This window comes from Dioscorea cayenensis, chromosome 12, assembly GCF_009730915.1.
Source record: "Dioscorea cayenensis subsp. rotundata cultivar TDr96_F1 chromosome 12, TDr96_F1_v2_PseudoChromosome.rev07_lg8_w22 25.fasta, whole genome shotgun sequence".
NCBI lineage: Eukaryota > Viridiplantae > Streptophyta > Magnoliopsida > Dioscoreales > Dioscoreaceae > Dioscorea > Dioscorea cayenensis.
The window spans coordinates 18,430,960-18,558,396 of record NC_052482.1 but is presented as its reverse complement, the minus strand read 5'-3'; the positions used below and the strand labels follow the sequence as shown (position 1 = coordinate 18,558,396).

The window sequence follows — 127,437 nt, the reverse complement described above, 5'->3', positions numbered from 1 at the left end:
TTTCGTTGCAAGGCATGGAGTGGGAATCATTACTTAGGGATTCCAATGCCTTATTTGGATGATCATGCATGGGAGTGAGAAAAAAATGAGTGAAGAGTGACAGATGAATGGCAATCCTTCAAAAAATGGGAGGATTGCTCATTCCTCTCAAACTCCTTGGGGTGAAATATCAAATTTGGCCTTCTTATTTAATAAATAAAATAAAATTTTATTTTAAATAATAAGTAATATATAATTCCAATAATAAATAATAAAGTGAAATAATAATATTGATAAATAAAATAATAATTTAATTTAAATAATAATTAATTAGGTTATTTGAATAATAAATAATAATCAATGTGAAATTATAGTAACTATTAATTAAATATAATAATCTAGTTCAGATAATAATTAAATAAATAATTTTAACAATAAATAATTTTAAAAAAAATAATAACTAATAATTAAAAACAATAACCTAGTTTAAATAATAATTAAATAGATAATTTTAATAATAAATAATAATTAAAGTGAAATATTTAATTAAATGAAAATAATAATAGTTTTTTTTTTTTTTGAGAAAGACGACAAGCGCCGGAACCCAGGGACGAACACGTGGGAGAGCCGCGCTCACCACCGAACCGTGCTCTCACCTTGCGCAAGATGGGGATCGAACTCGGGGAGCCACGCTCGACACTCGAGGCGAACACTCTATGCAAAAGACCCATGGCAATAGACCAAATGGTAGTTGGCAAAAATAATAATAGTTAAAATATTTTAAAATTAAAAATAATTATTAATTATTATAAAAGATAATTATTATCTAATCTTTTTTTTTTCTTTATTAACTTGTATTAATTTTATAAAAGTCTTTTTACCACAAATTTTTTTCTTTCACTTTTCCCATTCCCAATTGATTACTCTCACATACTGCACCAAACACAAGTTTTCCTTCCATTCCTAATCCATTTTCCTTTATTCTCATTCATATCTCATTCATCCTCAATTCCACTCCTTGCAAACAAACAACCCCTAATTTTCTAAAAAAGAATTCATGAATAATATCTTTTTTATTGGCCAATGTGAGATATATGTACTTGTTGAGCTTACTTCACACTTGTATACTTTCCTACACATGCTTGACACATTCTGTAAAAAAAAAATTTATAATTTTCTAAATTTTAAATTCATACTAACATGACTTTAATTTTTAATTTTTATAACAATGATATTGGTGTAAAAAAAATTTTAAATTTATATAAAAAAAATTGAAATTTTTTCCAACTAAATTATTTATAATAATAATAATAATAATAATAATAATAATATTTCATATCATAAGTTTATTGGGAGAATTTATATTACGATGTTTATACTCTCTACCCATCCATAAAGTTGGGCTATAGCCTATTGTCAATATGTCTTTTTTTAAAAAAAAAAATATTTATACAATCATATAAAACACAAAAAACTTGTATTATATTTCCTTCTAAAGTCTAGGGGAAGGTTGGAATCCCCACGATCTTGAAAAATTAAAGGAGTGAAGCTTGTCTATTTTTATCAAAAAATAATAATAATAAATAAAAATCAATTATTAATATGTATTTAGATATTTTTATAATTAAAAACCAAGTAAATACCACCTCAACTGACTAAATAAATATTTTTTGAATCGGATCATGAAACCCATATAATCCTTTACATTACTCATATTAAAAAGTTTGGGATAGTATAAATTAATAATATATATATATATATATATTAAAACCTCAATAAAAAATAATCAATAAATTAATTTCATATTGGGAATATGTGCTAAATCAATCATTTCGCTAACCATAAAAGATAATAATTATTTTTTAACTCTTTAAGGGCATTTCTAATGGGTCATTTTACAGAGCTCAAATGCGTGTTCATTCATTAAACCCTCCATTCGGATTGTGTAGTGGCCATTGAGCATATAAAGCCATCTCCAATCTACAATCTCAAATTTTTACCCCAAATTTTAAATTTGATTCTGCTACAGTAAATTATATTCAAATCACAAACCTCTAATCTTATCCCAAAAAAACATATTCACAAAATATTCCTACCACATTTTTTTATATTAAAATTACTATTTAATAAAAAAAAATACTTGAAATTAATCATTTTTACAATAATTTAATTAAATATTTATTACAATTTAATAATTTACTAATAAAAATAAATTAAAAAATTTTACAACTAATTTTTTTTAATTTATGATTTAATTTATTTAAAAATTGAATTATAATTTCTTAATTATCTTGATAAATAATAATTTTTTTTCATATAACATGAAAATATTTAATACTTAAACACATGATTGATTACAATTTTAACAACATGAAAATTACTTTAATTAAATAATTTACATTGAAAATCATAAACAAACATACAACAAATACTTAATATTACAACAAAATATTATAAAGGTGTCACGCCTCGTCCCACGGGTTTCACACGTGACATACCGCCACGACAATCTAGGGGAGGTCAAACACCTACCTCAACCCTAGATTACCGTAAGACTAACATGTTTTCCGTACAAAAACACTATAATAACAAGAAATAGTCTAACAGTACATCATACACATATATTCCCACACATGCTCATCCATTTAATACAAGAGATGACTCATAGATAATTATGACAGTGAGTTCATAATGACAATAATAACAACAACTCGAAGTAGAAGGTATACTTCTCGTACACAATATGATCTGACTGTCATAACAAAGTATCACAATTAAAGAAATATATAATAGGGTTCGATAACGCATACTGGATCCCTGATAATACATGCCAAGGAATAAACAACATACATAACTCAAAATGTTAACACAGACACATCTCTTGACAAGCACTTCACGCCTCCACCCTTACGCTATGCTATCACCTGGGAGGAAGAAAGAGAGGGTGAATAACTACATTACTCAGTGAGGGGTTAAACATGGGACTATAGCGGAAGCATGCTCAATGAAAGTGAAATACAACAAAAATGGTTTTAATTTTTTTGTAAGGATAAAGATACTTTAAATAACAATTGTAACATTAGGATATAAGCTTTCTCAAAGAAATGCAAAATAACATTTCCTTTGAAATCATCAACGAATATATATATTTAATTATGATATTTAGTATTCCCAACTTTTCAAAAGCTTCAAATGTCAAGATGCTTACAAATACAAAATCAACAATTCACAATAATCAATAGTATCCAAATTGGCCTCGAAAACCCTCCATCGCTAACCGTGACCTCGGTTAGGTCTGGAGCCACCAAGATGCGCGTATCTTGGCATTGGCTGTTGGGAAGTCCGTGTGGTGACTCCGAACAACCCAACTATATCCAAGTTAGGGCCCTACGCTCCCACCTGAAATGGCATAACCGATTTGACGGTTTTCCACGCCACCTCTAAATAGGTCGGCCCGTGGAAACAATCCACTTCTTACTGCAGTAAGTACTGGAGCTCGGCTCCCATGTCACCATCAAAACACTTAAATAATAATCCCGCCCGTAGGCTCAATATGTACATCAACATGATAACATGATTCCCATTTAAGAGATCACAAGTGTTCATAATTTTAAATCTCACTCCAAGAGCGAATAGCTTGGTTATAACGTTTGCCCTGAAATCCTTTTCATCAAGAACATCATACATAAGTATCTTTTGTAAATATACTTCAAGAATTTCATCATCACAATAAAAATTTAACATAGTTTTCACATGCCTTTTTCGTCATCATAACAAGAGCATCAAATCTCTTAAAAATGCATAATTTGAAACATATATTTCAAAACATAGTGTTTCTAAACCACGAGAATATATATATATATATATATACTTTGCAAATATCCATGCAATAAGCCAAATCACAAATCACCATGATTTCTAAACTCCATATAAAACTTTTAAGGAGGTTTAGTAATAAGGAGTTTATCACTCAAAGGCAAGCAACATAACATTAGAAAAGCATGCATGATTTATAATCCATGATTTAATAAATCCCACTCACAAACTTGGCGTACTAGAGACCTCCGGTGTTTTTTCTCCACCGGCTCTTTCCCTTTACTTAAAGTTTCACCTCCTAGAAGCAATTAAACAAACCAAACAAATGACAAAACATCATCAACAACTTGATCTATTGAAATAAAAGAAAATACTCAAAATGGGAAAATGATGGTTTCTAGGGTTTTCTAAACTCTTTAACTAGAAGATCTAGCAAGAATATATCTCTCACAACCCTTAAAACCAACAAGGAAAGCAAGAAAACCAACTTTGGTTTGGTGCTACAGTAGATCCGAAATTAAGGGAGAAGATGGTTCATGGATTTCTCTAAATCAAGTCAAACAAATCAACACAAACACTCCTCCCAAGCTATAGCATCAAAGAAGAAGAAAAGGAACAAGAATCAAGCTTTCCCTTGGGTTCACAACCAAACCCTTTTTATACTCATTCAAGGAACAAAGAAGAAACAAGTAATGATGGAAGCTTACCTTGACTCAAGAGATAATCAAACTCTTTGGTCCAAGAACAAGGCCAAGAATACCTCCAAAATTAGCACATAAACCCTAAGAATGACGGAGGAAGAGAGGAGGAGCGAAGGGGAAGGTTTTGAGAAAAAGATTGGTGAAGAAAAGGATCAAAAGGGGCTTTAAGAATCATCCGCGCGACTTTTCAGGTAGGACACGGTCAGAGTGCTCCTGACACGAGCGTGTCAGCGCTGACATGAGTGTGTCAGTGCTAAAAATTGAAGTTTTAATGCCTGGATTCTCCTGAGAAATTCAGGGGGAGTGACACGGTCTGCGCACGACCGTGCGCACCTTGAAAACCACTTTTTTTAACCCTAAAGACATAGTCAAACACTCGACAAGATGCCCCAAACCAAAGACAATGAGAAAACAACTAAAACGACCAAGATAACAAAGTAGCATGCAAAGGAAAAACAGACTGAAATACCACAAAAGGAATATAGTCTAATTGGTTTGAAGAACTTTCTGAATTAGTATATTGCTTCCACAAGTGCTCTATCAACGCATTGCAAAGTGCAATGTGAGCTTCTCTGTCTTTAATTTGATTGTATCGAGCCACAAACTTTTCAAATCGAGCATTTTGATCTTCGATGACTTATATAGTTGCTCCAGGCATATCTGTCGATTCTACAATCGGCGCACTGAGGTCTCTCTCATCCTCAACTATCATATAATGCATGATAATATAAGTTTTCATCGTGTCACCCAACACATCCTTGCTCCATAAACGTATAGGTCCAGCAACAATTGCAAATCTTGCTTGTAGAGTTCTGAACACACGTTCCACATCTTTCCTACATAATTGTTATCTTATGGAAAAGTATTTTTTTCAGCTACGTGGCTCGCGAATAGTTTGCACAATAGTTGACCATTTAGGATATATTTTATCAACTAAATAATATTCCATGATATATTCTTTGCTTTGAATAACATAATGAGCAAGATGAGCAATACCTTGAGCTATATTAGAGATCGAATGAGATGATTCTAACACATTTATGTCATTATTCGTACATGTCATCCCAAAATAAGCGTGATATATCCAAAAATCATAATCAGCAACTGCTTCAAGAATAATAGTCGGTGACCCATACTGACCTTTGTATTGGCCAGCCCATGCTATGGGAAAATTTTTTCACTTCCAATACATACGATCTAGACTACCCAACTTTCCAAGAAAACCTCGTTGTTGCCTAATGTGTAGCAACCTTGTGATATCATTGGCATTGGGAGTTTCGAAGATATTGATTCAAAAAAATCTCCACAATTGCACGAAAAAATCTCTTCAAGCTTTTAATGGCAGTTGACTCACCAATTTTCACATACTCATCAGTAGTATATGCTGGTAAACCATACGCTAGCATCTGGAATGTAGTAGTTACTTTTTGTAAAGTTGACAACCCAAGTCTACCAAGCCTATCTCTTTGTTGTTGAAAATAGTTGTCGTGGCTTTGATATGCATCCACTATCCGAAGGAACAAAGATCGGGACATTCGAAAACGTCTTCGAAACATGTTTTCATTCTCTCATGGATTTTCTAGAAAAGAAACATTGAACAAGTTTTGATTTGCCGCTTCACGATCTCGATTTATCATTGCATGACCTGGGACGGAGCCTCCACGAATAGCTTCATTGTTACCAAGCATGAGAGTAATTTGCATAATCCTATTGTTATTATGAATTATTTGGAAAACCATTTCATCTTCTGATAGCCCTATATGAGGAGTCTCCGTGACTTCATCCTCTGAATTAGAAGTGCCTCCGATATTAAAATTCATATGGAATGATTGAAGAATATTTACTACCAAGGCAAGAGGCTAAGGAAAAACCCTGTTGCCATCCAAAGCTACCAAATTGACTCTTAATATGGGAGCCCAAAAATCACTGTGTCATCACAGGTCTCATGTACCTTCACATATCTGCCTGTGCTAGTCACGGGTCTCCTATGCCCTCACATGTCTTCATGTGCAAGTCACGGGTTTCCCGTGTCCTTACATGTCTTCCTGTGCTAGTCATGGGTCTCCTATACCCTCACATGTCTTCATGTGCAAGTCACGGGTCTCCTGTGTCCTCACATGTCTTCCTGTGATAGTCACGGGTCACCATATTAGATACACATTCTATATAACTTCTTCTACAACACATATTTGTTACCTTTGATCGAAAATGAATTCTCGTCAATCAGGATATAGCAATGCAAAGGATATCTTCCTTTCCCAAGTTTACATAGAATTTTCTCAAGATCTGATTATTGGTGTAAACTAATCCAGTGAACATTTTTGGTCTCGAGTGGAAGACAAATACGCGGAAGAAAAAAATAGTAATTGGGTGTCTCGTAATCCGAATTCTCTGAAGAAAGGAGTTTAAGCCATCAAAAAGGATTACCGAAACTTGAATGCATGCATTCAACAAATAGAGAATTTAAATCCTAGTGGTGCTTTAGATCAAGATATTGTAAGTATATATTTACAATTCTAACATGCAAACTACGTGTTATTTTTTTTTAGCTTGACATTACAAAATTTTGCAGTTAAATCAAGCAAAACTGTTACTAGGACAAGATCCAAAATACCACAAAGGTTTCAAATAATTTAAGGACCACGTGCTTACTCCAAGGCGAATGTCTCGAAAACATCATGTCAATTTTCTCTTCTCCAAGTCAGACAATGCAACACTTGAATCTCAATCTGCAGCATCCCCTGGATTATCACAATTTTCAATTAATCTAGATGATGAAAGTGATGGAAACTCTTCCCAACGTCCAATCGGTGTGAAAAAGGCTAAATTCAAGAAAAAAAATGAAGCTGATCTTATATCTGCAATGGGCAAATTGCAAGAAAATAACCAACAACTTATGGAGATACTGAAGAAGAAAAATGCAGATAAAATGGCTATGAAAGAGTTTAAAGAAGAATATAAGATCTTGATAAGCATAATTACTGATTCTAATATTTGTGTTTATATTCAATCTAAACAAGCACAAATTATGCAAAAAAGAGGACATTTATATCAACCACCTCCTTCAACCTCGAATCCCTTTGGAAATTATTTTTTGCATTGTATTAGTTTTTGTCACACCCACCCCTTCTACCGAGGTAAATGTGGCACCCATCAGTTAAAATTCCCTTTTAACTGGAAACTGACACCCTGTTTTAAACAAAATCAGACCCACAAATTATAATTTACAACTTTACATCATCTACAGATCCAAATACATAAATACAACAAATATAAATACTCAAATTTGCGGGTACAACCGCTACAAGATCACAACAACAATAAAAAAAAAAAAAGGAAGGGGGACCCACTGCAATCCTTGACTCAACCCTGACTAGCTCTATACTCAATCAGGCAATCTAGGGTCCTGCTCCCTGCAGTCTACAAAGACATTCAGGTTGGTCGGTAGTGGCTTTAATAATTCCAAATACTTAAATATAGTGTATATAAAGTATATAAATACCAACTCGCTTAAATAATTTTTCCAACTTTTCCAAAAATACTAGAATTCTAGCAAAAATACATTTTTTTAAAGAACTTTTGAAACATAAATTCATCATAAATCAATGTCAAAATAATCGATAATATAAAACCATTCTCAAATCCATAGCACGAAAACTCTCCTCGACTTAGCCGCGTCGCGACTAGGGTTTGGGAGCCGCCAAGGTCTTCATAACCTTGACGTTGGCCCACCGGTCCCGTGTGGTGACTCCGGGATCCCGATGTATCATCCAATCGTGGGCTCTACGCCTCCCACCCGATCCGGACAAATCAACACTCGAGTCCACCACGCCACCTCTAAAGGTCGGCCCGTGGGGACCCACTACTGCAGTAGTCGGGCCTTAGCCCGCCGTCACCATCCAAACCAACATGTAGATGCGAGAATAATACAAATCGTATAAATCATATCACATGGTCCTTATCCGGGACATTCACAAGATCTGATACATGCATAATATCAGTAAAATCCAAATACAAAATACCATTTCTATGCCAGGAATGAAAACCAGTCCCACAAATATTGTCGGTAAAACATTTTAATACACGCACATGATTTCACAAATCATTCCAAATCAAAGCATATATAACCATCCAAAAATAAATTCATGAACCGAATAATTAAATCACATATACATGTATTTATACTATTCATAAATACATATAATTATACGAAATTGATGTATCAATACGATTGTCAGGAACATCAACGACAAATAAATATACGTATACCTCAACATTATACGCCAATTAAACATGATAAAAAGAAATACTTAAACAATTATTTTCAAAATACTAGCCATTAAATAATTATTTCAAGATAATAATAATTAATCAATTATTTAAAATAATAGCCACTACCAACTCACCTGGTGTCCTTGGGTTCCTTGCTAGACCTGAAACTCCCTTCCAAGACTGAACAACACCTAACAAGAATAATAATATAAAAATAAATACTACTTTTAAACTCAAAAGAAAATACAAGAAACAATAATAGACTCTCTATTGGGCCCACTCACTCCAATCGGTTAAAACACGACCTTGCATAATCCAACCGGCCTTCAATTGTATTTAAACCAGCTCAATTTAGACTAAACACAGCTAAACCAATCTGAACCAATCTCAATTCCATTGAACCAAGCTCAATTGCACTGAACCAAACTCAATCAAACTGAACCAGCTTGAACCAACTCAATTCTTATTCAAAATCCATTGAACCAACTTGGTTCAGTCCAAAACCCTTAACCCAAATCAACTGAACCAAACCCAAACCATCTCAACTTGATTTGATCAAGCCCAACTCAACCAAATTAATTCAACTCAATCAATTCAATCCAACTTGGTTTGATCCAACCAATTCAATTGGACTAACTCAACCAATTTCAATCCAACAATCATCATTAACATCTTAATCATCATCATCAATTTAATTAACCAAACTAAACCCTAATCTCGGTCCTACAGTAATTGCTACAGTAATTCCGGCAATCTCATCCCCATTTTCAAGCAATTTCATCATGTTTACAAAAGTTTTTCAAAGTAATTTCAATCAAACAATCATCAACAATAATCTAACATGATTTCAGCACTTAAATCCAAGCCAAACCTCACAAAAACATGTTAAATTCAAGCATTGTTGCTCAAGCTTTTAACTAAAATTTATATATCATTCAAACCAAAATAACTCTTACCAAGGACTCCGGCGAACTCTCTCCGGCGATCTCCAAGTCTTTCTCTTTAAAAACCTCTAATTTCTCTCATTTTCTTCATTTTTTTTTTTTTTTTTAAAAAACCCTCGGGGTTACTGTAGCATGGGAAGGATGGAGGAGAAGAAGATGAACAATTCTAGATTTTTCTCCAATCTTATGATTCAGCCGAAATTTACATTTGGTCCCTCAAAACTTAATTTCTTACAAAACAGTCCCTAAAAAACTCACAAATGGTCCCTGAATTATAAAATAGTATTCTCAAAAGGTCCTTTTAAATTATCCAATGATCCCTGGATTATAGTACAATATTTCAAAAAGATCCCTTCCATCTTACCTTTCAGTCCTTGGTTGCCAGAAACATTTTATATCAATCCTTTTTCTATTACTCTTTAACCCAAACTCTTTTATAAACTTTTACATTTCGGTCCTTGTTCTTTCCACTTGGGGTTTCTCAACCAGATTACTCTGTAGAAAATTCTTACTGCAACTGTAGTAATACCCTGAATATATTTTCCAACAGTTAATCACAGGTTCAGGGTGTTACAGTTTTAATGTAATTAGTTTTTGCATTTTATTAGCTTTTATTAAGGTTATTTTTCAATAAAATTTTAACTATTTCAATTTCATAAATTTGATCATAAATTAATTTAATTAATAGTTTTATTATTAATTAAGTAATTAATTGTACACAAATTAATATTGTAGATGTATGATGATTAGTTATAATCATATTAATGAATTATTAATTTATAATTTTAATTACAATAATTACAAAAATAAAAATTAAAATTAAAAAATTAATATTTTTGTGGGATCTAAAATTTGGGGTTTGAAATAGGATGATCCCCAAATTTGGGACGCTCAAACAATGGGTTTCACATTTTTTTTATATTTTTTCTAAATGGGGGTTGTTGATTTTGGATAGTAGATGCTCTAAGGTCCAACAAAAATATAAATTTAAAATATTCAATACATAGAAAAAAGCTACTGTATAAAATCATAGCAGTGATTTTTTTAATATTTTATTTTTAAAATTTATTATTTTTTAGAATATGTATCTAAAGTCATTTATTACTTCTTTGTTTATGAAGTAAATACAATCTCATCCTTAATTTTTTAAAGAGTGCAAATCTATTTGATATATTATGCTTATATTCCATCAAGTATTTTATTTTATGATTTTTATTTAAAAATATTTGATAAAATATAACTATTAACTATATCTTGATCATCATCAATTCACGAGCCATTACTTTTGAATAATTTTTGGGTTTTTTCAAATTGACCTTCACTTTTTATAATATTGTCAAAATGGCTTTACGCCCATCACATCAATGCTCAATCAACACTCATGTGTGTTGATTGCATATTTTTAAAATAAAAAACTTTTTTTTTATTTTAACCCCTCATCTCTTTTTATAATTATTTAAATAATTTATTTGTGCTTTTTTTAACCCAATTTTTTTAAAAAAATTATTGCTAAAATAGAAAATATTATTTGAAATTATAATAATAATAATAATTAATTATTAAAATGAGAATTATTTTAAATTATTTTATTAATATTTTGATTATTATTAGAGTGACAATTATTAATAAAATAATTTATTAATATATATAATGTTTGATTGAATAGTTAGAAGTGGGCAAACTTGTCTTAGTCTATTGGTATCATAGTGTTATATATGTGGGTGAGACGAGGGATTAAATTTTGCATGTGCAGGATAAGTGTGCATGGAATATTTAAAAAAATTTGTGCACACTTTGACAGATGACTTGTCCATATTAAAAAAAAAATTAATAATAGCATTGAGAATCCTCTTTCTAAGACGCACAAGACACTCTAGACAAAGGTTTGGAAATGGAAGAGAATGCAAAATAATAATAATAATAATAATAATAATAAAAGGTACATCCCTCAACAAGTCACGCGTGCCCATATTTCCTTTCCCCTTCTTTTCCTTTTGGAAGCATTCCAGTGGTGGGAACCTTCACCATGAAATGAAAGATGTTACAACTTTAGATTTTCAATTCACACAAAACATTGCAACTTATTAATAAAAATAATAAAAAATTTCTTTACTTTTTTTACAAATTTAAATTGTTAATGATTCTCATAAAAATGTATTTTTTTTTGTAATTTGATAAAATCATAGACTTAAATATAATTTTGAAGTTTAGAACCCAAATTGGTAAATTTAACTCTCTTTTTTTTAATATTATAGCGAAAGTAATTTGTTGATTTTCATTAAAAGTTCTTTTGGAAAATTTGCTTGATAAGGTTAGGAACTATGGGTTTTTTTTGGGAATGAAGAAAGGGCAAACGACAAAGAACTTGACATAATTGAGCAAAGATTTCTAATTGGGAGCCAATCCTCTTTCAACTAATTGCCCCTGTGATTCTTTGCCAAGATCTTTTGATTGATGTGATCTACATATATATATATATATATGTTTAACTTTTATGTTCAAGCTTTGTCATGTTTGCTTGCTTTATGTTGATTGTGAATTATTTATATTTTTTTATTTATTTATATTCCCTTACAGGTGTCGTTCTAACAAGTATAGTTTGTTATTGGTGTCAAAAAAATTAATACTAAAATTCTCATATATATATATATATATATTGAATAATAGGCGACTAGTGTCTTTTTTTTAATAAAAAATACCAAACTGGAACCAGATGTACATTGTATATAAAAATCCCAAATGAACAGTACATAGAGCAGTATTATCAGGGGAGGGATTTGAACCCATGACCTCCCTTTTTACATTTTGGTGCTATACCATTGGACTATTCAATGGTTGACCTCATATATATATATATATATAGTCTTAAATAATAAAAATTCAAGTTGAATATGTTAACAATTTTTTATTAGGCTTAGCTATTTAAGTTCACATTTTGTTGCCAAATAAAGAAACATAATCTTAGAAAGTTATCATGGAGTTTTTTTATCCAATAATAGAATTACAAATAAATAAAAAAATTAGAATTGAGTCTAAATTGGAAAATTATGCACGACCAAATTAATCATTTTCATTAAAACACAATCATAAGTATAAATTATTCATTTTATCTTAGGGCAATTAAATTATAAATTTAGTAAATAAAAAAAAATCTATGTAATTGTATGTATAATTTTTCCTAAATACTAAAACATCATCAAATTATAAACAATTTTTTTGTAATATATAACTTTTAAACAATTTAATTTATCATTATATATTTTTTTAGTATATGATTATTTAACTTAATGTAAGTAATTGTAAGATAAATTATTATCATCCTGAGATTATTATTGTTTTCAATGCCTAATTTTAATAAAAACAATTTAACAAATATTATCAAAAATATAAATAATTAATAATTATAAATATATTAAACAAAACACTACATCATTGTATCATTGTATGCATAATTTTTCATAAAACACTAAAACATCATCAAATTATAAACTTTATTTATAATATAACTTTAAAAAAAATTTATCGTTACATATTTCTTAGCATATGATTATATCAACTCAACGTAAGCAACTATGTTATAAATTATTTCCTTGAAGATTATTAAATATCATCAAAAAATAAAAAAATAATCAATAACTAAAAAAGATTAGAACACTATCCTTGAAAGAAAAGGATGGATCAACAACAATCTTTGACATCATTGTGCATGTATACATATATATACCAAAATTAGCCGCAATTGGGTACCATTCTTTCTCAATGATAATAAATGGTTGTCTTCATTCATTTCATTTGGCCTCATTCCATTTGTTTCCCACTTTCCATATTCATGAATATAAGGTACCAACCACAAGAGAGATACTTTTTTTTTTTTTGGTAGTATTAATGGAGGGAATTAATTCAGCACTATAACAAACTAAGTGCCTATGAAATTCCCCTTTTATATGCCAAAGTTCAACCAAAAGAATGATTTTATGATTTTATGTTGGGAGGGAATTAATTCAGCATTTTAATTAGCTAAGTGCTTGTGAAATTCCTGAGTAATAGTGCACACCAAAGTTCACTCAGTAGAATGATATTTTGGTATTATGTTAGATGAGTTGAATTGAATGTAAAATTCTTAGGCTAATAAAAAACCAAGATTTGAGACCATCTAAAACTATTTTAGAAAAATTAGTAGAGTTTATCATTAAATAATTCTACAATAATGAGTTATCAATAAAGGTTGGTCTACATGGTAGAGGATTAATTAGCCAGCACAAACAAGTGGTACTTTTAGCCAAGAAAATCCTTTGACTATTTTTAATTTTTAATTTTTAATTTTTAATTTTTTGGCCAATAGGTGATAAGCGCACTCACTTAAAAGTTTGTTAAAAGATAGATACAGAGGTACACTGGTTAAAATGGTTTATCGACCTCGTAAGTACTAATTATCTCAATTAAACTCAATTTAAGGTAAAGATAACCCGCCAATTACACACTCAGTCGATTTGCATGAACCATACTAAGCTAATAAATTCTCCTGTAATGCAACTTTGGAGGAAAGGGATACGATGTCTTCCACATGAAATCCATATGGGACCTAAAATAGTACCATAAATAGTATCACCCCAGTAACAACTGGTGAAGGAGGTTTATTTAAAAACTGAATGTTTTTTAATAATAATAATTTTTTTTTTTTTTTGAGAAAGGCACAAGCACCATAACCCAGGGACGTGCACGTGTGGGGAGGAGCAAGGCTCAACGCCGACACACGTGCCCTCACCTTGTGTAGGACATAAGATTCGATCCCTGGTCCTTCCTGAAATGAACGCCCTGACCCAAAGGCCGTTAGTAATAATAATAAATTTGTATAATATTTTTTTTTATTAAAATTTAATTATCAAATAAAATATATTTTAAATAATTAAATATTTTTGTTTGATTTTGCGGTTAATTCGGAGGAAAAGGGTTTGTTTTAACCAAGGGAATTGGAAAGTTAATTAGTGCAAGTTGAGTGGGTCTCGGAGGTCTTATCTTCAGTTGTAGTGCCAGACCGTTGTCATGTTTCAATTGGCATGCATGACATGTTGGTTTCTATATAAATAAGAGGAGAAGGATGAGAAGAAGTAGTGCAATTAAGGAGCTAGTGATGATGAGGATCTTATTAGGGTTAGGGTTTCTCTTCAATATCTCTTTGTTCTTTGTGGGGTTTATCACCACCTTTGCTTTGTACTTGTATTATATATCATGGATGAAGCCTGAAAGGACTAGGAATGAGCTTAGAAAGCAAGGGATTAAGGGTCCAAATCCTCTGTTTTTCTATGGAAATCTTTTGGAGATGAAGAGGATTTTGTTGGAGGAGAAGGCAAGGAGAGGGAGAGAGAAAGGAGGAGCATGTCACATTCACCATGACTACACTTCAAGTGTTTTCCCTTATTTCACTCAATGGAGGAAAACTTATGGTATGTTTTTAATCTTTCATTCCGTTTTTTGCAAACTTTTTATTTTATTTTTGTTTGTGTTTATGATTTTTCGGTCATGCGAGAAGTGTAAATGTTCATTTTTCATATTTTTTATTTGTCGGTTAAGTTTCGATTATTCATTCCACTTTTTAAAAATTGTATGACTTTTTTTTTCATATTATTGGTTTCTGGTTGTGTAGAAAGTAAGATAACTTTATATTCAATTTTTTCTGATTTATTTTATATTTAAAGTTTTTGGTCCATCACGTCAATCATATGAAAGATTTTATTAGCCTTTTTTTTAGTATTTATAGTTTTTCAGTTATGGGAGAAGTAAATCTTACATTTTGATTTTGAAATATGAGATTCTTTTCAAAATTTAAATCTCATATTTTGTATACTAAAATTTTAAACATTGAAAAGTGAAAAACTTAATTAAAATTGAATTTGCTAATCATAAGGTTGAACTTCTATTCTAGCAACTTAGAAAGCCACCTCAAAAGTTTTAAGTCCAAAAATAATAGGAAAAGTTTCAAGCCTATGATAGGGACTCATTTTATCTTGTGCTTGATGGGAAAGGTGACATATTTGCTGTCCAACAAGTGTCTTGTTTTCATGTCCTTATGACAAATAACAGAATCTTAGATGGATCTAATGTGCTCCTAAGTAATTAATACACGGTAAAAAGGATAGAGACAGCATCTTCAAAGTGATTTATAGTCTTGTACTCAAGAAACATTGCTTGATAGTACTACAATTTTGTCACATATGTTTTAACCATTGTCTACACTCGTGACTTCTCTTTTTAATACTTTTGTCTTTTAGTCTTTGTTAAAAAAAATTGTATTTTTATTATATTTAAAATATCATTTTGATATTGTTGTTACTACTTATCAAAAATATCATAGCAAGCCAAAAGAATAATCCTAATTTTCTTATTTCTTAAAAAAACTTTTTATTTATTATTTTATTTATTTTATAGGTCATGTATTTCTATACACAATGGGGAACGTACCAGCACTACATGTAAGCCACCCAGACGTAGTGAAAGACATAAATTTATGTTTATCTCTTGATCTCGGCAAAGCGACGTATTTAAAAAAAGCTCATGAACCATTATTTGGACATGGTATCCTCAAATCCAATGGCGTACTTTGGGCTCATCAAAGAAAAATTATCGCTCCTGAGTTCTTCTTAGATAAAGTTAAAGTGAGTTTTTTTATATAATTATATTCAAAATAATAAATTAAAAAAATTCAGACTTACGTATTCAAATAAATACAGGGTATGATAGAGTTGATGATCGATTCGGCAATTTCATTGGTGAAGTTATGGTATGAGAAAGTTGAAGATGGAGGAGGAATTGTGGAGGTGAAGGTTGATGATGATTTGAGGAGTTACTCAGCGGATGTGATCTCTAGAGCTTGTTTTGGGAGTAGTTATTCAAAGGGAAAAGAGATATTCTCTAAGCTTAGAGCCCTACAACAAGCTGTCTCCAAACCTAATCTTCTTCTTGAAATCACTGGCTTGAGGTAATTCTTTGCTTTTTTTTTTATCATTATTATTTTGATTTTCTTTCTGTTTATTAGAGTTTTTTGGGCTTTTAATTAATAGTTTAATAAAAATTTATATATTATTATAGTATCATAAATTTTAAAATTTTACAACGTTGTTACTATGAAAAATAGCTAGAATTATTATAAAGCTTGAGAAATGTTTATATAGCATTTATAATTTTTTACGATAGTAATTCAAATTGTAGATGTCATGCATGCTTTACATATAAAAATTACATAACCAGAAAAAAAAATTGTCAATTTGTACCAAAAAATCTATAAAAAAATATTTTTTTCTAAGCATGTATGAAATATAAGTTTAATTAATTAAATTAAGTGTAAGAATATGAAATTTGGGATATGTATTGGAATAAAAACTTTGCACTACTAATTATGAAATAATGACATTTAATAAAGTTCTATAAGCACTAACAACAATAGCAGCAATTAACATTAACAACAACAACAGACACATGATTGTAAAGGTGTTGGATCATGGTTTGAAGATTTGGGACCATTTTAGGGATGCATTGAACTTTGTTTAATTGACCCCACAGTGAATCAATACAGAGACTTTGTCCTTCCTTTGAACTTATCCAACAATATATTAATAAATAAATTAATAAATAATAAACAAAGGGACATGCATCCTCCATTCAAGGCTTTCAAGCTACCCTCCCTCATTTTGCTTCATGAACCATGACAAGAAGGGAATACCTATATAATAATATTTTAATATTTATTGATAATTTGATATATACACACATAGACACACACTCTCTTGATAATGTCATGCAATGTTCCTGCATTAGAATTTAGAACTTCCCTTTATTTGCTTGGCTTTTTACTACCATTACTTGATTCTCCCAGCCACCAAAATTCTTGTGTTTTTCTAAGTTTTTCTATCTTTGTAGTTATTGTTGATTGATTGAGATTTGTGCAATTTTATTTTTTAATTGTGATTGTGATTTATGCAAATATTGATTATTTCAAATGGGTTAGATTCAGACAAACTTTGTCATAATAATATATATTAACAAATATAATTTATAGCTCTGTCATAAATAATTCTTTAGCATGTATTTGTAGTTGTCACTGCTCTTATTTTTTAATTAGAATAAACCCCAAAACAAACAATTAAACTTGATTCTATATAATTTATGAGTTTTTAAAATATCCAAAACTTGCTTCCTCTCTACTCCTTTCTCTTGAGATAATAACGAAATTTTATTAATTTTTAAAAAAGTTTGTATATATATATTATTAAAATTAGATATTTATGCCTATACTCTTCCAAAATAATAATAAAAAAAATTCTTAATCATGAAAAATGTAGTTATTTGATGTAAAATATCATACTCTATGTTCTTTTTTGCATATTAAAAAAGTAAAGGTAAAACAGTTTAATATATATATAAATAAATCACGAGATTAAACCCTCAACATTCAAGTTTGGAGATACATAAAACATATACCAACTTTCTTACAGTAAAGATACATAATTTATAAAAATATATTTTTTATTTTTTATTTTCTGGCGAAATCAACAAGCGCTACCTACATCTAGGGTGTGCGCACATCCCGAAAATTGATCATCTAATCTGTGTGTCTTCACCCAACAACACGAAAATTGGTTTACAAGTCCGCATCATAAGAGAGGATTTTTATCAATTATTTATTCAATAAAAAAATAGCATGTTAATAAATAAATAATTAGCATATGTGAAATATATATTGTGCAGGCAGCTACCAACAAAGAGGAACAGGGAGGTATGGAAATTAAGCAAAGAAATCCACTCCCTCATCTTAAAAGTAGTAAAAGAGAACAATAAAGAACACCAACAAGAACAAGATGAAGAGGATAAGAAGAAATGCAAGAACCTATTGGAAGCCATTCTAAAGAGTGTCAATGGCGGCCATCAACATCATCAACACAATCACAATGACAATAAAAATAATGATAATAATAATAATGATAATGATGATATGGATAAGTTCATAGTGGATAACTGCAAAACTATATACTTTGCTGGTCATGAGACAACCGCAGTGACTGCGACGTGGTGCTTGATGTTGCTGGCTTTGCATCCGGATTGGCAGGACCGTGCGCGCGCTGAGCTCGTCAGTGTCTGTGGACCCGGATCTGTGCCTGATGCTCAAGCCTTGCAAAAGATGAAACTTGTAAGTTTGTTTCCATGCATAGAGATCTTATAATTCTTTTTATATATATTTAAATTACAGAGATGCCATTTTTTTTATACTGTTTATTATCTCAAAATAGGTTTTTCTTTTAGGTAATTTGATTAGCTAATTTAGTCATACATGTGATGGAATTTATGTAGTAAAAACCATACCAATTTGATTGGTCAGACCAGACTGACTCAGATTTAGAGACTAAGGTAGTCTAATTTAATTTCCCTTAAATCCTATGTAGATCGAAACTCACTATTGGACTTTATAATTTGGATGATTCAACTGTGACCAAATTGATCTGGGCATGATTCATGTTATTTTAGGAAATTTCAATAATATTTCATTGTGAACTGCGTAATTTGGTTTATTGTATTTCATATTTCACATTTCACATTTCATATTGATTGAATTTAGATTTCATAGGACTAGTGAGAATTTTTTGTTTAATATCTTCTATATAAATAATTTAAAATAATATATATTTTTATTTATTTTTAGTTATATATAAAATCCAGTTCAACCTAATTGAACGACCACAGTAAAACTCTCTCCGTTTTTTTTCTTAATGCATAGAATGAAATTAACTTGTAATCACTCACATTACTCATTCACTATTTTTTCAAAAAAATTCAAACTACACAAAATAGTTCACATTTCACACATTTCACATGATTTATAATTTTATATCGCATATATATATATATATATATACCAGCTGACAATGATCATACAAGAAACACTACGTCTGTACCCTCCGGGAGCCTATGTAACAAGAGAAACACTACAAGACATGAAGTTAGGCGGCATTCACATACCCAAGGGTGTAAACATCTATGTCCCTGTGCCAACACTGCACCATGACCCTACAGCATGGGGCCCTGATGTGCACCGGTTTAACCCTGATAGGTTCACTAATGGGGTGCGCGGCGCTTGCAAGCTACCGCACATGTACGTGCCATTTGGCGCAGGGACTCGGACTTGTCTCGGCCAAACCTTTGCCATGACCGAGCTCAAGATTGTTCTTGCTCTCATTCTTAACAACTTTAGCTTCTCTTTGTCTCCTAAGTATAAGCATTCCCCTGTTTTGAGGCTCATTGTTGAGCCTGAGTTTGGAGTTGATTTGATTGTTAAGAAGGTGTGAATCTTATGATTATTATTATGTGTGTCTTTAGTTTCAATACATGTTGTGAGTTTTTATTTTTTATTTTTGGTGATTAACTGGTTTGATATTTATGGAAAGGGGGTTCTTGCATTTGTGGTATTCTCCTGTTGTTGGTGGATTTAAGAAATAGTTGAATTATTTTTTAAAAATATTGGAAAAAAATTGTCAATGTGAAAATATTTAATATTTTACATGGGAAAAAAATTAATGTTGAAACTAACTCATCTACTGTGTTTTATCTGTATTTATTTCACTTATCTGCATTTAATAACTCAAGTGCTATATTTTTCTAAAAAATTCTAATTTTTTATTAATAAGATAAATAAATTAGATAAATTATGAAGTTATTAAAAAAATGATAAATACAAGTGTACAATAAAATAAACAGACACTAGGTATATTGGATGAGAAAGAAAGTGCAAGTACAACAAAAAAACACAAAGAATAAAAAATAATAAGATCGATATGGTATGATAAAATTTTCTAAAACTCTTATATCTTTGCGCATAAAATAGATTTATATTTTTTTTATATAAATAACTGATATATACACACGTCAACTTTTTATTCAATTTTAAATTTTAAATTTATGTTGAAGTGTAGTGTCAAATTATCAATATCACCAACGTGGAAAAATTATTGGCTTGAATATATACAAGATTTTCTCTCTAAATTGATATTTTGGTTCCTTTAGAATACTATCCATGAAGAATAATTGGGATATCAATTTATATGTTTAGGGGAAACTAGAATGAACACATAATCCCTTTTTAATGGAAAATTTAATTGGGATATTTTGGTTCCTTTAGAATACTATCCTTGATATACATGATTTTCTCTCTAAATTGATATTTTGGTTCCTAACCATTAACTACATTTAATTATATTAATCATCATTAAAACTGAGATAATGTTATAATTAACACATAATCCACTTTTAATGGAAAATTAAGAACAAAGACAATTACGAAAACACCCTCCCTTGGCCACCAAAGGAAAAGCCGCCAGCTACCTACCATTCACACAACTCGCAGACAGAGGCTTGAGCTGCCCCAAGTCATCATCAACACATGAAGCTTTGAAGAAGCATTGTGGTCCTAATTTCCATATGGGCCTTTGCTCTGTTGTTTTTTATAAGATTATGAGAAATGTTCTTTATTTCCTTTCCAAATTCTTAATTATTATTTATCAATATATAATAAAAGTAAATTATACTGTCATAACGAAATGAAGTCATGTGGCAGGGGAGAGAAAGGAAGCAGGAAGAGGATAATACACACATATAAATATGCCGTAATAATGGGGTAGCTACAGTAAATACTAATTAGGGTTTAGTAGGAATAATAATAGTTCATTACTTTTAGTTTTTTGTTTTTTATAGTTCCCATAGGTATAGGTCTAGATTTTTCATTGTAATACTATTTATAAGTACAGTAGCAGTGATACTGTTTATTGTACAGTGCACAATTATTGAATTGAAATCAAACAATTGATACGAACGTTCATAGATTTTGAATCTATGGATGTAGATGATGGATTCTCTCTCTATATGTATAAAATAAAAATTATGAGAAAATTTGTCTACGAGTCCGAAATTTACAGCTTTCCCATAAGTTTTTTCTAACTTTTCTTTTCATGATTGTTTGTCTATAGCTTTTAAAATTGTATTATTTTAGTAATTTTTATAAAAAAAATCCTATACTACGATATTAGAATTCACTCTCTTATATCTTGCCATAAACTAAAAGGACAAGCTTGTCTCTATTATGCCCCACCATAGGTATGTCGGCGAGTTCACCACCTTTCTAATTTGTCGGTGCGAGCCCGCCACCGGTACAAGTATTAATGAAACAGATCAAAATAATTTAGTAATTTACATAAACGTGGGTATAAAAGTAAATGATTTTAAAAAAATATGTCATATATAAATATAAAAAATGTTTCTAGTTTTTTGAAATTTTGTTGCTAGTTGAGTGATTCACAATTAAAGTGTGGTGTTATTTCTAGAAACTTAATATAAAATACATTCATTATGTTTAGTATTTTTATAGATAAGGTATTCTCCATGTGATAATGTGCCGACAAAGTCACATAAACCCAAAGTCAATTGTTCATAGTTAGTTGAACTCCTTATATACTAATTGGATATTTCCTTGTATATACACACATGCAAGCATTGACAGGTTTTGTTCATATTAAATCAAAATTTGACCCGATTATATATGAACTGAATTTGTCAAGTTGCTAATTTTATTAAAGTTCTAAATCTGTACTTAATTTAACAAAAAAAAATAATTCCATCCAATTGTTTGACTTATTTAATTTATGCAACAAATGAGTTGGTATGTGACAAAACACGGCTTTTATCATCATTATTTTATTATTTTTTATAAACATAAAACTATATATGTTGAAAATAACTTCTCCGTATGCTAAAAATAACTTGACCTACCAACATCAGAGTTTTTTTTAGGTATAAGTAAGATTTAGGATCAACGTGGTACATGAAATACTTAAAATACCTAAGTACGCTCTTGATACATCAATTGTCCTCTTTATATATATATATAGATGACCCATCATCTAGGGACATTTCTAGATTTCAAATCTAAAAATGTCTATAATAGCCATCGGATAGTAATCTGACAGCTCTTATCATTATAAATAGTAGAAACCACTATCTATAGTGTTGTACAGTGATCATGAACAATAAAAAAAAGTGTATAGTGTTTATATAAACAATCAATCATCGGATGATGATCCAACGGCTTAGATTTAAAACGTTTCTAGATTTCAAATCTAGGGACTTACCTAGATGATCTTTTTCCATATATATATATATATATATATATAAATTACATGTCACTAAACAAATCATACATACTACTTAAATTTATTTATATTTTAATTTTTTTTTCATATCAATAAACATACTAATTGGTTTAATAAAATTAATTTCAATGGAAAAATGTCGTGGCTCACAAGTAATTTCCTAAAAAGCCTTTGATAATTAACTACAAATCCTACAACTCAAAATACAAAACATATAAATTAGAAAACGTTTCTTCATAACACTATAAAAGTGGGTATTGCTAATTTTTTATGTTTGAAAATCATATTTAAATATATACCGCTATAAACTATATTTATTTATTTATATAAATCCATAAACAGAAAAGAATTTAAATTGTTATTGAAGTGTATATTCATGACTTATTTTATTTCATTTTATTCTTAAAATTAAATTTAGTTTGATGTTTTTATAAAAAAAAATTAACTTTTTTATTGTGGCAAAGGCAACAAGTGCCATAAAAAAACATACAACTATGAAAGTACATTGATTACGGTGACTTAATGACCCTTAAAGATTTATCATATATGTGAATTATGTATGACAATAAGAGGCACTAAAATGACATAAAAAAGGTATAATACCTTAGTTGGTCCCTCTACTTTTCTCTCTCTTCCCTTTTGGTCCCTCTACTCAGAAATGCTCCCGACTAGTCTCTCTACTTTTGAAAATGTGCCCACTTAGTTAAAAATGCTCCCAACCAGTTCTTTTACTTTTAGAAATGTGCCCACTTAGTCCCCTAAGTGGGCACATTTTTAAAAGTAGAGGGACTGGTTGGGAGCATTTTTAACTAAATGAGTACATTTTCAAAAATAGAGGGACTAGTCGGGAGCATTTCTAAGTAGAGGGACCAAAAGGGAAGAGAAAGAAAAATACAGGGACTATTTTGGTGATTATACCTATAAAAAATTATAACTTCACAATTTTAAATTTTTACTGTACAACCATAAAGAGATGTAGAATATTAAGACCTAATAAATAATAAATAAATAATATTTTATTTTATAATACTAATGAACAACAATAAAATAGTACATAAACAATACTATTACAGACACGGCCCTAAATTTTAACTCCTGGATCATCTACCCATATACTGCCAGATACCTTCCCATTGCACTAAGTAAGTGGAGGCAAGCAAAATTAAACAACCCCCACCCCTTCTTTTAAGTTGGTTTTCAATCAGACGGTGAAAAAAACAAACAAACAAACAAAATTGATTAGCTCATGCATTCAATCACACACTAGCTTTTATTATAGACAACCAAAAACGAACCCCCCCCATAAATTATTCATAAAGATCAAATAACAAGTTAATAAATAAACAATTATTCAGGGACCTACCTTAAAAATAAATAAATAAATAAATAATAATAAATCTAGAAGCCCGATAAAACACGCGCTTTTCCCTCCCGCGCATTCTCCATCTCCATTTCTCCCCCTTTTTTTCTCCTTATATAAACTCCACCCCCAAATCCTCCACCAATTCAACCAAAAAAATTTCACCTTTTTGCCTAAATTTTCATTGTCAATCCCTCAATGGAGACCAAGAGATTATCCCGGCCATCGCCGTCGTTCAGGCTGCGTAGCTCCAGCCTCAACGCTGTGCGCCTACGGCGAGTCTTCGATCTCTTTGATCACAATGGCGATGGCGAGATCACAGTGGAAGAGCTCGGGCTCGCCCTTGATCGCCTCGGCCTCGGCGCCGATCCCACGGATCTGAGATTCACGGTAGAGACTTATATCCGGGAGGGGCGGAAAGGGCTCGCGTTCGAGGATTTTGAGAAGCTTCACTCGGCGCTGGGCGATGCGTTGTTCGGGCCGGTGGGGGAGGAGGGGGAGGATGGTGATGGGGAGATGGAGGAGGCTTTCAAGGTGTTCGATGAGGATGGGGATGGGTTCATCTCGGAGGCGGAGTTGCAGGCGGTGCTGGCGAAGCTAGGGCTTGTGGAAGGCCGGAGCATGGCGTGCGTCCATGAGATGATCTGCTCCGTTGATCGGAATCATGATGGACGGGTGGATTTCAATGAGTTCAAGGGCATGATGCGTAGTATCTCCCTCAAGAGCGCTTGAATTTTTTTTTTTTTCTCCTCCCTTTTTTTAATATGATTATTATTATATTATTTCACCCCTCTTTGTTTTTTTGTTTTTTCTTAATTATTGTTGGTTTTTGGAAATTTAAGGGAGTAGGAAGTGGTTTGGTAGGGGGTGAAATGTAAAAAACTGATATGCTTATGGATGGTAAATTTGTGGAAAATGTATGAATAAAAGCAGGGTTTGTTTATTGGTTAAATATGATTTGCATTTGATTATGTTTGCTTATTTTGTTTTGTAATGATTTTTTTATGTAGCTTTAAGTAATTATAATAGGAGATCGGAGATTATGTTTGCTTATTTTGTTTTGTAATGGTTTTTTTTAATTTAACTTTTAGTAATTATAATAGGAGATCGGAGATTATAGGTTTCCTTTATTCTTATTTAGATAACTTGAAATTTTAATTACGAAATTTTGGCTGGGTTATTCATAATTGTTTAAATTTTAGACATAAGCTTCAATCAAACAACATTAGTCCTATTGAGAAAGACTTTAGAACATAAAGTTCAAGTCTTGTTAAATATAATTATAATAATGGATATTTAATTATAAATGCAGGTTTATGATCCAAATTCTGTATTACTGAATAAGGGTACACAGTCGGATATTCAATTTACGACTATGTACACATCCTTGATAATACTATACGTATCATATTTGTTCAAAATAAATAAATAGGACTATATGTTGAATGAGAGCAATTAATTTTTTTTAAAACATTAAGAATTTTGGTAATAAAGAATTATAAATTCTTTATTAGTATTAACCATTAATTGGATGAACACAATTACAATTGAAAATGATTTAGTTAAATTGATAACCTTTTTAGTGAGTTTGTTTTGTCCCACTAATGCAAATTCATTTTTTTAAAAAATAAATTTTCAATTCATTCCAACTAAGTCCAACATCAGCAATGCTTTCACATCCTTGCATCTAAAAGATCAATATTCAAACATACTGAATATTCAAACGTCATTGACTTTTAGATGGCTGAAAGGATAGGAAAGAGTCATGGATGATGAAAGCCTTAGCAAGACTGGCAGGAGGACATGGTATGCATTTGTTAATGTTTCTTTGAACGAACAAAAAGTAGAAATCTATATATCAACAAGAAAGTATATAACTAATCGCCATATCAAAGAACTAACCAGAATGTTATCAATCTAGTAATTTTTTGCATAGTGATAAACAAGGATGCATTTGAAAAGATGGTTAATGGCAACAATCTCACGGCTTATTGACATTAAGTCCCAAATACAAAATTATTCACATTATTGATAAGATGAAGGGTTGAATCCCCTGTGACAGATGAGAGAATATAGTATATTTAGAAAACTACACACACCCTTAACTTGTCATTTGTAATTTTGTCAAATTAAAAAAAAAATAAAAGGGGTTGTTAAGAAAAAAAAGGGTTGAGGTATTATTATTAACACTACACATATATATAAACAAGATCTAGAGTGTAATTCTGATGGTCTAGGTTAAAGTAGAGTTTTATCCAGAGATGAATGCCGCTTTTTATCCAAAATTAAAAAATTAAAAAAAATTAAAAATTAAAAATATTTGGAGGGATCTGCCGTCTAACCCTTCAACATGACGTAGTTCTACTTAATTTCAACCATTGCCTACTCACTAGCGGTGTCCACATGAATTATGTATTTTCTCTCAGAGTCAAGTAATGTGAATAAGGCCCAAAGCAACACAACAACAACAATAATAATAATAATAATAATAATAAACTCTGTCAATTTGTTGTAGTGTTAAACAAAACAAGAAAATTAGACAAGGGGAAGGAAAACAAGTGCACACAGATTTACATAGTTGACCTTTCTCTAGGTTTTCAAAGCACATAAAATATACTCTCACTCCAATTATTTATTTCTAATGGCCGACCTTCAACTTTTCTTTCTTACAACTTTTGTAAATTCACATTCATGTACGCTAACAAACTAGGTCAGACTTCTAGAAGTCAACCAATAGTCAACATATTTGAATAGAAATCTCAATATTAGGTAATAAAGAAATAATAGAATTGGGAAAAAAAAAAATCAATCTAATAACAAATAGTAGCAAGTGAGAAATGAGATCAGAAGGGTGCATAATGTATTAAGCATTGGTTAATGAATAATTAGCCCATGTGAGATCATACTTTGTATTTCCCAAAACAGAAAAGTAAGTTTTCTATTTACAAGAAAATAAATCCCAGCCTAAAATCCATTTCTTATTCCATATGTCATGGATGTTTCACACAAAACTAGACTATTTATCCGCAACAATACCTAAAGAAGACCATTATTAGGCTCAAATGACGACCAATTGGGAGGTGTTATAAATCTCTTCCTATTATACTTTTCTTCGATAATGTTTAGGCAATCATTCAGGCTATTACACCATCCTGTATATTCATAAAACAATGTCAGAGAAAGATCTAATTACCATTCTATCCAACAAATAGTAGGAAGACTTTTTTTTAGTGGAAATCAGTTTTAATAAGGAAGTAACAAATGAAAAAGTAGTGCATGAGTTATCAATGCAGGAAAGAGTCAAGAAACTAAACCAACGACCAACTAGAAAGAGCCCACAAGATAGAAATCATCTGCATAGAAGATCATGGCAAGTTAGAAATTAAGTAGGAAACTAAAGACCAATAGAAAGTGGGCATTAATTGGATTATGCCATCATACATTTCTTCCAATCTTGCCCATAAGAAAACTATTGGAAGGTTGCTAAAGCTGCATGAATTTTGTATCTGATAGAATGAGCTGCTTTTAAACACAACTCATCAGACAATTTTAGTTCTGGGAGCTTTGGAAGAGATGCATTTAACAAATTATGAGAGCAATAAATGTCCCTTTCCCAATAGATCTAAATAAGCAGATTTTGTAAATGATTATTTGGGGGGACAACTTAAATTTTCATGACAAAAAACACAAAGATATAGAAATAAAAACTAAAACAATTGTAACTTAAAAGAATCAATATACTAATTCATGAGCAGATATAAAGAAGCTTGTCAGGCTAGTAACTCATTGTTTTGAAGTAAACATGAAGCAAATTAAGATGTCATATAATTAGAATCTTATTTTGTCATGACATCACCCATCCCACACTTTGACTAGAAGAATAACCCAAATGGTAAACTACTAAACTAAGACATTAAATCACTTCTCTAGAATAATTACTTATGAAGTCAATGCATTTCCCACATACAGCAGATATTGATGCCTCGGGAAAGGGATGTCCACTTATAAGAATGTTTAAGAAAATGACTGACCTTTGGAATGATGAAGACTTGCACCACAGAAAGGATACTGCTAATAAAACTATCAAAACGTGAACAATAAAACTAAACAAATAATATGCCACCATTTCAAAGACAAGCCACTGAACAGTCACGCAAGCAAGTGTGCCTACACACAATTCCCTATTTCTCTATGATACGACATCAGCAACCGCAAAGATAATGAAAGAATTAAAATCTGCATATTTGACTCAAATTCACAATCAAGGAGAAGATGGAGGGTAATTAAGAGTTTTATTGATAAAAGGCATTAACCTTCTGAGATGTAAATCAGAAAAAGGATGTTCCTTCTACAAGCTAATAAATCTTTAACTCAATGTTTAAATGAAGAGGGAATAGTTATACCACCACTTGCTTAAAATGGAATGGAAACTGAGATAATATTATGATATTGAAATTAATAATTATCAAAGCATGATTTTGAATCTATTCAAATTTTTTTTATGGAAACCTATCAATTATAGGCTCTAGAGCAAACTCACTCCTCTTAACTAGAAGAGCAATCTTGAGCTCTGTAAATTTGCTCCACAAAGTAAATCTCACATTAATCCTGAGAGGAAAACAAAAATAAAATAAAATTTGATTGAATAAATACTTTCATCCCCGGATAGTGGATTGGGCTTCATGCAACAATAAAAATATGATTGCTAAAAAATAATAGCACGCCAATTGTTTATATTTTAAGAAAAACTGTATTATTTGGTGATACTCTCATACATATATACATCATTGGCCTAAAAAGATATTGACATATATAAATGCAATCTAGTTTGATAAAAGACAGGATTTGGTGCTGAATAATGATGCAATGATTATGATAACAAGTAAATGACACAATCATCAAAGATAATAAAGAACAAAATAATTATAGGATCAAAGATGGGTGATTTACATTTTCCCTCACCAAGAACAGATGTACCAATACCGGCTGCTTCCCTCCTAACAATAGCCTTATGAAGTTCAACAAAAACCCTCATTTACATTATATGAGGAAAAAACTTCCCACAAAAAATGAAAAGAAAAACAAGCACCAAAGGAGACCTCCAATCAATCAGGAGATAGAAATTCCAATTACAACAAAGCTACGGGCAGAGGAAATATCAAAAATAACATGAAAATCTTAAAAAGCAAAACATGAACTAAACACCCAACAAATCACAAGAAAATTTCAAAATAGAGCTAAAAATCAAAAATTTCAATTAAATGATAAAAAAATAAAAGACAAACAAAACAGCCAAAACAAGATCTTCAATCAATCAAATAAAATAACTGGAGATCAAAGTTAAAGTTACGACAAAATGATGTCGGGCATAAAAAGAAACTATAGAAAATAACATGAAAATCTTATTTAAAGAACATAAAGCAACCATCCTATCAGATCAAATTTGAAGAACATTCCAAAATATAGCTAAAAAATCAATCAAAATCATCTCCAAAAAAAAAATATCAAGCAAACAACCACACACAAGACATCAAATCTGTTAAGTCTGATGACATAGATTGGTATTATATAACAAGCCGAGTAATGACATGGCAAAAGGAAGGTGACGTGGCTATGATGACTCAGCAAGGGAAGTAATGACTAAGATGATGATATGGCAAAATGTTGATACAAGGGTTAGAAGATCAAGGTGAAGATCACGTTTAGAAGATATTCCTCTCAATGGAGTCATGTGATGATTAACTATTTTTGGAAAGTACATCAAGTCTAAAGGATCTCTTTAAGAAAGTCAAGTTTTATTTAAAGTATGCTTATCTATCTTTGGTAAGATCTGGGATGATAAATCATATCTTTGATAGATCTCTTTTTTAGAAAGATCTATATTAAAGAGGGAAAGGAATATTCTATCATTATCAAGAATTCAAGATCATAAAGAAAGCATGGAGTTTAGTTTGGTGTGAAAATATTTGAAGACACAAACTAAGGTAAGGTGTAGCCAAGGTGATTATCAAGACCATATTTAGCAACACAATTTGAATGAAGATCCAAGAGCTAAGTATGGGCGGAGCTATTCAAGGAGACTAATCATATGTGGAGATTGATTGAAGATTGCATGAGATATGATTAGAGATTTGAAGATCCAACCATGGATGATTGGAGATTATGCTTGAAGATATTGAAGGCTAAACTTGGATGAAGATGAGATTAAGTTTAGTAACAATATTTCCATGAGTCAAATGAAGATCATTTGGGAAGACTAAACTTGGACCAAGTTTGGAAAGAAGATCGGGAGATCGTCGGTGACCATCTTTGGTAAGATGGTTGTGTGTGCATTGGTAGGCGCGTCCCTCAGGAGAGGGTGACCTTCTGAAATGACGTGAGGAAGGAAGCAGTTGCAGATAGGAGGAGCTCAAGTCGAGTCAACTGCTACAAGGTGGACTAAAAGAGCCTGGAAGGTTGAAGGTCACAGATTCGGGTGCAATCGGCTAAAACTCAGTCATGTTCAATAAGGTGGGGCATGTTGCAACTGGGTGTTGTAACATCTAACTTTGGAAAGTGTCCAAGTTAGGAAGCTGCGGAGAATTCTAAAAAATGAAGGTTTATTTGGATGTCGGTGCATCTATATAAGATATCCTGCTTGAAGATTTAGAACGAACCACAGAGTGAGAGTGGTGAGGGTTAAGGAGAGTGGGCATCAGTCAATCTTAAGAGGGTATTCTTTGTCTTGAGAGAGAGTGAGAAAGTGTTGTATTCTTTATTCTTAAGCCTCTTTTAGTGGATTGATTCTCCGGGCCTGGCCCCCAGATGTAGACAAGGTTGTGCCGAACTAGGTTACCAATGTGCTTATCTTCTTTCTCTTGCATGATTGTGTGTGTGTGTTCAATCTTCGAGTGAGTTTTTTGAGTGACTTATCTTACCACACTACCCACCGAAACTATCAAAATCAATCAGATGTGATAACAATGAGATGTCGGAGTTCGAATTACAATGAAACAATGGGGGAACAAGGATAGGAATTATCAAACCTTCGGAAAAATAGGGTTAGGGTTTCTCATAGAGACCTTTCGTTACCCTTCGTTCTCCCCATTGCTCAAATATATTATAAACCACGAAGCGGGAACTAGAAAAGGGATTCTTCGTGAACGGATGACTATATATCACTAACTCATATCCTACGGTTATGGTGGAGACACGTGTTAAATTAGCTATTTTTGACTATTAAAAATAAAGAAAAGATTTTCATGGTTTAACTAAAACATTTATTTATTTTTGTTAAAATTATTTGTATTTTTTTTCTTAAATATATTTCACAAAATTTTCCTTTAGACTGCTCATAATAATCTAATAATTTTTTTAAATATTTATATTTCATCATATTAAAAATATATAATATTATCATTTTAATCCCTAAACATATTTTAAAAATGTTAAAAATAATTAAGGATTTGACATCAAAATTTGGAAGCTTCCACCAATGTTTTGAAACCCGACCAGGGGTATGACTGAGAATGGCTTCTGGGTTTTGTGTCCATGGTCGAATCGAGGTTGAACCCGATTAACTCCGTCATAAATATAATTTATATTTTTATAAATTTAATTATATAAAAATATCAAAAATAATATGTGATAAATTACTAAAAAAAATTAAAAAAAAAATAATACAAAAGTTCAACAAATAAATAGTTTTTCTTATAATTTATAAATATCAATTTAATACTCTAAATACAAATTCAAACAAAATACAATATAATAATAATTAAAAAGTAACGCAATACAAGCTTTTAAGTTTCACAATACAATTTAATAAATAAAACTTAGGAACCCATATACTTATATATTTATTGTTTAAAGTTTTAATTTTAAACATATAATAATATAATTGGGTTAATCCGACCCGGTTTTTTTACCAGGTCCGGTTCAACCGGGTTGAACTGGTCGGGTCAATCCGGATTTCAAAACATGGGCTTTCACAGATATATAAAAATTTTAATATTAAAACAAAAACCTCTGATTAAGGGAAATTCTTCTATTATTTTCAAGAATGTCAAGAATGGCTTAAGATTGAATCTCAAAACCCACATAACATGAGAGCACAAATACTTATTGATTTTTAAATTTTTTTTACAATTGAGGAGAAGTGCTCCCTCTTTATTTGGTTGGAAGAGTGGAGAGGGGTGAGGGGGTGTTTGGGGGTGTAGTGGTTGTTTGATTGGGGGGAGTGAAAAGGGGTGAGAGGGGTGAGGCACCCTCCTCACCCCTCATAATCCACTCCCCCAAATTGGGGTCTTTTGGAGGAGTGAATGTTTATTATTATTTATTTATTTATTAAATAATATAAAATATCAATATTACTTTTCACTTATTTCTATAATTTTCATTATATCCTCATTTATTAAAAAACCTTTTTTTAATGTTTCAATTAAAGATCAATAATAATAATTTTTTAATAATAATAATATAAAAAAATAAGCAAATATAAAAAATTGAATAATTTTAGTATTAGTTTAAAAAAATATTATTATTTGTATAATAATAATAATAATATTATTACACAAATAATATTACTAAATATTAATATTAAGTATAAAACAATTTTGGATACGTATAAAAAATTATTATGATCAATTTTATATAAAGGATAAATTAGTAAAATACATATTACATCTCTCCTCACTCCTCCTTCCAACCAAACAAAAAAAAATTCATCATAAAATTAATGTAATGTGTATTTTACTAATTTGCTTTTTATATAAAATTAATCATAATAATCATTCAATTATTGCACTCTCATACGGGGAGACCCATTTGTTGAGCTTGTTCTATACCTGCACGTCTCTTATTTGTCTAATTTCATGAAAAGAAACACTACCCATATGAAATAAAATTTGCCCACTTGATAAATTTTTAATAAATAAAAAAATATAAAAAAAAAAGTTAGAAATAAATGAGTGCTACCAACATTATCCCAAATGAGAATTTTTTTTTTTTTGAGAAAAGCGACAAGCACCAGAACGCAGGGACGTGCACGTGTGGGGAGCAAGGCTCAACACCGACCCACGTGCCTTCACCTTGTGTAGGACATGAGGTTCGATCTGGGGTCCTCTCTGAAACGAACACTCTATGCAAAGGATCCGATACTAATTGACCCAAAGGCCGTTGGTCCAAATGAGAATTTGAATCTCTTTTTTGTTTAAAAAAAATCAGAAGAAAGAAACCAAAAATCTCTCAAACTCAACTACACAACTGCTCCAATAATTTCTCAGTACGGAATAAATTTCGTTTTAATCCCAATAATATTTTATATCATCTGAAAATAATAAATATTGTTTAATTTTATTTATATATTGAGGATCATTCCGGCTCTCAAACCAACAACGGTTGAGGATGATCGAACCCGGTACGCAATCCATTATGGATCTTTATCAATGTAATTTGGGCCCCACAGTAAGGCCCGCAACTAACATTCTAACGCTACCCAAAACGATCTTCACATATACACCCCTGCAATATCTTAATATTGCACAGTCAGTTTTTATAAAATTTAGCAAAGTTCCACATTCTTATATTGTTTTATTTTGTGATAAATTCTTATATTTTCAATTTCTTTTATATAATTTTCATTTTAACAATTAATGTTTGTCAGAAATATAAGCTTAATAAAATCATTTTTCCCTGTAAAACATATCAATTTATTTTAAGAATATTAAATAACAATCAAAATATCTTATAAATGAACAATTTATAAAAATTGTTCCAATTTTGATAATATAAATTAAATTAAAAAAATCCTATTATTTTAATTGGTTCTTTAATTGAATGTATAAGCACATATTACTAAAATATTTTTTTGGGCTATTTATGCTTCATCAGCGAATAAAGGAAGCTATTTATACAATTTATTTTTTTTTAATTAAAAAAAATATAAGCTTGTAAATATAAGTTAACTATGAATATTTTCTCTTTATTCTCATTTTTATTTAAAATTATTCTCTCTTTTTATCATAGAGATATAAATTGAAGATTTTATAGGGATGTAAATATAAAATTATAGTGTCCATTTCTTCTTCTTCTTCGTTTGGTACCAAAAAGAGCGCTGCTGAGCGTTCAGAATCCAGATGGAGTCGGAGGTGCAGCTCCGAGTGCTCGCCGCCGCGAAGGCCCTCGAAAACCGGCGAGAGCCGCCGCTGGCGGTCGCCATGGACCTTGCGCGAAGCGTCGTCGATGGCCTCCCTAGCCCAGAGCTAGCTCACGCTATTGTCGCCGCTGTCTGCTCGCTGAACACCTCCCCCTCGATGTGGAAACTACTTGAGCAAGCCATTGTCTTTCGCTTCGTCTTGCCACTCCACGCGCTTGCTCTCCTCACTGGCAGGTTTGTCTTCCCATCTGTTTCCTCCGGTTTGTTCGGAGCGGCCTTTTGTTGACGCTTGGATTGGGGCTCAGGGTGGTGCCCAATCGGAAGGCGCAGCCGGAGGCGTACAGATTGTATCTCGAGCTCTTGAGTCGGTACGCACTCTCTCCACCGGCCGTGCCGGCGGGGCCTTGCAGAGATAAGTGTGTATTTTTTTCTCAGTCTTCAATTTGAATTGGAGTTTTGATTTTGGTATGTCTATTTTTGTTTCTTCATGTTGAATCGTGAAGTAGTGTTGTCTGAATAACTGTTCAAAAATGTTTATCTTTGGGCAATTTGTCTTCCATCTTGTAGTGGAATCGTGAATTAGGTTGTGATTGCTTGTGCAACCTGAAGTTGTCTCATACATATTGTAATTTATGTTTTTTGCTTCGATGATGCTATTTTTGCCAACCATAGAGTGCTTTCCAATGATAAATTTGTGAACTTTGCAGGATTGTTAAATCTGTTGGTGATGCTCTACAAATTTTTGAAAATTTTGGGTCTCAATGCATGGACTATGGGCACATGGTGGTATTGTTTGTTTTAAGTACTGTGACAACTTTAATCGATGGTGCCCTTGAAGACTGGGGTTTGAAATCAGTATCTGTAGAGAAGCATGATACTCTATTTGCTAGTGATGGATGGCAAGCTATGGATATTGATTGCAAAGGAAGTCTAAATGATAGGAGAAATGAACACCGAGAAAAATTACGTAGGAGTAACATTTTAATGGCTGTTGACGTGGTGGCAAAAATCACTGCAGATAAGAAAGCTAAAGTGCTTCTTCGTCTTGCTTATTTCAACATGTATGCAGTAGTCTAGCACTCAGTACTTGGAAATTATAAAAATATAACCTTTTCCTGAGTATATTTCATACTTCCTGACAAGATGATTTGATTTGTTGGCTTTTGAGCAATGCTGTGATGATTTATAGAATGAAAATTTGAACCATATTGGATGGTTACTATGGAACAATTAGTTGGTTTGCTGATATGGTTCCTGATTTGTTTGCTTTGTTATAGCAGTTATTATATTTTAGGATAAAAAGGACTTGTTTCTACCACAAACTGATTAGACATGTTCTATTATCCTGGAAAATATTGTTTCCTAAATTGCAATTGAGTGTAATGGATGCATATAGGTGGGAAAATGTTTCCTGGAATTGGACTACGACACTAGCAGCTTAGACGTGGATGATTTTTTAGTGCATATATTCGAATCTTAAAAAATATTTTGTTATGTCTGTATCAGTCATTAACGAGCTATTGCTATTCTTGAGTGAATAAAATATCTGTAACTTTTGTTCTTCTTTTTTATTTCTGTCTCAACTACATTCAGAATCAAAGCTATTTGCCAACATTGATGATTGTGTTAGCTTCTGAAGTCGTCATGCATGCTAAACTGGAGGTTCTTCTACTTATCATTTGCTATTGTTGTCTTTAAAGAATTAATTACATGTTTACAGGAAAAATATGAAATAATGAATGTTCTCTTTTTGCCTATTTGTTTAAGATTCCTTGATACAATTATTAGGTTGTATTTGTCTCGTAATTTACTAATTCAGGAGCTTGCAATTTGTAGGCCTGAAAGATTCAACAGCCTGCTGCAGAAACTGCAATATATTGAGGCTCAGAAATCAGCGTTGCAGAGTTTAGTCAGTGCAGATCAACTCTTGGTTAAGGTATCTGCAAATGTAAAGGAAGCTATGAGTGGGCCATACCACGTAGATAAGCACCATCTTCTTGGACTGGTGGACATTGGATCTCATGACTCCCATTTTTCCCTCAGTTCTGGTGTTAGTAGGGTTGCTTGTTGGGTTCCCTTTGATGTTTTCTTGGAGAATGCAATGGATGGAAAACTTCTTCATGCTATTTCTCCCCTCGAAATACTTACAGGTGTTTCTTGAAGAAAGTTTCTTTATATTTGAAACATTATTTTGTTTTTTATAGAAAACCTAAATTTGGACACCTTTCCTTGACCTTTCCTTTCAAACTACATCACAGAATTGATCAGGACGCTTCAAGTAATTAATCGGGCTAGCTGGCAAGAGACGTTCCTGGCTCTCTGGATTTCAGCTCTTCGATTAACGCAACGAGTTGAGATACGCTTGTCTTTGATCTTATCTTTTTGCCTCCGAAGAAACTCAACTAAATATCCCACTGACACTTCGGTGAATATTCTTGTTTTCATTCCAGGAGCGTGAGCCTTTGGAAGGACCTATGCCACATCTTGACTCCAGATTATGCATATTGTTGTCTATTGTTCCTTTGGCAATCCTTTCTATCCTGAAAGAAGATAGTGAAAAATCAAGCAGTACAAGGAATGGTAGTGAACATGGAACTGAAGGAGATCATTACACTTCAAGAAGAAATGGATTGGTTTCTTCACTTCAGTTACTGTCTCAATTTTCTGGGCTTTTGTCACCTCCCCCATATGTTGTCACTGCAGCTAATAATGCTGCAACAAAAGCAGCATCTTTCATTTCCAACATTAAGAATGGGAGTGGCAATCATACCAATACCAGTCAAAATGCTTCTGTCAATGCAGGTTTTCCTTTTGATTATACCATTTATTGCTATTTTTGATATGATGAAATTGTACTATTATATTATTTCTGGAGAACAAGGCATGATATATGTTCTTAAACGTGTGCACCCAGTCAGAAGTCTGTGGCAATTGAGTTCTCCATGGGCTTATATATATATTTTCTCTATTTGACAGAGCACATATCACTCCTCATCATTTGAGTTTTCTAAGTTGGCCGAATTTTAAGTGGAGAGCACAGCTTTAGAGTTCTAATCTGATACTTGCAGATGAGGAACTTGCTGGATCTGAATTTACAGACTGATAAACGTTCTATTAATCTGACTGAGTACATTGGAAATTCAATTATGCGTAATCTGATCTCATTTAAGATGTCTGCATTATTCCTGATTGTTCATTCCACCTTTCATTTTTGTTAAGTAGTTCATGATCATCCAATACTTGCTTTAGCCTGCTTCTATCTTTGTTTTTACTGAAGTACATTCTCTCTAATTCTCCTGTGCTGATTTTACTGCTAATACCACAGTTGGGAGCATGCTTCATCTAATAGTCGAAGCTTGCATTGCAAGGAAACTCATTGATACATCAGCCTACTTCTGGCCTAACTATGTGGTTGCCTCTGCACCATCAAAAGAGTCCTCGTCCTTTAATGAATCACCTTGGTTAACCTTCATGGAAGGAACCCCTCTATCTAGTTCACTAAAAAATGATCTTATGGCAACCCCTGCTTCAAGGTACAACTATATGAAAACTTTTTTACTTTATTTTTGGTAAATCATATATAGAGTGCTCTTCTTTTTCTTTACTTGTTGAACACTACCCCTCTTTCTAAGTTCCATACATTCTTGGCTTTAGGATAGCTGAACTTGAGAAATTATATAATATTGCACTAAATGGGTCAGAAGAGGAGAAACCTGCCGCTGCTAAGATTCTGTGTGGTGCAACTCTTGTCCGTGGCTGGAACATTCAGGTGAGAAATACTGGCTGCTCAACCGTATCAAACCAAGCATTTTACCTTTAGGATCAACTGACGCTATGTTTTTTTTTCTTTCCTTTTTTCTTAATAAAGCCAAAATTTAGTTAAGAATCTTCACAAATAACATATCCCTCAACTAGTCTGCTGGAAACTTACTAAATAGTGGCTTGATTGTGACAGGAGTATGTGGTATCCTTTGTGGTCAAGTTACTCTCGCCTCCTGCTCCACCTGGAATTTCCAAGACGGGGACAGGAAGTCATTTAATTGGTTATATGTCTATGCTAAATGCAGTTCTTTTTGGTATTTCTGCTATTGATATTCTTCATATACTATCTTTGTATGGCGCGGTAAGCAAACTTCCTATTCGTTATACACTTTTATGCAATTTTTTTTACCTAAACAGTTTCCTCCATTTAATTTATTGTTTCATCTTCTTGGTATAGCCAACTTTGCATAACATATAGGTATCATTACTTATAGTATAACATACTGATGATTATTTGGGCTTTGGCCTAGCTTTTTGAAACATTTTGCTTCCAGATCATTTGGTTGTGATTTCTGTTTTATGACTCATAAGATGATATGCAGTAGTGTATTGCATATGAACAAATGTAAATGCTGGTGCTTGAATGTGTCACCATTGTTTCTGTTTTCCAGTGTGTGACATTTATTTTTATGATCATGTCTTCAGGTTCCAGAAGTTGCAGCAGCTTTAATGCCACTCTGTGAGACTTTTGGATCATTGCCACCAACATCTAGTCACAAATCAAGCACTTCTGAAGAGACATCTGCTCATGCAGTTTTCTCGTGTGCGTTTTTATTTCTTATTCGTTTGTGGAAATTTTACAGACCTCCTCAGGAACACTGTATAGGGGGCCGTGGGGCGACTATCAGACTAGAACTAACTCTGGATTATCTCCTATTAATGCACAATAGTCGTGTTGGTTTGCAAAATCCCGCCTTCCCAGATAAAACTCTAGGCAATGCTGATCCACTCAATTTTTCATCAGGCCAACCTGTTTATATCGACTCATTTCCAAAGCTGCGTTCTTGGTACTTCCAGAATCAAGCATGTGTAGCGTCAACACTCTCGGGGTTGTGTAGCAAAAATCCTGTTCATCAAGTGGCCAATAAGATTCTGAATATGCTTTGTCGAAAAATGACGAATAGAGCAACCATGTCCAGTATCCCTGCATCAACATCTGGTAGCTGCATGACTGATTCACCTGGGAATTCAGCAGAAGATACTTGTCACATGCCCTTGCTTCCTGCATGGGAGGTGTTGGAAGCTATTCCCTTTGTTCTTGAAGCTGTTTTGACTGCATGTGCACATGGAAAGCTTTCTTCCCGTGACTTAATTACTGGTTAGATTCTTGCATTTCTTCAGGTCAATCCTTCAGATTTTCTACATATTGGTCATTGGTATACCGATGATCTTCATGTTTGAACGTATTTTACTAATGAAATGTTCTGGTACATATTTGAGCCTAAATATGGGCTTAATCATCTCGATATATGTGAAATGTCTTATTTCATGATATGCAAGTTACATCTGTGACCAAACTGATGGAAATTGATAATTGATCTAAGAAAATGGAGAGACTAGGTGAATGGTGTTATGAGGAATGGTGAAGATGAACCCTGTACTTGTCAAAAGATTGATGATTTTGTTTTCTTGTAGAAAAATTTCTAAATGCTTTGATTGGGAGCTTAAAAAATCTTTTAGACATTGGAGCCAGGATACATATGCATATTTGGATGCTCATGTAGCTCTCCTTTAATAATGTTAGTTCTAATATGAGTTACTTTTAGATATAGGTGTGGTTCTTGGATGCTCATATAGCTCTCCTTTAATAATAATATTAGTACTAATATGAGTTATGTTTAAATATAGGTGTGGTTCTATTACTGTTTCTCCTTGAAACTTATGTCTATAAGTTTAGCTTTCACACTAGTTATTTATTTTAATTCAACAGATGCCCGTGTAAGTAATATTGGCCATTATGGGAATATGCTTATGAAGGCTCTTTATTTTTTCTTTCTACTTCTCTATTTAACTTAGACTTGTAGGAGTGTGGGATCTGAGGTGCTCAGAAGTTTTTCCCCCAAATTTCTTTTAGATGAACTTGGTTTCTGATGATTAGTAGTATTAGTACTCAAATTTAAGGTTCCATGTGGAAGGAACTAAACACAGAGAATTTGCATCATAGGCTATATCTTCTTTCCTAACAAATCTTTCATAGACTCAGAAAGCAAATAATTCAAGGATGCTTTCTTATGTTAGCAGCAAACCAATTGTATTATCTGAGGCTGATTCTGTCACGTCCCAGCCCCACAACCGGGCCCGCGGACAGATCGGCCGCATCCAATGGGACTGGGCCCCACTGGGTGCAAGGCCTCAGTCTCGACCTGGTCAGAGTCAACCCTAACAAGCAGATATGAACAGTAACGGGCTCCCAAACAAGCTCAGTCAAAGTCAAGGTGGTCAACTTGGTCAGCAGCTCCATTGTAAAAGATATTACAGATTCGGCCCGAAAGTTTAAGCTAATAGAATGAGAGACCTAGGCTTATACATGCAAATCCAAATTAAGCTGATGTGTCATTATTTGTTACTCTAATATCGTCCACACTTCTAATTTCTATTATGGCATTAACATAGCATTCCTTATAGCATTATGAGGCTTTTTTGCATTATTTGCTGTTTCTGTTTTAAGAGATTTAATTGTAGCATACTGTATACATTTACCATTCAGGACTTCTGTGAGATGAACATTTGGCTCTTCAAAGCTTACCTGTTTATATTAATGCAGGCTTGCGGGATCTTGTGGATTATCTTCCTGCTTCGCTAGCCACCATTATAAGCTATTTTTCAGCAGAAATTACCCGTGGCATTTGGAAACCTGTTTCAATGAATGGCACTGATTGGCCTAGTCCTGCAGCAAACCTTCTCTTAATCGAATCAGAGGTGAAGGAAATTCTTACATCTGCTGGGGTTCATGTTCCCAGCTTTCATGCAGGTATGCGAGTCTGCTCCTTGGGTTTTGTTTTTCTTTATGGATTGATTTATACTAAGTGCATGCCTTCTGAATGACCTTAGAAATCAGCCGGGTTGAAATTGTGAAAGAATATAAGATTTTAATTGTCTGTTTTCATTTAATTTCTTTAAGTTCGTGTACTATGTCTTCTTCAATGTCATTAAATCCTTGAGAGCATCATTCTACATCAGAATACTAAGCTGTCAATGCTGGTCATTTTGGAAATTTTATCATGTGTTAAAGATTAGTTGTTAGTTCAGATGGAGCATGTTTTTAATTGTGATTGCTTGAATTAAATTTTAACTTGGACAGGTCATGTGTATTAGATTAAATAATAGTCCCATGCTGGTTTAGTTAGGAAAAGTGTATATGAATATATATAAGTTTAGGTCTCTCATCCTATAAGCTTTAGCTTTTGATTAATTAAACCCTAGATAATGTGTTTAGTTGCATCTTATTGTAATATTACGTTGTTTACAACCTTTCTATATGCGTATTTGTTTAGGAACTCATGCTTGTGTTAGCAGAGCATATCAATTTATTGGTTCTGCACAAGGTCAAACCAAATTTGTGATGAATTATTTTATATCAGTGAACAAAATTGTGCAAAGGCTGAATTCTTATTGAAGAGCAGGCATATGTATTCAACTCGCCGTGGATTGTGTGAATGAAAGAAGGGTGTCTGTTTTTTGGATAGAAGAATGAAAGTTCTCCAGAAATATCTTGGGTTTGATTATTGTTTTGGTTCAATTATCCATTTGATGAATTTCCTGATCCCTCAGAATATTTCCATTATATACAGTAGAACGGAAAAAATCAAGTGGAAGATCATATAGGCATCCATAACTGATACTCTCATCTTCCTCTTCCTCTTCAATTTGAGACTTCTTTATTTATCGGAAGACTTGCATGTGTCTCTAGAAGTTGTCTCAGGCAAATGTTTTCAATTTGACAGTAATCACTATGCTTGATAATCCGCCTTCTTCATTGTTTTCACAATATAATTATCGTGGAGACGCAGATAGGATTCTCTTCTTTTTCTACAAATGCTTGGTCACCAGATATGATCATTTTCTATATATTGAATATAATTGTAAATGCTGCAGTTGAATGAAAATTGTTAATATAAGTTCAACATTATCAGAGTTTGGTTAAATTAAACTTAAGTTTTTCTCAGGCTTTGTTCATTCTGGTTTTAGCAAGCTCATGCAAGTTGTGTATTACTTATTTATATGGTTACAGTTTAAGAAGATTTATATAAAATTAACTTAAACTGAACATGATTTTGCAGGTGGAATGTCGGTGATGCTTCCACTTCCAATGGCAGCCTTGGTCAGTTTGACAATAACATTTAAGCTTGACAAGAACCTAGAATACATCCATGGAGTCATTGGGCCAGCTCTGGATAACTGTGCATCAGGCTGCGCATGGCCTAGCATGCCCATTATCGGTTCCTTATGGTCTCAAAAGGTTCGCAGGTGGCACAACTTCATAGTCTTCTCATGTGCGCGATCTCCCTTCAGCTATGACAAGGAAGCCATTACCCAGCTTGTCAGGAGCTGCTTCTCATCTTTTCTCGGATCATCCCCGACTTCAAGTTCTCACATGACATCCCGTCGAGGAGTCAATGGACTATTAGGCCAAGCCTTCACCGACCAAGGGGTTCGGCTTCCCATAGCCCCCGGATTTCTGTATCTACGTTCATGCCGAGCTTTCCATGACACTCACTTTGTAACCAATCTGATTCTTGAGCTAGTGGTTGAGTTCGCACACGAGTTAGGAAGATCATGGTCCTGTGGAGGGCTTGCGCGTTTAAAATCCAGCAAAATCTCACTTGCTACGGCAGCAGCACAAGTCAGAGAAGTGGCCACAGTTGGTGCATGCCTTCTCTGTATAGCTGGTGGGGTGTTACTCGTCCAGGTTTTATACGAAGAGACACTTCCGACCTCGTTGCTATCAGTAACAGAAGGCAAGCTACAAGACCTAAGTCCAACTGCCCGCATTCTCGAAGGTTACGCGATGGCATATATGCTTGTACTCTCTGGTGCCTTTGTGTGGGGTGTCGGTGACACCTCCCCGGCATATACTTCCTTGTTCTCTTCCAGGCGTGCGGCGACAGTTGATAAACACATGGACTTCATTGCCCGTGTTGTAGATGGCAATGTCACTCTTGGATGTGATCCTGCAACATTTAAAGCGTACGTATCATGCCTGGCGAGCCTGTTGGTTGGTTTTGTTCCGACGTGGGTGCCGGAGATGAAACAGGACACTCTAAGAAGGCTGGCTAATGGTCTTAGAGGTTGGCATGAGTGTGATTTGGCCCTTTCTCTTCTGGAAAGAGGTGGTGCAGATGCCATGACTTTTGTGGTTGAATCTTTATTGTGATCACAACATGGTTCCTCGGAATTGGAATCATTATTCCTAAAGAAATAACTAAGTTGATGCTTTCTGAGGGGTTCCAAAGCATGGATTGAATAATGTGTTTTGATGACTTTGTCTTGATCAGTGATTTGGATCCCCTGATTATATAAATATAAATGAAATTTTTATAGTATTGCATCATATCTCTCTCAAAAGTTCGATATATGCTTTCACACCTATTTTCTGGGTTTTTTCTTCACAAACCCTGAGGAGGGACTTGCTGTATAGCCACCTCAAGAATAACCTTTTGAATTTTCATCTAATACTATGATTTTTTATCCACTTTGAATTTGGTGTTATTTTAGTTTGGAAGAAAGTGAAAATATCGAAACATAAGAATTTAAAAGATGGAAAGCTTTAAAATTCTAGAAATTGAATGAATTTGGAAAACTTGTCATTAGAATCCCAAAGTTTTAATTTTTCAGTGAGTAATAAAAAAGATTGTGGTATGTATTAATGTGTAATATTATTTTATTTTATTTTATTTTTTTGGTGTCTTTTGAGTTGTTCTCCTATTAGTTATTGTTTGATTAATATTTGCCTTCCTTAATTTCTCGTAAATATTTTATGTATACTATTATAATTATGATAATTAAAAATACTTTATATGGAGCGATGCTATTTTTATTTTCCGAATAGATTTCCTCATTAACTTCTTATCCACATCATCATCCACATCATCATCCATCCATGTCATTATCTTTTATACAAACTTTAAATTTAAATCTTTAAAATTTTTAAATTCTTTAATTTTTTTTAAAAAATTATAAAACTATATTTAAAATTTTAAACTCAAATACTACAAAATCTAATTAAAAAATTTAAATTTATAATTTAGATTATAAAAAAATATTACTAAAGAACCTATTCAGAAAATCTATTCAGTAAAAATATTATTATTTAAAATTTTAAATTATATGTTTTGGCACAAAGAGTAATGATATTTTAACCGAATAGATTTCCCGAATGACGTGGATGTTAAGTTGGCATTCATTTCAGCACGTCATTATTTCTTTATTAAAAAAATAATAATTTTTCTTTATTATCTAAATCCTAAATTTAAATATTTAATCATAAATGATAAATCGAAAACCCCTCCCTAAACCATAAACTAAAAATCACAAATCCTTGGGGGTTTGTGAGGGGTTTGTGATTTCTTGTTTAGGGTTTAGGGCATAAGATTTAGGGCTTAGGATTTAGGGTTTAGAGTTTAGTATTTATTATTTAGGGTTTAAAATTTTAGATTTTTAGGTTATAGATTTTGTAGTATTTGGGTTTGTGATTTTATATATAGTTTTATAATTTTTTTTTAATTTTAAGTATTTAAGAATTTTTAAAGTTCAAATTTGAAGTTTAAATAAAAAAAAATAATGACGTGGATGACAAATTGGACATCTACATCATTCGAGAAACCTAAAAATAGCATCACTCGTCACTCACATAAAATAATATAGAAATGCAATATCGATTCCTCTTCAAATTTAGGATTTAGGATTCTTTTGTCTCAGCAGTCAAATTTTAATAGGCAGGATATTCCTTCGTTCCAGAACCGGGAGAGATTAGTTCATTCAACAGTGCTTCTCCGAATTCCCAAATCGGTTTCACAGAATGCCAGCAATTGCTCGTCTCTCCACTATTCTCCGCAAGACTACCTCCTTCTTCATTGACTCATGCGGCCTTTCTCTGGCCACCGCCATCGCCGTAACTTCCAAGCTCAACTCGTTCTCCCGATCCCTCGACTACGACTCCATCAACCTCCGTGGTAAGTCTGTGCTCGCCTTCTTCCAATCCTATTGCTTTTCTCATTCCCAGATCTCCAAGATCATGTCCAAGTACCCACGCTTCCTCATGTCCAACCCCACCCGTACGTTTCGGCCCAAGATAGAGTTCTTTCTTCGCTCTGGTTTCTAATAGCAAACAAGAAACACAAAAATACCCAGAACCTCTCAAAGATCAAGCAAAGAATAGAGACATTCAGACGAAGAAGAAGAACAGTAACACAACACTACTGACATTCACACATTCCATCAATACTCACTTACCTCCACTCACCATACCATCCATTTTCTTATATTAGTTCACCATACAAAGCACTTTAATAAAGACAGACTACACCATTGACTAGAGACTCATATATCTAAACATGGTTAAGTCTAACCTGCTTACACACAACACACATATGCCTAGAACTAAGATACCAACCCTTGATGAATAAATCATGACCCTTCACTTTAATCTTCAGATTCCCTCCAAGACTAACATGAATACCAGACTTTGACTAAACAAAGTTCTCATAAGTCTTTCATATTTCGACTTCAGCAGCTGCTCCTCTGCAGCCTTCATTCATGCCAACATTTCCCCCTCTTGATTGAAGGCTGTAAATTCCTAATTGATCTCTGAGCCTGCAGAATTTCTTGGCTTCCAAACACTTTGTGAAAATGTCAGCTAATTGGGCATCAGTATTGCAAAAGTTCAATACAATTTTGTTTTCTGTCACAAGTTCACGAATGAAATGGAACTTCACATCAATATGTTTTGTCCTTCCATGTAGCACTGGATTCTTTGCAATTGCAATGCACGATTTGTTATCACACCAAACTCCAATTTGTTCATTACTCTGCACACCACAATCTGATAGAATCCTTTTAAGCCACATACTTTGACAACAAGTACTGCACAAGGCCACATACTCTGCTTCTGTTGATGAGAGTGTAACAATGTCTTGCTTTTTTGATATCCAAGAAACAATTCCAGATCCTATTGTAAATGCAGCTCCCGTGGTGCTTCTTCTGTCTACTAGACTACCACCCCAGTCACTGTCTGAATAGCACATTAGCTGACATTTAATTCCTTTCTCATAATAAATTCCAAAATCAGTAGTACCTGCAAGATATCTGAAGATTTGTTTTGCTACTCCAAGTTGATTCTTTGTGGGTTGGTGCATGAATCTAGACAGTAAATTGACCGAAAAAGCAATGTCGGGTCTGGACTGTGTCACATAGATCAACTTTCCAATTAACTTCCTGAAACCAGTGATATCTGCATATTCAGCTTCTTCAAACAAACTTATTTTTGAGCTTGGACTTAATGGAGTGACAGAGGGTCTGCAATTTATCATATTATAGCTCCTTAAGAGATCTTCAACATATTTCTTCTGTGATACATGAATTCCATATTCATTCTGCACAATTTCCAGTCCCAGAAAATATGACATCAAACCTAAATCATTCATTTCAAAGGTGTTCTACATGTCTTCTTTGAATTTGATTGTCATATCCAGTGAGGATCCCATATAAATCACATCATCCACATAGATGCACACTAGCAGAATTTCTCTTTTGTCATTGATTTTTGTATACAATGTATGTTCAGTAAGACTTCTCTTGAACCCTTGCTGCTGTAGATAGGCATCAAATTTTTCATACCAAGCTCTTGGAGCTTGCTTTAGTCCATAGAGAGCTTTGTTTAATTTATAGACCATCTGTTCCTGTCCTTGGATTCCAAATCCTTTGGGTTGCTCAATGTAAACTTCCTCTTCAATTTCACCATTCAGAAATGCTGACTTGATGTCCAGTTGGGAAATTGGCCAATCTCTATATGCAGCTAATGCCATAAGAAGCCTAATTGTGTCCATCCTTGCAACAAGAGCAAAGATTTCTTCATAATCTACTCCATGTTCTTGAGTGTAGCCTTTAGCTACTAATCTGGCTTTGCATTTATCAAGTTCACCATTGGCTTTATATTTTCTTTTGAAAATCCACTTTGCTCCAATCACTTTCCTTCCTGCTGGAAGATAAGTCAATTCCCACGTGTTATTCCTTTTAATTGCAGCTATCTCAGCCTCCATTGCTTCTCTCCATTCAGGAATTTTATGTGCCTCTTCAAATGTCACAGGATCAGAAACTGTCAGTGCAAAAGAACATTGTTCATAAATTTCCCTCAGAGATCTAACTCTAGCAGGTGGTGTGATATCACCATCATTGCTGCTTGTAACATTCTAAATTTCAGTGTTTGAGTTTTCTGCAGAAACTGTGTCTCTCCTGTCAATACTTGCTGTTGTATCATTTCCTGAATTGTTGCAAGGAATTTCAACTGCACCAGCTGAATTTTTCCCAGAATTCTCACCAATGAGAGAAGAGCATGGTAAAACAACTCTATGATCATCTGAGTTGCTTAGATTCCATTCCCAATATTTATGTTCATCAAAAACAATGTCCCTGCTAATAAGAACTTTACTGGTGAGGGGATCAAACAGCCTGTAAGCTTTAGAATCAATGCAATAACCAACAAATATACATTTTTGAGCTCTAAAATCAAGCTTCTGTATTTTCTGAACTGGAATTTTTGAATATGCAATGCATCCAAAGGTTCTTAAATGTGATACATTAGGTTTGACTCTAAACCATGCTTCATGTGGTGTCCTGTTTATGACAGCTTTAGTAGGAGATAAATTTGATAAATATACTGCTGTAGAAATGGCTTCTGCCCAGAAACAAATTGGAAGTTGTTTGCAATTTAACATGCTTCTGGCTCTCTCTACAAGGGTTCTATTTTTCCTCTTAGCAACACCATTTTGCTGAGGGGAATAGGGAGCTGTAAATTCATGCTTAATTCCATAATTTTCACAGAACACCTTAAATTGGTTGGACATGTATTCTTCCCCCCTATCTGTTCTCAAGACTTTTAATTTTTTATTTGATTGTCTTTCAACTAGAACCAGGAATTTTTGGAAACAATTGAGAACTTCATGTTTATTTTTAATGAAATAGACCAAACTCATTCTACTAAAATCATCAATAAACAGTAAGAAATACCTGGTTCCTCCAAGAGAATTTACTTGCATAGGATCACATAAATCTGAGTGAACTAGCTACAACCTTTCTTTTGCTCTCCAGGACCTTCCAGAAATGAATGGATGTCGAGACAATTTACCATATATGCAAGGTTCACAACTTGTAATCTGCTTGACTTTTGGTAGGCCAATGACCATCTGTTTCTGATTAAGAAATTGAAGACTTTGGTTGTTCAGATGACCAAACCTGTTGTGCCATAGCTGGGAGTTTTCTTCTTCTGACACTGCGACATGTGACTGTCCAACTTGAGAGAATTCCACTGGAAATAGATTGTTTTTGTTCTGATTTATCACCATCACTTGATCACCAGTCTTACCATCAGTAATGCAGCACTTTCCATTACCAAATACTAACTGATACCCATTTGTGACTAGTTGACCCACACTAAGAAGATTGTGAGCTAGACTAGGTACAAACTGAACATTGTGGATAAATCTTGTTTCACCATTTTCTGTATTCACTATCACTGAACCTCTACCTGCAACTTGTATTTCCTTATTATCTCCCAGTTTCACAACATGTCTTTGATTCTCATCCAAGCTATGGAACAGTTCCCTTCTTCCTGTCATGTGACCTGAGCACCCACTGTCAAGAAGCCATACTGAAGGCACTGATAATTCTGTTTCATTGTGTGCCATAAATAGACTTCCAGAATCATCACTTGTCTTTTTATCACTATTAGAGCTTGAGCCTTCTTCCATGTTTCTATCTCTATACCAACAATTTGATTGTATGTGACCAAATTTTTTACAATGATAACATTGCACATTTCTTAAATTACCTCTTGTAGGTCTCTGAAATGATACTTGAGTGCTTTGTTCTGAAAAACTGCTGCTCTGGTTTCCTTCCACATTTGGACCATCACCAACAAATCTACCTATACCTCTATAATTACTCCTGCCTCTTCCTCTGAAGAAATTCCTTCCTCTGCCACGAGTGTAATACCAATTTTGATTTATAATTGGCTCTTCTTTTACAGCTAATGCCTTTTCTTCTGAATTTATCACAAGGGCCTTCTCAGTAGGAGTGTCATCCTGTCTCATCAGTAATGATTCATGTGCTTGTAGTGATCCAGCAATCTCATCCATGGTGATCGTCGTGAGATCCTTAGCCTCACCAATTGCTGCAACAACAAAGTTATATTTTGGTCCTAGGCTCCTTAGAACCTTCCCAACTGCAAGAGATTCCGGCAATTCATCTCCCAAGTTTCTCATATGATTGCATAGCTCATTCACTCGTGCAATATAGACTTGAATCCCTTCATTCTCCTTTTTATGAAGATTTTCAAAAGACTGTCTCATAGCTTGAATTCTCAAGGCTTTGATCTTAGGATTTCCTTGAAACTGAATTTGAAGAGCATCCCATGCCTCTTTGGCAGATTTAGCAGCAGCGATTCGAGAGAACAAAGAACGATGCACAACCTATTGGATTAAAAACAGGGCATGTGCATCCTTTTGCCTATTCTCTTCAACCTTGATTTCATCTTTAGAAAATCCTTTTTCAATCACTTGTCATAACCCATTGAACTTAAAAAGAGTCATCATCATAATGCTCCAGTGATCATAATCCTCTCCATTAAATTGAGGAACAGATAGTGGAGAGAAACCTGAAGAACTACTGCTTGAAGTCATTATAAACAAATGAAGAAGATACCTCAAGGATGCGGGAGATCTTCAGCCGAGCTCTAATACCACTTTGATAGCAAACAAGAAACACAAAAATACCCAGAACCTCACAAAGATCAAGCAAAGAATAGAGACATTCAGACGAAGAAGAAGAACAGTAACACAACACTACTGACATTCACACATTCCATCAATACTCACCTACCTCCACTCACCATACCATCCATTTTCTTATATTAGTTCACCATACAAAGCACTTTAATAAAGACAGACTACACCATTGACTAGAGACTCATATATCTAAACAGGGTTAAGTCTAACCTGCTTACACACAACACACATATGCCTAGAACTAAGATACCAACCCTTGATGAATAAATCATGACCCTTCACTTTAATCTTCAGATTCCCTCCAAGACTAACATGAATACCAGACTTTGACTAAACAAAGTTCTCATAAGTCTTTCATAATTCGACTTCAGCAGCTGCTCCTCTGCAGCCTTCATTCATGCCAACAGTTTCAACCCCTCCGACCTCACCAAGATCATCTCCTCCAACCCCAACATCTTGGTATCCAGCTTGAATAACCGCATCATCCCTTCCCTTGAATTCCTCAAAACCATCCTCCACACCGATGAGGAAGTTGTCGCCGCCGTCAAACGCTCAACCCAGATGCTCCACGTCGATCTCAAAGCCAAAATATCGCCCAAAATCAAAACCTTGCAAGCCATTGGCGTCCCTCTCGTGAACATTGCTAAACTTGCAAAAACCAACCCTTCAGTGCTCATGCAAAGCACTTCCCGGTTTGGTGAGTCTGTGGAGAGGGCAGTGAGTTTAGGCTTCAGCCCCTCTGATGCCAATTTCATTCGTGCTTTACATTCGGTATCTGCCACTAGTGTGGCAAACTTTAAGAGGAAGGTGGAGGCTTGTAAGAAATTTGGTTTGACAAAAGATAAGATACTTTCTTTGTTCAAAAAGAATCCCAGGATAATGAATCTGTCTAAGAAGAACATCAGGAGGAGTTTTGGCTTCTTTGTGGAGAAGTTAAACTGGAAACCTGAGGTTGTGTTTTCATACCCTGTGCTCCTGATGTTAAGCCTTGAAAAAAGAATTGCACCACGAGCCTATTTGTGTGAGACGCTAGCATCAAAAGAGTTATCATTAACAGAGAAAGGAATTACTCCTCAGATGTTTCTTCTAACTGAAGATGACTTCATCCGTAAATATTTGAAATGGTGTGAAATTAAGTGTCCTGAATTATTGGAAGCTTATGTGGCCATGAAGCGACGACAATGACTAATTAGTAGCGTAGCTGGAGCCTGGAGGTTAATAAAATTATTTATTAATTAGAGTTATATTTCATATTTACTTTATCATTTTATCATTTATCTTCTGTTTATTTTTTACTCTTTGATCCCGCATGGTATATCATAGGCCACTGATTGCTTTGGAGAACGATTCTATCATACCAAATGTGATTCCACTTGTTCTGTTTGATGTCATAAATTTTACATTATCACGTATATAATATGGTATTGTATATGCAACTAATAACTCATCTTTAATATAAACATTTATATAAATTTCCATAGATATATTATAAATATAAAAATATAATAAAGCCAGAATATTTACCGAATACCCTTGAAGATTTATTTCTTATTTCCTCTTATCTTTCTCTTCTTCTTCTCTTCTGTATAACAAAATATATAAGTGAAAAGGGTATTTATTGGCTTATAAGAGTTGAATGAACGGCCAGGATTGATCTGATCTGATAATCTAAAATACCATGGTAGGTGAAATGATAACAGTATTGAAGTCTACTTCAGTACCACATGGGTTGTTGCAGTGTGGTGGCTGCTACAACAACATCTAGAATGTTGCTACAGTAATGCCGACTGCTACAGAATTATTGCTACAGTAGACATTCATTTGTAATATTCATAACATATAGTTCTATTTTTTATGTCCATTGTTTATTTGTTTGTTTATAAAAAATCTGAATAGGTCATATTGCTTTTCTTGGGCCAAATTTAAATAAATAAGTTGGAGGCCCCCTGAGAAATAAATCCAACCACACTTCATAAAATGATGATGGTGCACGTACAGCTCCAACCAGACCTACATCACTGCAGTAAGAAAGTGTTATTCTGATTTCAAAGATGTCCCACATACTAAACAATTTATCTATTAAGTTTGTTAATAATACATCATTTTTGCTCTGATGTTAAGAATACATACAAAATAAATATTATTTGATTACTTTTATTGATTCTTTAACAACATGAAATGGATAATCACTTGTTACTAAAACTGCTTTTGAGGCAATTTATGGATCATCAACAAATAAGCAAACTATTTATATATAATAAAATTAATTTTGGAAAATAAATAAATATATATTATATAAATTTTTAATATTTTTTTTGAAAACTGCAGCTCCCATTGCATGGACTATGGGCACATGGTGGTATTATTTGTTTTAGGTACTGTGGAAAATGGTCCACTTGAAGACTGGGGTTTGAAATCTGAATCTCTAGAGAAGCATGGTACTCTATTTGCTTGTGATGGATGGCAATCAATGGATATTCATTGCAAAAGAAGTTTAAATTATAGGAGAAATGAACACTGAGAAAATTTCGTTGGTGTTGAGTGTTGAACTGTGACCGCTGGAATTAAATTTTAACTCTGTCAAAATTTATAAGTATTTGAGTAACTAATTGTCCAATATTGGTTAAGTTGGTAAATTTGTATATGATTATATTAGCTTGGGTCTCTCATCCTATAAACTTAAGCTTTTTCATTTAAAAGTCAAACCAAGACAATATGTTATGTTTACATCTAATTGTAACATTACCTTGTTTATAACCTTTCTATATGTTTAGGTGCTGTTTGTTTGCAATGAATGGAATTGAGGAGGAATTAGTTAGGAATGAGAATAAGGGGGAATGGATTAGGAATTGAAGAAAAACTGTGTTTGGTTGGAGGGTATGGAAGAGTAATTCATTGGGAATGGAGAAAGTAAAAAAAAGAAATATGTGGGAAATGTCTTTTATGCCCTTATTGAGTGAATATTAAATAAATAAATATATTAGTTAATAAAATTATTTTATTTGTAATATGTTATCATTATTGTTATAATTTATTTAATTTATTTTTTATAATTAATTTTACAATTAATCTTTTTTATTATTGTTATCATTTTATAATATGTGGGAAATGTTGTTTTTTTACAATGTTATATTGTTATTTTTATTATTTTATAATTAATTTAATTATTTTATTATTATTATTATTATTATTATTATTATTATTATTGTTGTTGTTGTTGTTTTGTTGAATGACCAAAGGAGAAAGGAAAAAATGACAAAATTTGGATGGGAAAGCATTTAATGTCAGGGGTAAAATGAACATTTTATGATCCGGATTGGGCATTCCTCATGAAAATGGGATGAATGGCAATCAACCTTCTCCCCTCATCTCATTCCTCATAGATTCCTCCCATATTCCCAAGCCTTCCAACCAAACAAAGCATTGGGCCCATTCCCACTCCATTCCCAATCCAAACCTTGCAAACAAACATCACCTTATTTGTTTAGGAACTCATGCTTGTGTCAGCTTTATTGGTACTGCACTAGGTCAGACCAAATTTGTGATGAATTAGTTTATATCACAGTGAACAAAATTGTGCGAAGAGTGAATTCTCATTGAAGAGCAGGCGTGTGTATTCAACTCACTGTGGATAGTGTGAGTGAAAGAAAGGTGTCTGTTGTCTTTTAGGATAAAAGAATGAAAGCTCTCCAAACAGAGAAATATCTTGGGGTTGATTAATGTTTTGGTTCAGTTATCCATTTTATGAAGTTTCTAAAACCCCAGAATATCTTCATTAAATAATGTAGAACGGTGGCATCGATAACTAATAATATCATAATCCTCCTCAATTTGAGAATTCTATATTTATCAGAAGATTTGCATATTCCCTTTGAAGTTGTCTCAATTAAGTGTTTTAAATTTGACAATAATCACCATGCTTGATAATCTGGCTTCTTCATTGCTTTGGCAATATAATTATTCATGGAGACATTATCACTGATTCTATATATCAAGTGTAATTTTAAATACTACAGTTGAATAAAAAACATTAATATAAGTTCACCATTATCAGAATTACATGATTACAGTTCAAGAACTTCATATATTGAACATGATTTTGCAGGTGGAACTACGTCGGTGATGTGTTTAAGCTTGGCAAGAACCTAGAATACATCCATGCAGTCCCCGGTGAGCTTGTTGGTTGGTTTCGTTTCAGCATTGGTGCCGGAAATGAAACAGTACACTCTAAGAAGATTGTATAGTGGTCTTAGAGGTTGGCATGAGTCTTATTTGGCTCTTTTTCTTCTAGAATTATATATTGTTGTGATTACTGTGATGCAACATAGTTCCTAATTGAAGGCAAGATACCCCACAGAATTAACAAAGATGGTGTTTTCTGAGGGTCCCAAAGCATGGATTGAATAATGTTTTTGATGAATTTTGTCTTGATCAATGATCTTGATCTTCTTGTTTTGGATCTACTGATTAGATAAATAATATAAAATGAGAATTATAGTATTGCATCATATCTCAATCAGAGTACTAGAATGCTGGGCATTGTTGGGCAAGTGACATACAGAGATCATTGTTGTTTTGTTTTGAAAAAACAGTATTTATATTAGCATATGGATGTTTTTGTTGGGGTCTTCTGGACAATTCACATGCACTTCTTCTGTTGTTTGATATGGTCCCCAGATGAGTTGGATTCCAACTTTAAAGATAAAAAAAAGGGTTTTAGGCTATGCTGGCTTGGTTTAGCTTTTTGTTGGTGAGGGGACTCTAATAGTGATAAATGTTATGTCTCTCTCTCTCTCTCTCAAGCTCTTATCCATTCCATTCTCTTTTGGTGAAAGTCATGATTGATCCCTCAAATTATGTTTCAATGTTTGTTTAAGTCTATGAACCCAAGAAAATTATTATTTTAATCCCTAAATTACATGATATATTTTCTTTTAATCCTTTCAATCTTGAATTGTTTTAATTTTTAATGCATCTGACAAAAAAAAAATCAAAGTGAATAAGTGTATTTATTTTTTTTCTTTTATCTCTGATCCAATGACCACAAGTGGTAAACTAATCAAAATCAAATATGGAAGTTTTATAAAAAAAATAATTTTTTTAATAAAAGTGTTTATATATATATATATATTCAAACTCAAAATCATTTATTATATGACCCAAACAGATATGTTGGCAACATAAGTATATTTTTAAAGATTAAAAAAAAAAAATATCTGTGTGATTTAAAATCAAAGTAATTTTGTTTTTCATATTCAATGATCAGTTAAAATAAGCATTTTGATATTATTTAGAAAATTGTATAAGCTTTTGATACATGGTAGAGTGAAAGTAAATTAAATAAAAAAGAAATTTCTTTTTTTTTTACCCAAAGAAGTGCTTTTCTTTTCCTTTTTTTTTTATCTCATGTTTGAACACTCTTTTGATCATATCCCATCTCATCTTTCCTTTTCTTCCTGCTGTCTCTGCTGTTGTGCAGTGCATTTTTTTATCTAATCTTTCTCTGTGAAAAGGTATTTGTTTTATACTGATTTCCCCTTTTTCTAAGGGCTTGTTCATAAAAAATGACTGCTTTCTTGTATTTATTTATTTATTTATTTTACATGAATTTATTTTAAAAATTAAATTTTTAATTATTTATAAAATTTAACTTTATAATTATATCATTATTTCATCATCTCAAATAAATAAACTTCATTCATCATCCTTAGCTTTTGTAGCCACATGAATTGTATATATTTCAAACGATTGAGTATAAATTTTTGTTTATTCGCTTTAAATTAAATATTTATATTTTTTTTAAAGAAATTATTAATATCATCTTTTCAACTTTATCATTTTGTCAAAAAAATCCCTAGATTATTTCATATCCTCAAAAAGTCTTTTCTTTTTTTGAATATCTTATTTTACAATACTTTTGTCAGAAATGTTACTCATTCATTTTAAACGAAAATACAAAATAGTAAACAAAAAACTAAGATATTAAATATTAAAAAACTAACATTAAATAAAAACATTACATTTTAAATAAAAACTTATGTAATTAAATGTAAACGCACAATGTTAAATAAAAAAATACTGAATAAACGAGATATACATTTCAAAAGGGAGGCAAAATTAGATTTTTAAATAAAATAAACTGATGCAGGGACTGAAAAATAAGTAAACTGAAAATGGAGAGATTAAAGGAGAAATTGATATGTCAGAGGGACTACAGGGGATAGTTAAAAAATTATAAGGACTAACAAATAATTTTTTTATTAGGATAAAAAAATCATATATTTTATATATCCATGAGATCAAGTATTGTTAAACAAACATCAGATATAAATAAAAAAAATACATATATTTTATAAACTATTTTTATCTAATGATTTAATTTCAATGCAAAGTGCAAACACTGAAAACTAGAATTAATTGGTTTAATAAATGAAAAAAAAAAAAAAAGTAAAGTTGAGATAGTGTGAAACAAATGGGAAAATTGGGATTATATGGTGCTCTTTTTACTGACACATTCCTTATTTCAGTGCAAAGGATAAATAGATGGTGCACATGGTGGGCATAGCTTTTACAAGGCCACACAATCTCTGGTCATGTCCTTTGTGTTTCTCACTCTTGTTCATCCTTTTTGCATTCCTCCATCACCACTCATTTTACCTACTAAAAATTATGTATCAAACCCTAGACATCGTTTACTTAAGAAAAACCATATATCGAACCCTCGATCTCCGTGCTCTCGGCTTATTTTTAATTTTTGTATTTATATAATTTTTTAACAACTTGATTTATGATTTGGCAATATAATCTCATTAATTTTTTTCATGTGTATTTCAATCTATTTTTTGTTTTATATTATTTTGTTGATAAACTATACTTGTTTCCGTATGAAGGATTTATACGTTTCTCTTTTTTTTTTTTCAAAAAAATAAGATATTTCATTACAAAATTATGCTCACTAAGTGTTAAAATAGCTTTGTCACCTGTTCTATTAGAAACATAGATTATTTGGTTCATCATATTCATGCATTTATAATCTATGTGATTATATTGATATTAGTGAAAGATGTTTTATTTTCTTACTTTTGCACATTTTCATTAATTCATAAACAATTTTTATATAATTCATAGAGTCATACACCTCAATTGCATTTCTTCGTATATGAGAAGTCTCTTAATAAAAAATCAACATATTGTTTGTTTTAAAGTGAAAATTTATCTTCTTGTTTTTCCCATTTTTTGCTTTTTATTTTTTGTAATTTTATTGAATGAATTTTTTTATATTTATTATAACATGTTTTTTTTTTTTACCTACATGAGAATACACATGAATCATATATTGATAAAATCATTAGATATTTAAACTATTAGATCATATTCAAAAATTAATATTTTTAATTCATAAAATTTAATAAAATCATAAAATAAAAAAGCATTGTTTTTACAATTTTGTCATTGCTCAATTCAATACTTTAATATATATATATATATATAACAAAATATCATTTGACATCTGTAAATAATGAAAAATAAAAAAAATTAAAATGTACATATTGAAGTTGGAATTTAGAGAGAAAGACTGGTGGAGAAGATGTAGCAATATAGGGACTATTGGATGGTGATTCAACTGACCCAAAGACATCCTCAAATTCGAAATCTACCGTTGTCCCTAGATAAAATGTCCTCTCTATATATATATATATATGTATATGAGTCAATTAACAAAACCGATAAAGCTAATAATAAATTATAAAAAAATATTTTTTTTCGCTTTTGCCAAATGGGATGTGAAAAATTATTAAAATTATAATTTTCTTTTACAGTGAATGCCTTTTTATAATTATAATCATTGAGCTAAATTTTTATATTCATTATAGTTTTATTATCTTATAAAACAATTAAATTTAATTATTAAAATAGAAAAATTAAAACCTGTAAGCAATTTTCCCTCCTACTCTTTTCTTTTCTTAAATGAACATTTATTTCTACAAACTAAATAAATTTGCACAAAAAAGATATAAAATAGAACCTATCCTCAAACTACATTTTAATGCCCACTTACGATATAACTTTTTTTATGAATAAATATTATATAACTGATTTGGTTTTTATTATTTACTATTTATTTATTTCTTTACTAGATAAATATATAGAAGCTCCTCGTCTTGGTCATGACAGTCTGCTATGATACTAAACAGGTTTTTTTTTTTATAAAAATCATACTAACAAGTTTGTTGATGAAAAAAATAAAATAAAATGAAAAATAATGAATTGAAAGGTACAGTGGTTTTAAAGCATAGGGAAAATAATGAATTAGAACGCATAGACTTTTTGGAGTTCTAAATACAAGTCATCTATTATATTCCAAAAAAGAAATACATACATTATAAATAAATAAAATCAATAAAAAAAAAAAAAAAGTAATTTGGAAGGCAAGGATCTTATGCTCATCAATAGGCAAGCCCCCCCTCCAATCCATGTCGGCTACCTCATAAAGAAGCCAAAGACTGTTATTTAAAATTCCCAAAACACCCTTTCTTTTGTGATTATTTGCAATAAGAAGCCCCAAATAAAATTATAAAAAAAAGCCAATTTTTATGTTGAAGTTTCCATTAAATAGTATAAAAGTTTTGTCATATTGTGTGACTTTATTGTATTCCAAGCTTACTTACCATCAACCAACCAAACCCATGTGGGTCATTTATTATTTAAAAAAAAAAAACCCTAAAAACTAAAAAGTTTTGAGCATTCCTCATGATGGTGGCTTTTGGTTACCTTTCCTTCAAGAGATGGATTTCTTCTCTTGTGTTGTTCTTATTATTATTATTATTATTATTATTATTATTATTATTATTATTAATTTTTTATTTTTTTTGCTTTTTTTAGGGTTTAGAGCTTGGCCTCTATTTATTTATTTTTTAAAAAGGAAATTAAAATATTTAAATAAATTTGCCAAAAGTTTTCCATTAAAAAAATGATTATTTTAAAATTAATAAATAAAGCTCAATCAGTCACCGATAAATTATAATCAACTTTAGTCTATGATTATTATTAATTATAAAATATTATAAATTTAAGGGATTTTTGTATGGTGTATCATACAACACTATTTTTTATAAAAAAAAATAAAATTAGAATTAAAGTTGGTTGTTGTCAATCATAAAGAAAGTTTTAATATTTAAAGGACTTTGCTAAGATGTCTCATGGATCATTAATTGGTTATTGGGAAATTAAATAATCAATCTAAAAATTCAATGATTTCTCTAAGACATACCATAGATGGATAGCCTATTATTAATTACAGAAAAATTATCACTAAATTTATTCTCATGATAATTCTCAACCATCAGTAGTTGGATGAAAAACTTTAACTTTAAGTTAAAAAAAAATAGTAAGTAAAATTCAGTGGCTTGTTTACCAAAAAAAATTATCACATATTCTTTTGTATAAGTAATTTAAAATTCTTATATTAAACAAGAGTGGAAGAATATTGGTGTAATTTTTTTTAGATTTTTCAAAATTAATAAAATAAGAGTTTGATAAATATAGATTTTCTATGCTGGTGAATTTTGATCTATTGATATCGTGTCTTTTACAAATGATATTTATATCATACTGAAAATACTAATTCAAATCTCAGCTTAAGCAGAGTAAGAGAATAAATGCAATAAGAGATTAATTTTATACATATGCACATTTCTAAAGTGGCTTGTATATATTTTATTAAAAAAATTATTCAAATAATCATCATAAAATAACAGAAATTTTCAAAAAAAATCATGAAAACTGTGGTGGAATTCTTGGTACCACTATCCCACACAAATATGAGTGTCAATCATAAGGGGCCCAAAAAAGAAAAAGAAAAAAATTAAATATTTTTTTTTTAAAAAAAGAGATGTTCAAAATCTAAATGATAACTTCTATACTAAGAGAACACTGTTGGAGAATTTGGAGACATTTGAATAATTTTTTTTTAATTTAATTTGTTTCAAAATCTTTCTTTTGCTTGTGGGCCTAAGATTGAAGAATAAATTGATTAATTGTTTCCCATTTTGGTTGTATAAATGTTTGTGTTTTTTTTTTTAAAAAAAAATTGGGGATTGCTATTTCATTTTGATGATTTATTTATTTATTTTTGGTAGGTGACAATTGTTGTATTAATTAATCTATTTTTCACAATTTTTTTTCCAAATAAAATAAATTAAAATTAAAATTAAATTCTTGTCTACCATTCAAGTTGGTAATTTTAACAATAATCAACTTCCCATGTTTTAAGAGAGATTAATTAAGAATGAGAAATGAGACATAAAATGTACACATTGTCAACAAGGATGTAGTGGTGTTATGAAAAATTCAATTAACGTTTTATTAGTGACTCAAGTCATTGTCATTAATAAATAAAATAAATGACATAAATAGACATCACATCTAATCCCCAACCAATATATCTCAGTCAAAGTTTTGGTCCCCATCTGGATCAAAGTTTCCAAACTAAATAATCCTTTTTCTTTGTCATGCACCAAACAATTCCTCAAATCAAGCATGGTCCTGTTCCCATTATTATTATTATTATTATTATTATTATTATTTTGCAAAATTCTCCTTCTATCTATTTATGTATTTATTGATCATTTATATATAAAAAAAATTTGTCAGGGTTTTTAACTCATCATGTTTTCAGAAGTTATATTTTAAACAAGTTTAAAATGAGAAATTTTATAAGTAGTTTTATAAGAGAAGAATTGCTTATCGGTGTTTCTTTAAATAATTCAAATTTTTAGCAGGTAAACCAACTTCCGGTGGTTATTTATAGAACTTTTAATATAAAAAACACACATTAAAATATATTTAAAGAAAAACTATTCACTTGAAATTTTTTATTATCATTGAATATGATAAGATATAATTTTTGATTAAAATGATAAGATATAATTTACTACTTTGAAATAAATCAAATGAACCTGAATTTAAGGCAAATAGTACCAAATCATGCAATAACAATAGTACCATATCATACATCAAAATTATCAATGCACTAGAGATATGAACGGATTCACTTAACATAAATACATATAATTAATTATAAATTTTTAAAATTTACCCCCTCGTTTTTATTTCTCATTTTTAGAGTTTTTTTAATCTTTTTTATATATTTATTTAAAAAATTTATGAAGCATTACTTATCATTTTTTAATTTACTTTCAATATCTAATGTGATTCTATAACTTTCAATAAACATATTCAACTACAAATTTTATTAAATCATATTTAAAATAAAAATAATTTTTTTTAAAAAATATATATATATATATTATAAATTTTAGATTTTTAACTCATAGTTGAAAAGGAATATGTAAAAAAGATAGAAAGGAGTATAATAATATTTAAAAGTTTTTTTGAATAAATCAATTGATAATATTTTAATGGATTTTGCCGGTGCAGGGAGCAAAACTAAATATGGACAAGAGCGGGGGCATATATAAATAAAATTTTAAAAAATAGGGGTCTAAATGAAAAATACGCATAAAGTTTCATTTAAGTCCCTTTCCAACAACTGCCCCAGCAAAGCAAATTCCATTTCCCTTTTTTTTCCTCACAAAACGTTGCTTTCAAGGAATCCAATAAACGCATCAGAGGGTACCATTATCGTAAATAAGTCAAAAACTAGGGGTAGTTTCGTCACATTAGGAAAAAAGAGACTGCTGATACTACACGCTCACCGACCCCTTCAGTGGCATTTCCGTGAATAAATATAATATCGAGGGCGTTTTATAGTTCGTACTGCTCTAGATGTCCTCGTGCTACTCTCGTTTCTCTCTCTATATTTGGGGTATTCTTTTGCTTTTCCTTTGACAATTCCGCTGGAAAAGGGGGAAATCGAGGAGCGGATGCGGCCGTTAGGGTTGCGGGGATTAGATCCGGTGCTGTTTCGCTATCTTTTGATGGTATTTGTTTTGTGTTTTGTGATTTATTGTGGTTTTTCAGGCTTTGGAGTGTTCGAGTGTGTGTGTTTTTGGTCTGGTGTTTGGTGGGGGGCTATTTGAGTTGGATCTGGAGCTGGGTTTGTTCTTTGCGAGGAATGTGGGTGGATTTTAGGGTTTGGATTCGAGCTTGGTGGTTCTTTAGGTGCTGATTTTTTTTTTCTCCTTTCAAAAAAGGTGTTTTTTTTAGCTTTGATCGGTGGTTTTATGGCTGAATGCTTGTTTGTTGGTTTGATTCTTTTGGTGGATTTTGATAATGGCTTGGAGTTTAATTGGGGGTGACTTATTGATGTTTTTCTTTTTTCTTTTTTAATGTGAGTGAGTTCATGGTTGGGGATTTTTCCGGAGTAGGTTGTTGGAGTTGGAATGATGTGAGTTTATGGGAATCCGAAGTGTTGTTTGGCCTAGATTTGATATACATTGTTTGATTTCTGTGAAAGCTTTGACCTTTTAGCAGCATTGTTGAATAACAGCATCTTTACTAGATTTGTGATGAGATTTAGGGTCCTTTCACTAGCATTTGGTTTTGATTTGGTAGTGGAGTTTAGCTCTGGAAGGCTTGCTTGGCTTTTCTCATTCTTTAATGGTTCTATCAATGGGAATACTTTTTGAGGATTTAATTTTCGCTACTAGGTTGATTTTCTTGTGTTATGAATTAAAGTTTTTGGCTTTTTGTTGTTCAAAGGAAACATTTTTATCTGATTAAATGCAGTTGTTGTGGTTCTTTGTACGTTTATCTGTTTTGCTTGAACACATCAGAATTGATATCACATCAATAGCGTCCTAGGAAGGGCAGTATTTGAATGAAATGAATATGAAAAATTTTAGCAAAAATATAACATTGACAATCTAATAAATTTAGATGGATAGATTTATCTTTAGAAATGTTATCTTATTGTCCTTTGCTTTTATTTAGAACTTGCAAATGTGGGTGTCTCTGGCTTGTCTTAAGCTCTCATCAGCTTTCTTGGGTCATGTACTTCATTAATTATAAACATGGAGGTAAAAGGTGATAGATAGATTTGTGGCTGTGTCTGTTGATGTTAGTCTATTTGCAAAATAATCTCAGCATGCACCGTGTATCCTTTACTTTTTAAACCTTAACTACTAGGCCTATCTACTGCTCTTCTAAATCAATTTTTTGTCAAAAAAAAAAAAATTTAACTTGTCTGGTACTTAAAAATTAAAGCATTTGGCATGAATTATTCTTCAGTCTCTGAACATAGACATAGAACTTTGTAATAAATGAACCATTTCTTCCTGTGATAAGATTTATTTAATTTTTTTAATCACACCATTTCACATAAATTCAATACTAAGGGTAGGTCACATTATGGTTGTTGCAGGTTAGTTACTGAGTGCCTGATACTTGTTGGAGATCTCTGGATAGCTGCTGAAACATTGAAGTCCTTCAAAATGTGGGGGCTGCTTTCAGAGTATCCAGTGAGACTGCTCAAGGTTCTTCTTTACTGAGAGTTTAATGATTGTGAGGTATTGAGAAAAGAATATGGAAGGAACGATAAATGTAAATGAGGTGCTGGACTATGCAGTCTTCCAAATTTCATCATCCCAAAACAGGTAAAACATCCTTCTTGTGCTCATGGTCCAGACTCTTTAATTCGCTTCAGAATCCAAGAGTAGTTAATTTAATTGATTTTAACAAACGCTATAATTTGTGATAATCTCAATGACTCAAAATGTATCCCATGTGGAAAAAATCTGTCAGATTATCTTATATGCCAAAAATTGCAGTTCAACTATAATTTTATGTTGTGATGGTGGCTATGGTTGATCTAAATTTGCTCAGTTTAATGCATCGGCTGTGAAAGCAACACTTTCAATGGAAGAATCTATTTGATTTTTGCAGGTATGAGACGTTTGTCTGCTGCCAAGGCAAAACTGAGAAGCTAAATGGTGGAATTCTGGATCAGCTAGCATTACATCTACCAAAAGCTAAAGAAATTCAAGAACAGCAAACAACCGATAGCTTCAGATTGCATGTTCTTGAAGGCCATGGAGATTCAGCTTGGTTCACCAAATCAACTATCGCAAGGTATTTGTTAAAGAAATGTCCTTTGTGTCTTTCATCTTTATTTTTTATTTTTATTGTGTTTATTTGCAAAGCCTACTAATTGTATCTTTTCTTCAGATTCTTGAATATTGTGAGTGCTCCAGAGGCATTGAAGAATGCCAATGCAATTGAGAATGAGATGTCTCAGTTGGAAGACACCCGAAACTTTCAACTTGCTTTATATGCTAAGGTACCAAATATGTCATGTGAGGAAGCTTTGTAATTTTTAAATTAGTTGATATGGCCCACTAAACTATGAACCCTTTATCAGGATCATCCCGAACAATTTGGAGGTGGGGGAGCAGGTATGTAAACTGGGTGGCTTGAAGCATAACTAAATTTTTTCCATAATCATATGTCGTCTGATTTCATAAATGATTGAACTTTTAATCACCATAATTCAAACTGTTCTATTTTTATACAAATGCATATGTACCTTTTTTCTGAATTTGATTGAATACGGGGAGCGATTATCAGATGTTTTTGACTGTAGGAACATATTCTACTGATAGAGTAATGGTTATAGAATGCTTTCAGTTGCAATTACACTGTCAAATATGCATGGAAGGATATCTGGAGGAGGCTTGCGAGCCATGATTAATGTATGAATCCTTTGATATAAAGGTTGAGATATGAGTAATGTTAGGACAATGGGACGGGAATTTGATGAGTGGAGGATAATTTGTTTGCATATTGATGACCAGTGCAGCTTGAAGATCACTCATTTAAGCCCTTGACTGGGAATAATTTATTGTTTGATGGAAATCATGGGGCACGTGGATGATGGGAACTGGCTTTTTTGTCATGTTCAGAATCTAGTTGACTATAGAATGTTCTTGGAGACCACATGGTGATCTTGATACTTGAGACAGGCTGGATATCTTGAAGTGTAGGTTTGGGTTGGGTTGTTTCATCGGACTTGCTTCTATTGTTATTTCATAATTTTCGCTTTGGCAAGGGTCTTTAGTCCTTCTATTTGCACAAGGCTATTTATAACAGATAATTTGATTTGCTGGTCTCAAAGTTTCACATATAAATTTCATTGGCATTTTGGCATAAAGTGTCTATGCATGGGGTTGATTTTCTTGAATGGGGCGCAAAGGTTTTTTCAGTGTCTGTGTTCTGGTTGATCATACCTAGTTCTAATTTTTAAAATCCTTGTCTTACATGTTGACAGATGTCAGCTCCATGAAAATGATGGGAGTAACTCACAAAGTAATTGCCTTTCCTCTTTGTTCTCCTCACTATTGTCAATGTTAGCACAGTTTGGATATATTTTTGTATTATATTAGCGATTAAGATCTGACCTATAGAACTATCTGCAGCTAAAAAATGAGAGATCCTCATCAGATGCAACAAAGTATGTAGTTTCTTTTGAAAATTCTGCTTTCCACAAAAAAAATCCTCTTTTGTCAAATTGACTCACCCATACAAATGGATGCTTTCAGGAATGAACTGTTGCGTGCTATGGACCTAAGAATCACAGCTCTAAAAGAGGAGTTATCTTCAACTTTTCACAAAGCTATGGGTGCCACTTGCTCTCCCAAGCAAATTTCAGATGTAATGACATTTGCTCAATACTTTGGAGCTATTGATCTGAGGTATCTTCTCATACTAACATCCATTCTGATGCTAGGCTCTAAAGCGAAAAATGCATTGAAATTTAAATTGGTTACTGTACTTTAGTCATACACATACTTCTGTTGTCTTGTTAGTTCCTTCTTATTGAATAGCAAGAAAGCATTTCTTTTTCTTTCTGTGGATCTGACTTTTCATGTCCATTATTTTCTTTCAGGGATTCCTTGGTGAAATATTTAGACCTGTGCTTTTTAGATGAAAATACTGATCTTTCTATTGAGCAGTCACCACTTGATGACATAAGTAACAACAGTGAGAATATAATAGATGGCACCTCACTGCAAAGTTCCCAAATTAATCCTCCACGACCAGCCACTAATGGTATCTCGCCAGCGAAAATTGCACAAGCAGAGCGTCAGAGCTTAACAGAAAGTGAGGAATCCTCTGACTCAGGCAATGACGAAGAGCCCTATGTTGAAAGAAGCCGTCCTATGGTAAGATCTGCCACTCCTCGAAGATCAGCTTCCCCAATGCGACGTGTTCAAATAGGAAGATCTGGATCTCGGAGGTCCACCGCACTAACCATTAAGAGTCTCGGTTATTTCCCACCCAGGGACAGAATTCCATTTAACAGAGATGCTGATGGAAGCAAGAGCGGAGATGAAGAATCCGAAGAGCAACCTAAGAGAACTGATAATGCGGTGAGAAGGATGAGTGTTCAAGATGCTATCAGTCTCTTCGAGAGCAAACAGAAAGATCAAACTTCAGATGCCCCAAAACGGAAAACAACGGTGGAGGCATCTGTCAGCACTAACAAGTCTGTATTAAGAAGATGGAGTGCTGGTATGGGGGATTCTTTCAGCCCTTGCACACAGGAAAATGCGTCCAACACTGGCACTCACATCACTTCCGATCCAGTTGTTGGAGTAGAGGAGAAGAAATCAACAGAAGATAAGACTGCACCTGATCTCCCAGAAGATGTTTCAAATCAGAACCAATTTGCCGAGTCACCTTCATCATCAGAAGCTAAGAAGATTGATTCTCCTCCAATCATTGAGCCAGCAGAGGTGGTAATACCCCAATCAGAAGAAACTAATGATCGGACAACATCTTCTGCTGAATGGAATCGGCAGAAAGAAGCTGAGCTGAATGAGATGCTAATGAAAATGATGGAGAATAAGCCTGGCAAGTACCGTGCCGCCAGTGCTGGTCATCAGGATGTTGCTAATGAGCAAAGAGGGGGTTTCTACAGTCAGTACAAGGAGAAAAGAGATGAGAAACTTCGAGCAGAGAATGCAGGTAAGCAGGCAGCAAAGGTAGCCCAATTTAAAGTGATGCAGGAAACACTAGAGCAGAGCAAGGTGCAGATGACCTCAAAAAGTACTACCAAGGGAAAGCAAGATTCAGTTAATCATTCTCAAAGGCCTCGGAGAAATTCCTCGCCACCCGTGCTAACCAAAAAGGATGCATCTGTACTAACCAAGAAGGAGGCATCAAAACCAGCTGGTACCAGAAAGGCGTCACCCAAGTCATCGCCTTTGTCTTCTGTCCGTAACTCATCTACAGGATCATTGCCAAGAACAGTGGGAACACCACCAGCTAGACCTTCTCCTGGCACCTCAACTGCTACACCTCCAACCCGCAGAAAGCCCCAACCATCACCTTCACCCACCCGACCAAGCCCCAGAACTGAGAGGCAACCACAACCAAAGGAAAAGAAGGGAAGAACTGTGTCTGATTCCAAGCCAAGCTTGAAAGTGAAAGAAGATACACGGCAGAAAACTCCTACAAGGAATAGGCAAAGTACAAAACCTAAAAATCCTTCGGCTTCTGGAGATGACCCTGTTGAAACATTAACCAAACCTAGTTTCTACAGCAAGGTTACTAAGAAGAGCACTGTGGTGCCGTTGGAATCAAAGCCTTTCTTAAAAAAAGGAACTGGAATTGGGCCCGGTGTTGGTCCAGTGATAGCCAAAACAAAAGCTTCTCAATCCGATGAATCTTTAAAGGACAGTGGAAGTCTTACCCAAACTGAAGAAAAGGAGTCTACTTCTCTGGTAGCTGAGTTAACTGCTGAAGCAGTGGAGAGTTGTGAACAAGTCCAACCAGAACCAACAAATAGTGTTGAGGTGAATTTAGAAATACCTGAAGAAAGTGAATTGAACCATGAGAAGGCAGATGATTCTAGCCAGGCACCTGTGGCTGAAAATAGCTTCATGCACTCAGTTGAACCTGTTTCAGAGATACAATCTGATGTTGATATGGGCATCTCATCAGCTGCATGGGTGGAAGTTGAACACCAGGACATATCTTCTTCATTGGACAATTGTCTTCCTGAAGCAGCAATATCCCCAGAACTTGTACCGATACCATCATCAAGTCCACGAGTTCGCCATTCACTATCACAAATGCTCCAGGCTGACACTAGTGAACCTGAGATTGTTGAGTGGGGAAATGCTGAAAATCCTCCTGCATTGGTCTATCAAAAAGATGCTCCCAAGGGGTTGAAGAGGCTCTTAAAGTTTGCCAGAAAAAGCAAGGGAGAGGCAAATGTGACTGGGTGGGCCAGCCCATCAGTATTTTCTGAAGGAGAAGATGATTCGGAAGAGTCTAAAGCTGCAAGTAAGCGGAACCCTGATGCCTTACTAAGAAAAGCTGCCCTACAAACAAAGGGCTATGGACAGCAGAAGGCTTTGCTCAGTGAAAGCTTTGATGGCGGGAACTCAAGCAAAAGAGCTACAGATTACCGGGGAATGCACAGCATATTATCAGGCAAGCATTATTGTCATCACATCAAAGTAATCAAACTCAAAGTGGAACTGTTTGCTGATATAGCTTTGTTTTCGTACAAAATGTGTTAATAGATAGCAGCTAGGACAACACAATTGTTGCATTAGTCTTTGAAAATTTAGACATGGCATGCTTACCAAGCTTATGTCTTATGTCTGCTGGATTTGTTATTATATAACTTTGATACGCCTTTCCTCAGGCCAAGCAAGCATGAGTGGTGCTGAGAAGCTGCGAGAAGGGCATTCTTCAGCAACATCAACCTCCACAAAAGGTAAGACATTTTGTACCAAATGTGAGATTTTTACTTATTATTGATTCAGCGTTCAATATTATTTACGTTTCTGGACTTGGTGCTCTTTCTAATATTTCACTCTTTTCTGCACTTCCAGCAACGCGATCATTCTTCTCACTCTCAACCTTTAGGAGTGGAAAATCAAGTGAGACAAAACTTAGATAGTGCTCACTGCTGCTCCAGGGCATGGAGGTAGGTCCACTGCCAAAAATTACCTCTTCGTTCCTGATCAGCAAGGTCTGGGTCTGGTTCAAGTAATTTGATTCCAGCAACCCATCTTCATTCCCGTCGGATCAGGAACGGTTGGACCTGCCACCTTGTTATATGTCTCGCCTTTTTACCCCCCTTGTTATGTAAATGTTTGTGATTGCTACAGAGACTGTGTTCAGAGCATTAATCGATTTTGCGCAAGGACAAGATTAACATCTGTTGTAGATTGTATGAATTTGGTGTTACTCGTTACTATTCTTTAAGATGATTGTTGTGCTGTGTGATGATTCTATTGACTTTGAAGCAATGGCGAGATCAAATTAAAGATCTCAAAATGGCACAATGTTTATTTTATTATTAACTATGCTAATGCTTGATTTACTATTGACCATGCTTTCTTATCTAAGGGTGAATGTTTAAAAGGATATTTAGTTCGAAATTCCTGCCCTTTTTGTTAACAAGTATATTGCTTAGCTTCTTGAGGCATTGATGTTTGGTTTTTGTACACATCTTGTGCATAGCCATTGAAGAGTGATTATTTTTTGCTCATTGGCTTGACCAGATAACAAACTAATATTTCCGCCAATAAGCATATATATATATATATATATAATTAGGTTGAAGAAACATTTGTTCTCTCGTTAAGATTAAGAACAGCAGAAGCAAGAGTGTTGATATTTATATTTATTTGAATTAAGTTTATTAAAGACTTTTTTAATTGTCGCTTTGGTGTTACTTGCTACCCTCTTAACATATGTCCTCCCTACGCTAGTATGAAATTTCTTCTATAATGCTAGATTATTGTTTTACGAACTCTTTTTTTTTATAAGATAAATAAATTACAAATTTATTAAAAAAAAATAACACATATAAACAAAATCCAAACCAGAGAGAAACAAAAGTAAATAAAAACATACAAACAAGTCTAGGATCCAGCGGTGCGTAACATGATAAGAGCGACTGTAAATAAAAGGCTTTCCTACCCGGGTGAATCTAAAACTCGTCAACACAACACCCATGATTTATTTGTAGAACTAATTATATACATTTAATACTCAAACATATGCATTATAAAAAGTGTACGAACAGAGGGATTAAAAAAAAAAAATTTATTTAATCTCATATTAAAACCTCAAAAGTTGCTCGAGAGCTAATGTGGCAAGTAATTTCACTATTTCAAGAGGCCTTGCATTAAATAGATTTCACTCATTGGTAATCAAGCTAATGTATACAAATAACATATTCAAACAATAATAGGAGGTTTATGGGATATTAAACAACTCCAAAAGAGGACATTTAAATAATTATCATACATTAGACACAATGCACAATGTGTGATACATTAAAAAAGAAAAACAATTCTGTTCAAGGCTCTTCTTCAGGTTATCTCTATTTTGCCTATCATTAGGAAGCCAGATAAACTACTTGTCATATAAGTCTGAGATTTTTCAAAATAAATAAATATAAAATAAAAATAAAACAAACAACAAAATGAATACTAAAACCATATCACCATAAATTTAAAAAAATTATAATTTTTTCAGCTAAGCAAAGTAATCTCTTGTGCCATTCTCACCTTTATTATATAAGAGATGTCCAGAATGAAAACTTTGAATGGTGAAAGGTAGCCCTTCAGTATCCTACAACAAAAAGGTAGAGCATCTGTCAATGACTTGAGCATCATCTCACCTGCTATTAAAACAAAGCATCCAATAAAGTTTCCAACACCTTACCCATGCTTTAGCATCTTCAACTATGATCATCTTTAGTTGCACATGATTTCAATTATTTGGCTTTAATGCTATTATTTGCCATTGAAAGAACTCACAATGACGTCAGAATTTCACATAGTGAATATAACCTGGTGTATTCAGAAGTAAGAAAAAGATGTTGAAATTAATATGCAAAAAACACAGAGAACTGAATTTCGGAGTAATATCTGAAAGCAGAGACAGGCATCATGAAGAATGTATTTTGATCAATCAAAGGATCTACCAAATATGCATGGAAAATTATCCAGAAAAAGTAGCCACTGTTTAAGCTTCTAACTTTTTAACCACTTGCTTTATCACAAAGTGCATAAAAAGACAGTTTCTTACCAAGTAAATTGACGAGTTGTATAAAGAAAAGAAAAGAGGAATCCAAGAGAAATGATCAGAGCAATCTATAAATATAGTTGAATATGATCACCAATAACAAGTGTTTTGAAATTAAACATGTTGTTCTGTGTACTATAATTAAGGATTTTTTACCTGTTCATATCGGGCACATGATGGTATGTTCTAGATGCTGTATCTAAATTCAATCACTTGGAGTAAAGTTGCGGGTGGTGATAAAATACAATGTAACTTGGCCCATTGCAGAAACTCCAGATCTTTTAGCTCATGTGAACAAATGCTGCATGATTACCTTCACCATTATCCACCATCAGTCAACAAGAGTTACTACTAGTGCATCAGAAATCAACATCACCAATAATCCCTGCAGGAACAAGAACCATTCTCAAAATGATGAAACCGATTAGCATCTCGAACAATTATCTTGCGGCCAGTGATCTTTGAGACCAGTTTTGTCACGGCGTGGCAATCCCCACAGACACGGAGGTTTTTCACTATTTGGATTGTCATCCCTGGTTCTGTATTTAGAATGGCAAATGACATGGCTAGCCTCTCACTGTGATTATAGAGAAAGAATTCCTTCTCCTCTTCCTCAACGTTGTGCAATACTGAGCTAGTGTCTGGAAGATATCCCATCTTCTCCATCTTATCATGCAACTCATTCCACACTTTTTGTATGCTCTCATATTGTGGGTGGGACTGATCTCCTACCATAAAAGCATGAATTGTGTTGTTGATCTCCACCCAGCTGCATCCTGGAGTTTTACTTGATCCTGTACTTCTAATTGCTGCTCTTATTTTTCTAGCATCAGTCCACCTTCCGGCCTGAGCATATATATTCGATAGAACCACGTAATGACCAGGATTTTGAGGTTCTAGTCTAGCCAAGTGATCAAGTGCTATTTCTGCCATCCAAACATTAGTATGCATTCTACAAGCACCCAATAAAGCTCCCCAAAGAGCAGCATCTGGTGCCATCGGCATTCTCTGTATTAAACTCCAAGCTTCTTCCAATTGACCAGCTCGGCCCAACATATCAACCACACAAGCATAGTGTTCCAAGTTTGGCTCAAGATTGTATTCATGTTTCATGGAGTTGAATATTTTTTTTCCTTCTGCTATTAGACCCCCATGTCTGCAAGCCGATAAGATGCTAATAAATGATACTGCATCTGCCTGAATACACTTTTCTTTCATTTGTGAGAAAAAGGAAATTGCACTTTCACCCAGCCCATGGATGGCATACCCAGCAAGCATCACATTCCAGGAGACTGTGTCTCTACTTTCCATATGATCAAAAACTTTCCTGGCAGTATCAAGCTGCCCGCATTTTGAATACATGTCAATGATACTGTTCCCCACTGAAACATCATGTTCAAAACCAGTCCTGATAACATAAGAATGAAGCGCGAGACCTTGTCTTAGTGCCGCCAAGTAAGCAGTGGCTGGAATTATGCTCACAAGTGTGACTGAATTTGGCTTAAGGTTATCTGCTCTCATCTGATAAAAAGCAGATATTGCATCATTGGCACACCCATTGTGCATGTATCCACTGATTATCGTGTTCCATGATATAAGGTCATTGCTAGAATTGGTCTTGGCAAATAAGAACTTCGCAGAAAAAATGTCCCCGCACTTGGCATACATGTCAATGCTGGCATTCTTCACATGAAGATTTTCCTCAAGCCCTTTCTTTATAACTAGGCCTTGAGCAGATTGCCCTACATCAAGAGCACTTAAGATGGTGCAAGCAAGAAGCACACCAATCATTGTTATACGGTCTGGCCGCTGTCCTGTTGATTGCAAACTATGAAATATCCGTAAAGCATTATCTGCATCCCCACTCTGCGCATACCCATTGATCAAAGCATTCCAAGAGGCAATGTCTTTATGTGGTAACCGATCAAACAAAGCATGCGCAGAAGTAAAGTTCCCACATTGAGCATACATTGCAATGAGTGCAGTCCCAACAGACACATTAAAACTAATACTCGATTTCAAGGCATAGCAATGTATGCTCTTCCCTAACTTCAAGCCTGCTAGTTCTGCACAAGCTGGAAGAGCACTCACAACAGTGACAAGATTGGGAGTAACCCCCGACCTAAACATCTCCCGAAAAAAGAATATTGCTTCCTCCGGACGACCCATTTGGGCACAAGCTGAGATCATAGCAGACCAAGCAACTATATCTCTGTCCAGCATTTCTTCAAAAATCAATTTAGCCTTTGCTAAATCCCCACACTTTGCATACATTGTCAAGAGCATGGTTGTGACTGAAACATCAAAAACCATTCCTTTCTGCACTGCACAAGCGTGAATATCCACCCCTTTCTCCAAATCCTCCATCTCTGCTGCAGCAGAGAGAGCACTAACAACCGATACCTGATTCAACTTGAGATCCTCTCCTTTCAAATCATCAAAAAGCTCCAACGCCTCTGCAAAGCAACCGTTGTAGGCATAACCTGAAATCATTGTTCCCCAAGAAACATCATCCCTAGCATCTGAAATCCCATCAAAGATACGACGAGCAATTTCAGGTCTCCCGCATTTCGCATAGGCATCAATCAATCCATTAAAAACACTACGCAATAGACACCCCCTAACAGCATATCCATGAATCGCCCTGCACAAATGAACAGCAGACAACTGACCAACAGCAGGAAACAAGTTCAGGAACGTAACGAAATTGGGCGCCACATTGAAAAACAGCATCTTTCTGAAAACATCCAACGCATCTCTCGGTTTCCCACTCTGCGCGAACCCAGCAATCATCGCATTCCAAGATACAACATCCGGTTCAGGCATTGCATCGAACACCTGACACGCAACATCAATCGCCCCCGATTTTGCATACATATCCACGAGGCCAGTGGAGATGAAGACATCGCCCTGCAATCCTCTACTATCAATCTCCTGATGAATCAACGCCCCGCAATGAAAATCCAAGCATCCAGCGCACGCCTTAAGGGCAAAAGTGAAGGTGTACCTATCGGGTTCGACGCCACGGTCGAGCATATCGTGATAGAAGCGGAGAGCATGGGAATGGCGGCCATTTCTAGTGAGGCATCGGATGATAGAGTTCCAGAGGATAATGCTAGGGTTTGTGGAGGAGTTGAAGACGGAGACCGCGGCGTCGGGCAAATGCAAGGAGGAGTACGAATTGAGGAGGAGGGTGCGGGTGGGATCGTCGGAGAGGGCGCCGAGGACGATGAGACGGCCATGGATTCGGAGGAGAGAGCTCGGGGAGGAGCAAGAGCGAAGGAGATGTTGATAGTTAGGGATTCGTAGCGTTGTTGACGATGCATGGATTGCTCGAGTGTTCATGCTTTTTGAGTTTTGGTATACCAATAATACCCTTTTAGATATTATGCCTTTTTTTGCGCTTATCCCCCTAAAATTATCTATATTTGCATACATTGAAATGAGACTATATATATATATATATATGAGGTACGGTATTGTAGTGACGTTGGTAAATAAGTTATTTACTAACGTCTTTTTCTCAACTGTTGGATTTGAATCTAATGGTTAAATATATTGTGAATTATGTTAAATGGGATAAACAGTGCTCTTATAAATAATAGTATTATGAGTGAACAGTGTTTTCATCTCAACCATTTGATCTTCATCACAATGTTGTAAAAATAAATTTCAATCATCCAAACTTATTTACACTCTCCTATTCTAACTAGTTAACTATAAATGCTCTACGCACGTTCGCAAATACCCAATGAGATATATATATTATGAAAGAGTCTTAAATTTTTGCGTGATAATTACATATAACTACCTGTCATCCTTGTAATAAATAATATTTTTTCTTATTGATATTTATTGAATGTTTTTGGCACATAAATTCTTGAATTCTTTTGTATTTGTTTTTGCGGATAACTCACATGTTTGTATATACTTGCATATAAAATTTTTTTTTAAAAAAATATGCTGGACAACACCGCAAGAATGGTAACCAAATAACCAGAGATTTCATGGAAAAATGAAAATTATCAAAAGTTATATGCTCTAAGAAAGATTTTTGTACTAAATCCATGAGTTGGACAAGAAAGGTTTCAAAAAATTTAGTTATAATTTTAATAATTTTATAATAAAAAAAAAATAAAGCATAAAATCTTGAATACATTGAGAATTACTAAGTAGCCAACAATGGCATAGCCGGCGATTAAAACTTGAGAACATTATATGAGAGACAGAGTATATAAATCCCGTCTCACATAAATAGTAATTTGTTCATTTTTTTTCATTTTATAGCCAACAATAACATATCCCAGTAGTTAAAAATTAGAAATGTTAGATAAGAGACCAAATATTCAACTCCCGGATGCATAAATAATGATTTCTCTACTTTGTTATTTATTTATTTTTATTACTTTTTATTTTTATTTTTAAGAATTATCAAGTGTTGGAGTGATTTGAATTTTCAAGTCAATCTTGACTTGTGACTGTACAGAGTATCACTTAAAAAATCTTCACATTAATTGTGACTAAATAATTTTGTTCCAAAACTCTTTTCAGTGGTTGGTATGGTTGCTGGTAGATTATTTTTTATTTGTAATTTCTGAAAAAAAAAAATCAATGAAATCTTTTCCTCTTTCAACCCTACTTTTTACTGCCATTTTTCCCCCATATTATCATTTTGCTTTTGATTCCATTTCTAATCAGTCATTCAAATTTGTCGTTTACTTTCTTCAAGAAAGATTCCAAGCTTATAAATTGCGAAGAAAGAAAATATAAAAATAAAAAATTACAATATTTGAGTAAACAAATAAAAAAAATGGGGTGTGCCTAAGGTGGCAACCCACATTATAAAAAAAAATTGCAATTAAAAAAACCCAATCTTAAAAATATATTCCTCGATCTTTTTTTTAGTCATCTATTTTACAATATGTACTTAAATATAATTTATTAAAAAACGTAAAGATTTTAAAAAAATATTTAATATTTAACAAAATTTTTTAAATAAACAAGTAGCAAGTAAAAAAAAGTATAAGAGGAGGGAGTATTTGTTAAAAATAACATTTTCTTAGAGATAAGAGAATTCTGACATGTTTCCGGGATGTATGTGCAAAAAGTCTATATAAAATAAACCCAAATATTATTAAAGTAGAAAAGTGGCATTTATGAAATTCCATATTTACCCTTCAATCAACGAATATTCGTGTTTTCAACGGGTACCTAGTTCCGTCCATCGAACAGTTCCCGTCCTTTTCCCGTCTCTCTGAACCACCGCTATAAATACCACCACCGCCACCGCCACCGCCACCGCCGAAGCCCTCGCCGGAGCTCCGAGCCCTCTCTAATGGCCTCTTCTTCAAAGGAGGGGCTGGTTCCCATCACCAGGGCTTTCCTTGCGCGCTACTATGATAAGTACCCTCCTCCGCCTCTCTCCGAGGATATTGATCGCTTGACGACCGAGCTCCGCCGCATGGCCGATCGCCTCCTCGAGCAATGCCCTCTTAAGCCCGGTGAATTGGCTTTTTGATTCCGTTTCCCTCGTTTACTGCCCTAATCTTGTTCTCTGATCTTTTTGATTGTGATCGCGATTTGGTGGACTTGGTTAGAGTCTAGAATTTGGTGTTTTGATTGCAATGTGGAAGTGTTTTTTTGTGTTTTCTTTGGGGAGTGTTTTTTCTTGATTGAAAATTGTGCTAGTTGTTGTTATGCTGCTCGAGAATCAAGGTCTTTGCAGAAAGTGCTTTTTGTTTTCAAAATGCTTGGGGTTAGGTTAGGGATGGAGATGGGTTTTGTTGGCCCAAAACCATTTCCTCATCAAACCACCAACTTAAACCAATGGCTTTTTAATCCATGGATGATAAATTCGGTCCTATATTTTACAACAGGTTTGGCCTCCTAGAAAGGAATTTGTTTGTTTGATAGTTTTGTTTTTTTTTTTTTAATCTTTTTTTCTACTAGAGAACTGGCAAGTTTAGGAGAGATGGGGCAGTTGCTATGAACTATGGATCTTTAGTATTGTATTGGGATTCTAATTGAATAACAAAGACCTAACATTTGAGAAAGCTCTCTCCTTTTTCCTGCTTGCCGCTGCAAATTGTGACAGATGCCATGGTTGGTTTGCGTGTATAATATATAGTTATCTTTATTTGGAAGTCTTTAAATCCTGTTGGAAGGAGAAGGGTATATTATCCTAGCACATTTAGTGGAGATGGTTTCCAGTTCTCTGATGATCAGCATGACTTGAGGCTTCTCATCATTACTGCAAAAGAAAAGCACTCTGTCAATGCATCTGATCAATGATTTTGTGTTGTGGGAAATTGATCTTGTTAGGGTAGTCCATTACAAATGCTACAGGCTGGATCATTTTGTAATATGGTCCTTCCCTTCGCTTGGCATAAGGTTTATTGCAAAGAGATGTTTCTTTGCGACAGTTAAAAAGCAAATGCTGTTCTAGGCTCAGTTGGATGGGCCTATGTTTGGAGATTGCTTGTGTGTTGAGTAGAGCAACTGAGATGTATAGATCTTCAGTCCAAGTTTCACGAATTGCAAACCTAAACCATAGAAATGAACTCATTAATAAGGTACTGCAATCAAGTCAATGCTAATTAAATTCATGTAATAAAATAATTGTCCAGGTTGTTTTTGGCATATGTTTATAATTGTCTCATAAATCTACAACTGAGGCAATTAACATGAAAACAGAAATATAAGCATTTGTGTTTCAAACTGTTTCTCCCAATTTTTAATTTTTAATTTTATTTACTTTGGTTGCCTATGAATGTAATGTTTCTTGCTTGATAATTACAGGTGAGGAACTACTGGCACATGAAGCAAATCTTGAACCTCCTCATAAAGTTGATGAGAACTTGTGGAAGAACAGAGAACACATTGAAGAAATATTGTTTTTGCTTGAAAAGTCTCATTGGCCGACTTCGGTATGTTGCTATATTATGAGCTTGCACCGTTGTGTGTCAGTTACCAATGTGGTTCATATCTTTCATATACACAACGAAGTGCTTTTCAATGATCTGCTTTTGATTCTGTCAAGTGTATTTAGTTTATCATCTCAAGATAAATATTTCCTTTTTTCTCACAAGTTGGCTATTAGCTTTCTCATTCTGTTGATTATTCTAATCATAAATGTATCACACATGTTATCTTTTCTTCTTATGGTTTTTCAGCTCCAAAAGAAGACTACTACTGAGGAAGAAGATATTGGTGGTATGATTGAAGGAATTGAAATCAGTTTGCGGAAAACATTGAAGAAGTTGGAGATGTTCCAATTAACAAATGCTGAAAATGTATTCAATACTGGTTAGTTCTCAGTAATTTGTTTTGAAATTGGTTGTGTGTTGGTTTGTGGTTTAGGGTACTTGGCAAATTGATCAAGTATTTGTAAATATGTATGCAGTTATGACCTACATGCCACAAGATTTTAGAGGTTCACTTATCAGACAGCAGCGAGAGAGATCAGAGAGGAACAAACAAGCTGAAGTTGATGCTTTGGTTAACTCTGGTGGAAGTATCCGTGATCGATATGCTTTACTATGGAAACAACAAATGGAGAGGTGGTGATATTCATTTATCTGCAGAGATTGTGAAATATTGTGATCTAAATTAGATAGTTTTAAATGATTTATGTCTTGGATCAATGTTCCTTGCAGACGTAGACTATTGGCTCAACTAGGTTCAGCAACTGGTGTGTATAAGACATTGGTGAAATACTTGGTTGGGGTACCACAGGTGTGTCATAGAAGCTAAGATTGGCAGTGTTTTGTATATATATTTTTTTGCTTCATCAATTGCATGCAATGCACTTTGTTTCCAGTTCACCTATCATATTAGCATGTCACCGAATGTATCATGTCAAAGCTGATGATAAGAAGTTTTATCAAGGTACTCCCTTGAAGTGATGATGATTTCTTGTAGGTTTTATACTATTTGTTAAAAGTGGTTGAGATATGAAATCATTGAAATTTGTTTCCATTTAACACTTCATTGTTGTTCTCGAGGAAAGTATATTTAAACTGTCAACTCTTTGTTTATCATATGTGAAAAACATCTTAAAATGATGGTAGTGGTTCATGAAGTTTTAAATGTAGACTTTTGATCCTGAGAATTTTTTTTCAACCAAATGTTCTCAAAGAGATAATATTTAAGTGATATAGTATAGTCAGAATTAATAGACCGTAAACATATAAAATGCAGAGCGTGCTAAGCCATAGTTATTCAGAGGATATTCACAATCAAAATAGAGGATAAGGTATTGAGATGGCTAATTAAGCGGAGAATTGTATTTCTGAATTGAGTTGAATGGTAGATGAAGATCTGCCTGTAACATTAATATTTTGGAGAAAGTTTTAAAATGCTTATATTGATTTTATTGGTAAAGAATGCAGCTTATAGAATGATCGAGAGGGATGAATAATTCTTGACCTAACTTATAAACTATGGGTAATAATTGTTGGGTTTGGTGATGGTTAGCGATCACTTGGTTGTTATTCTATTGCTCCATCTCTTTAATGCCATCATCAGCCCTTGGAGGAATATGCCTTATTGTATGTGAAGATGGTTACTTACATACATGTCTTTGGCCTCTCTTTGTCTTGTGCAGGTTTTGTTAGATTTTGTTCGACAGATAAATGATGACGATGGGTAGGTTTTAATGTTTGTATTTTCAGTTCATAGTTTTGCTTTATTAGTATCTTGTGCTGCTTCAGTACATTTATTGCTGTGTCCTCCAGCCCCATGGAAGAGCAAAGACAACGCTATGGGCCATGTGTTTATAAACTTACAACATTTGCACTTACCATACGGTTATTTCTATTTCTTTCATGGGGGCGTTTTGAGGTGGTAAAACTGTGAGTATCTTGCTTCACTTGATTATTTTCTTTTCTGCGGTTTCATTTAACTTAAAACTTGAATCTTAAATCTAACTTTGAAGAAACAGAGCCTATTGTGCTTTCTGTTTCCTTAATTTTTTTTTATTATGTCATTTTGAACAGACAGAAGGATGAAGCATTGGTTGTAGAACAAGCTGTGCATGTGTACACATCTGAGTTTGAGAGAGTTATCATGTTCATAGGGTATTTACTGTTATTTTTTACTTTCTATTATATCTTTTTCATTTTGTTTTATTCTACTTCTACTCATACTCTATATCAATATGATCACAGTTTTTGATCATGTCACTTTAGCCTTACATCCAGTTATACTTTAGTGTTCTATGGAGTGTCAAAGTATACCAAATAACCAGGACCTGTCACAAAAGGTGTAAATAACAAGACATCTTCTATCAAATTTTTCATCTTTAATGCTGTGCAAGATTTTGTGGTTAGCTTAAGACCTGGATTGTGAAATTACAGTATGTCCATCTTATGCATATAAACTATAAGCTTATGATGTTCAGTGTGAGTTTAGATTACCATGTATCTGTTATCACATGTGTAATATTGTGATGACCTGTATATGATGTGTATATTGGCATCAGTATTTTTTTATTTTTTGGTTTCTTTTAATTAAGATGGTTATAACCTGTGCCAACTATGTAGGATTTGAAGCTGCGCATACTTTTTCCTTTCAGATTTCAACAGTTGTTTTGCTAAGTTCCTTCTTGTGTCAAATTATGTTACCGTGCTTACGGTATGCAATCTCTTGTTGTGACCTCAATGGGATGAACTTTGTAATTCTGCTTTACCTGATACAGGAAGATTTAATGATGAAATAGAATCAACAGAGCTCCCTTATTTATTGGACAAGGGTACTGATTGGGGTCATGCACATGCTATTATCATATCATCTGTTTGTGTGCAGGGATGTTAAGTACTAAACTGAGGCCCCCTTCCCATGTTTTCTTTGGACCATTGGTCTGCATTACTATTCCAAAATAAATTGGTTTCTTTATTTGGTCGCATGCCTATAGAAACTGTTTGTTGCTTATCTCGGACACTATGCTGATATTCTCTTTTTGTTGAGTGGCCTGAGACCACTAGCTTTCTGCAAGTTATTATTATTATTATTATTATTATTATTGAAAACTTAAATAATGCATCTTAAAAGAAGTTCACATGTTGCAGTGAGGTGTTTGCAAATTCACCTTTCTTCATTTCAGCAGAGGATGCTGGTGCTGCTGAGTGCAGGCATGTCCCTTATCTGCTGAGATCATTAGATTCATTCCCTGCATTTTTTTCTTGCATATGCTATGAATGATACTGGAGTCACACCTTTTGCTTTAACCTAGCAGGAAAGTTGATGATTACAAAGAAATCGTCATTGCAGCTGGGAGAACCTATGAGGTATCTTCTGATAGCAAGATCAACCTAGTGAAGTGTTTTCTTTTTTTTCCCCTGTTTTCTCACTGGAGAATGCCTTTCATCTTAAAATGGAAAATGGTGTTTCTGAAGGGCAGCCCTAGTCTTAATTGGTTGCTTGGGAGCTTGTGGTGCAGCATTCTGTGTAATTTGGCATTGAACCATCATTTATGACTTTTGCTTTCATATTAGTTCTTAAAATTTCTGATACTTTTCTTAAAGTTTATAAAAAGTACTTGAATAAAATGTGAATCCAATGTGCAATTAATCACATTATTCATTAAAAAAAAATCATTATATAGTAAAACCTGGTTAAGATTTATGGCAAACAGAGAAGAGATAGCTCACCCTGGTTTGCTTACTTGAAAAATGGTCAGCATGTAATGATCTCTACTATTTTCTAGATGTTAACTTGTGTGCTTGTATTGCACGTCTTCACATTGAGTTTGACATTTTTGTTAGCATTATCCATTAGAATATATATATATATATATATATATGAAAATGGATTTTGGGTTCATATCAAACTCTATTGTTCAGTTTCCAAGTAAAGTTATTTTAGGAGTTAGTGAGACAGTTTTTAATAGAAAGAAACACATGTTCTATTGTAATTACTCATGTTGGTCCTACCAAAGTGGAAATATCTCTGTGGTCCAGTGAAACACCAGAATGACCAGGAACAACAACTATAGATAAACTTGCTTAAGTCCAACAGGTTGCATCCTAACCACATTCAATATATGTCCATGCTTTATTTTATTTCGTCTTATTGTCTGCTCCAAGAAAGAACAAGTTATTACGCTAAATATGATTATGATCTTTAACGATTCTTGCATTTTTTGATTGATTATTTCCAGGTCACACTGACAGTAGATTCTGTGAATTCATTTATTGCATGGGACTTCGCTTTGATACAAGGCACACTTAACTTGGTAGCATCAAAACCCTTTTCAATAATTTAGCATATTTTCATGGTACATTGTTTTTTGTTTTGTCAGATAATGAGGGAAAATAAGAGTGAATCATAGTATCTTCTCTCATATAAATTTAAACCCAGATAGCAAAATCTGTCTTTTATTTGTTAATATTTGTGTTATTGATTTCAATTGGCAGAATTCAATTATCAACTTATTGCTGTTGTGTCAACCATTGGATAGCCCAATGGTATGACATCAAAGTGTAAGGGAGGTCGTGGGTTGAATCTCTCACTCAGCGATCTGTTCACGCATCTTGTTCATACAATCTGCTTATCAGAGATTCATATATTATTCTCATACTGTCATATCTATCTGTATATCCGGGTTCAAGATCTTGTTTAGATCTTGTTTATTCATAAAAAGTGCTTGTTGTCTATTATTCGAAAAACTTATTCTTTGTTGACATGATGAGTTTCATTAGTCCCAAGATCACAAATGATAATAGTATAGAGACTTATATGATGAAAACAAGAAACTCAATTGCATTATCTGTGTCCTGACCATTGTTTATGATAATTTTTAGTGAATCATAGGACTCTCCCTAGGTTTATAGTGAAAACACTCTAATCTCCATGAATTTATAATTTAAACTTAGTTCCTTGGAAGATTTCTATTTAATGAGACCATTAACATGGAGCAAAATTCTGTGTATTCAATTTTTTTTTCTGGGTGGCTTCGGGCCTGATTTTTAACATGCAGTTTCTTTATATCTATAGTTGATACTGTTCATGTTGGGATTAAGATATAATTAGTTTCTATCATTCATTTTGCAATTTTCCATTATTAAGCTATCATGCTTGGGCATTTAGATTCCTGTTGTTTGCTAATTCATATTCTTTTGTCAGGATGTTGGATTTCGAGTTGAGTATGTCAGTCCATCGGGAGCAACAACAGTAAGTGCATCTAAGATGGTTTAGCAAATACACTTTCATAAATAGAAAAAAAAAAAGAAAGAAAAATATAACCCTCAACATATATATATATATATATATAGAATATCTAAATTTCTTCATTGTGTATAAATTTTTCTTGCATCGTCTGAGGGGATTACTTTTCCAGCTCATTTTGCCAAACCAACGGTATGAGCGTGACCAAGTGAGTTGATTACCATTGACAGCGCTTGTCAACCTTAATTGTTCATTTTGTTCTCTGCAATCCCATTTCTCACTAAACTTCATTTTTCTTCATAGGGAAATTTCAGCACTATCTTGGCTGGAACTTACAAGCTCATATGGGATAATTCCTACTCATCTTTTTTCAAGAAGGTTTAACATCAAGACTCATCTTTTCATGCTTGTTTTGTAAAAACTGATCGTGTTAGACTCTTAATTCACATCCACCTCTGAAACATTCTGCTGCAGTTTTATCAGTAGCCTGTGAAATTTCAATTTTCCCAATTAAACTTTACATGTTTGTTACAGTCCTCAACTCTCCATCCATTTTTCCATCAAACTACACTTGGCAGCATATAGGATTGGATAAAACAAGGGCAAATTCATCATTCTTTTTTTTATTTTATTAGAAAACCTAGAAACCAAAGAGAATGCTGCTTGTTTTGTTGATAAAACTCAGAAGTAAAAAAGTGAATGATTTTGCCCTTTACCAGGTAATGGTACTCTGACAGAAAATTAGATGGTGGGTCTAGATTGTAACAAACATGGAAGTATAGGATTCAATTTTCAAAATTAAAAGCTTGAGAACTTGAGAGTACACTGTTGGGTTCCAAACATAATTTATAATCATATTGGTTTAGAAAGACACAGTGTATGCCTTGGATAAATATCTATGCTCTATTTTTGCAGAACCTCCGGTACAAGGTAGACGCAATACCTGCCGTAGAACCAGCACCAGCACAACCTGCAGCGGAAACTGAATAAAACCGTCCTCCGGCATCAAGGAGGTAGTCTCCATTCCATCACACACTCGCATGTCGTAGTCCAATTCTTTTGTATTATTGCCGACAATCATCTAAAACAAATAATTACTCCACATAAAACCCTCACATATATATTTTTTTTATACACTATTTATTGGGTTTCCAAAATCCAGCCTTCTCTTCTAAATAGTTTATTATTACCATCTATTGTCATTGTTCTTATTTCCATTTTAACCAGTTTGTGATGGTTTCATGAAGTATTTGGTTATGTATATATGTGTAATTTAATTTACTTCTTGGTCCCTATAAAATATCAAAATTATTTTCACACCTGTGAATGAGGACAAAGTTTGCAGGAGCATGTCTGGTGGACCTGGACCACTTCCAAATGGCTCCATGCAGTTATGCAGGTGGTCTTCTTTGTCATGTGTTCACAGCTCATTATCATGAGAAAGCCAGGTAAGCAAATGCTGCTGATGATGTTGATGAGCTTGCCAAATTAAAACTATTTGTTAGACTGAGCTTTCATATCCATCCATGATACTACCTATATTTATATGTGGTGTGTCATTTATAATAATAATGGATGGAAAATTCTTATCTACATATGATTATTATATTCATATTCCAATCAATGTCAAAAGGTTTTGGTAACTTTAAGGGGCGTTTGGTCCGCGGTAATATAGAAAGATTACGCATGTAGCGTAGTAATCGAAAATATTACTAGCGTTTAGCGTTCTTGACGGGTGGTAATGTGGATGGTAATATCAGCATTACTGAAACTTATAAATATTACCAAGAAAGTAGTAATCTTATTATCACCGAAATTTGGTGTCTATCTTGGATTACTAGTAGTAATCTTATAACTTTTTATATTTTAACAAATTGATTACCATGACAACCAAACACGGTAATGAATTATTCCCGGTAATAAGAGTTTCCAACCAAACATGGTTATATTAAATTACCGCAATATTCTCAATCATATAACATTTCCACTCATATTACTATGGTAATCTCGTTACGTGGTAATATGTCATTACCCCGAACCAAATGGCCCCTAAGTAATAACTTGTAGTTTAATGTGTAAGTGATTTCATATGCGATCCTTTATTTTTAGTTGGATCTCTTAGATTACATACGTTTAAATTTCCCAAACAGTCCTTCAATTTAAAAAATTTAATTTTTTAATTTAAAATAATTATAAATTCATTTTTTATTGGAATTACTTATTTACCGTCATTATTCCCCATCACTCTCACATCTGTGCAGGTGCAAATTTTCTTTTAGTTTTTTCTGTATTGATAAAAATTTGTCAATTGAGTGATAAATAAATTAATTCTCTTTTGTGATTTAAAGCTTCTTTCTTTGATTAATTAGCAGCACATAAGTATTCTTCAAAGCTATAGCCTATAGGATATATTTCAAATTCTTTTATCATTAGTCCCTAATTTTAGTTCATATATGAATTCAAAGTGTCTAGGGATGCATTTGCAAATCCTCCTTTAATTTAAGCAAAGGGTGATTCACAAAATCTTTTTAAAAAATGCTGGCCAGTTGGATCCAGTTGACAAATGGATGGGACTCATTCCCTCTCCCAAAAACCTACTTCGGAGACCACCATCAATATTAATACCTATCTAATTAATATTTGACAATCTTTTTAATATCACAATCAGCAATATTAAGTTAAGTAATCATTTATTATTTCATATTATAAATACTAAAAAATTCTCAATGGGATCAAAATTTACTTAAAGTGAGAGTATGATGTTATTAAGTTTATGGATTCACTTCACATCAATGCATGTCTTTGATTATTAATTTTAAATGAAGGTTTTATTGTATCCCAACTCAATATTAAAACTGTTTCGCTTTTCTCCAAATAAAAATAAAAAATAAAAATACGGCTTCTTTATTTATATTTGTTCCAAAATTAAAAAAAATGTAAATATCTTGAAATTTTTATCATATGTATTAATATATAACTGTATATTTATTTCTAATGTAAAGTTGAGACGTAAATAAGAATCACGGGTTATTAATATTATAAAAATATATATATATATACAAACTTATTTTTAAAATATAAATTTATTTTTAATTTATTTAAATATGCAATATTAATTATATTTTGCCGTGGAGCATTTAAATTATGTAAAAATCCAAAATTAATTTATAGTTCTAAAATTTTCCTATAAACATATCTAAAACAAATAACAAGTAGTCTCATATCAACATCACCCAAGCTATAATTTTTTTTATTTCCATTCTTGGGTACACATGCAAAAGCTTTATAAATACAATAATTCATTAATGCACAAGGGTGTATCTATAAAAACCACAAAACATACTTTTTTTCAAAAAGACCCCTCCTCTTTATCCCAATTACCATTCACCCCACATTCTCCCATTGTACGGTACCGCAAAAAAGTTCATCAAAAGAGAGAGAGAGAGAGACAACAATGGCGTTGCTTTGAGAGGAAGGGAATGGGAATTGGAAGCGCGAACAAGCTCGTATAGCGGTGAAAGTGGATAGGGATAAGCCGGAGAGACGAAGGGATGAAGGTCTACGCCGGCGCAGTGCCGCCGGGGAAGCGTCGGTGGCGAGTTCCCGCGCTCTTGATCTTCGCACTCGTTATCGTCTCCCTTTGCCTCCCCCTTGCCCTCCTTCTTGGTTATCTCAATCATTTCCCTTATGGTAAGCCCTAGATCTCTTCAGATCAAGGTTGTCGAGGTGTAGATCTTTGTTTGATCTGCATTTTTGATCTGTTGATTGGATCTTGTTTTTTGGCTGCATTCTTGATCCTTTTCTTGTTTTGTTGGTTTTGATTTTGGGTTGTAGGGTACTTGGTGGATGAGCGGCCGTCGTCGGTGAGGATCTTTTTGATGTTTGGTTTTTTGAATTTGTTTTGGGCTTTCTGGTTTGTTAATCTGTTCTATGGTTTTGATGGAATGGTAGGTATCGGCCTTTGGGAGCTACGGGCATCTTGAGGTTGTCTTCTTGCTGTCTTTGATTTTTGTTAATTTGATATTGGATGATTGGATTAGGAATTAAGGATTATGAATTTTTCCATTTTCTTCGTTTTTGGTGTATAAGATTGGAAAGATTTTATGTCTGTCTGTTTATTCAGATTTTTTGTTTATTTATATGCTTTGGTTTGATTAATGTCTGTAGAAGTTGAGTATGTCATGCAATAGTGACTTCTTTTAATTATTAGTGTATTAGATTTGTTGAACTGAATGTTCATTGTATTAGATTGGGAGAGAAGTACTTTTTTTTTCAGATATTTTGGTTTTATATGCTTAGGTTTTCATTAACCTGTGATGAATTTAAGTTTGTTGAAGGTGCCATGCATTAGCCACTTGCTGTAGCCATCAATATTAGATTGATTAAGCTGGACTGAATGTTCCTTGTATTAGATTGGACAAGTCATATCTTTTTATTTGTTCAGAGATTTTGGTTTTATATGCTTTGGTTTTCATTAACCTGTGATGAATTTAAGTGTGTTGTAGGTGGCATGCATCAATCACTTGCTGTGGCCATCAATAATAGACTGATTATGCTAAATTGAATATTCCTTGTATTAGATTGGAAATGTCATACCTTTTTATCTGTTCAGAATTTTCGTTTTATATGCTTTTTTTTTCATTAACCTGTGAAGAATTTAAGTGTATTGAAGGTGCCATGCATAAATCTCTTGATGTTTCCATCAATATCAGATTGATTAACCTGAATTGATGTTCCTTGTATTATATTGTAAAAGTCATACCTTTTAATTTGTTCCAAGATTTTGGTTTATATGTTTTTGGGTTCATTAACCTATAAATAAATTGAGTGTGTTAGAGTTGCCATGAGCTATTCCCTTGTTTTAACCATCAGAATTAGACTTAATAAGTTGAATTGAATGTCACCTTGTATTAGATTGGAAGGGTACTACCTTAATATGTGTTTGGAGATTTGTTATTATATGCTTTGGTTTTTGTTAACCTATGAAGAAGTTGTTTGTTGAAGGTGCTATGCATTTGTCCCTTGCTGTAGTCATCAGTAATTAGAATTGTTAAAGTGAATCGAATATTCGTTGTATTAGATTTGAAGAGTCATACCTTTTTATTTGTTCAGAAATATTGTTTTTCTATGCCTTGATTTCATTAATCCACGAAGAAATTGAGTTTGTGGAAGGCACCACGCATTGTCTCTTGCTGTAACCGCTAGTATAAAATTTTTTAAGTAGAACTCAATGTGGTAGTCTGTCATGCTTCTGCTTTTCAAGAACAAATTTGATTTAGTGCGATAGAAAGGGATGGCAAGGAAAAATAAGATACAAGAGCTTATTTTGTTTTGTTCAAATATTTCTTCTACTTCATTATATGGATAACTTTTATACATTCGGTCATGGAAAATTGTTTAGATCCATTTGAATTACTGCAAAGTAAATTTATCAATTGGTGACTGACACTAATGTGATGAAAGAATAAGTGAATACCTAGAACTCCTAGGTAGGACACTTGTGGTCAGTCTAGTTGATCAACTGTGCCATCTGCATCAGTTATTTTGCTCACACAAATAGATTTTCCCTCACATCTGTTTCTCCTTAATGTAATACATAGATGAGAGTTTTCATTGCTTTGTTTGTGAAAGCTTGGCTGTGTTTTATATCATGTAGTAGTCTATCAGATGTGGGATTAAGCATCTGCACATCAATCCCATGTTGGCTATAATTATTAATGGATTCATTGAAGTCCATTGGAATGCCAACTATCCATGTTCAATACATTTTATCTGTTGTGTTTTTAGTTATGTTTTCAATAGTCTTGTTTAACAAGCAGGAATAGTATCATCTTAAGCAGTTAAGCTGCGCGTCCTTGTATCAGAGGAAAGTCAAGAAATGAAGCTGGCCTCAGAAAATTTTGATTCTAATCTGAAATCTTGATGTACATGATAGGGTCCTGTCATTCATTTTGTTTAATTATTCTGTTCAACCCAATTATTCATCTAGAGTGTCAAATTGGACCATTCTACATTTGCTTGATAAATCATATTGGACTATGTTGTAGTTAATTCATTTCATATTTCTCTACCACGCTATGGAGGTAACTTTGGTTTTTTGTTTTTCTTTTTGAAGCGGGTCCATATTTAGTGAAATGGTTCATAAGATATTAAAATTTTTTTGTATTTTGTTACTTGTCAGGGTGATAGTGATGGCGTTTCAGGCAATTATGGTGAGGGCTTGGATGCATTCACTGATACCAGGGAACAATTCGAGCAACAAAAAAAGAAAAATATTCCCCAAGTTCAACAGAAGGATGTCCTATCTAATTCTGATACCAAAGAGAACTCCTACAATGGGCAAAGGGATATCATCTCTCAGCCAAAAGGTATTAATTTTAAATGAATCAAGTTCAGTTTTCTGTCCAGAAGAGCATCCAACCTTCTGGTCTTTATGCCTTTCCCTGGAAAGGTCTTCACTGGTTTTACCTGCTGTTATATCTAGGACCACTTCATCAAGCAGTAGCTGGTGTGAAACCAGATCCAGTTCCAAATGTAACTGTAAGTCTTAAGAGATTTTTCCTATTATTAGCATCGCTTGGCCAACTTTTGAATATTTTTGACTGATTTCCCCATTTTTTGAAGATTTAGGACTTCTTATGGATTCTACTTTATATACAGAATTCTAATGAAGCCGTGAAGGATAATGCTGCTAATGGTGTGAGTAACACTGAAAATGGCAAATCCTGTCAGCTTGAGTTTGGAAGCTACTGCCTTTGGTCCTTAGAACATAAAGAAGTGATGTTGGATGCAGTAGTGAAGAGACTCAAAGATCAGGTTTTCATGGCCAGGGCTTACTATCCAAGCATCGCAAAGTTTCCAAGACAAGATGCTTTATCACGTGAGCTCAAGCAGAGTATTCAAGATCATGAACACATTCTTAGTGAAGCTATTGTTGACGCAGATTTGCCACCACTGTAAGTGATCTCGGAAGATGCATTAATCTTTCTTTTTGTTATATGGTATGCCTGCTTTATCATTCTGCTTGTTCAAATGGGAGAGACAGTTCCCTCCTTACTGTGGGGTCAGTTTCAAGTGTCTTGGCTTTGTGTCTGATATGTGGGACTTATGCTCTATGCTTGTCACTAGATGCTAGTGGGGTACTGTCAAATGACAATCTAAGCCTAAAATTTATTTGTTTTAAGTTTCAACAATGACTCTTGTTTTCTGTTTGGTTGTTCTTGGAATTCTAATTCTGTTTGCCTTAACAATTGTTTCTGTCTTAATTATTTAGGCATACATGAACAGAATCAATAGATTGCTTACACTGAGTGGTGCACAAGATTATCTCCAGTGTTATTTTTGGACTAGGATGGGCTTTTTTACTAAGTCACACTGGACTTGGATAGGGATAAATGAAAATGAATTGACTTAAAATAATAATAATAATCATTTTAATTTTCCCTTGTATTTCTTAAAGTCAAGATCATTTTTTGGGATTAAGATTTTTTTTCTTCTTATTTGTTATGTTGTCATCTAGGTATCTTCAGCTATAATTGAAGTTGTCAATTTTTTTTGTGTAAAATTATCTATTGTACAATTTTTGGATATGTCTGCATTTATTCTCACAAAGGACAACATGAAATCTTGTGCTAGTTGACTCGACCTGGATAGAATATTTCTTGCTATGGTTAGTCAGTAAAAAATTAGGTCCTACATATTGTAACCCTTAACCATCAGTTGCGTGGTAACATCTAGGTATCTTCAGCTATAATTGAATTTGTCAATTTTTCCTGTGTAAAATTATCTATTGCACAGTTTCTGGATACATGTCTGCATTCATTCTTCTTACAAAGGACAACATGAAATCTTGTACTAGTTGACTCGAACTTGATAGAATATTATCTGCTATGGTTAGTCAGCGAAAATTAGGTCCTACATATTCATGAATGGAAGAAGTTGAAGCCAGTGAATAAGAGCTAAAAGTTGTGGCACTTTATTCACAAGTCAAAAATGCTAGATTTGAATTGTTATTGATACATACCTTTCATTGTAAATATAATGCCTCACTTCTCTTTTTAAGCTAGTTTCAAGGAGAGTTCTCGTTATATCTGGGCTTAGTGTTTGGTTAAAGTCTTAATTGTTGAAGTAACCATGATACGCTTGGGAAAAAAATTCAAAACTCTCACATGGGAAAAGAATCTTGAAATGTTGGAAAGTCGGCATTCATATAGACGGAATGCCAGATGATATTCAGATGCTATAATTAGGTTACAACAGTTTGTCTTATCTGTAAGCATCTAATTGGATAATGTAATTATGCTAGAGAAAAAGAAATGATAAGCTATGTGCATGGAAAAGAAAAAGTTCTCGTTGTCTGGTTATAAGAAAACTATCATGGAGGTGTCTTTTACCTCTCTTATTTTCTTCACATTTTGTGCATAACTTGTCAGAGCACATTTGGCAAGACATGTTAAAGGGTTCTCTGGATGAATCTTTTGTCATTAAAATGTTATTAAAGCACAATTTTTTATGATGAACTTTTCAGCTGTTCTTCAAGAATGTCAAAGGCCTCATTTAATGTGCGTTGTCTGCTGAATGCTTCTCTTCATCGGCATTTCATAAACTGATTCTTAAATGGCATGTCTGTTTTTTGTGTTTTGCAGTGTTGAACAGAAAATACAGAAAATGGGTCAGGTCATTGAAAAAGCTAAATCTTGTGCTGTAGATTGCCATAACATTGACAAGAAACTCAGACAGTTAGTTGACCTGACTGAGGACGAAGCTCATTTTCATATGGAACAGAGTGCTTTCTTGTATCATCTTGGTGTTCAGACCATGCCTAAAAGTCATCACTGCTTGTCAATGAGATTGACTGTGGAATATTTCAAATCCCTCCCAGTCGACCTAGATCAGTCACACGCTCAAAAAATTGGCAATCCGTTGTTGAGACACCATGTAATATTTTCCAGAAGCATACTTGCGGCATCTGTTGTTATAAATTCAACTGTCATGAATTCTGAGGTATGATATCTTGTTTTAGATCTTAAACGTCATCTAATCAATCCATTTACACCTGTTGACACCTTTTTACAGGAAACAGGGGGCATGGTTTTTCATTTACTGACAGATGTACAGAATTACTACTCTATGAAGATCTGGTTTGCTAGAAATTCTTACAGGGAGGCAACTATCCATGTTTTGAATTTTGATGAACTTGATCACTCTTATACATTTGGCACACCGTTATCACTGCCCGAGGAATATCGTGTTTCCATTCGTAACAATGACCAACCACCTGTACAGATTAGAACAGAGTACCTTTCGGTATTTGGTAGGTCCCATTTTCTTCTGCCAGAAATATTCAAACATCTGAAGAAGGTGGTGGTTTTGGATGATGATGTGGTTGTCCAACGAGATCTGTCATCCTTATGGAACCTTGACTTGGAAGGTAAAGTGATCGGTGCTGTCGAATTCTGTGGTGTGAGATTGGATCAACTTAGATCTTATTTGAGAACCAACCAATATGTTGGGAGCTCGTGTGCTTGGATGTCCGGGCTGAACATTGTTGACTTGGACAAGTGGAGGCAGCATAATGTCAGTGAAACCTACCAAAGCATCCTCCAAAAGGTTAGTTGTATATATTTTGATTGTCAGCCCATTCTACTTTTGGTATTCAGCTGAATTCTATTCTTTTAAAGCAATAACAAAAAGGCTCATGATTATCAAATGTCTCTCTTAATAATACATGAATTTTGTGAATGCTTTCCTTAAAAATAGAAAGTAAAGTTTTACGTCGACTCATAAGAATAAAGTTCTGAAAGAGTTCAGACTGACTGCTAAAATGCCGTACTTCTAAAATGTTTTTCCATTGTGTTTTCTCAATATGACAGTCGCCAAGCATGAATGAAGCATCAAGAAGGGCTGCTGCGCTACCCATTAGCCTGCTTGCATTTCAGGATCTTATACATCCTCTAGACTATTCATGGACTCTGTCTGGACTTGGTCATACTTACAGAGTCAGCCAAGATACCATAGAGAATGCTGCAACTTTGCATTACAACGGTAACATGAAACCCTGGCTCGAACTCGGTATACCAAACTACAAAACCTACTGGCGAAAGTACCTTACAAAAGATGAACGGTTCATGGACGAATGCAATGTGAGTGCGTAGTTGCGAACAGCCTCACATGTGTGACTCTGAAACATTATAACTGGACCGAAGGGAGTGATTGGATAATACATTTTGTTTATCAAGCTTGTTGAAAACAAGTAGCTTCACACCGGATTGGGCTTCAAATAGTTCGACAAGATTAGCTGTTTATCTTGGATGACAGGTCTTTTAATCAATCAATAAAAGTCAGGAGATGCAGAGCTAAATAGAAGTAGCTAAAGATCATGAACCAGGCTATGGCAGGTAAAACGAAAAACTCATCGTTTTGTCGATGTGGCTGCAGAGATGTACAACATATGGAGTGGTAGACTTGTTTCTGTAAATCGGTGTTTCAGGTCATTTTTGGTTCGAGCTGATTATGCATTATATTTATTCGATACGAGTAGATAATTATTGGCTCTGGCGCCGTAAATTGGATCAGGTGCCGGTCTGTCTTGAGACCGATGTAGAGCGATGTCATTTTTGTCTCCGATATTTATTGTTTTGTTGTCTTTTCAATTAGGAATGCTCATTATTTTTCATTTTTATTTTATGTTATATTTTTTTTTATTACTAATTCTTTGTTATCAACTGGTGAATATGGAATGAAATCATGGTTGTTCAAGGTCTAAGTTTGCTGTTGAGTTTGGTTGCTGGGAATTTTGTTTTGATGCTGTGGTTTTCTGACTTTCTCATGATTTTTGTCTTTTAGGAACTTACATTTCAATCACTTGCTTAATTTTAATGTTTATTTATTTATTTATCAGACTAAATACTTTGTTTTATATCTGAATTTGTGCAGCTGTTTATTTATCTTTTGTATTGTAGCTCGGAAAGTCATTCACATATGAAATTATGATCGAGTACATGTCTTCTTTGCATGTTGAAATTTTCCAAATAATAAAATAATAATAATAATATAAATAAACTCCATGATTTTTAATTAGTTTCTACTTTTTGTTTGTCCTTAATTAGTCTTAAGTGTCAGTTTTAAAGCCTAGAAATCTAAAGATTGTAATTTTTTTTTTCTACAATATAAAATCAAGAAAATTACTATTGTCTGATCCGGGTGGGCCTTTACATTAAAAAGTAAATTTTCCCAAAATTTATGTATGTTATTTTAATTAGTTTTATTTTTTAAACTGATTGTTCAACAAAATGAAATTGTAGATTTGAATGTATTGTTTTTCTAAAATGAGCCATATAAAATAAAATGACCTCCCCACTAAAGTTTGTTTGTGATTGCATGGGAAAAGTTTACATCTATCAATTTGTATCTGATGAATACAACATGAATTGACATGATATTAATTTGAATTTCTTAAAATTATAATTAATTTTAGCTCTTATATATATATACATATTATTAAATGTGAATAAACGGCGGATTAGATTCTAGTTTTGAGGAGATGAATACCTATCTTATTGCAAGGTGGTAATTCTTAACATTATTTATCAATAGATTATAAAGTATTCATTTTATAACTTGAAAGTTAAGAGAAAAACTACCTAACTAATTTGAAGGACTAACAAAAAAAAAAATTGGAAATTAAATTTTCAGCAATTACAGCAGTCATACAAAGCCAATAAACCAAAAGTATATATATATATATTTCTGTTTTTTTATTTTTTAAAAAAATTATCCCTTTGCTCTTTCTCCAACATAATCCTCTACTCTTTTCCCTTCCTTCCTACTATCAATACCAAGCATAATTACAAGTGAAAGGACAAAAACAATGGCCATAGAATACAAAAAGCCTTTCGCTTTAAACTATATAAGGTGATGGTAAGGGACGATCACTGATGGCATCACACCGTAGAGCATTTACCGTATATAATACTCATCTCTAAGAGATCACTCTGGAGATGTAACACTAATGTATAATTGTTATCCTACATAATGCCTCTCCAAAAGACTTGATCTGAGATTCCACATGCTGGCATTATCAAATATAAGCATAATCGTCAACCATGATTTCAAGTACACTTGTATTGAGTGCCTACTAACCGCATTTAGTAAATAATCATATTAATTGATTTGGTAAATATAAATACAAATATATAAATAAAATGACACTTTTAACCTTATCCGCCTGAGAAAAATGAGTATCCATCCAAATGGTAGAACTGAATGGTCCTTTGCAGATTCTCAAGTATGATCTCAATGAAGTTTCGGAATGTGGCATTAATAACATTCGACTCGACAGTGATCTTTTTACTACATTCGGCATGAATTCTTTTTTTGTTGAATCCCATTCTGTTGGGCTATAAGAAATAAGATTGGGGCTTTGGCCCAATCCCTTAATGTAAAAAGAAAAAGAAAAAAAAAACCTACATCAATAGTGGAAGCACTTGAGGGCACAATGGTAATCTTGTCATTGGATTAAAATCCAAGTGAGAGAGTGAGAGGGGGTCAAGAACATTAGGGTAAAAAAAAGAAAAAGGTAAGAAGCCAAGAAGAAAAGGAAGAAGAAAACGTTGAGTAAGCAAGACGATAGGACAACAAATTGGTGCCAGATCTTGCGTAAATCTCGGGTAGAGAATTCTTGTGGGTGGCTCTCCTAACCTACCGGGTTTGATCTTCCCTTAATCTATTCTTGATGTCTTTATTGTGTAGATCCACCCTAGTGATGATGTATGTGTTGTTGAAAGTGAGCTCTTAACTTGTTGTGACCTCATTGTTATAATCCTCTAGTTATATCTAGAGAGAACATCCTCTTGTATCTCATTGTTGATGTAGTGAAGCATTTGTAAGTGGCTCTAAAGAGTCCTATGGTTTTTCCCTCTATTTGTAAGGGTTTCCACGCTAAATTGTAGTTAGTAACCTGTTTCTAGGGCACAAAGAAGGGTTCTAATTGCATCCTTGAGGGCTGCATTTGACCTAGGAGGGTCTTGAGCACGTATAGAAACCATTCGGAGTTGTTTTGGAGTCATACGGGGTCCATACGACCCGTATAGAGGTCGGTATAGAAAATCCCGAAAGGTTAAACTAGGTTATATGTACGAAGTCCATACGACCATATAAGGGTTGATATTTTTTCCCCGAGAGTTTTCACTAAGTCATACGACCGGGATCCAGGCCGTATAGAGTAAATTATTACAGTACCGTGCTATAGCAATTTGCTACAGTAATTTTCATATAATTTTTCACTGTTTTAGCACAAGTAACCCCAACACATTCTTATATTTTAAACAATAACATAAAAAATTTATCAACTTAATTTAATTAAGCCACTAAATTATCAAGAAAGAAGAAATGGCTCATCTAAATTATTAAAGAGATTGAATACTAAATTATTAATTGTTAGTGGTGGAGTTGATATTTTGACCGGGGAACTCTCCATTGATTAGTATGACTTGTTGAGGTACACTGAGTGGAGATACAAGTACCATAACTAACATTCCAAGTAAAGTATAAATAAGGATCTTCAGTGAATACCAGACAAATATCAAAATATAATAAGGTAATAATAAACAACCTTACATAAAAAATAATAATCTTCATCTTAATTTTTAAGGTGTAATTTATTTATTTATTTATTTATTTATTTATTTATTTATTTATTTTTGCAAATGGTATGGTTAGAGGGAAAACATATTAGGGTTATTTAGGTGGAGGCCATTGGAGGGAAAGAGGAAAAAAAGAAGGTGAGGTATATGAAGTAGTTTAGAAGGGATCTTATTCACTTGAAATCCGTGAAAGGTGGCCATGCATGGCCTTAATTTATAGCTATGCTTTTGTCCGTGGCTTCGGACAATTGTGACCGGTTTTTTAGTTATGGTTGACTGAAAATAGTGGGTGTTTTTTGGTAAACAAATAGGTCAACGTTTTCATTCCTTTCCTTTTTTTTTATTTAATAAAAAAATTATAACAACGAAAAGGTCTATTAGCATGAGATTTATGTAGGATATTTGTATTTTACCGAAAAGATAGATTCAAGTATCAATTGATATAAAATGAGAGCACATAAGTATTGAAATATTAGGTCTGTATTTTTACATACACCTGATATCTGATATTTGACTAATCTATGTTTCATCAAAGATAAAATACAATAAAATAAAAATTTTATTAAAAACAACAATGAGAACTAGTTGTTAGTCTCATAAATAAATTGGACTTGATTATTGTATTTGTTATAAAAACATCTCATGCTAAATTTAACCTAGAGACATCACATATTTTACACATAATTTCTTAATTATTGCATTCCTTTTGATATATAGTCCTGTTTTTATGTTCTTGAAGTCATTTTTTTTTTCATTTTAAAAATTTTATCTTCTCAATGTTAATTCCAATTTTAATTTTGAGTACTGTGGTTTCTAAGACTCTGTCTTCATGTAATTTTGATTTTTTTTTCTTTAAAATTTATTAAATAATTTTGGATAATGCATGAATAGTAGTCTCACATTTTATACGAGTGAATTTTATATATCTATGTATGTATGTATCTATAATCTATCTATAATGTATGTATGATTATTAATTATTTAACTATTTTATATATTCTTGTAATTTCCCGAAGTTGTGCATGTGATTTTATTTTTAATTTTTCATAAGTGCATATGCACTCCAATAACTCATAAGCTTTAATTCTTTTTTTCAAATATCTTGATTACTTACAAATATATATATATATATATGTAATTATCTATATAATATACTTTAAAATAGGAATTCATTTTTTGTAATTTAAACTTTAATTATAAAAAATCATGTAAAAATTTTATATAAAAATTATTAAATTAAAAAAATTGAAGAATTACCACTCAATGAGAAGTTAATGAAATACAAATTTCTTATTGTAAGGATTGTGAATTTTAAAAATCATCACTAATTTTCACTTTATTCTCAAAAATAATTTTAAGAATTATATATATATAGAATTTATTTTTTTTAACCCTATAAATTATTTAAAAAATAAGCTTAATTTATTTCAGTCAGTGGCATACTTCATTGTCTATTTAGGAATTGTCTATTAAGAAAAAAAAATTAAAAATTATATATCTATAAATAAACATATATATAAAAATAAAAAATATTAAAATAATAAAAATAGTAAAAAAAAAAACATTCAACCATGTAACATCATCAAGAAAGAAAAAAAATACCAAATATTTGATAAGTAGTAGTTTTGGTTGTAGGTGAACAAAAGGGTTGGTGTGAGAGAGTGACACCCAGAAAAGAAACCCAACCACTTGACCCACCACCCAGATCTAACTTCCACTTAGTGATCTTTTGCAAAAAAGCCCCCAACAAATTTCACATTCTCAAAATTCCCAATTCACAATGAAACTAAAATAAAGGAAAATAATTAAAAATAATAGGGAGGGTACAAATATAATTTTACTATAAAAAATTATTCCAGGGGTGTAGTTGAAAAGTTCCACAAATCTGGGACTCTCACCTGTTCTATAAGATCTCTCTGTTCTTCAGCTAAAAAACTCGTCTTTTGGAGAAGAGGACCGCCATTGGAGAGCTCCATGAAGGTCATCGAGAAGATACGAGGCGCTGGTGAGGGTGATGGCCGCGTTGTCTTCTCCTTCGAGTTCTTCCCCCCCAAAACGGAGGAGGGTGTGGAGAATTTGTTCGAGAGAATGGACCGAATGGTGGCCCATAACCCCTCCTTTTGTGATATCACTTGGGGCGCTGGCGGAAGCACCGCCGACCTCACTCTTGATATCGCCAACAAGATGCAGAACACGGTATGCAGTCCTAGTCTCAGATCTGGGGGTTTTGTTGTTGATCTGAGTTGAAATGTGTGGTTTTTGGTAGATCTGTGTGGAGACTATGATGCATTTAACTTGCACTAACATGCCGGTGGAGAAGATCGACTATGCTTTGGGTACCATCAAGTCTAATGGGATCCAGAACGTGCTGGCACTCAGAGGGGATCCGCCTCATGGACAGGATAAGTTTGTGCAGGTTGAGGGAGGCTTTGCTTGTGCCCTTGATTTGGTAAGGCTTTTGCTTGCTTGTTGGAATTGGTTTTAGTCCATTTTTTTTTTTCAGGGATCTTAGCTTTTTACCATGCAAGGTGTGCAATTTTGTTGTCTTTATGTGTTGTGGGCAGTGAAAGTAGTAGTCTTGCTACGTTCTGATGCACAATAGGTGCTTCCTTAGTTGTTTCCAGATGCTTGTTTTGTTCTTTTAAACTTTTTAGTGCTGCTTCTATGTTTTTTTTTAATGTATTGTAAGGATGGGTATATTCTTTTATTCATAAATCTTAGATCTACCAAGATGTTACCTCATGCATCTTATGTTGTTTCCAGATGCTTGTTTTGTTATATTAGAATTTAAACCTTTTAGTGCTGCTTCTATGTTTTTTTAATGCACTTTAAGGATGGATATATTCTTTTATTCATGTATCTTGGTACTTTTTAGTGACAGTTGACTTTATGTTAGTATGTTTGTTGAATAATTCCAGGTGAAGCATATTCGCCAAACATATGGAGATTACTTTGGGATAACTGTTGCTGGTTATCCAGGTGAGCATGAATTGCTACAAGATGCCACTTATTTGATACCTTTAGTAAATAAATTGTGTCTGAGATTGCATGGTTGTCTTTTCTTTCTTGTGTAACAGAGGCACATCCTGACATGATACAGAGTGACGGATTTGCTAGTCAGGAAGCGTATGCCAACGATCTCGCATATTTGAAGAGAAAGGTTCCGAATGCTTGTTTTACCATAGATCTATTATTTATTGATCTCGAAATTAACCTTGGCTAGCTTAATTTGGTATTATGCAGTGTAATATGTAACTGTTCATTTACATGTGTTCTCTCCTTGCAGGTTGATGCTGGTGCAGATCTTATTGTCACTCAGCTTTTCTATGATACTGATATTTTTCTCAAGTTTGTGAATGATTGTCGGCAAATTGGAATAACTTGTCCTATTGTTCCGGGCATAATGCCAATTAATAATTACAAAGGTTTCCTCCGCATGACTGGGTTTTGCAAAACCAGGGTAAATTCTTTTCTTTTTCTGGAAATCCATTTGCATGGTAGAGTTTATTTCTTGATGGAATTATTTTATGTTATCAATGCCCATAATGCTACTATCACCATCATTCTAGTAAACAGAAGTTTCCATTTGAGGGATCAGCAAGCTAAGTTCAATGCACAGCTAAAAAATTGCATTTAACTGTTTCCATCTCCACACACACACACACACACACACACGAGATATCACAGAAATCTGTGTTAAACTTGCTAGGGATTATGCTGTCTTTGTGACAGAGATACAATGTCATCTACTTTTCTCCGGTGCATGGGTCATCTAATCTTCTAAAAACAACATAGGTTGTTAATAATGTTATGTCATATTGCAGGTTCCTGCTGATATAAAAGCTGCTCTGGAACCAATTAAGGACAATGAGGACGCTGTCAAAGCATATGGAATTCACCTTGGGACTGAAATGTGCAAGAAAATTTTAGCTCATGGGATAAAAACTTTGCATCTTTACACATTAAACATGGAGAAGTCTGCACTGGCTATCTTAATGGTAATGTTTGAAACTTGACAGTTGTTCTGCTCCTCAACTTTTTATGTTGCTAATAAATTTGCGCTTCCAGAATCTTGGATTAATTGAAGAGTCCAAGATTTCAAGGTCCTTGCCATGGAGGCGCCCAACAAACGTTTTTCGTGCCAAAGAAGATGTTCGACCTATTTTCTGGTATTCTGTGTTTCTTTATAACTGTACTTGTAAGCTTTGAATTCTATCCAGATCGAAACTGAGTAAAACATAGTCATTTCTAATTTCTTTTTGTGACAATTGCAGGGCTAATCGTCCGAAGAGCTACATTTCTAGAACTCATGGTTGGGAGCAATACCCGCATGGGCGTTGGGGTGATTCCAAAAACCCATCATATGGAGCACTCACTGACTACCAGGTGCAATGTTAGATTTGAATTATTTAAAATTTACAACTCTGATATCTACATAGTCATATTAACGCCAATAATTCAGTTTTAACACATTGACTTTGTGAGTGCGAGTAGTGAAGACACCTTCAGTAAAGTTAGGTTTTTTTTTTTTCTTGATGGAGAATTTCAAAGAAAGAGGAATAAGAATATTATGCAAACGTGAATTGTTAAGAATATATATATATATATATATATATATTCTATTAGCAGCCAACAACCATGAAAATTCATTCTATAACTTAGTGCTACACTCATTTATGCTTTCAATGGAATTTTCAGTTCATGAGGCCACGTTCACGTGACAAGAAACTTCAAGAAGAATGGGCCACCCCATTGAAATGTATTGAAGATATTTATGAGGTGCGGTTCAACTTCTTTGTGCTTGATCAGTGCAATGCTTTGAAACACCTGTTGTTCATCATTCTCATAGCTCTTTTCTTCTGCAACATATGCACTAGAAATTCATGAACTACTGTTTGGGAAAACTGAAAAGCAGCCCCTGGTCCGAATTGGATAGTCTTCAGCCAGAGACAAAGATCATAAATGAGCAGCTAGGCCAGATTAACTTGAAGGGTTTTATTACCATCAACAGCCAACCTGCTGTAAATGGGGAGAAGTCTGACTCCCTAACTGTTGGTGAGCAAAAAGTTCTGTACACGTTCAAAGTCGTTAATTTTCCGTTTCCTTCTATAAGCATTACATTCATATCTTATTCGGCAGGATGGGGTGGCCCGGGCGGCTATGTCTACCAAAAGGCATACCTTGAATTTTTCTGTTCAAAGGACAAATTAGATCTTCTGGTCGAGAAGTGCAAGGCATTACCCTCTGTTACATATATTGCCGTGAACAAAGAAGGGCAATGCGTATCTAATGTCGGCCCAAATACAGTGAATGCTGTAACATGGGGTGTTTTCCCCGGCAAAGAGATCATCCAACCAACCATTGTCGATCTTGACAGTTTCATTGTTTGGAAGGATGAAGCTTTCGAGATCTGGACATGCGTATGGGGCTGCTTGTTCCCCGAAGGCGATTCCGCCAGGGGATTATTAGAGCAGGTAACTAATCTCTCATAAAAAAAAAACTCTCGAATCGTGTCGTGTTTAAAAACTCATTTTTGTTCTTGTCATTAACAGGTTCAAAGAAGTTACTTCCTTGTGAGTCTTGTTGACAATGATTACATCCACGGCGATCTCTTTGCGGCATTTAAAGACATATGAACTGAATTCCCTTCATCTCTGATCAATGAAGAACAGTTCATTACCTCTTTCGAATTGCTTCTTTTCTCCTTTTTCAGTTCTTGTTATCATAAGGTTGATAGTTCAATTAAGAAGTTTGCCTGGTTTATGCATGCTATGCATTCCTTACTGTTGTTATAATGCATATCAACAGTTCTAAAAATGTATGAAATCATGTATTGAGTTGCCTGCTCGGAGTTTTTTATTATTATTATTTTTGTGTCCTTTAAATAAAATGTAGATGGATTTTGGCTTTTTCATATATTTTTAAATTTTGAAATAAGAAAATTGGAATTATGTATTTTTATTGGTGGTGTTTATTTGTGTTACAACTTGAATCAAATAACAGTAATTCTTGTGCAAAATTAAATAAATAAATTTATTATTATAGTTACTATTACTTATTAATATAAGTTGGAATGAATTAAGGCATGTTGGCAAAACCCAAACCGTCCCGAAGTTCCCGCTCCGATCCGCCCTGATTGAGCGGGGCGGGTTTGGTATTTGTTTGCCCCGCCCCGATAATAATTTAATTTATTATAAATATTATATAATGTATAGGGTAAATGAATTTTTTTTTAAAATTTTCAATAAATTTCTTATGAGTTGTCTTTAAAAATATATATTTTATAAAATAAATCTATTTTATAAATGTTTTTAAGAATTTTAAATACTTATTTATAACTATAAGTAAGGCGGGAGATTAACGAAAAACAAAAAATGGGATGGGAATAGTGCTCCGCCGGTGTCCCGCCCCCGCCGGTGCCCCGCTTATTACCATGCGGGGCGGGAATGGTAGAGGTATGCCTCGCCCCCGCCCCATTGCCATCCCTATGTTGGAATAGTGAGAAATGATTAAAATGAAAACTGATTTAAATTATCTCGAATAATAACTAGGTAAAACGATTTAAAAAAAAGAAACTTTTTTTTTTACACTTTTTCAATATATTTTTTAATACGTACGTTAAATATTAAATATTATATAATAGGATAAAACTATTATTTTTTAACCTAAGATAAAACAGCAAAAAGAAAAAACATTTTTTTAAAAAATACTTAATTTATTTTTTCATATTTAAACTATGTGACCTGTTAAAGATGTTAATTCACAAAGGTAAAATAGTCAATAATTTTTAAATAAAATAATTATTTTATTCATATGAGTTAATATTGTTAACAGTTTATTAACCTTTATTTTTTTTTTTCAAGAAAAAACATAGTTTAAAATGAATAAAACAAAACTTTGTCTTTGCTCTACAAAGTTTAGAAATCATAAGTTTTTTTTTAAATTCTCTGTTAATTTTATTTTATTGAATGTAAATAATTTTTTTTCATCTAAATAATTCTCTCTATGAACCAATTGGGTCAAAAATTGAATCTCAATTTTTTTTTAAAAAAAAAATTAGGGTTTTAGGTTCATTTTCCCCCAAAAAAAACCCAATCTTCAAGAACTGTGTATATATATATATATATTCCCTTAGATCGGAACTCACTGAGCTCGAAGGGACGCCAATGGCGAAGACGAAGAGGAAGAGCTTCGCGGAAGCCACCATGTCGCCGGCGACGATCGCCGTGATATCACTTTTCGCCCTTCTGATCCGCGTCCTCGTCTCCATCGGCCCTCACTCCGGCGAGGCTTCCCCTCCGAAGTATGGCGACTACGAGGCTCAGCGGCATTGGATGGAGATCACTCTGCATACTCCGACGTCGGAGTGGTACCGCAACACCAGCTCCAACGATCTCTCCTACTGGGGCCTCGACTACCCCCCGCTCTCCGCCTACCAGAGCTTTGCTCATGGCCTCATCATCAACTCCTCCCTCCCCAGCTCCCTCGCCCTCCTCTCTTCACGTGGCTTTGAGTCCCCTACTTCGTAGAAACCCTAATCTCCATCTCTTTTCTTTAATTCTCTACTTCTGGCGCTGATTTGATGCGCATTTTAGGAAGCGGATGATGCGGTGGACGGTGATTTTATCGGATTTGATGGTGTTTTTCCCTGCGGCGATTTGGTTTGTGCTTGTGCACAACCGGAGGCGAAATCAGGAAGATGGATCTGCGTGGTGGTTGCTTTCAATGATTTTGTTGAATCCTGCATTGATTTTGATCGATCATGGCCATTTTCAGGTGCTGGTTTTCTTTTTTTTCTTGGTTTTGATTGAGTTTTTTATATTGATTTCTGTGTTTTTCTTGTTGGTTAGTATAATTGTATTAGTCTTGGATTGACGCTTGGAGCTGTGGCGGCGGTGATCTCGGACAAGGATGTTATTGGTGCTATAATGTTTACCCTTGCTATTAATCATAAACAGGTTCTCTCTTTTTTACTTTCTTGTTTATTTGCAACTTTAAATATGACAATGCTGCTTGATTATGCTTGTAATTTTTTTTTACTGCTACTATTAGTGTCTCATCTAGTTGTAGCTGTTAGTTTTCATCTCTCATTGCACTCTCGGTACACTACATCTGCATAAACAAACACTTCACAATGTCTGTTGAATGGAGTCAATCAAGGTGATGTTAAAAAGGATTAAAACGGATGAGGTTGTTTTGTTGAGGCAGCAAAATGAACAAAGACCTGTAGTGTAGAGTAATTGTTAAATTGTTTTTAAAAAGTTTCAATTTTTTTCTTTATTTGTATTTGTGTTTGGTATATTAATTGTATTTATTTGGGAATCAAACAATCCTGTTCTCTGTGAAAAATGGTAAATAAGTTCTGAAAAGCGGAATAAATTAAGACATTGATGATTGTCTTCGGTAGGTGGGTTAAAATCCAATAGATGTATTTCATGTGCTAACATGAGAGAAAGGGCATGCTAATGTAGGATTATATTTCTTTTGACACCTTATGCTTTTGTTTTGCAGATGAGTATGTATTTTGCACCGGCATTTTTCAGTTATCTTCTTGGAAAATGCTTAAGGTGCCGGAATCCCATTCTTGAAGTTATGAAACTTGGCTTTGTAGTCCTTGCTACATTTGCACTGGTCTGGTGGCCTTATCTTTATTCATTGGAAGCAATACTGGCGGTATGATGTGCTTTTGTTTTCTCATATGATATGGCATATATTTATGGATTTTGCCCGCCACTTGTTTTGATCAGTGGCTATGATGTGAATTTATGACCTAAAGAGAAGATGCAGCACATGACCTGAATATTATATCATATTGAACTTGTGATTCAGCAATGATGTATTTCTGCAGCGTTTAGCTAGACATTGAACTGAGAACTGATTGTTTATTATTTTAATCCTCTGTTTCCTGATTTTTGCTTTTTTTTTTTTTTGTACATTTGTGTTGGTTGTGAAATCTGAATCATGATGCATAACCAACATGACAGGTACTTGCTCGATTGGCTCCGTTTGAGAGGGGAATATATGAGGATTACGTTGCCAACTTTTGGTGCAGCACTTCAGTGATTATAAAGTGGAAGAGGCTCTTTGCAATACAACCATTAAAGATTCTTAGTTTCATGCTCACTGTTTCATCCTTTATTCCCTCATTAATTCATCAAATCAAGTCTCCAAGTGATCGTGGATTCCTTTATGCTATGCTGAACAGCTCATTTTCATTTTACCTCTTCTCTTACCAAGGTATGTTCTTGCTCTCTTATTTCAATAGCGCATTCATAGAAGTCTTTTAAAACTTGATATTGTTTTACATTTGGTAACAATGACAGTACACGAGAAATCGATTTTGCTGCCGCTTTTACCTGCAAGCCTTCTTGCACAACAAGAGCCTTTGTTTTTCGGGTGGTTGATGTACTATGCCTTGCTTTCAATGTATCCTCTACTTTGCCGAGATAAGTTGATCTTACAGTACATAGCTACTCTTGCTCTCTTTTACTTGATTTATTGCTCACCCGATAGAAGAAATGCGACAAAAGGATACAAACTTTCTCTCCCAATGAAGACACTAATGGCCTTGTTGTTGTTGTCATCATTTGTCCTTCATTTGATTTACTTGATCATGAAACCTCCAGAGAAGTATCCTTTTCTTTTTGAGGCCTTGATGATGTTTCTTTGCTTTTCTCAGTTTGTAATGTTGACATTGTATACCAACATTAAACAGTGGATGCTATCAGATTACTCACCACAGACAATGTCAAAGAAGAATCTTTGATGTGGTTATTGTTTTTTCACTCTTTATTCTTACCATTTATGAGTGGAGCAACATTTTGTAGTAACATTTGGAGCCAATTTTTTCTTCTGAAAAAAAGAATTTGCTTTGCCATGTATATGTATATATATATATATATATATTTCTCTTTGTTTAGGTTAGTCTCAATTGTTGTTGTTGTTGTTGTTTGGGTTACTTTGGAGATGATGCTTTCTTGATCTAAAAAAAGGTCTTTAACAATGGGAAAAAAAGGGATGAAATGTCAATACTTTTATCATACAAATTGATACGTAAATTGTTGGTTTGTCACTGTTTAGGGGTGTGATCGATCGAGTTCAAGCCGAGCAACAAGCTACTCGAGCTTGAGCTCAATTGAAAACTTGTTGCTCGATATTCGACTCGAACTCAATCAAGTTTTGTTTCTGAACTCGAGCTCAACTCGATCAAGTTTTGTTTCTGTAACTTGAGCTCGACTCGATACATAAATCGAGCTCGCTCGATAAACCGCTAATAATAAACTCGGTTTAATTAGAGATATTTTTATACTTGACTCGAGCTCGAATTCGAATTCAATTATATATATAATAAACTAATATATAATATATATACACACAAATACAAGTACTCGATTAAGCTCGCGAGCACTCGAGTCAAGTATTAAGATGCTTGAAGTCGGCTCGCTTGACTACTCGAGCTCGATTTGAACATAAGCGAGTCGAGTTCGAGCTTTTTCTGAATCGAACCCAAGTAGCTTGCGAGGAGTAGTGTATCACCTCTATCTCTGATTTTGTGCTTATAATCATAGCCTAATAAAAAATTAAAATTTTATATTTCATATTATAGTTTGAGTGATCATTGCAAATTTTACCTTCAATCCAACTATTAATTCTTATAGTAATACCTTTTATGATCATATAATTGTTACCAAAACCAAATACATAAAAAGGGCGAAAAAAAGTGTATCCCTGTTATTTTAATGCATATATGATATGCATGACATTCACATAGCACAACATCCAGACAGTATTCTTCCCTGCTAACTAAATTACATACACTAACAATGCCTATTTTTTAATTATTCAAGAACAAAAGCAGAAGAAGCTATTCATCTTATGAATTACAGACATTACAAGGATCACTTCAGTTTTCTCATGAACCTTCAATCTATATATATATATATATATATTGCAAACAAAAAAGTCAGACAGAAAAAATTCTACACCTACTTCGGTTCGACTTTTGTAGATAAAGTGTATCCACCACTGTAATCAAATGCATCACTGCTAACTTCCTTTTTTGGCAGTGGATCAATATAAGGATGCCGAGGATTTCCCTTCGAGTTAAAGTCGGTTGCCGATGAAGATGCCGATGTTGAAGTAGTGTTCAGTCCATCAGTATGCAGAATTAATTCGATTTCTTTCACAATTTCATTCATTGTTGGACGGTCTGCTGCTAATTCTTCTACACAGTTTAAGGCCAACTCCACATACTTCCCGAAACCAATGAGGGGTGTTGTGTTCCGTATTGTTGGATCGATCATGTCTTTAAGACCGAGGAATTCCTCGTCTCGTTTATCCAATGCGGTCTTCACTTCGCGTACAATGTACTTGCCTCTCTCTATTGGTGGTCTCGCGGTAATCATTTCTAGCATTACCACTCCGAAACTATAGACATCGCTCTTCTCTGTCAGTTGCTGTGACATGTAGTATTCCGGATCCAAGTACCCCTGAAACCGTAGGAATATTATGAATATATAGTTCGAGTTCTTAATTTTATCAACTTAAATTTTTTAGTTGAATCAAGCTCATATAATATGTTTGATTTGCATCTGATCAATGCCTTAGAATTTGATATTTTAACAATGTATAGAAAAGCTAGTGATCCTAATATTCATTAGACTTTTTCAGAATACCTAATAACCCCATATCGGTTTGTTTAACAAATATGAATATGAATAAGTATGGGTTTCTCATCCTATCAGCTTAAGCTTTTGCTTTGAATCGAGTTTAGATAATATGTTCGGTTTATATATATCAAAAAGTTGGTGAAGCAAATACTCACCAGAGTTCCTTTGACCTGAGTAGAAACATGACCTTTTTCACTGTCTGATACTAACTTTGAAAGACCAAAATCTGCAACTTTAGCTGTTAAATTTTCATCCAGAAGAATATTAGTAGACTTGACATCTCTATGAATGATTGGTGGATTAGCGAGCTCGTGAAGATAAGCTAATCCTCTTGCTGATCCTAGAGCAATCCTTAATCTTCTCTTCCAATCTAGTTGTATGCCACTCTTTCCTGCAATCAATAGTATCAAATTAGTTTATTCAGTTTGATACAAACTTTGTCTATGTGGAAGACATGAACATGCAAATGTATCGGACTTTAAACGATACAAACCAGACAAGCTCTCTCTTAGTGTTCCATTGGGGATGAATTCATACACCAGCATTTGTTCGCCTTGTTCAAAGCAAAATCCGATTAAACTGACTAAGTTTTTGTGATGAACTCGGGAAAGTAATTCGATCTCAGTCTTGAACTCAAGGCCACCCTGCATTGATCCTCTCTGTGCTCTTTTGATGGCCGCTAGTTGTCCATTGGAAAGCATTCCTCTGTAGACCTGAAGACAATGATAGATTCGGAGTGTTGTTTATAGGATAAATGTCAGCTTACTTACTGATAATGTCTTACCTTTCCATAGCCTCCAGATCCAATCTCATTCATTTCGGAGAAATTGCTTGTGCTTTTCTTGAGTTCATCATAAGAAAACCATCTTGCTCCTTTCAGTTGTGGTGCGCCGCCACTGTCTGAACCCCTTGGAGCCCAAGATGCTAAAAACATAAAGAAGAACATGGTTAGAAGTTTGAAGTCTTTGTTTGCACTTTTAAGCTATGTATTGATTAATGGAAACATTACCGAAAGGTTTGCTTAGTTCTATTGCTCTTTGGGCGCGTTTCTTTTGCTTGAAAGCATAGATTCCAACAGCCATGAGTCCGATTACCAGCACAGCAGAGCCAACTGCAATGCCAATAATTAGAGCTGTACTTGTCGAGGATTTTACATGATCAGCTGCAATGATAATGTTTCAATAAGTCTCCTGTTGAAAGAAACTCATATATGACTTGTTTTTTGTCAAGAAAATAATGTATATCTACCGGGAAAAGGATATGGAGTTCCAATGAAATAATACGGTCCAAACATTTTCGGTGGCTTGTATGTTTGGTTGCTTAAATCAAACCCGATCCTCAGAATCTCTGACCGGTTGAAGTATATGTCTTCAGACGGAAAGAGTTTCAGCTGCAACTGCATATAATTGTCACTGTTGATGAATGGATTTTGAAGGAACACTGAACCAGGAGGAAGATTGAGCTTGGTCCATAGACTCATCTCTAACGATTCGAACAATGTACTATTCGTCACGTCTCGAAAGAATGGTGCTCTGAAAACCATCACTCCTTCATAAGGATAGGCACAACTGCAACTCAGAGGGCTGAGACTCTGATTGGGAGGACATGATTTGGGCCCACATTGTGTGAGACTGGTGGAATACTGTGCCGATAACTGCATTGGCTGCAGACGACAATAGATAGAATTTGCGAGCCGAGCATCACACACAGGATTTCCAACAAGTCTGCAGAAACCAAGTAATTGAGAGCATTGATGAACTTAAGTTGTGGTGTTTGAATGGTACAAGGAATTGTTTTCTCACATTAAAGTGCTGTTGTAGTTCGAAGTCAGCGTGACCGACGTGAGGAGATTATTCTGAAAATTCACAGTTTGTAGTTGCTGACTTATACTGTCACCCATGTCAAGTGTACCGTTGAATTTATTGTTATCTAAAAGCCTGCAGATTGGAACAAGAAGATAATTTTTTTTTTCATTCTTTAAAGCCAGTTTTCTTCTACTGTGAAGTGAATACTCACACATCTTGCAGTTGTGGAATGCTGAAAAGTTTCTGCGGAACTTGTCCTTGAAGTCCTCCATGTTCGATCACTCTGATGATCAGGAATAAGTTAGTCTGCTTGAACAGCATCCGATAAACAATGCATAATTCGAAACTGTTAGTCGGAAAACTCACAAAGCAGTAAGTGATGGTAATTTTGTGAACCAGGCTGGAGCTTCTGAAGAGTCAAATGTGTTGTTACTCAAATCCCTGTGGATCATTATGTAGACGATTAGAAACTGAAAAGTCGAGGGATGTGCCGAAATAGCTTAGATGAGTTCTCACACATAGTTGAGAGAAGTCAACCCAGTGAGATCGGGCATTGGTCCGGTCAGTTGATTATTCGCTAAATTACTGAAACAAATGAACAAATGCATGAGTATCAGCAAACTCTATTTACCGACACGATGATACTATACATTTCACTTACAGCTCATTGACTTTTGTAAGGTTGTTGAGATTGGTAGGAACTGGACCTTTCAGAGAATTCTTATCAAGACGGCTATTACAATGACATTTGACAGAATCATTGATCAGTCATATATAAAACCAAATACATCAAAAAGAAATTTTCTGATTTTGAGTTAAGACACTCACAGAACCTCGAGTGATTGCACGTATCCTATCGATTGAGGAATGTTTCCGGTGAAGTTGTTTCCATCTAGAAGTCTGATCATAAAGAGAATAAAATTGTTTGATGATTTGTTCAGGAAGAAGCTACCATTTCTGATTATTATCATTTGAATAACAACTTACAGATGTATCAATGACATCTCTGAGCTGAAAAGATTGTCCGGGATGGTGCCAGATAACTGGTTTTTATTGAAGTGACTATTCGAAAAAGATTCGTATCAGTGAATCCATCAACAAAACAAAACAAACTTCATCCCTGAAAATCTTACAAGTGTTTTGTCTTGAGAAGCAAGTCCAAACCAGGGGCCTTGTTCCTCGAGATGGGAAGTGGTCCAGTCAACTGATTCTCCGCAATGTCAAGCCAGTAGAGATTAGCAAGCCGGCCTAACGATGCAGGCAACCTTCCCGTAAACTTATTCGAGTTCAGAGCCCTGTGAAGAACAAACAATTTCCGAATTTCTGCTACATCTCTGATGCCTTAAATTAAGAACACAAGAATTAATTGTTTCTTACAAGAAAGAGAGCTGTTCTAGATTGCCCAATTCATCAGGAATGTTACCAATGAAACTGCAACCAGCCAAGATCCTGCAACATAAACCGAAATCATCATCGTTAATCCCCATTGATCCATTTCAAGAAACAAAGCATGAAGAATCATACAATGTTGTAAGTTTGGTTAGACTTCCGATATTCGGTGTAAGTGGACCTCCAAGTTGAGTATTTGAAGACAAATCCCTGCAAACTCCATTGTTAATCTCCTCCAAACTCCACAACAAACAGCAAGCACAACAACAACAACAACAACAACAACAACAAAAACAAGTCTTACAGTGATTTCAGTTCTGTGAGCTGACCTACATCACCACTAAGAGTACCTTTGAGGCCCAAACTCGATAATTTCCTGAAGATCAGAAGAGTTCTTAAGCAAAGAAGATCAAGGCACTTGCTTGGCAGTTTCAATTGAATCAAAGTAGGAAATCTTACACCACAGTAACTCTAGAGTCCTCACAAGAAATCCCTTCCCATGGTGTGCCACAAGGATCATCACTTCTTCCCCAACTTGGTGGTGTGTTTGCCCACTCATTCATTAGAGATCTCAGTGCTGCATCTGCAAGTCCATGAAAATCATTCAAGCAAGAATCTCAAACTCCATAAAGTTAAAAACAAAGACAAGAAAGAAAGGAAAAGGTACCATCTTGAGGGTCTGTGTTTGTGAAAACAAGAGAAGCCATGGAGAAGAGCAAAAGCAGAGGAAGCAAAGCCATGAGAGAGGAGCACAAGAGAGTTTCCCTCTGAAGAAGAAGAGCTTAATTTAGAAGCTGTTAAGTTAGTTGGAATAGCAAGAAACCAACAAACACAGCATGATGGAAATCCATCATGAAATCTTGCAAACTCACTACAGACTCACAAAGGAAAGCAAAGGAAAGCTTATGACTTACCTTTGAAGACAATCAATACTTCATCATTCTTATGATGACAAACTTCTTGTTTTCTCCATTTTTTTTTTTTTTAATTTTTTTGGTTTCTGTTGAAGGAAAACAAGTAGTCAAAGAATGAAAAATGGTGGTAGTGTTTATCTGTATATGGCAGCAAGCACTAAGTTTGTGGCAGTTGACAGTATGTCAATGTAGGTGGGAAAAGTTATGTGTTTCAAATTATGAGATTGAGAACTTCCTTCTTGGATTTTTTTTTCTTTTCTTTTTTTTTTGTGCATAAATTTATTTAATTTTAAAGTCAAGAGAAGAAAGTATTGAGGGTCTGGTAGCCCAAAATTATGATATAATCGGATACAATATGTCATAATTTAATATTTTATGAGAATTATGGTTGTTTGGGTACTTAATTTTAAGTAAAAAAATTATGACATAATACAGGTGTTATGGCATAAAAAATATATATATATTCCACTCATAGTGGAATATTTTTTTATTGAAAAGTGTGTGGCGGTTTGGCCACCGTCTGGCCGGCCTCCGACGACCTGCCGACGGTTCGGTTGCCGTCCAGCTATCGGCCACCGATCCACCGGTGATCCGGCCAGCCTCCGTCAACCGGCTGCCACCGGATCGTTGGTCCTGTCTTCAGCAACCGGTAATAATTTTTTATTTTGTTAACCAAACACTTAATATTCTGTAAGAATAAAATATGTTACAATTTCTGTAATAATCACTTGTACTTAGTACATAATAATATTATCTCATATTCTTTTATTTTGTAACCAAATATAGCTGATATTCTTACCAAATTTTTTAGAATGAGCTATGGACAAGATGCACGATTCAAATTTTCGACCTTTAAATAAAGAAAAGAAATAAAATACCAACTATCCTGTTGTAGAAATAATATATTTAAGCAAGTATGTGCATCAGCTTTAATATCATGTTAGATAAATTTAATTCATATAATATATATATATATTGTATTATTTAGAAACTCAAGTTTAGAGTTTATAAGCTCAACACTGCAAAAGTAACAAATCAGGCTTTGTTAAAATCAACTTGTGATGTTCAACATCAATCAATTAAAATCCTGATATAAAAGTGTGATCAACTCAGAAATCTCATGAACTTAAAAGTAAAAAGAAAGCAAAGAAATATCAAGATAATAATTTAACATCACAATGCAACCATGATCATCAAGTGGGTATATATATGTACAGCATCTGAAAAATTAAAAAGAAGTGTTAATGACTGTGGGGTCAAGTGTCACTATTAGGTCCATAAAATCTTGATAAGCACTCAATAAATTTTTCAACTAACTCTTGCCACATTTTTAGATATTTGGGTCCAAATTCAATTTTGGTGGTTTTATAAACTAGAGTGTTTTTAATGTTAGCACCCTTTGCAATCTGCCATTGCTTTCTTAGTTAACAAACTTTGAATCTTTGTAGCTTTTAATTTTAATAATAATAATAATAATAATCTATATATACTATTATGTAGATGTATAATCTACTCCGAAAGCGTTTTAAAGAACAATTTTAATTTTTTTAATAATATTTAAGTTTTTATTTATATTACTTATAATATTAGTAATTGAAAACATTAATTATACCTAATTATTTACATAATAAATGTCTATGAACTTTTAAAATCCAAGGTATAAAATAGTTTTTATGATATGAGTTGTTTAATTATATTATTTTATATATGATATTGACTCAAAACTCCTCAAAAATTTTCAAAAACTCTGATGTGAAGCCGGAGAAAATACCTAATAATAATAATAAAAAAACAATGGGAGTGTATTAAAAGGGAGGATTAATCAAAGTAGTGTAGTGACTAATATTGATGGGGTTTTTCTATTTATTATGGGTGGCCATTGTTGTATGCTGTGAGTTGGAGACATATGGCATTAATTCTCTAGCATTTATAAAGACCTCATTATGGTGTTTCTTTTGTTTTTATTTGAAATCAAGTTAATTATGATGATCATGGTTGATCACAATGATGATTTGACAAAGTGACAACAATGTTTAGTTGTTTCTGATCTTCTTCTTTCTAAATTAAATCCTTGACTTGATGGCTTTGATGCAATATTAAATAATTTTTATTCAATCAACAAAATTAAATTAACCAAGAAAGAATCAATGGATGTTAACAAAAAAAACACGATGTTGAAAGTATAATGTATTCAAATTTATCCAACAAGCGCCCTAAAATAGACAGGCAACTATAAAGGTGAGTCAATTATAGTAGTTTAATGACCTAGAAATTTATATGTCGGGCATGCTAACTCAGGGGGCAATGTCAATTTGTCACATGCGTCCAAAATGATATATCATGGACTATAATCTCGCGATAATAATTTTTTTTTATAGGTAAAGAATACAACTTTTCTCACAAAAGACCCAATAATCAATAAATAAATAGTACTTATTTGTATATTACTGCACATTCACCCTAATAAATAAGAAAGACTGCTTAGATGTCCATATTATTGTATCCTAAAAAAACAGTTGAATTTAATTAATAAAAACATCTTCCCAATTTTTCTCAAAATATATATTTTTTTTAGATTACATCATGATATCTAAATAATTGATTTAAATAATTGATTTATGATGAAGTACTTCATCAAAAATTATAATTTTGGAAAAAAAAATTAAAATTTCCTGCATAAAATAGAAAAAGTCTCATTTCATGCGAATAATTATCTGGGTATACCTACATCATTATATTTTTCCCCCCATTTCTACTTTTGAAAACATATATTTGAAACTTTTTTTACAATAATATAAAAACAAGGGAAAATTACTTTTAGCCCCTGAAAATTTCAAAACTTCTCAGATAGCTCCTTTGACATTTAAATTTTCCAGATAACCCCTTTTTTTCAGTACACTTCATTTACCGTCAATGTAGCTCACTCTGTTAGTTTATTCTATCTTACAACATTTACTTCTCGCTTAATAATTATAATTTGTGTTTAACATTGCGTGTTTACTTGTACCAGCATAAGTTTTCACTTAACATGCTACCTTTCCGCTTAATATTTGTTTTTTATTTAATATTTGACCTTCCCGTTTAATTATGTGTTTCCACTTAAAAAAAATAATGGTCATTCCTATCAACATCAGCTACTTTTATATCAGAGGTATTGAAAGTAAAATGTTAGAAAAGGAAAGATCCTTTTGGGAATACCCAAATTTGGGAGGACCAAGTGTGCATAAAAAATTTACCAATATCTTTTTTTTTTTACAAAGCAACCAGCGCCATTAATAAAATAGACAGGCATGTGAGTGCACCAGTTACAGTGGCTTAATAATTCATCTGGATAAATCCCCTCTAGCATGCAACTCTGGAGGAAAAACAATATTGTTCCTCCCACAAGGGACCCACACCATGACCAATAAATATTACTTGACCCTATTGTATAGTGTGTGAACAGTAATTAAATACTACCAGAGCAAAATTTTGATCCCTTGCTCCTCTGCACACTTTGTGATGAGTTACCATTGAACTAACAAGTATCTCATCTTGCATATACAAATGTCCGCGCATGGGGAAAGTATGAGAGAGAAAGTGAGAGATACAGAGAGAAACTGGTAGGTGAATAGTAACAAAATAATGTAAAATGAGTTGTACAGGGTTTGGGATGGGATGCTTGAGTGTGTTTGGGTTTTTAAAAAATTTTCTGTAGGTCTAATATAAAGCGGATTGAATGGTTGTGATTAACTTAATTATTATTACAATCAGTATCTGACAATTCATATTAAAATATTGTGTATCTCACTTTTCACTGAAATATTATTTATAAATATATAGTGATATTGTGCATGGTTGTGTACATCCATAATGATACTATTCATGTGATGAATACCATTGGATTCAAATTTCATGTGATGAATAATACCATTAGATTCAGATCCAACTGGAAAATCTACAAACGTGTATGTACTGCATTATATTAATTTATCATATAATTATATCTTAACATAAAAAATAATTAAAAAAAAAACATCATTTCTTGTAACCTCATTATAACATTGAAATAACTCACATATCCCTACCAAATGCTTCTGTGAAATCTAAAATTCCTTCAAGTCATCCACAAACTTTTATAAATTACTCCAAAACACAACCCCCACCACCACAACAAGAAGAAAGCATCCATGAGGTCATAACTTTGAAGTCAAGAATAATCAAACCATAAAGAACAAAAAAGGTACTCATCACTTAAAAGTAATTCACCACAAATCTTGTTTTTATTTATTTATATAATCTTTATTAGAGATTGATACATGCATGCTTATTGTTAAATGAAAAATTAATTATAAAAAAGAGCACAATCAAATATATATATATATATATAAGTTGGATGGATGGAAGGGTGGCCGGCGACCACGCGGTGGTCGGAGAAACCGAGGTGGGTTCGCCGGTGCTGCGCCGGCATTAATTATTTTAAAGATTTATTTATTTATTTATTTATTATCTTTTACACATGGCCCCCTTCAAAAGTCTAAAATTCTATATTCCTCAGACCAAGTCAAATATTAATTAGAAAATAAAAAATAAAAAAAATACTTATAAATGAGAATTGGTAAAATACTTATAAAACACTTCATTTCAAGTAATCCCAATACTTAAAAAATAAAAATAAAAATAGATAATGACAACCAAGGACCAAAAGGACTCAATGACAGGCAAGGACCAAAAGGACTCAATGACAGGCATAACACGGCTGTGTAGTGTAGTGAAGTGAAGTGAACGGCTAAGTAGCATTAAATCAAGCATTAAATTTAAGCTTATGTAAATGTTGATGGTGACCCTGAATCATGTAATATCATCAATTTTGTTGATCACCTTTGAATATTTCATTCAAAATTCTTAATCTGCAGAAAAGAGGTAATGTTATGAATTAATGTAATTTATTGATGGGCATTAATGTACTATCAATACTTTTCATATTTGCTCATAAATACAATTCATAGCGCACAAAGAAAGGCTTTGTAATCTTATAAACAAGAACTTTGCAATTCCTCTCTTCTCCCTAATTTCTAAAATGTGTTTATTTTTATTTTTATTTTTATTTTTTATAACACTGCTCAAATATATAGTTAAAACCACAACTTTGAGTAAAAAATAAAATACCAGCCCTCCTAGAATAACATTGAATACCATAAAAACAACATTTTATTGCACAATAAAAAATAACGAAATAAATTGAAAAATGATGTTTAATAAATAGATGATAATATTCCAAAAAGTTCTCCACTAAAAAGTCTTGGAAAATTTTCAATTTGAGACCATCATTTCATTGCACCAACCAACAGTGTATCATGAATATGACAGATCATCACACACAACCAATGAAAACCACTTCACTTAAATTGCTACTGAAAATGCACAAAGAGTTATGATCCTGTTGATTAGAAGCTAAACCATCAACAACTTTGTACACAAGAGTTTGTTGTGTTTCCTACCTATCAAAGTATGATTACATCAGTTGAACTCTTCACATATCCATGTCAATGAATATGTCATCCTCATCATTGTGACTAGCCACTTCATCGCCAAGGAAGTCGTCGGTCACCACATTGCTGTCCAATAGACGGACTCTCCCGGTCATGTAACCGAATTTGAATTCACATATGCCCAAGTGAGGGAAAAAAAAAGTGTACCTGACACAACTGCATCGGAAGCTGACCATACGTTTCAGTTTCCTGTTGTAGAAGAAGAAATTGGAAGACCAGCTGCAGGACAATTTATCGACAGACTTTAGAAGATTACCCAGAAGACTTGAAAGTTTCGGGTGATGTTTCGTCTTACATTGCTCCCTTCTCAAAGTATGGGTCTTCTTCAGAATCTGGATTGTAGCTGTAGATTTCACATTCTCCTAGTTTAACGACCTGCAAAATGGAAGCAGATATGGATTGGTACTGGCCATTAGTTCAACTTTTGCTGCAAAAGTTGAGCAGAATATATTTACCTCATCAATGGCCTTCGACATAGTTTCAAGAAGGAAAGCTCCGCTGTTGGCTAAAGCCCATTCCTGTTATCCCAAAAGTGCTCACAGTTGTATAAACAAAGTTCATTTTTGTCTCACAGACAACCATACAATAAAGAAAGATACACCGTACAATGACGGTCATAAAATATTGGCCAGATGAGAGCAGCATACTTTTTATAGTATTCCCTTCAAGGTTAAGGGCAGAGTTATAAATTACTGGTCTCAAAAAGATAAGACAAAAAGACAGTTCAGAAATTATCATGGTTCCTAATTCTTCAACACATTTGCTCTAGCTTTCTCTTTGAATGATAACAACGTAGAAACTCCAATGTTTATATGGTATTTTCTTCATTTTCCTTTTTTCACAGGAAGTTGTTAAAATGAATGTTTATATTGTACCATGGAGCTATTTTTTAAATTTTACCAAAGAATGTAAATATGCACAGTAACATCATCAAAAAATTATTAACAGGTGAGTAAAACACTTCAACCTAAAAAATATATATATATACCTGAGATGCTTCAAACATGTAGTCGTCAACAATCTGCTTGAAGGAATCCCACTCTTCCTCTTTGAAAAACAGATGAGCACGCACTGCACTGTTATGTGGATAATGTCGACAAATAAAAGTCATATAATAGAAGGATATCTCACTCATCCTGATAGCTCACTGGAGTAGCAATCGATCACAGGACTACTCCAAAAATATCTAAAGGGATATAACATGAATACACAGGGAAATGGAGAGACTTGAACTCTCAGCTCAAAGAGCAACGGTTAAACCGTCTGTCAAACCATTTGACAACACTCCCGATAACTGGTTACAGAGGATAAATAGCGGGTTGCCACGTCGCCAGAAAAGCTGACATTGACATTACCCAAGATCCTTCTCTCCAGCCATACGCAGAAGATAACAAAAACATAAAATACAATAATACCTGAAGTCGTAATCCGGATACATGTGGCTGAGTGTCAAAACCAAATAGATCAATGTTTTCCGGCTGGAATAAACAGGAGGAGCATAGGCAGATTAGTCCTGTAAAAATACAAGGAATATTAAAATATTGACAGTTGCAAAGACATTTGGCCACCTTGATCTACAAGACAAGTACTCCACAGGCGATGCTGAGTTGCTCTCTGCAGATTGCCCAAGGTAATCAAGCATCTGCACAAAATAAGACAGCATAAAAAATATCAGATAGTCCAATCTTTGTTCAGAATCCTAATAAGAATGAAAGCTGATTTGACTAAAATTTTAAATAAATAACAGGATTAGATCTGTGACCTCCCAAACATTCATCAACAAAATTAGCATGCAAGACAACATATTTACCCATCAAGACGTACACTTAAAATGAACACAGCCAACATACTGTATTTTCATGAGCACATAGTTGGTGTCTATAAGAAATTGTAATTATTATCTTTGTTCGAAGCACGTATTAGGGGAAAAAACAACAGAGCAAGCAAAAAGACCCAAGACTTTTTCTTCATGTAACATGTTATCCCAAGAATGCTAAAACAAGAAAGATCATACTAATGCCTACTCAATTTTGTTTCGCTTTGTTTTCAAATTTGATCTGAGCAAGTGGAAGGGAAATCCATGGATACCACATCCAACAGATAAAAGTATTGCAATTTCTCCCAAATAAAATAGAAAATAATTAAATTGAACACAAATGATTTTAAAAAAATGATGGTAAAATCAAATTAGAAGGAAGATAAAGCAGCTCCATCCCATCTTGATTAAAAAAAAAAAAAGACAAGCTACCATGAAGACAAGCGAAAACTTAAAATAGATTCCAACCTAATAACTCATAAAACAACTTTGACTTTACGAAACAAGAATTATTTTATATATCTAGAATCCAGTTCTTATATGTATGCTGCCTAAAATTGCATAGAAGAAATATACTCATAAGAACCAAAATATTTTCACATACCTCTTGTTCTAAGCTAAGAGACAATTTTCGATCAGTCCCAGTATGTTTACCTGCAATGCAAAATAGGGCAGACCATAACAATGCATTCTACTTTATGAAAGAAAAATAAGCAAGAAAGCCGTTAGCCATTCAACAAACTTACATGAGTATGCTTCCAAGCACCCTTTGATAGTGCTTTCTCCAAGATTCAGATTACTGAGGAAAAGATTTATACTGGGAAAAAAACCATGTGGTTTGCACCGGAACAATCATCATGACACATTTAAAGGAAAATATATCATATAGGACAACAGATGGTGAGGATTCAAATCCTGAACCAGCTCAGATCAAAGGCAAATTTCACACCTGTCTAGAGAACTGTATTCCAAGAACTTCATACTCTGAATACTTGAAATGCATACACTCTCTCAGATATGCCGCTGGTACACCAACACGAACATGTTAAACAAAAAGGTTATTATTTTATCTATAAAATACAAAAGATACAGAAGTATCATATCCTAAACATGCCCAACATTTTATCTGATAGAGCTACTGAAGAAGCTATCTTGGATGTTCAGTAACAATATTGGTTTCAGTTTCACCTGGGGACTGCACATACAACTTCAAACTAGGAAGAAAACCTTTAAGTAATAATTATCAATCAGTTAATATGTCCGCTCTTGCCAACATAATCAAAAAGCACAAATAATAAACAGACCGACATAAACCTTAAAAAGTAGATCATTCAGAAAATCATGAAAATCAATAAAAAAGAATAATCCCCAGACTGATCGGAAGAACTCTATAAATAAATTGATATCTTCCCTAAACTAAAGCTTACTAAATTGTATTTTGAATGTTCCTGTAGATTGCAGTAACCCAAAAAATAGAGAAATTGTTGAATTATCTCATTCACAGGTTACATCAGGAAAGGGATTCTGGTAAAATGAACTCATTCACAGCTTGACCTTTCTTAGCTAAAATACACGTACACCCTTGCGTGCAGCACAGTATGAGCAATGTTCTGCTACAGATAAACTAAATATCTAAATTAATTCTTATCTTTATCTTCATACATCCTCATCTTTTTATCACCTTCATTGTTAGAGTAACTAATAATCTCAGTTAATTTGCAAAAAATAGACATGAACACGTAATTTTAAGTTTCTCATTCTATCATATTATAATATATTTGGCTTGCATCTCACATGGTATATTATCAAAGCTTAATTTGCATCTAATATTAATATTATCCAAGATTAGGGTGTTTATGCTTGCTTTGTTTTGTTTTCATTTTTTTATTTTATTTTCCTTCCTTTATCTTTTGTCAGATTTTACTATTTCATTTTGCATTGACAATAATTTTAAAGGAAAAACCACGTCAAAAACAATCGAAAAAATCCCTAAATTAAACCAGATCAACCACACAGGCCCTTGAATTTCCCATCATCTCTTTTAAGCATCAAATTCTACCGTTCAAGAGTTTACAAGACAATCATCACAAATGAAAACAAAAGAAATGGAAAACCCTAGCAATTTATTATCATTAATCGAGGTTTCCACATCACGAATTCCACCAATGGCGTGCAATGACACTTCAAAAAAAAATCCACAAACTGACATGAAAATTATCAAATATAAACAATCAAACACCAAAGAAAATCACCAATTCAACGCAATTAAACGAAAAAAACCACAGATCCAAGGGATACACAGCAAGGGATAACAATTGGATCCCGTTGATCGCAAACCCATTGAAAGATCAAATCAATAAACAGAATTGAGGGATTACCTCAATCGATCCTCCAACAATGGCTATTGGAGAGCAGGGAAAAGGGGAAATCGATGAATTGATTAGGGTTTGGTGGAGGGACTCGCGATTTGGGGGAAAATTTTCGAAATGGGCGAGAAGTTGTTCGAAACCAGACGTTTCGATGTTGAAATGATGAGTTAAGATACACGTGTTTGACTCGGGACCAGACACGTGGCATGTTTTGGCGGGTTTTGTAGTACATCTGATGGCTTTTTATGCAAAACCCCTTCTGAATGTTTTAAATTATTTGAATATCTTGATTTTGAAAATTTAAATAAAAATTAAAAAAAAAAAAAACATTTGGATTAATTAATTTTTATCTTTATTTCTCTCATTTCTCTCAATTTTCCCCCTTTGCGTTGAAAATAAAAAAAAAATATTAATGTTACAAGAACAAATATTTATGAGGTGTATATTGAAAAAAAATATATTAAAGATATAAAAAAATTTATGTTATTCTTAAGAGTTCCTTTTCCATGTTAATCCATGGTTTTATATGATAAAAGTGCTTCAATTAATTGATAAACTAATGAATATGATGATAAGTATAAGAGTAGAGGAAAAAAAGGGGTTCAAGCAACTAGTGAAGTAACCAAAAGATCCTTAAATACTTTTAATATTCATAATATATTATTTGCCTTTGTTAATCCATAATAAGAATTGCTTTAATTGATTGTGTTTTTATTCTTTGATAATATTTTTTTAATTACTCTTGATTTTCTTTTCGTTATCCTAAAAAGTAATGATCCCAAGAATACAAGAATCCGCGCAAAATAACATTTAAATAATTAGACTAATTAAAAAAAATCCTATATTCAATTTTTATTTTCAAAAAGAGATGTAACACATTTGAATCGTATTGTCAAAGAATTAATAACGTGACGGTATCAATCTTACTATAAAAAGTGTTAATATATGAATTTAATAACTCCATATTCAAATCTTATCAGACATAGTAATTATAACATGTCCCTAATATAGTGTGGATTTACAGCTCAAATTTTATATCATTGTGTCACATATTCGGACCTCTTATCAACATCACGTGTGGCACTTAATTAGTCCTCCAAGATCAAGTCAATTTTTCTTATTTGCCTTGACTCTCTTGCCTTAACCAAGTGACTTTTATTGTTGTACCCAGTCCAAATTTGGACCTAGGATTTTCTCTTATTTTTGTGAATGCATTAGGGTAAAATGGTCATTTTGCATTAATAGATTTTTACTGGATTGCACAGTTGATTATGTGCGAAAATTCTGCCATAAATAGGGGGCAATTCGGTCATTTGGATTTTGTTTCCATTCTTGTGTTAGAGGGGCAATAGAGTAATTTAGAAAAGAATAAAAACATTGTAGCAACCCATTACTGTAGTTAAACTAGCCTGTTCCTGTAGTTTTGCAGCCCAACACTATTGATTCTGTCTGACACTGTAGCACTCTGATACTGTAGCAGCCCAGTACTGTTGAAGTGTACTGTAGCAACCCGACACTGTAGCAACCCGAGAATTAATATCCAAATTCTTCTCTTCCTTCTTCTTTCCTTCTCCTTCTTTGCTTCTCCATGCCGGCCGAACCCTTAAAAATCCCTAACTATTTCCGGCGACCAATTCCGGCGAACCAACACCAAAAATTTACTCCCCACATCCTCTTGAGTAAGGTAAGAGCCTTTATCCGAGTTTTTAGTATGTATTTCTTCCGTATTTTCATTGTATTCATTATTTATAAACCTAGACCAAAACCCTAGATTTTTTTCATGATTTGGTGGAAGTTTTTTTGGGCTTAAAATGAAAGCCCTTGATGTTGTCAATTGTTATTCATGAGAATTGTGTCAAAAATTTCATCGTTTGATGTTGTAAAATGAGAGAAAACCATTTGTAAGGTTCGGGTTTTCTTGTAGCATTCCCGATATTCTTGTAGCACGGAAAAACTTTTGGCCTTTTATTGTATTTCTTTGATCCAAATTGAAGCTTTTCATTCATTGAACTTATTGGAACTAGGTTTACTTCATTACGAGGTCGTTTGGGTCCAAAAATGACAATGTTTTTGCCCTAAAAACCCTAATGTTTCGTATTAGACATGTATAAATGCATTTGCATGCATTTTCTTTTTAGCGATCATTCTTGTGTTCATTAGTATTTGGATTCCCTGCTTGTATCTAGGTGGCGAAGCATCCTCCAAGGGAAGGAAACCGCATGATCGGTGTCTTGGCGTCTCCAGCGAGGCAACATGTTACGTGAGTGGGTTATGTTGAGTGCACAATTCTAATTGAGTATCGAAAATATTTTTATTTGTTTTTTCTGAAATGATTTCCATGGCTTTATCATGTTTTTCAAATCACTGGCTATAGGAGAAAAGAAAGTGTAGATGACTACTAGAGACTATGGTTTATTTAAAATGACTTGTGGTTTACTCTCTGAAAAATCATGAGAAAGCTTGTTAATGTTGTACTTGCGTTAGTTGAGATTGAACTTGAGGATATACATGCTTGGTGGATGAATGGAAATTGCTGATTATTACAACAAGTTCATGGAGCTTATGGGTTATAAAGTAAAATTGATTATGTATGTTCAATGGATGATTTAATCTCCCTAATGATGCATAATTTACGAAGTTTTTGAGGCATGATGTGATAAACATGGTACATGGAACCTGATGAAGTCTTGAATGCTAAGGTATATGACTACACTAGTATATTGGAATTGGAATAACTTGTGGAACCTTATATATGATTTTTGGCTAGTCGAGTGAGATTTATGCTAATATATTCTTTGTAATATCCGAGAACCATGGGTGACATAATTACACTTATGTAGTAGGATTCTCACAAATTGATGAGGTTTGTTCTTGTGAGCATAGTGTAGGGTGCTTAATTGTAGTTTGATCATATCGGGATATACATATGTATATATATATATATATATCGGGTGGATGCCAATGATTATGATTATTATTCTAAATGGAATTTATTTAGAAGGTTGATGATGAATAGCTTGAGCTATATATGTGACAAGTGTTGAATTGCAAAAGGCTGAATATTCCTGTGAATTTTTTTAATAATAGTTTGATTTAATACATCCTTAGAGGAGATAGTCAACTTGTGAGTATTTTTGACAATGAAATTATTATAGATGAAGTAAATATTAATGTTGAGGTAGTGGCACTATGATAAGGATCTAAGACATTGTTGAGTATAAGAGGGCTCGAATAGTAAAGGCTTGTGAAAGTAAATACCTAATGATGTGTAAAGTAGGATTTAATCAATGTATATTGGTAGGTGTAAATATATGTGATGAGATGAACATATTTTTCATGACTTGTAAAAGTATTTAGAGGTTGTGATAGACTAGACCTTGGGGATTAATCTTGTATTTGGAGGAAAACTTAGTGAGTGAAGAAAGAGAAAGCTAGAATGATCCTAAGTAACTTGAGGTTTAACTAGAACAAAAAGCTATGCTTGTTTTGATGCCTTTTATTGTATTTCAAAACTTAATGTTTCTTTTTCTACCTTGTTGGCATCAACTTTTTAGAAATGGTTTTGTAAAACCTTTCACTTGTATAAACATGCTTTTTGATATTTATGGTTATGAAAAACAAAAGGGTTTTTATTTACGAATGGCATGTTCTTCTAGATTGTGGATATTATAATGCGTTTAATATTGGTTTGGTTTTATTGTCTAAAGCAATGCTTGAGCTTAGCATATTATTGTGTTATTCTTGGCATTTGGATGAAATGTTTTTGAATGTATTGGCACATCGGGATTGGAATACTTTTTGAAAAGTTTACATGCATTACTATGCTTTGGCTTTGGATTTGTGGAAATAATGTTTATTCCGATATGTGAATGCTTGTCACGAATAAGGACCTTGTGACATGAGTGATTCGATTGTATTATTGCTACTGACTATATGTTGGTTTGGATGGTGACGCGGGCTAAGGCCCGACTCTCTGCGATAGTGGGTCCCAGCAGACCCGGCCTTTAGAGGTGGCGTTGTGGACACGGGTGTTGATTTGTCGGATCGGGTGGGGCGTAGAGCCACGATTGGATGATACATCGGGATCCGGGGTCACCACTGCAGGGACCCGGTGGGCCAGCGTCAAGGGTGCGAGACCTTGGCGGCTCTCAACTGTAGTCGTGGCGGCTAAAGTTAGAGAGAGTGTTTTTAGGCCATTGTTTGTTGATCGAGATGAAATTTCAATATTTGAGGAAAATTCTATTTTTCTTGCAATTGGTATATTCGAGTGTGATCTTTCACATAACATGTTTGATATCTTAATGCTTTTTCGAACATGTATCATGCGAGAATTGAGGGTTTGTGATTATCGAGGATTTTTATTTATTTAAGTTGGTTCTTCTACTTATTTTTGGGAAATTATATCCAAGCATTTGTTTTTATACATGTTGATGTTTTGTCTATACTCGTGAGAATTTATGTTTTGGTTTCTAAATACCAAGGTTTCATATCCTGTATTTTTCATTATGTTGCAAATGTGAGCGTTCAGGGTTCATTTATGTTATTGTAGAATGTGTTTTATTGGAATTTCCTCGATTTGTTTTGATATTACATTAGATTTGTGCTAACCCATTCAGCGAGTGACTATGGTTACTCACCCCACTCCTCTCTTCGGGTTTTTAGTGGTTTTGGTCGTCATAGCGGGCAAAGTGCTTGGCAATTTGTATCCCGAGTCGGGTTGTTTGTTTACTCTTAATCGAGGGTTGCATTGTATGAGTCGCGAGTGGATCCACTAGTGTTATTAACTACGTAAATGTGATTTGTATATCTTTCACTTTACTATTGATTTTTCGAGTGAAAGTTTTTGTTTTGGTACCTTTATTATTGCGGTGTTGTTTTAGCGGGAGTTTGTGAGCCTTGCGATGAC

General features: G+C 33.5%; 11 protein-coding genes and 1 long non-coding RNA gene across 19 annotated transcripts; 8 read left to right on the top strand and 4 right to left on the bottom strand.

Annotated features, from left to right (window-relative positions):
* Positions 1-2,759: 2,759 nt before the first annotated feature.
* On the bottom strand, positions 2,760-4,612 carry LOC120273036. Its single transcript, XR_005540496.1, has 3 exons — positions 4,503-4,612; positions 4,022-4,093; positions 2,760-2,903 (listed from the first exon to the last, which is right to left on the bottom strand). It is a non-coding gene; the product is annotated as an uncharacterized LOC120273036 (long non-coding RNA).
* A 10,181-nt stretch (positions 4,613-14,793) lies between these two features.
* LOC120273916 (cytochrome P450 714B2-like) lies at positions 14,794-20,085 on the top strand. The gene is made up of 5 exons (XM_039280661.1): positions 14,794-15,156; positions 16,139-16,365; positions 16,441-16,688; positions 18,455-18,893; positions 19,621-20,085. The coding sequence occupies exons 1-5, from the start codon at positions 14,811-14,813 to the stop codon at positions 20,044-20,046; spliced, it is 1,686 nt and encodes a 561-aa protein (XP_039136595.1). The 5' UTR covers positions 14,794-14,810; the 3' UTR covers positions 20,047-20,085.
* A 4,264-nt stretch (positions 20,086-24,349) lies between these two features.
* Positions 24,350-25,005, top strand: LOC120273886 (probable calcium-binding protein CML27). The gene has a single exon (XM_039280625.1). The coding sequence runs from the start codon at positions 24,458-24,460 to the stop codon at positions 24,989-24,991; it is 534 nt and encodes a 177-aa protein (XP_039136559.1). The 5' UTR covers positions 24,350-24,457; the 3' UTR covers positions 24,992-25,005.
* A 9,342-nt stretch (positions 25,006-34,347) lies between these two features.
* On the top strand, positions 34,348-43,767 carry LOC120273357 (mediator of RNA polymerase II transcription subunit 33A-like). 2 transcript variants are annotated; one of them, XM_039279985.1, is made up of 12 exons: positions 34,348-34,628; positions 34,700-34,762; positions 35,102-35,455; positions 36,231-36,544; positions 36,653-36,744; positions 36,845-37,196; positions 37,720-37,927; positions 38,049-38,163; positions 38,350-38,517; positions 38,862-39,534; positions 40,981-41,187; positions 42,497-43,767. In XM_039279985.1, exons 1-12 carry the CDS (start codon positions 34,375-34,377, stop codon positions 43,588-43,590), a joined length of 3,894 nt encoding a protein of 1,297 aa, XP_039135919.1. In that variant the 5' UTR covers positions 34,348-34,374; the 3' UTR covers positions 43,591-43,767. The 2 variants fall into 2 exon arrangements, with proteins under 2 accessions (XP_039135919.1, XP_039135918.1); XM_039279984.1 differs by having other exon boundaries at positions 34,700-34,810.
* Positions 43,768-62,030: 18,263 nt separating this feature from the next.
* LOC120273069 (COP1-interacting protein 7-like) lies at positions 62,031-69,495 on the top strand. 3 transcript variants are annotated; one of them, XM_039279712.1, is made up of 12 exons: positions 62,059-62,133; positions 62,198-62,338; positions 63,540-63,771; positions 64,061-64,246; positions 64,343-64,454; positions 64,536-64,569; positions 65,442-65,479; positions 65,590-65,624; positions 65,713-65,865; positions 66,060-68,614; positions 68,832-68,903; positions 69,022-69,495. In XM_039279712.1, exons 3-12 carry the CDS (start codon positions 63,701-63,703, stop codon positions 69,087-69,089), a joined length of 3,324 nt encoding a protein of 1,107 aa, XP_039135646.1. In that variant the 5' UTR covers positions 62,059-62,133; positions 62,198-62,338; positions 63,540-63,700; the 3' UTR covers positions 69,090-69,495. The 3 variants fall into 3 exon arrangements, with proteins under 3 accessions (XP_039135644.1, XP_039135645.1, XP_039135646.1); XM_039279710.1 differs by lacking the exon at positions 62,198-62,338 and having other exon boundaries at positions 62,031-62,157; XM_039279711.1 differs by lacking the exon at positions 62,198-62,338 and having other exon boundaries at positions 62,032-62,133.
* Positions 69,496-70,192: 697 nt separating this feature from the next.
* Positions 70,193-74,575, bottom strand: LOC120273255 (pentatricopeptide repeat-containing protein At2g39620-like). The gene is made up of 3 exons (XM_039279885.1): positions 71,387-74,575; positions 70,868-70,995; positions 70,193-70,774 (listed from the first exon to the last, which is right to left on the bottom strand). Exon 1 carries the CDS (start codon positions 74,573-74,575, stop codon positions 71,603-71,605), a length of 2,973 nt encoding a protein of 990 aa, XP_039135819.1. The 3' UTR covers positions 70,193-70,774; positions 70,868-70,995; positions 71,387-71,602.
* Positions 74,576-76,460: 1,885 nt separating this feature from the next.
* On the top strand, positions 76,461-84,951 carry LOC120273929. 4 transcript variants are annotated; one of them, XM_039280677.1, is made up of 16 exons: positions 76,461-76,731; positions 78,029-78,156; positions 78,403-78,535; positions 78,633-78,789; positions 78,886-78,964; positions 79,836-79,876; positions 79,966-80,082; positions 80,227-80,307; positions 81,298-81,360; positions 81,465-81,516; positions 82,389-82,463; positions 83,354-83,401; positions 83,568-83,603; positions 83,699-83,773; positions 84,311-84,408; positions 84,741-84,951. In XM_039280677.1, exons 1-15 carry the CDS (start codon positions 76,566-76,568, stop codon positions 84,383-84,385), a joined length of 1,326 nt encoding a protein of 441 aa, XP_039136611.1. In that variant the 5' UTR covers positions 76,461-76,565; the 3' UTR covers positions 84,386-84,408; positions 84,741-84,951. The 4 variants fall into 4 exon arrangements, 3 of the variants coding, with proteins under 3 accessions (XP_039136611.1, XP_039136612.1, XP_039136609.1); XM_039280678.1 differs by having other exon boundaries at positions 84,734-84,951; XR_005540655.1 differs by lacking the exon at positions 84,741-84,951 and having other exon boundaries at positions 83,552-83,603; positions 84,311-84,377.
* A 1,816-nt stretch (positions 84,952-86,767) lies between these two features.
* On the top strand, positions 86,768-93,805 carry LOC120273685 (probable galacturonosyltransferase 7). Its single transcript, XM_039280371.1, has 9 exons — positions 86,768-87,085; positions 87,230-87,258; positions 87,347-87,379; positions 89,577-89,763; positions 89,880-89,935; positions 90,056-90,351; positions 92,041-92,398; positions 92,471-93,004; positions 93,268-93,805. The coding sequence occupies exons 1-9, from the start codon at positions 86,947-86,949 to the stop codon at positions 93,547-93,549; spliced, it is 1,914 nt and encodes a 637-aa protein (XP_039136305.1). The 5' UTR covers positions 86,768-86,946; the 3' UTR covers positions 93,550-93,805.
* A 5,162-nt stretch (positions 93,806-98,967) lies between these two features.
* LOC120273821 (probable methylenetetrahydrofolate reductase) lies at positions 98,968-102,952 on the top strand. Its single transcript, XM_039280532.1, has 12 exons — positions 98,968-99,234; positions 99,305-99,487; positions 99,957-100,017; positions 100,116-100,198; positions 100,325-100,498; positions 100,863-101,036; positions 101,107-101,207; positions 101,313-101,424; positions 101,737-101,817; positions 101,916-102,093; positions 102,178-102,512; positions 102,591-102,952. The coding sequence occupies exons 1-12, from the start codon at positions 99,013-99,015 to the stop codon at positions 102,672-102,674; spliced, it is 1,788 nt and encodes a 595-aa protein (XP_039136466.1). The 5' UTR covers positions 98,968-99,012; the 3' UTR covers positions 102,675-102,952.
* A 1,214-nt stretch (positions 102,953-104,166) lies between these two features.
* On the top strand, positions 104,167-106,868 carry LOC120272992 (probable dolichyl pyrophosphate Man9GlcNAc2 alpha-1,3-glucosyltransferase). Its single transcript, XM_039279637.1, has 6 exons — positions 104,167-104,563; positions 104,634-104,814; positions 104,889-104,996; positions 105,550-105,711; positions 106,023-106,275; positions 106,362-106,868. The coding sequence occupies exons 1-6, from the start codon at positions 104,205-104,207 to the stop codon at positions 106,802-106,804; spliced, it is 1,506 nt and encodes a 501-aa protein (XP_039135571.1). The 5' UTR covers positions 104,167-104,204; the 3' UTR covers positions 106,805-106,868.
* A 901-nt stretch (positions 106,869-107,769) lies between these two features.
* Positions 107,770-112,791, bottom strand: LOC120273660 (probable leucine-rich repeat receptor-like protein kinase At5g49770). The gene is made up of 19 exons (XM_039280338.1): positions 112,569-112,791; positions 112,361-112,484; positions 112,206-112,277; positions 112,037-112,111; positions 111,890-111,961; positions 111,646-111,807; positions 111,500-111,574; positions 111,341-111,412; positions 111,174-111,245; positions 111,029-111,097; positions 110,879-110,953; positions 110,724-110,795; positions 110,510-110,644; positions 109,956-110,431; positions 109,717-109,869; positions 109,492-109,631; positions 109,201-109,420; positions 108,863-109,098; positions 107,770-108,527 (listed from the first exon to the last, which is right to left on the bottom strand). The coding sequence occupies exons 1-19, from the start codon at positions 112,639-112,641 to the stop codon at positions 108,024-108,026; spliced, it is 2,877 nt and encodes a 958-aa protein (XP_039136272.1). The 5' UTR covers positions 112,642-112,791; the 3' UTR covers positions 107,770-108,023.
* A 5,391-nt stretch (positions 112,792-118,182) lies between these two features.
* Positions 118,183-122,661, bottom strand: LOC120273020 (repressor of RNA polymerase III transcription MAF1 homolog). 2 transcript variants are annotated; one of them, XM_039279656.1, is made up of 11 exons: positions 122,541-122,661; positions 121,112-121,185; positions 120,909-120,979; positions 120,767-120,816; positions 119,915-119,988; positions 119,762-119,824; positions 119,335-119,422; positions 118,802-118,864; positions 118,642-118,721; positions 118,494-118,565; positions 118,183-118,412 (listed from the first exon to the last, which is right to left on the bottom strand). In XM_039279656.1, the coding sequence occupies exons 2-11, from the start codon at positions 121,141-121,143 to the stop codon at positions 118,328-118,330; spliced, it is 678 nt and encodes a 225-aa protein (XP_039135590.1). In that variant the 5' UTR covers positions 121,144-121,185; positions 122,541-122,661; the 3' UTR covers positions 118,183-118,327. The 2 variants fall into 2 exon arrangements, with proteins under 2 accessions (XP_039135590.1, XP_039135591.1); XM_039279657.1 differs by having other exon boundaries at positions 121,112-121,182.
* Between the last annotated feature and the right edge of the window lie 4,776 nt (positions 122,662-127,437).

Excerpts from the sequence above, each read along its gene's own strand:
- LOC120273916 (XM_039280661.1), top strand. The coding sequence starts at position 14,811 with ATGAGAAGAAGTAGTGCAATTAAGGAGCTAGTGATGATGAGGATCTTA. Across the intron at positions 15,157-16,138 it reads TCAATGGAGGAAAACTTATG|GTCATGTATTTCTATACACA; the intron begins GTATGTTTTTAA and ends TTTATTTTATAG. Across the intron at positions 16,366-16,440 it reads TCTTCTTAGATAAAGTTAAA|GGTATGATAGAGTTGATGAT; the intron begins GTGAGTTTTTTT and ends AAATAAATACAG.
- LOC120273886 (XM_039280625.1), top strand. The coding sequence starts at position 24,458 with ATGGAGACCAAGAGATTATCCCGGCCATCGCCGTCGTTCAGGCTGCGT.
- LOC120273357 (XM_039279984.1), top strand. The coding sequence starts at position 34,375 with ATGGAGTCGGAGGTGCAGCTCCGAGTGCTCGCCGCCGCGAAGGCCCTC. Across the intron at positions 36,745-36,844 it reads CTCTTCGATTAACGCAACGA|GAGCGTGAGCCTTTGGAAGG; the intron begins GTTGAGATACGC and ends TTTTCATTCCAG. Across the intron at positions 38,164-38,349 it reads TCCGTGGCTGGAACATTCAG|GAGTATGTGGTATCCTTTGT; the intron begins GTGAGAAATACT and ends TGATTGTGACAG.
- LOC120273255 (XM_039279885.1), bottom strand. The coding sequence starts at position 74,575 with ATGAACACTCGAGCAATCCATGCATCGTCAACAACGCTACGAATCCCT.
- LOC120273660 (XM_039280338.1), bottom strand. The coding sequence starts at position 112,641 with ATGGCTTTGCTTCCTCTGCTTTTGCTCTTCTCCATGGCTTCTCTTGTT. Across the intron at positions 112,485-112,568 it reads AAACACAGACCCTCAAGATG|ATGCAGCACTGAGATCTCTA; the intron begins GTACCTTTTCCT and ends ATGGACTTGCAG. Across the intron at positions 109,099-109,200 it reads ACTAAGAGAGAGCTTGTCTG|GAAAGAGTGGCATACAACTA; the intron begins GTTTGTATCGTT and ends TATTGATTGCAG.
- LOC120273929 (XM_039280677.1), top strand. The coding sequence starts at position 76,566 with ATGGCCTCTTCTTCAAAGGAGGGGCTGGTTCCCATCACCAGGGCTTTC. Across the intron at positions 81,517-82,388 it reads CAGCTGGGAGAACCTATGAG|GTCACACTGACAGTAGATTC; the intron begins GTATCTTCTGAT and ends GATTATTTCCAG. Across the intron at positions 82,464-83,353 it reads TACAAGGCACACTTAACTTG|GATGTTGGATTTCGAGTTGA; the intron begins GTAGCATCAAAA and ends TTCTTTTGTCAG.
- LOC120273020 (XM_039279656.1), bottom strand. The coding sequence starts at position 121,143 with ATGAAGTTCTTGGAATACAGTTCTCTAGACAG. Across the intron at positions 120,980-121,111 it reads GAATACAGTTCTCTAGACAG|TATAAATCTTTTCCTCAGTA; the intron begins GTGTGAAATTTG and ends TTTTTTTCCCAG. Across the intron at positions 118,865-119,334 it reads ACATGTTTGAAGCATCTCAG|GAATGGGCTTTAGCCAACAG; the intron begins GTATATATATAT and ends TTGGGATAACAG.
- LOC120273821 (XM_039280532.1), top strand. The coding sequence starts at position 99,013 with ATGAAGGTCATCGAGAAGATACGAGGCGCTGGTGAGGGTGATGGCCGC. Across the intron at positions 101,037-101,106 it reads CTGCACTGGCTATCTTAATG|AATCTTGGATTAATTGAAGA; the intron begins GTAATGTTTGAA and ends TTGCGCTTCCAG. Across the intron at positions 102,094-102,177 it reads GTCTGACTCCCTAACTGTTG|GATGGGGTGGCCCGGGCGGC; the intron begins GTGAGCAAAAAG and ends CTTATTCGGCAG.
- LOC120273069 (XM_039279710.1), top strand. The coding sequence starts at position 63,701 with ATGGAAGGAACGATAAATGTAAATGAGGTGCTGGACTATGCAGTCTTC. Across the intron at positions 65,625-65,712 it reads TCCTCATCAGATGCAACAAA|GAATGAACTGTTGCGTGCTA; the intron begins GTATGTAGTTTC and ends GGATGCTTTCAG. Across the intron at positions 68,615-68,831 it reads AATGCACAGCATATTATCAG|GCCAAGCAAGCATGAGTGGT; the intron begins GCAAGCATTATT and ends GCCTTTCCTCAG.
- LOC120272992 (XM_039279637.1), top strand. The coding sequence starts at position 104,205 with ATGGCGAAGACGAAGAGGAAGAGCTTCGCGGAAGCCACCATGTCGCCG. Across the intron at positions 104,564-104,633 it reads GGCTTTGAGTCCCCTACTTC|GAAGCGGATGATGCGGTGGA; the intron begins GTAGAAACCCTA and ends TGCGCATTTTAG. Across the intron at positions 104,815-104,888 it reads TCGATCATGGCCATTTTCAG|TATAATTGTATTAGTCTTGG; the intron begins GTGCTGGTTTTC and ends CTTGTTGGTTAG.
- LOC120273685 (XM_039280371.1), top strand. The coding sequence starts at position 86,947 with ATGAAGGTCTACGCCGGCGCAGTGCCGCCGGGGAAGCGTCGGTGGCGA. Across the intron at positions 87,259-87,346 it reads TGGATGAGCGGCCGTCGTCG|GTATCGGCCTTTGGGAGCTA; the intron begins GTGAGGATCTTT and ends ATGGAATGGTAG. Across the intron at positions 93,005-93,267 it reads ACCAAAGCATCCTCCAAAAG|TCGCCAAGCATGAATGAAGC; the intron begins GTTAGTTGTATA and ends TCAATATGACAG.